Consider the following 144,179-nt stretch of genomic DNA (forward strand, 5'->3'; position numbering starts at 1 on the left):
ATACATAATAATAATATGGTAGGACATTACACTATGACAATGGTAGGATTATATTGTGAGCTCCTCCAGCTGAGAGTCATACAAAGGAATAAGCAAAAGGCTAAGTGATATAAAAAAGCAGCAGTGGAGTGGACTTAAAGAGGAACTCCAGCCTAAACAAACATGCTGTCATTAACTCATTAAGGACCAAGCTATTTGAAATCTACGCCCTGTTTTGGTGGGCTCCTGGCTGGCAGGGTGTAGATTTCAATTAGCCGCCGCGCGCATTAGCCGTTTCCGTTGCTCCCCGCCGACCGCGCCGCTCAAACCCGACGAGTCTCGCCGCATCTCACAGGCTCTGCCTGTCTCTACGACGGCAGAGCCATGTGAGCCGGTCAGGAGCCGATTTCATTGGCTCCTGACCCTGTGTATTGATGTAAGCCGCTCCCATTGGCTTACATTGAAAGACAGGGTCAGGAGCCAATGAAAGCGGATCCTGACCGGCTCACATGATTCTGCCCTTATAGAGACAGCAGAGTCTATGTCCTGGGGGTCCCGGCGAGCGGCAATTCGTCGGGATTCTGCCGTTCTGGTACCAGCGGTCTCTGGTCCTTAAAGAAAACCTGAACTGAAAATAAAAGTCAAAATAAGCATACACAAGTCATACTTGCCTCCAGGGATGCTCAAATTCGGCTTCGGGAGATATCCGGATTTTTGCTATCCGGATATCTCCCAGTAATGCTGTGCGGGCTGGGCGGGGGGGTCAAGCTTACCTCTCTGACGTCTTCTTCGCTCGTCCCTCGGCGCCTCCCACGATGCGCTCCATGCGCGTCACGTGATTACAAACACTTCCTCCTTCAACCCGGAAGGAGGAAGTGTTTGTAATCAGGTGACCGCCGCTTGGAGCGCATCGTGGGAGGCGCCGAGGGACGAGCGAAGAAGACGTCAGAGAGGTAAGCTTGACCCCCCCCCGCCCAGCCCGCACAGCATTACTGGGAGATATCCGGATAGCAAAAATCCGGATAGCAAAAATCCGGATATCTCCCGAAGCCGAATTTGAGCATCCCTACTTGCCTCCCATGTAGTCTACTCCTCAATCCCTTTCTCCTCTCCCACGTCCTGTTTGTTCACTGTGATCAAGGGAATTTTCCGTCCTCCCATTTTGAAAATGGTCATTACCTCATAACAGCTTTCTGGTCAGCGCACAGTTAAACTGTAACATCGCCCACTTGAGCCACAGGGAAACATTGACATTACCTGATACATCAGTTTTCCTCTCAGCTATAACTGACAGCAACTGATATTTTACGGACAGCAACTGATATATTTCAGATCTGACAAAATATTGTCAGACCTGGAAGGGATTATTGTCAGAAGAAAATGGGTGAGCTTCTGAGAGGAACTGATGGCAAGGTAACTATGTAATGTTCATTTGAAGTTACCTCATGAGTTTATTTTAAATATTTTTACTCAGTACAGGTTCTCTTTAAGGGGGCAGAGACCGCTGGTACTTAAAGAGACTCTGTAACAATTTTTTCAGCCTTAGTTCTTCTATCCTATGAGTTCCTATGCCTGTTCTAATGTGCTGGGGCTTACTGCAGCTCTTCCTAATTACACTGTCTCTGTAATAAATCAATGTATCTTTCCTCTGTCCTGTTTGTCGGGCTAAGGCTTTGATTGTGTGGAATGTGCAGGGCTGCTTGTGATTGGTAGAAGCGATACACACCCTCTGCAGGCCCCCTGCATACTCACACACTATGCTTAGCTGAGCCTATTAGAAGCTGGTTAGTTTGTTTGTAAACATTGCCTAAAACTGTTAATTACAAGCCAGGATTGCAGCAGAGAGTGGCAGAAACAGCACAGAGGGGCACAGGAGAAAATAAGGAATAGAATGGTATGCTTTTCAGTGTAAGAATATTAGAGTACAGATTCTCTTTAAGTGGTTAAAGATACACTGAAGAGAAAAAAAAATCATGATATAATGAATTGGTTGTGTAGTACGGATAATTACTAGAACATCGGTAGCAAAACAAATATCCTCATATTTTTATTTTCAGTTTTACAGCTTTTTTATAACATTGCATCATTCTCTTATACTTGCAATTTACACACTACTCAGCATTCTAAATGTTTTTACAGAACAGGCAGTGAACTTTTGACCAGTCCTGAACGGTTTTCTGCAAGAGATTAAAAAATACAGTTGAGATAAAAACCACCGGAAGTCAGAGCTCTCTGCGACTTTGAGAGTCGTAGAGCTCAATGGCTATTTACATAGATAACAACTGGAGTTTCTTAAAGGGGTTCTTTCGCGAATGAGGAAAAAAATAAAAAGTGGTTTATGCATAAACTATTAAACATCCTTCTAAAATAGTGTAAAAAGTTTTTTTTTAAAAAAATGAATGGTTTCATCAATACAATGTGTAATGTAAACAGTGACAGCTGACGGACTGGGAGGCTAATCCATTTGTTATGGGTGGGTTTTTTTTTTTACTTTCATTTCACAACCATAACTCCTGCCTACCTAGTTTTCAGTGGTATAATTCACTGCTAGCAGGAATCCCTGTTATAGCTGTAACAGCTGAGCTCTGCAATATGTTTATTTATTTATTTATTTAAGTATTGATATAGCGGCAACATATTACGCAGCGCTGTACTAAGTATATTGTCTTGTCACTAATCTGTCCCTCAGAGGGGCTCACAATCCAGTCCCTACCATAGTGATATGTCTATATGGTGTAGTGCATGTATCATAGTCTAGGGCCAATTTTAGGGGGAAGCCAATTCACTTATCTGTATGTTTTTGGAATGTGGGAGGAAACTGGAGTGCCCGGAGAAAACCCACGCAGACACGGGGAGAACATACAAACTCCTTGCAGATGTTGACCTGGCTGGGATTTGAACCAGGGACCCAGCGCTGCAAGGCGAGAGCGCTAACCACTATGCCACCGTGCTGCCCACAACTATGCCACCGTGCTGGTTGTGAAATGAAAGTAAAAAAAAAAACACCCCTAACAAATGGATTAGCCTCCTAGTCCGTCATCCGTCACTGTTTACATTACATGTTGTATTGATGAAACCATTCATTTTTTAAAAAAAAAACGTTTTACACTATTTTAGAAGGATGTTTATTAGTTTGTGCATAAACCACTTTTTATTTTTTTCCTCATTTGTGAAAGAATCCTTTAACTCTTCCTGTACTGGAAACAAATATTAGACTTATGTCTCTGCTTCTAATGCTTTATTTCTTAGCCGTATTACACAACCAATTCATTATATCATAATTTTTTTTGCTCCAGTGTCTCTTTAAGTTACATTAGTTATGTTAATTAAAATAGATAGGTAATATAATCTCTTCCCCACCCTGTTTTAAAAGAACAGGCAAATGTTTGTGTATTTATGAGGGCAGCCATCTTTTTGGTTGAAAGGAGGTGACAGGGAGCATGAGACACAGTTCCAACTGTTCTGTATCCTGATCACCCCTCCCAGTTGCTAAGCAAAGAGAACAATAACATCAGAAATTCCATTATGCTTTGCACAGCATGGAAAATTTGCCCGGGCAGTTTTCTTTGATGGGGCGGAGCTTAGCTTGTGTGCAGCTAAAAAGTTTTCAGGGGCCGGGTCAACATACTTCAGACTGGTGGAGGGCCTGAACATACATAAAATGATGTTGAAAAACATTATACTGAATCTAGGTATGGATTCCCTTCCAGTTATGCCTGGAGGAGAGCTCCCAGCAGCAGCCATTCAGTCATGCGGCGCCGAAAGAACGTCTTTGTGCACCAGACAGTGAAGCAGTGTCACCTGGTGCAGAATTAGATTGGAAGCCAGCAAATGACTGCTCTCTGGCCTCTACAGTATGTGGCTGGGTGGCGCCAGCACTGCTATTCTGTATGCGGGCTGCCAATATTTAAAGGTGCAGTGAGCTGCATCTATAAGTTATACATTTTGTGTTTGGGGGCCAGTGAAAAAGCCTCAGGGGGCCGCATTCGGCCCACGGGCCTTAGTTTGAGGACCACTGCCCTAGATAGACCCCACTATGGTAGCCAAAGGCTTCCTCCTTCTCCCCAGTATAGGCAGCTGCAAGTAGCCCCTCAGTATAGTTAGCCAGAAGTACAGTTTAAAGTGAACCAGAGGTGAGAGGGAAAAGGAGGCTGCCATATTTATTTCCTTTTAAACAGTAAGGCCTTGTTTCCATCTGTGCGCTTCCATCCGCTTTTTTTATCACATCCATGTGAGGCCTCGTTCACATCATACGCGCTTCCTTGAGCATATGGAAGCAGGTATGATGTACTGAAACGCAGGAACGGCAGAAGGGCATAGACAGCCCTTCTACCGTTCAAATCTACTGCGCGGCGCAGCAGTACGGTGCACTATGAAGCACTTGCGTACTGCTGCCTGCATATTACCCGCAAGCGAAGAGCTGATCCCATCACTATCAATGGATGCGATCAGTGGGCAGCGGCGCAGATGGCGTGTGATCGTACGCGTTGCGTTCCGATCGCACGCCCATCTGCGCTGAAGAGATGTGAACGAGGCCTTACAGATTGATACATGTTGAAGAAAAGCGGACAGAAGCGGATAGAAGCGCATAGATGGAAACAAGGCCTAACAGTAGCCCGGCAGCCCTGCTGATCTATTTGGCTGCAGTAGTGTCTGAATAACACCAGAAAAAAAGCATGCAGCCAATCTTGTCAGAACTGGCCATAATGCCAGAAACACCTGATCTGCTGCATAGTTGTCTATGACTAAAAGTATTAGGCGCAGAGGATCAGCCGGATAGCCAGGCAACTGTTATTGCTTATAAGGAAATAAATATGGCAGTCTCCATATCACTCTCACCTCTGGTTGACCTTAAGGTTATTTACTCTCTCTCTGTGTCCTCCAGAATGCCTCTCATTTCTTATTATTTCCGATTCTTTTATTTGACTGCCTGTAAGTGCCCTCCCATATTCAGATCCATTCCTGCACTACAGTCTGAGCTGAGAGAGAACAAGCGCATTTGTATGAAGCATGCATGGGTTCACTAACTGTGCATGCTCAGCAAAAGGAACTCCTCTTTTACGTATAAACAAAAGAAGATGTGTGCAAGCGGTTCTTTTACAGAGCATATGCAGTTCATGAACTCGTACATGGTGAGTACAAATGTGCTCATTCATGGCTGCAACTGTGGAGCAGGAGTGTGGCTGAAGACAGGAGGGCACTTACAGATTTAACAATATTAGCAAGCTATGGAGCATATGCTTTTGGAATCAGTGTGCATAAAATGTTAAGAGTTAAGCACAGGTATTCTTAAAAAGCGACTGCAAAAGACCTTATACATCATGAACATACACTGTCCCAGCCAGGACACACACACACAGGCCCAGTGAAAATGCTCAATTTCACAGCTGCAGGTGCTTCTGGGAACTGGTTAGGAAAATAAAAGCCAGGGGACCCTGGAGTAATGTTGACATGTGATTATTCAGAATGGTGTATTGAATGATTTGGAGCAGAACTTGAATGTTACACATGCTGATTGTGGCAGGGGGAAGTTAACAAACCCTTGTCACCAACTCTGCCCGTTTCACTCAACTTCATGTTCCAGCTCTCCAATACTTGCTACTACGTGCAATAGAAGGGTGTGTTAGCCCCACACACAATCAGCATGTGTAACATTTAAAGGGACCCTGAGCAGTGACTAAATTTAAAAGAATACACTTACCTGGGGCTTCTTCCAGCTCACCGTTGGCGGCGAGGTCCCGCGGCGTCCTCCTGGGTCTTCTCATTCAGCCTCCGCCGGCCTCCCGTTAGCCGTGACACCCAGGGACACCCGGGCCTGGTGTCGGCCGGCTCTTCCTGGTTATTGACGCAATGCATCATCACGCCGGCCGCCTCGTGTCATCACGCCGGCCGGCGTGATGACGTATTGCGAAGACCCAGGAAGAAGCCGCGGGACCTCGCTGCCTACGGTGAGCTGGAAGAAGCCCCAGGTAAGTGTATACTTTTAAATTCAGTCACTGCTCAGGGTCCCTTTAAGTTCTGCTCCAAATCATTGAAAACACCATTCTGAATAATTTTGCACATGTCAATACTATTCTGAAGTAGTGATGGCTCAAACCTCAAATTTTACGTGCGTGAACCTCGAACGTAAACTTCCGCAAAAGTTCGGTTTTGCGCGAACTTTGCGAACTGCAATAGACTTCAATGAGCAGGCGAACTTTCAAAAAACTTCAAACATTAATTCTGGCCACAAATGTTATGGAAAAGATGTTTCAAGGGGGTCCAACACCTGGAGGGGGGCATCGCGGAGTGGGATACACGCCAAAAGTCCCAGGGAAAATTACGGATTTGACGCAGAGCAGGGTTTTAAGGGCAGAAATCAAATTGAATGCTAAATTGGAGGCATAAAGTGGTTTAAAACATCTTGCGTGTGTATGTGTTACGGCCAGAACCCGAAGTGTGGCCACTTCGCATTCTGGCCGTCCACTTCGCGTTCTGGCCGGCCAATGTGCGAACTGGCAGCTACGGCCAATGTTAGAAATGGAATGTTTCCCTCGGAAGATTAATGTGTTTTCTGGCCGTCTCTGGCCAAATGTAGCAAAAGTTAAGTAATTTAATGAAATGAAGCCGGCGGCTTCCGTTCTCTCTCCTCCCCCCTGCCTCCTCTCCTCCCCAATACTAGCAGCTGGATGGGGGGGGGGGAGACATGTGTCCCCCAGAGTCGTTCGTCGCGTCAGGCAATCCTGCCGTTCCTGCAGAGCGGGTGCTGGCAGAAGCGATGTCTGCAGCCTCCCCCGCTCTGCTTCCCTGCAGCCACGAACGACTCTGGGGGGGCTCGCGTGTCTCCCCCCCCCCCCCCCCGCAGCGCCCATAGGAGAGAGGGAGGCAGGGGGAGGAGAGATAGCTGAAGCCGGCGGCTTCATCCGTTAATTGCCGCCGGCTTCATTTCATTAAGTAAACTAACATTTGCTACATTTGGCCAGAGACGGCCAGAAAACACATTAATCTTCCGAGGGAAACATTCCATTTCTAACATTGGCCGCAGCGCAGTGGCCAGTTCGCACATTGGCCGGCCAGAACCCAAAGTGGCCACACTTCGGGTTCTGGCCGTAACATATACATCAATCAGGGAGTGTAATTAGAGTAATGCTTCACACTGACAGACCAAACTCACTGTGTAAAGCACCGCAAACAGCTGTTTGTGTAGTGATGGCCATGCTGGACTGGTGCGCACCATGGCGAGAGTGCAGGCGATGGCAGTTTTCAAGCCCATATGGTCGCTGGGCTGAGGTAGCTCAATGACAGAACAACAGTGACTATCCAGCTGATCAAATTCGGTCTGTCCACAATGGAGCAACGACCTTATTATCTTGGGACAGGTGTGCCCCCCAACACACTCATATAGCCGGTCATTGCTTCATTGTGATACGCAATCCCCTTCACCATGGCAAGGTAACAATCACGAAGGGGAATTGACACATGTACATGCCTTTTGTTTTGTTGTTGCAGCCGCAGTGCAGCCAGAAAAATTAGGCAGGCATGTACACGCACCAGAATAAATTATTATTGTTTTTGTTAGAAAAAAATTCAGGAATCCACCTGGCGTCCTGGACCCTGTTGGTGGTGGCGGAGAAGGCAGTCAATCGGCCTGCAGGCAGAGATGCTGTGTGGGGACCGACTTAGTCTTAGGGCAGGCAGTCACACGGCGTGCAGGCAGAGCTGCTGTGTGTAGGGACTGACTTAGTCTTCGAGCAGGCATGACCGTGCTTTGCAGACCAGGCATCCGTGGTCAGATGGACCCTTGAGCTGTGTGCCAGAGATTACACCACTTGCCTTTCAACATCACGGTACAGTTTGGGTATTGCCTTTTTTGAGAAATAATTGCGGCCTGGTATCATCCACTGGGAAGCGGGAAAAAAGGGTGCAGGCAGCTAGTGGACAAAAAGGGCGCCGCCATTCACTCTCATCATAAATAACGTTTAATGGGCACCGAGCAGGAAAAAAGGGCGCCGGACATAAATAACGTTTAAAAATGGCGCCCGGAGATTTTTAATGATTTATAAGTGTGCTTGTGGTGATTTACGTTTATAAAATGCACCCGTGCAGAATAACATTTATAAAAATACTAAACATATTTATCTTATTTAACTAATTAAAACATTATTTAAAGTTTTATCCCTTACTGTTTGTAAAACATTATTATTCACAAAATAAAGCGATCAGTACGTAACGTAAATTGCAATATATTTTTGGCAGCCACAATTAGTAAAACATTATTATCCACATAATAAAGGGGGGTCTTAGGTTTAGGCACCACCAGGGGGGTCTTAGGTTTAGGCACCACCAGGGGGGTCTTAGGTTTAGGCACCACCAGGGGGGTCTTAGGTTTAGGCACCATCAGGGGGGTCTTAGGTTTAGGCACCACCAGGGGGGTCTTAGGTTTAGGCACCACCAGAGGGGTCTTAGGTTTAGGCACCACCAGGGGGGTCTTAGGTTTAAGCACCACCAGGGGGGTCTTAGGTTTAGGCACCATCAGGGGGGTCTTAGGTTTAGGCACCACCAGGGGGGTCTTAGGTTTAGGCACCACCAGGGGGGTCTTAGTTTTAGGCACCACCAGGGGGGTCTTAGGTTTAGGCACCACCAGGGGGGTCTTATGTTTAGGCACCACCAGGGGGTCTTAGGTTAAGGCACCACCAGGGGGGTCTTAGGTTTAGGCACCACCAGGGGGGTCTTAGGTTTAGGCACCATCAGGGGGGTCTTAGGTTTAGGCACCCCCAGGGGGGTCTTAGGTTTAGGCACCACCAGGGGGGTCTTAGGTTTAGGCACCACTAGGGGGTCTTAGGTTTAGGCACCATTAGGGGGGTCTTAGGTTTAGGCACCACCAGGGGGGTCTTAGGTTTAGGCACCATTAGGGGGGTCTTAGGTTTAGGCACCACCAGGGGGGTCTTAGGTTTAGGCACCACCAGGGGGTCTTAGGTTTACGCACCACCAGGGGGGTCTTAGGTTTAGGCACCACCAGGGGGGTCTTAGGTTTAGGCACCACCAGGGGGGTCTTAGGTTTAGGCACCACCAGGGGGGTCTTAGGTTTACGCACCACCAGGGGGGTCTTAGGTTTAGGCACCACCAGGGGGGTCTTAGGTTTAGGCACCACCAGGGGGGTCTTAGGTTTAGGCACCACCAGGGGGGTCTTAGGTTTAGGCACCACCAGGGGGGTCTAAGGTTTAGGCACCACCAGGGGGGTCTAGGGGTTAGGGATAGGTACAGGGAGGGTTCTGTGTAAGAGTAGGCTTAGGTATAGTTTTAGTAAAATTTTAGTAATACTTACTAATGTTTTAGAACACTTATTACGAACGTAGTTATATTTATATCATCGTTATAAAGAATATTTTCAGATTTTATTATAACAACAAACCATAAATGAAGGTTATTCACAATAATATACAATTATAACAATTAAACATATATTATTGTTTTTTTAATAAACATAATTATAAGTTTAACTTTTGAAACAGGGAAGATTAACGTTTTCACAATTGCCGATTTCATAAACATTATTTAATGATTTATAATTTTGTAAAACATTATTTGTAAACGAAATATAGCACACTATTTTTATAAACGCTATTAATGATTAATTATTAATTAGCGTTTACACCCAGCACCCTTTTTGTCCGGGCGCCCTTTTTGTACGTACGCCATCCACTGCGGTGTGTGGCTTTGCTTTTGTGTGCTGCTTTTCCTCAGGTGGTCATCCCATTGCAGTTTGTGCTTTGTCATCATGTGCCTTAGAAAGGAAGTATTCCTTATGCAGGTCTTGGTCTTTCCACGGCTCAATTTTCGGTGGCAGAGAGTACAGATGGCATTGCTCTCATCTGAGGCAGACACACAAAATTTTTTCCACACCACTAAGCCCTGGGTGGCTGCCAACTGAGTGTTAAGTGGGGTGACAGAATCAGAGCAGGAGGAGGAAGATATGTCACAGTTCTGTGCGGAAGCTGAGGAAGATGAGGTGTTCTGTGTTAAATAGTCAACTACGTCCTTACAATCTTGGGGGTTGATGGCACATGCCTTCTGAACACTGTACTTTGGTCCAGGGCCGCACAAAATCACGATAGCACGACCTCGAAAGACCTGCCGGGTGGCCTGCCTCTGGCTCTGCCTGCTTTGTCCATATTTTTTTTTTTTGGGGGGGGGGGGGATGAAGTGAAAGGTATGCACTGACTTGACTAATACAATGTGCAGTCACACAGGTGCAGTGAAAGGTATACAATGACTGCTGGTATAACAATGTGCAGTCACACAGGTGCAGTGAAAAGGTATGCAGTGACTGGTATTACAATACAATATGCAGCTGTTACACACAGGTGCAGTGAGCAGGTATGCAGTGACTGGTATATAACTGCGTGCTGTCACACAGGTGCAGTGAAAAGGTATGCACGGACTGGTATCAATACAATGTGCAGCTGTCACACACACAGGTGCAGTGAAAAGGTAGGCACTGAATGTGCTGGGCCTGGCACAGTACAGCAATTAGCAAGGGCCAGCTGCGACAGACAGGGCTGTATATGCAAGTGTCAGTGGGCCACAAAAAAAAAAAAACACATCACAAGAACATTAGCTCTCGAAAGTGCTGTTTTGGGGTGCTTTTCATCAACAAATATCAGTAAGAAGCAAGCTAACAGACCTAACTATCGCTTTCCCTATCTCTCCAATGTCTCTCCCATCTCTCACTAATACTGCAGCACACAGAGTGAGAACGTGGCCGATGCTGCTGCCTTATATAAGGAAGGAGGGGAGGGGGGCTCCAGGAGGGAGTGCAGCTTGATTGGCTGCCATATGTCTGCTGACTGTGATGTAGAGGGTCAAAGTTTAGCTCAATGATGTAGTATAGGGGATGGGTCGAACTTGCATAAAGTTCATGTTCGATCGCGAACCACCGATGTTTGCACGAAAAAGCTTGCATGCAAACTGTTCGGGCCATCTCTATTCTGAAGCCTAGACACTATTTGACTAGCCACATACAACATATAGGGCACTCGTTTTCACCCATTTTGTGAGAAACAGTGCTGATGGTTTGCGTCTCCCACCTCTGCACAGGAACTACACACAGGCCCAGTGAATATGATCACCTCTGCACAGTGAATCACAGACTCACTGAAACACTCCTGTGCTGTCCTGGCTGCTTCCCTCCCCCTGCTCCATTGACATACAGACACTGACAAGTCAGGCCATAAATCAAGCAGCCGCCGAGCACTATCTTCACTGGGGTCAGCCGCTGAATGTCAGGCTTTCGGAACTCCTGTGCGCAGCTACATGCTGTGTGAGGAAACACAGATGGAAGGAGGGAAGGGGGTGGGACAGCCTGCTTGCACGCTAGAGACTCTGGAGACTTCAGCTCATAGCTCTTACTGTTACTACATATGACAGGGGTGCCCACATTTTTTTGGCTTGTGAGCTACTTTAAGAAATTAGCAAGTCAGAATGATCTACCTATGTACAATTTTAGGAGCGCACTTGTATATACAGAATGGAAAATGTACTGGGGTCGGGATCCACCATGAAGTCCTTTGCGATCTACCAGTAGATCGCAATCTATCTAATGGGCACCCCTTACATATGATATTCACTTCGGGGCTGCAACAGACCCCCACATCATACAAGAGTCCCCCTGTAGCTCCATAGCAGTCGCTCTGGCTGCTATACTGATTCCTTCGCCAGTGGCACTGGGCAAGCAGCATCTGCAGAGACAACTCGCTTTTGGATTGTTTGGATTGCTTGGTCTGCTCTACTCTGCCCCCTCCACACTCGCACACTTCCCTGCCAGCCTCGGAGCCTCCTCCTCACCAGCGATTGACTCCGGCGGCTGGCTCTGCGTTCCACATGTGCTGGGCGCTGTGTGGTGGCGTGTGACGTCACTGGGGATGTCACAAAGCTAAGACTGGCTGTGAGCCTTCCCCTGGCTCCTGAGCAAAGGGGAAGATTTAAAATAAAAAGGACATTGCGCTGGGTGCCCTTAGGGAGCCAGCGCCAGGGGGCACATGTACTACCCTGCCCCCCAAGCTATGCCCCTGCCTCAGACAGTGTTTCACTAGAATATACACGTAATGCGGCAGCATTTTTCTAAAACATGCACATAGGCAGGGCTCTTGTATGTTTCCCCCCATTAGTGCCCCCTAATAGCCCTGGTGCTAGTGGTGCACCTGTAAAGAAAAAATATTTACTCACGTGGCAGTGGACTCCTCTCCAGGCCAGCGTAGCTCCCCGATAATCTTTTGTGCAGCAAGTCCGGCTGCAAAGCCCCCACACTGACAGGCAGAGCAGGTCTACAGGAAAATGGTGCCTGAAGCCCTGTACTGCCTGCCTGCCCACAGACTCCCACAGGCTGGAGGTGAGCAGTGGCTGGTGAACTGGTGCGGCGTCTGTCACAGACCGCAAGGCCGGTCTGCGGATGGGGTAAATCGATCAGCATCAGAAATCCTCTCACACGGTCATTTGTTCATCACGAAGGGTAACCCGCGTTCGCAATTTGATGAACTGACTAATGGAGGGAGCGTTCTGCCACTAACGGATTCACCACACACATACAATTCAAAGATCTGCCACCAAGCGAGTTACACAGCCCGCTACTGTAATTATACTAGGACTTCGAGAACGCGCTATTAACCCTTAGAAGTATGCAGGAATCTGGGTCAGATCGTTATATCTGGGCCGGGTTCTCGCATACGGGTTATAAATATACACTTCTATTAAACACAGGGTAGCGGTTTCAGGAGAATAGGTACGATTGTGTATGTTCAGCAACAGGTCATAACCGCTAAACGATTTTCAAAACGTTTAATAACAAAATGCATTACATACAGTTATATACACCTATTAACATATAAACACAGAGCTTAAAAATAAAAAGGAATAAAATCAGAAAGTTCTTACTTAGTTAGCTGAGCAGTCCATTTGAAGAATGAAGAAAAATAGTCCAGTTTAAAAGTAGGCATTCAGGTTAAAAGTCCTTAAATCACAGCATGCGGCGGTTCTCTGTGGAACGCATGCTTGGACTTCCCTGGTCGATGAAATTTGGAGAACTGAGGGAGGAGTTCCTCGCAAACACTTTTGACTGACCTGAGTTTGGGGCTGTCACTACCTGGAAAGTAGGTGTGTTTAAGGCAGGGTTATCTCCTGGAGGCAAGGTTGCCACCCTCAGACTCAGAGCAAGAAATGTACCAATTTATTAATAATCTGTGTGACTCCGCCCCAGATTGGCGTATCGCCAATCCGAGACTATATTCAGAAGCGGCATGCGACCCTGTATTAAACGAGGCTATACATGCCTAGTCTGTCGCATTCGCTCTACGCAAGCCGGATAAAGTGGTTTCTCTACCGATTCCTGATAGCTAGAAACGTGCACTTTAGGTGACTGATAGAACTGATTTCTAGATATCAGGAAATGTAATTTTTGTCTTGCTGTGCCAACCCCATTTTGAATTATTAATACATAAAGTTCTCTTTGTCTGAAGCTTATGAGTTTGGAGGGAATTTTGAATCTCAACCAGTTTGAGCTGGCTTGGGGAACATGAGCTGGGTGACCAAATGGCTTCTGCCCAGGGGAGCTGGCCACTTCTGACATTCTTTCCTGACACAGGATGTGGGGGAAGGTTACTGTACTCTCTGCAATGCTCTCAGAGGGGGAAAGAGAAAGGAAAGGCATTTTTTGTACAGTTACACAGCACTGACCGTAATGGCTGGACCATACGAAAATCGTTGCGATTACGCGCACGACTTTCCGTAATGTTCGTCACAGCGTCTATAACTGCTGAAGGGACACAAAATCCAGCCCTGCATTGGCAGGGCAGATGAAATGGCCACGCGGGCCGGATGTGGCCTGTAGGCCATTATTTGCCCACCCCAGCCTGGGATATACCTCTACCGACTTATGGGATTTTGCAGTATCGACTAATGGTTCCAATACACGGTACAATATCACTAGCTATGGGCACACTGGCCTGGGTGCTTACAATCACTAGGTATTGGGCGCACTGGCCTGGGTGCTTGCTAGCACTAGGTATGGGCTTGGGTGCTTGCTAGCACTAGGTATGATCGCACTGGCCTGGGAGCTTGCTAGCACTAGCTATGGGCGCACTGGCCTGGGCGCTTACAATCACTAGGTATTGGGCGCACTGGCCTGGGTGCTTGCTAGCACTAGGTATGGGCTTGGGTGCTTGCTAGCACTAGGTATGATCACACTGGCCTGGGAGCTTGCTAGCACTAGCTATGGGCGCACTGTCCTGGGTGCTTACAAGCACTAGTCACTTAAAGAAATTAGCAGCGCTCAGTGGCTTGAAACAAACAGAGGCACTTAAAATCACCATCCAGTAGTCTGGCAAGCGTCAAGTAGACTGTCCCAGAGTCTCAATAAGTTTCCTCAGTGCTCAGCCGACATGTCAAAAAGAGAGGAGACAAAAAAAGCACATAGCGTAATCCTGTATTGTACAGAAAATGCCCGTCACCACATCCAGAGTGAAAGGACCACCTTGTGCCGGGACACACTCCCCCCTATGTGCCCGCACTCACCCGAACAGCCTCCAACAAATCCGGAGGTATGGATATACAGCGTAGTCAAGGGGATAGGGATCAATTCAATCCACCACGATCAGTTTCTATAACTCAAGGAAGCGCCATATAGTGTAAAATCATTTAATATAGTAAAGGTAAAAAAGTATCAAACTCACAAGCGAAGGTAGTCAAAAGGCATGTAATCACATGAGTGATAGCAGTCCCGGGTAGCCGCTCACACACACGCTGCCTCAGATCCTCGTCCTGGACTTCCTGATACTCCTGGTCACGTGACGTAGCTCCGCCCTATGCATTTCGTCATGAGAATGACTCATCAGGGGCTCACGTCACTACAATATCCACGGCTCCTATAACCTAACCCTAGGACCTCCCCTTGGTCTAGCTCCACCTATCGCTGAAGCAGAATCCTCCGCATGCCTGTGTATCAGCGTTCACCTCAGGGACAAGCTGCATATAATACATTACGAATAAATCCACCATAACAACAACCACCATAGCAATATACATGATTATCTGGCAGCGCTTCTCATAGGGACCTGCCTAATCATATACAATACTGTATTTCACTATCTATCAGAAATAAAAAATCAAAACGTTCTGTTTGTTAAAACATAAAAAATAAAACAATTAAAATAGAAAAATAAAAGATAAGAACAGCAACGGGGGACATCCCCACCACTACATCATAAACCGCTGGCAGAGCAATGTCAGCAATCACGGCCCCAGCGCGAACATCCGCGATCGATGCGCTAGTGGGTGGGTGCAAAGACACACCAACACACATTGCATGTGTATGCAGCCACCCATCGCGCCGCCGCACTAACTCCGCCGGTCGCCGCTGCTCGACACCCTCCATCATAACCAGCTTCCTTCCAGTGACAAATACCAAAGGCTACAGTTAAAAAAACATATAAGTCTGATCCTATACTGTATATACAGAATCAGTTATTTGCAATAAAACAGTTAATATCTAGATCAATATTGAGACCTGATGGACTGAGAGTGTCCAGGTTAAAAATCCATCTCGTCTCCTTTTTTGACAACTCCCTCACCTTATTGCAACCCCTCCAGTTGGGCATTAGTTTCTCAACTGCACAAAAGTGCATCTGGGTTGGGTTGGGGAGCATATCAATAATATAAAGAAGGGTTTTGAGCAACATAGTGTCTCTCTCCATTTTAAAACAAAACACCACTGCGACCCAACCCAGATGCACTTTTGTGCAGTTGAGAAACTAATGCCCAACTGGAGGGGTTGCAATAAGGTGAGGGAGTTGTCAAAAAAGGAGACGAGATGGATTTTTAACCTGGACACTCTCAGTCCATCAGGTCTCAATATTGATCTAGATATTAACTGTTTTATTGCAAATAACTGATTCTGTATATACAGTATAGGATCAGACTTATATGTTTTTTTTTTAACTGTAGCCTTTGGTATTTGTCACTGGAAGGAAGCTGGTTATGATGGAGGGTGTCGAGCAGCGGCGACCGGCGGAGTTAGTGCGGCGGCGCGATGGGTGGCTGCATACACATGCAATGTGTGTTGGTGTGTCTTTGCACCCACCCACTAGCGCATCGATCGCGGATGTTCGCGCTGGGGCCGTGATTGCTGACATTCCTCTGCCAGCGGTTTATGATGTAGTGGTGGGGATGTCCCCCGTTGCTGTTCTTATCTTTTATTTTTCTATTTTAATTGTTTTATTTTTTATGTTTTAACAAACAGAACGTTTTGATTTTTTATTTCTGATAGATAGTGAAATACAGTATTGTATATGATTAGGCAGGTCCCTATGAGGATAAGTGTAAGAAGCGCTGCCAGATAATCATGTATATTGCTATGGTGGTTGTTGTTATGGTGGATTTATTCGTAATGTATTATATGCAGCTTGTCCCTGAGGTGAACGCTGATACACAGGCATGCGGAGGATTCTGCTTCAGCGATAGGTGGAGCTAGACCAAGGGGAGGTCCTAGGGTTAGGTTATAGGAGCCGTGGATATTGTAGTGACGTGAGCCCCTGATGAGTCATTCTCATGACGAAATGCATAGGGCGGAGCTACGTCACGTGACCAGGAGTATCAGGAAGTCCAGGACGAGGATCTGAGGCAGCGTGTGTGTGAGCGGCTACCCGGGACTGCTATCACTCATGTGATTACATGCCTTTTGACTACCTTCGCTTGTGAGTTTGATACTTTTTTACCTTTACTATATTAAATGATTTTACACTATATGGCGCTTCCTTGAGTTATAGAAACTGATCGTGGTGGATTGAATTGATCCCTATCCCCTTGACTACGCTGTATATCCATACCTCCGGATTTGTTGGAGGCTGTTCGGGTGAGTGCGGGCACATAGGGGGTAGTGTGTCCCGGCACAAGGTGGTCCTTTCACTCTGGATGTGGTGACGGGCATTTTCTGTACAATACAGGATTACGCTATGTGCTTTTTTTGTCTCCTCTCTTTTTGACATGTCGGCTGAGCACTGAGGAAACTTATTGAGACTCTGGGACAGTCTACTTGACGCTTGCCAGACTACTGGATGGTGATTTTAAGTGCCTCTGTTTGTTTCAAGCCACTGAGCGCTGCTAATTTCTTTAAGTGACTTTTTGAGGACAATATACAGCATTGTTTATTTAGAGCGCTCCATGTGATTGATGTTTTTTCCATTAGCGCAGCTTTTCATTTTATTGTTACTTACAAGCATTAGGTATTGGGCGCACTGGCCTGGGTGCTTGCTAGCACTAGGTATGGGCTTGGGTGCTTGCTAGCACTAGGTATGATCGCACTGGCCTGGGAGCTTGCTAGCACTAGCTATGGGCGCACTGGCCTGGGAGCTTGCTAGCACTAGCTATGGGCGCACTGTCCTGGGTGCTTACAAGCACTAGGTATTGGGCGCACTGGCCTGGGTGCTTGCTAGCACTAGGTATGGGCTTGGGTGCTTGCTAGCACTAGGTATGAGCGCACTGCCCTGGGAGCTTGCTAGCACTAGCTATGGGCGCACTGGCCTGGGCACTTGCTAGCACTAGGTATTGTCGCACTGACCTGGGCACTTGCTAGCACTAGGTTTGGGCGCAATGTCATGGGCGCTTGCTACCACTAGGTTTGGACGCACTGGCCTGGGCACTTCTAGCAATTGGTATGGGCGCACTGGGCTGGGTGCTTGCTAGCACTAGGTATGGGTGCACTAGCCTGGGTACTTGCTAGCACTAGATATGGGCGCACTGGCCTGGGCGCTTGCTAGCACTAGGTATGGGGGGCACTGGCCTGAGCACTTGCTAGCACTAGTTTGTGGTGACCAGGATTTGCATGCAGGAAGCAGGTGTCTCGAGGCACCGGTGATAGGAATGGATAGGTGTATAGCTGCAGGCAAGAATAACTACACAATGGATTTGGACATAATTACAGTAAAACCTTGGATTGAGAGTAACTTGGTTTAAGAGCGCATTACTATACAAGCAAATTTTTTTGTGAAATTCTGACTTGATATACAAGCAACATCTTGATATACAAGCAAAAAAATAAATAAAAATACATTAATCACGTCATCACAACCAGGGCCGGATTTGTACTTTTCACTGCCCTAGGCCCACTGTCACCAACCCCCCCCCCCCCAACTAAAGGTGCCAATTAAAGATACAATTTAGCAAACAATTGATATTCAGATTGATTAGATCGACTACTGTTGATGGCGCCAATCGACTAGTAACAACTGTTGTATCAATCCATTTTTTGGATCAATTTCATTAGAGATAATTGATTTAGCTTCTTTTTTTCAATGTTGTGAACACGATCAATCGAAGTAAACTATTGATCGTGCCCACAAACGGTAAAGAATGTAACTAATTGTTGATTGTATTGTTAATGGGCACCCTAACAGCATCTTGACCAATTCCAAATGACCAAATTAGTAAAATTTAAAATGTAAAATTAACTGCACAATATATTAAAATAAATGCCCATAAATAAAATCATAAACATATTTGAAAAATATTAATCAAAATTAAATTACTGTTGGAGAGCACATTATCCCATAGTAAAACCAGCCATTTTCTGTATGAAATACAATGTCCTATTTGGTGCCCCGGGCAATGCAACCTGTTTCATCCCACACATACACCAGATATTATGGACATGCAGATAGTGGTTAGCGCTCTCGCCTTGCAGCGCTGGGTCCCTGATTCAATTCCCAGCCAGGGCACTATCTGCACGGAGTTTGTATGTTCTCCCCAATTCTGTGTGGGTTTCCTCCGGGTAGTCTTGTTTCCTCCCATATCCCAAAAAACATACAGATAAGTTAATTGACACTACACAATACATATGATAGGGATTAGATTGTGAGACCCTCTAAGGAACAGCTAAGTGACAAGACTATATACTCTGCCATTAAAAGTCGGCGCTATATAAATACTAAATAATAATAATACCACCAGTGACATGCAGAAGTAACCACTAATAAGCAGATATTCATCTAAGCAGATATTACCAATGACAAGCATACAATATCAGTTAATCACTCAAGGAATACCAGTTACAGGAAGGTAATAGGTTGTAGTGGTGTGCAGGTAACATCTTTGAGATTCTCTGACCCCCCTCATTGAGCCATTAAAATATTGCCTTACCAATGTTGTTCAGATCCTTATGTTTGCTCATTTCTTTCTGAATACAGAACATCATTCAGAACACGGCATAGGTCTTGAAACACACATGCCCAGTGAGAGAAAGCCTTTGTGCATATCTTTCTTTTTTGTGTACGAGGCCACAAGCACTTTTACTGGGCATGGGTGGGGCGGAATGCACACATGCCCAGTTCAGTTTTGATAGTGCATTATTAGCTGAGGGCCAGTTGAATATTAAAAAAATTGGTGATCCTCCAAGACAGCTAGCACCACAGCAAGGTAGGCAGCAATGTAATCTAGCTCACCATGGGCTTAGTCCACAAAACACTTGCTCACTTCAGGGGTACTTTAACCCTCGGGGCATACAATTATATCGCTCAGGAGGGGGCGCAGCACTATTTTTTTTAATTTTTTTATTTTTTAAATCCTGTAGCGAGCCCTTGGCTCGCTACATGATAGCCGCAGCGCAGCGGCATCCCCCCACCCACTCCGATCGCCTTCGGCGATCAGAGTAAGCAGGAAATCCCGTTCAGAACGGGATTTCCTGCTGGGCTTCCCCGGTCGCCATGGCGACGGGGCGGGATGACGTCACCGACGTCATGGACGTTGTGACGTCAGAGGGAGTTCCGATCCACCCCTCAGCGCTGCCTGGCACTGATTGGCCAGGCTGCGCAAGGGGTCGGGGAGGGGGGGGGGGGCTGCGCAGCACGGCGGGTAGCGGCGGATCGGCGGCGATGATCGGAAGTTACACGCAGCTAGCAAAGTGCTAGCTGCGTGTAACGGAAAAAAAAATTATGCAAATCGGCCCACTAGGGCCTGAGAACTCCTCCTGCGCGACGTACCCCGAGCTCAGCTCGGGATTATCGCTCAGGAGGTTAAAGGAAGCGTCAGGCAATCTTTGCTACCCCCAGATCTACTTACCCGGGGATTCCTCCAGCCTCTTGCAGCCAACAAGTCCCTCATCTCATCTCCACTCCCAGCTGCCTGCCCAGGACATGAAGAGGGACATGTCGGCTGCAAGGGGCTAGAGGAAGCCCCAGGTAAGAAGATCTGGGGGTAACAAATTGCCTGACACTTCCTTTAAGTGTAGTTTATTACATTCCTCTTTGTACATTCATGAAAAATTATGGTATAAAGTCAATTCCTATGCTATGCCCTTCTGAATCCTCTGCATCTAGTTGTCATTCATTTCTGAAGCTCCTCCCCCAAACACACACACACCTTCTCAACGGAAAATCACTGCTTCTTTCATGCTCTGTGGGTGTTTGCTGCCTAATGAGTTACAGATAACAGCAAAGCATTCCTTCAGCAATCCGTGAAGTGAACTTAGCCTGGCGGAGGACAGTGTGTTTACTTAGGCTGTTGGAGGAAGGAGGAGGCAGCTGACACTAGCAGGCAACGGAGTTGTGTCTCTTGTAGTGTTGTCCGGATCATGAACGATTCGGATCTTTGATCCGAATCTATTTTATGAGTCGATCATCCGAATCATCAAAATGAGTGATTCGGATCGCAAAAGGGGCGGGGCCAGGAGCGACACGCCCCCTCTCAGCGGGCAGCGGGGTCTTGGAAGCAGAGCAGAGATGGATCGCTCTGTTGGAAGGGAGGCAGCCTTGCAGGGAGACAGGTAGATGAGAGAGAGGGGACATGGGTGCCACTGCCAGATATGTGTAGAGCACACATACTGGCTGCAATGTGCTGCTCATCATAGGCTGTCTGTTCCGCAGTGCTGCACAGTGAACACATGGGAAGCTTTTGGCTCAGCACAGCTCAGTAACTTTGCAGACAGTGTGATTGAAAGGCAATATAATCCTCCTGCACTCGGCACTAAACAGCTGCACTTCACTTCTGGGAATGCTTTCTTTCACTGTGCGACCTTTTCTTTCAAAGTGTACAGATGAACATATAGGTGAAATATATGTAAAGCATATGACTTCAGCATGTGGGTATTACGTGCAAACATTTCTGCTCTCTGCTCGTCCCTCCTCCCTTCTCTGTCCATCTTCTCCCCTTCTCTGTGTGTCCACCCCCCTCTCCTTCTCCTGTCCACAGACCTGTCCTGCTGTTCATTTCACCCCCGAATGCTTCCGGTAGTAAAATGATCCGAGATTCGGATCAAAGATCCGGATCTCTTCAATGATCCGATTCGAATCATCCGGATCATTGAAAAGATCCGAACTTCCCATCTCTAGTCTCTTGTGAATAGAGCAAGAGCCACACACGATAGAACAACAGTGACTTCTTCATCCTTCTGCTGTAAGCTCGATCGCAATAGGTTGAGCTGGTAAGGAGGGCGGAGAAAGGGCGGGCTAGGCTGAAATGTTTCTACAGCCATGGACTGTTGATTAGCTGATGCTCCCTGTCTGTCATGCATTTAGCCACCTTCTGTACACCTGCACTGCAGTATGCAGAGCAAAGCAGATGGGTGTTCAGTGTTAATGGGACAGGTGGTGGGGATGGATGAGGGATGGTGAAAACCCGCCCCTTGCATGGCTCCGCCCTAGGCACGGGCTTCGGGTGCCTTCCTAGAAATCCGGCCCGGATCACAACTGAGCCGATAGAGCTTAATCTGAGTGTAGAGACTGTGCAAAGTCACATTTCCATGAAATCCTCAAAAACAACTGTGGTTAGATAGGTTCCTTGTTAAAGCAGCACACAAAAAGGTTAGGGCGAGCCAACAGACGGCAATGATTTTATTAGTTATAGTAAAATATAAAATAAATATGCAAACAAGACTTTCACTATAACTGTTTTTGAATTGTGGAACTAATCAACTGGGTTTCCATTAATTCTTAAGGGGAAATTTGCTTTGACATAAGAGTGCTTTGGATTACAAGCATGTTTCCGGAACAAATTATGCTCACAAACCAAGGTTCCTCTGTAGTTTCATTTCAGACTTAGTGCTCATAATTTACATTTCTCAGCATGACTGTTCTGAGGCCTTGCTCAGCTTTTGGGTTTACTTAGGCTTTTATTACATTTTTTTATTTTTTAAGTCTCTATTGTCATCTCACAGAAAGCAGTACAATGGACATTGCCAGATAATAATGGCACGTAGAATGGATCAGTACAATACACTGCTGCTTATCATAGCTGTATGATGAGGACACACCATGGCAATTTCTCACACTCACAGTGTTTTGGAAAATGCCGTCAATGACAGAGATGTGTGTGCCTTTGCTGAATGACAATCAGGGATGCCCATCATGGAATATTCACGAGTAACCACAGTGGTTACTCATGATTCAAATTAGCTTTAATTGCCCCAGCTAAGCAGGTAGATGCGGCGGGGTTAATTACCCATAAAGCCGCTCTCCGCCCAGCATTTCAACGAGCTTGCAAGCGTCCTCCTTCCGACTTGAAGGAGGAAGTGCTCCATAGCAAGGCTTACAATGCGCCCAAAAGACACTTGCAAGCTCGTTGAAACGCTGGGCGGAGAGCGGCATTATGGGTAATTAACGCCGCCTCATCTACCCGCTCAGCTGGGGCAATTAAAGCTAATTTCAATCACGAGTAACCACTGTAGTTACTGGTGAATATTCCGTGATGAGCATCCCAGCTGAATGTTTAGATAACCAGTGGTGACAGTGGTACATTGCATGGGTCCTGTATTCAGGAGCCATGTAAAATACTACATTACATCACTACCACACCTCTCATCCACTGCATTTTGTAGATAGCCTTCTGACCTCACAGTCCCGAGTCTCTTTTGTATGTGCAATGACATTACCCAAAGGGAAGAACAAGTATCTGTGTTGGTCTAAATCTTGACTGACCCAGCGTGTGTTTGGCAGCCCATGACCCTCCTGGGGGGATCGCTACAGCCAAGAGCATTGTTCTCCATATTTATATGACTCCCTTGTGACATCACTCCCATGCCTTATGTACATACTATTTCAAGCTGGTCCAAAGGACAAATAGAGCATGAAGATTTCTCAGTTTTGTAGCCACTTTCCAAGTCCTGGAGCTGCCTTGCCAGTTTTCTATCCATAGGGAATGTTTGATCTGTAATGTTTGTAACTGATCTAGCTACTGTAACACAGATGTGCTGTGTGTGTTTATATAGTGAAATACTCATACCAATGGCAAATCACTTTGTTGTGGTTTGACATCAAGTCAATGAAATGTGAGGAGTGATCACTGATCACCTCAAAACCAAAAATCTATGTGGATTTTCACGCTAAATACAGTGCAGTTTGAGCACGTTTTTTTGTACCATTTTTGTTGCTCGTTGCTATTTTATATGTTCTGTTTACATCTGTCACCATATTCAGAAAACTCTGTTAAACTTGCGTTGGGCACATCACCCTAGCAACAAGAGACTTATCTAGGTAATTTGAGTTAGGTTAAGTGCGCAACTTGTACTACATACTGTAGTCTGTGGAAGGAACAATAAAATTATGACGACTTTACCAGTGTTTACTGAATATGGCCCAAAGTTTTGTGATAGGTTTATGTACAAATGGTGGCAATGTTTGTTTGTTTGGGGGGGTCACCACTTTCCTCTTTCTCCTTTTCTCTTTCTAGTTTTATCCCGGCCCTTCTGCAAACCTCCCACCTTCCATTTTTCCCTTCATTCTTTACTCTCCTTCACTTCACCCTCCACTCACTTCCCTTCTTCTGCTTTTCACTTTTTCTTTACAGAATTACACACAGTGGTTATATGGACATTGCTATGAGCCGCTTGCTTTAATACTCTTTATCTCTGTTATCACGTTTTCTTATTCTGATCCCCCAATAATCAAGGACAGACTTGATAGAGTAATATTGTTTTATTAAAACCAAGTGGAAACCTATGTAATCTTCATGTTAGAAAAGAACTTCCTTAACACAGGTGATGTATACTTCATCAGCAATAGGTTTTCTTTTACTTCCTGGCTCCAGGAATTTCTTAATTGTTGGGATCTCGGATGTTCTTGTCTTGAAAGCCTAAAGAAGGAAGATTTTATGTCCATCAATATTAATATCATGAGATGTTACCGAAGTAGCAGTAGAGTATTGTACCGCGTTAGCCGTCAGTAAAAGCAAGAAAGACTAACTTTTAAATTAGTCAATAAATAGTATCATCCTGATTCAAAACTCCTTGCTTTTAAGATGTCACCGAGAGACAGACAAAGGAGCAGTAAAATGGACAAAAGGCTGCAATCAAAACTTTCTCTGGTGCTTACTTAAAGGATACCAGAGCCGAATTAATTGGAGAAATATGGAGGGGGGAGGCATATACTATTAGCTGTCCTGATGCCCACCACTCCCCCGTTCTCCTCTCTGATCCTGCATCATACCTAAATGCGCCCCGCCAGCCTTTTCCAGCTTGCCGGAGTCAGACATTACTGCGTCCTACAGCACGTGCCACGACGTCAGGGCACTGTGCATGCCGTACTTGTAACGTCATGCGCTGTGCGCTCTTGGCCACGGCAGGCGCTGTAATACAAGGCGCAGCCCGGCCAGCGCCTGCGCAATAATGCGCGACTCCAGCGAGCCAGAAGAGGTTGCTAGGAGGGTATTTAGGCAGGATGCGGGGGTAGAGAGGGGAACAAGGGGGAGTGGTGGGCATCAGGACAGCTGACAGTATATGCCTGCCCCCCTCCATATTTCTCCATCTTAATTCGGCTCTGGTATCCTTTAATGCCTGTCTTCATAAATCTTCTCACCACACCTTCCCTCAGGCCTCGTTCACATTAAGCAACGCATATGGTCGTGCGTTGTGCTGCTGATCCCATTCATTACAGTGGATGAGATCAGCGATGCACTTTGCCAAAAATGTGTGCAGCAGTGTGATAGCGCTGCACTGCTGCGCAACGCACATAGTATGAACGTCAGAAGTGCTCTCTAAGCACTTCTGATGTTCTTGCTGATCGCACACAATACACGCTGCCGAAATGCGGACGGCAGTGCACATCGTGTGAACGAGCCCTTACTTAAAGCCTGGTACACACCATGCAATTTTTGCTTCAGATTCCATCCAATCTAGTGATCAGATCGATATTCTGATCTGACATCAATCGGAGACAGACGTTTGCTAGCCTACACATATATACATTGGGTTTTTTTTTCAAATTCCGATCAGATTTCCAATTGCATATAAATAGAAAATGGATGGAAAGGACCTGCACATGGAATGATAGCTAGTATTTTGGAAGCATGTGCAATCAACTTCCAGCCGAGAAAGATTGATTTTGAGCTTGGAATTGGTCGATCAATAAGCTGTTTATTTTTTTTGCCTGATCTGATCTTTTTCTCAATTAGAAATAGAATCTGAAAGAAAAATTGCATGGTGAGTACCAGCCTCAACTCTTAGGCTGCTATCACATTGGGATGTTACAGGCTGACGTTAGAGCAGCCTGTAACGCAGCCCAACTCACAGTAATGAAAAATCAATGGGCTGGTCACAGTGCCCACGTTGCGTTACAGTGTAACGCTAGACGTTGAAAGAAAGTGCAGCATGCTGTGCGTTATACGCGGTTTTAGCCGCATTAGACTGCTTGCACATGCGTAGTGATTAGCCACATGGCTAATTAATATGCACTGCACTGCTGACGTAACTGTTTTCTTCCTGGAGCGGCCGCTTTGTGCGCGGATTGGCTGGCGGGACCACGTGATGTGGAGTATTCCGATCACGTGGTCTCCAGTCATTTTAACGGCACACCGAGAGCCGCATAACGCGGCTTTAGATAGCGTCCACCTTTGCCACCAGCAAGCGTTGCGTTAGGGGACGTTATGCGACCTTAACGTCCCCTGCAACGCAACGTCTAAGTCTGAAAGAGCCCTTAGGGTCCCAAACCTCTCTATGTACTCCTACAATTCCAGATAGAAGGTTTCTTCAGCGCTTCTTGCTGTGTCTCTTTGAGCTGTGGGAGAGATGTTACATTGTGCTGTCAGTTCAGTCTCTCGCAATCGCTTCTGGAAGGGGTTGATAATAAAGCAAGCTGCTGTATTCAATACCAAGCAGCAGCAGCTAAAGCATAACATTCTGTGTAATGTATAAAATGGGAAATAAAAGTACCAGACGCTGTCACCTCTGCATAAATTGATTGTGAAACCACTTCTGGAGTATAGTTGCTTAGGGAAGTGTCTCGCCTTTGCTAAAGGTAAAGCCAAGTGATGTGGGGAGGAGTGCATGGTCAAATCAAGAGCATGACGTCTCCATATGACAATGGAATAGAAACCGGCACATTCTTATAGACTATATTAGTTTGCAAGATCAAACAACCAAGAAGCCAAACGTCTCAATTTGTTTGATGTTGGAAACTAATAAAGTCTATAAGGATGTGCTGGTTTCTAATCTATAGTCACATCTGGAGTATGGGATACATTTTTGGGCAACACGTTATTGAAAGGATATCCGTGTTTTAGAACAAGTAAAAATGGGCAACTAAATTAATCAAAAGGATGGAAGGTCTCACTTACCAAGAAAGCATAAGCTACCCATACACTACTAGGTTAGTGGTAGATCAGGTAAAAACATCGATATCTATCAGATATTGAAAGTAGTGATGGTCTACTATGTCTAGGAGAAGTATGTGACTTGTTTGATCAGCTGATAGATTTGTAAAGCTCTGATTTGCTGTGATCACATCCTGCTTTAGCACATGATTATAACTAGCAAGTCGGAGACTTGCATAACTATCACCTGACCAAACTGATCACCTGCTTCTCCATGAGTTCTCCTAAGCATGACTGTCATAGTTGATGACTGATTGCACCTATCTGTACCCTTAAAGTGAACCTAAAGCCTGATAAAAAAATGAGATTAACTCACCTGGGGCTTCCCTCAGCCCCCTGCAGCCGATCGGTGCCCTCGCAGCTCCGCTCCGATGCCTCTGGACCCACCGGCGACGACTTCCGGTTTCGCCGTCACCGGCCGACAGGCATGGGAACGCGAGTGATTGTTTGCGTTCCCAGCCTGTATATCGCCCCCTATGCTGCTATTGCGACCTCCTGGCCGCAATAGCAGAATAGGGGGCGATATACAGGCTGGGAACGCGAACAATCACTCGTGTTCCCATGCCTGTCGGCCGATGACGGCGAAACCGGAAGTCGTTGCCGGCGGGTCCAGAGGCATCGGAGCGGAGCTGTGAGGGCACCGATCGGCTGCAGGGGGCTGAGGGAAGCCCCAGGTGAGTTAATCTCATTTTTTTTTATCAGGCATTAGGGTCACTTTAAGCTACGTACTCACCAGAACATAAACTGGGGGACCCACAGCAATGTGACAAGACAAACTAGCGTTCCCTGATCCATTTTCCTACCACGGGAAAATGTGATGGCACACGACGGGTGTGAAAGAGAGTTCAAATGATCGCAGTACTTTGGGCGGGAGTGGTTGGGGATCTTAAAGATCTGATCCAGTCATAATTGCCACGTGTCGCTAAACAGCGTTCGAGTCATTGCGCACACATACCCATGTAAAACTATCGCTCGTGGTGCAAAAAGGCACCGACCACGGGAGAGGTTACATAAAAAGTCGCATCCTGGGTACGTGCCTTTAGATATTACACAAGATTTCAGCAGAAATCTTGTCAAATATCAATGTCACCGCTGTAGCTGCAAGCTTACTATCACCCAATGCAGTACAAAGCTATAGCAAGTTTTCATCGCATGCTGCTGCTACCCGCGGCCAAAATGGCTTCCCTCAAACTCCCATCAGGAAATATCGCAGAAAAATCCAGTATTTCCGATGTATATATAATTGATATTTCAATCATTATATTGTTAAAGAAACGCTTATTGTTTCAGCAAGAAGTTTGATGGAACAGACAGCTAATATCTATTGCTACTACTGTTATTGTTTCAGACGATTTTCCTTAGATTCGATGTTTATATTGAATTCAATGTCTAATCCAGGCTTTCTCAACCAGGGTACCTAGAGAATACTGCAGGGAGGTCCTGGCATCGAGAGTTGAGGTGGGATTGTTTGCTGTGCTGCTTGGGTGAGAACATTTCCAAGTGTGCCTCTTTGACTCCTCTATGTCCGTTGAGGCTCTTTACATACTATGTAGAATCCATTTCAGTTCAATTACCCCTCAAGTGCACATCAACATGCCGAACAGTCGCATTGCACCCTAACCGTGCAGTTCGCCCGTAAAGTGAAGCATACAGTCAGTGGCGTAGCTAAGGAGCTGTGGGGCCCGATGCAATTTTTACAGTGGGGCCCCCCAAGCACTCTAAACATAACAATTGATACGGCACACCAAAACCTGCCAATGGCAACTACAGTGTCAGAGGTGCAAGTGGGGTTGGGGAACAGTTTGTTAATGATTGCCACCATTCAAAGTATCTATAGAAGTGATAATTATGAGCACAGGACCAATAGGAAGCTAATATTGTAGTTGAGGGAGGGCCCTTCGGGGCCCAATGCGGTCGCAACCTCTGCAGCCCCTATTGCTTTGCCCAGGGGTCTAGTCCTGGAAAAAGAAGTGAGTGGACTCACCCTAAAAATCTCTGTGCCGCGCGTAACGCGGCTCGCAAAAATGGGCGTGGTTAAGCATAGTGTGGGCGTGGTCATGGGTGGGGCCAAATATACATGGCCTTAGCAGTGGTATAAAAGGTCTGCCAGGGAAAGTTTGAGCTCTGTCGTAGTGTATCCCCAAAAAGTAGATGTAATCTGATCTTGGCATTTCACCAAAAATACACATAATCTGGCAGAGGTTCCTCCAAAATACAGATAATATGGCAGTGGTTCCCCCTAAATAGACAATCTGGCAGCAGCAGTTCCCCTAACATACACATAATCTGGAAGCAGTTCCCCAAAATACGTGAAACCTGGTAGTGGATTACCCAAAATACACGTAACACCCAAAATACATGTAATCTGGCAGCAGTGGTCCCCCAACATACACAATCTGGCAGCAGTTCCCCAAAATACACATAATCTGGCATCAGCGGTTCCCCAAAAATACAGATCTGACAGCAGTTCCCCCAAAATAGGTACCCCCAGTATAGCTAGCCAGGTCTATAGGTGTCACCAGTATAAGTAGCCATGTGTATAGTTGTCCCCAGAATAGGTGGCCAGATGTAGAGATGTCACCAGTATAGGTAGCCAGGTGTAAAGATGTCCTCAGAATAGGTGGTCAAGTGTATAGATGTCCCCAGAATAGGTAGCAAGGTCTATGGGTGTTCTCAGTATAGCCAGGTGTCCCCAGTATATGTAACCAGGTGTTCAGGTGTCCCCAGTATAGCCAGGTGTATAGGTGTCCGCAGTATATGTAGCCAGGTGTATAGGTGTCCCCAGTATATGTAGCCAGGTGTATAGGTGCCCCCAGTATAGCCAGGTGTATAGGTGTCCCCAGTATAGCCAGGTGTATAGGTGTCCGCAGTATATGTAGCCAGGTGTATATGTGCCCAGTATATGTAGCCAGGTGTATAGGTGTCCCCAGTATATGTAGCCAGGTGTATAGGTGTCCCCAGTATATGTAGCCAGGTGTATAGGTGTCCCCAGTATATGTAGCCAGGTGTATATGTGCCCAGTATATGTAGCCAGGTGTATAGGTGTGCCCAGTATATGTAGCCAGGTGTATAGGTGTCCCCAGTATATGTAGCCAGGTGTATAGGTGTCCCCAGTATATGTAGCCAGGTGTATATGTGCCCAGTATATGTAGCCAGGTGTATAGGTGTGCCCAGTATATGTAGCCAGGTGTATAGGTGTCCCCAGTATATGTAGCCAGGTGTATAGGTGTGCCCAGTATATGTAGCCAGGTGTATATGTGCCCAGTATATGTAGCCAGGTGTATAGGTGTCCCCAGTATATGTAGCCAGGTGTATAGGTGTGCCCAGTATATGTAGCCAGGTGTATAGGTGTCCCCAGTATATGTAGCCAGGTGTATAGGTGTCCCCAGTATATGTAGCCAGGTGTATAGGTGTCCCCAGTATGGCCAGTCTATAGGCGTCCCCAGAATCGGTAGCCAGGTGTCCCCCCAGCTGGAGGGAAGTAGCGCAGTGGAGAGGAGCATTGTGCACAGCGTGGGGAAGGGCGGATGTCTCAACCCCCTTCCCTCACCTTGGGGCTCCTCTTCCTGGCTCTCCCCTCCAGAACGATTTCGGCGGTGGCTGGCAGCGGGCATCAGTGGGCGGGACTTACCTCCTCCTCGTTCCGGCGAGTTGACGCTGTGCGTGCAGCTAGTCTGGTCTAGTGTAGACCAGAGCAGCGACACGCACAGCGTCAACTCGCCGGAACGAGGAGGAGGTAAGTCCCGCCCACTGATGCCCGCTGCCAGCCACCGCCGAAATCGTTCTGGAGGGGAGAGCCAGGAAGAGGAGCCCCAAGGTGAGGGAAGGGGGTGGAGACGTCCGCCATTCCCCACGCTGTGCACAATGCTCCTCTCCACTGCGCTGCTCCCCTCCAGGGTGCTAGGGCGTCCACTCTCCAAAAAAAGTAAGTGGACGTCGTCGTCCCGCGTTCACGCAGGACTCGACCCCTGGCTTTGCCCCTGCATACAGTGCCATGGAAGTATGCCTCATTTTCACTGTAACCACGCATGTCATCCTGAAACAGAAGTGTATCCGCTGTGTTATGCTGATGGAACCATCACATTGCACCGCACTCAGGCCCAAATCCTATCATTTTCTCTTGAGTTTTCTCCAAGGACATATTTTAAAAACGTAATAATAATATACGTTTAAAGCTTCTACCATGCAAGAAAATAATACAAATCAGTTTGATATTACTTTCTTACCCACTTTGTAGTACTTTTTCAATTGCTAAGCGCTGAAAAGTTATTTTTTGATAAGATGAAAAAAATCTCTTCTAGAATAAAACTCTGAAGGAAAAGTAAATGGGATTGGGGCCACAGTGTGATAGACCCATAGGACTATCATTACATTTCTGTCATGATGTGCTGATTTTGTCCATTGCGACTCAACAAAGTGTGAAAGCACCCTAACTACCAGCTCCTCTACTCTACATAATGGTCCTGTGACTGTGGGGATGAATGAATGTGGAATAAGGCAGAACTGAAGATGAGTGTACAGCGAATGAGGAGCAAATACAGAAATCAAGCAAGTAAATAACCAATGTGCTCATACCAGTCAATGCAAGAGGGTGCAGCCAGCTGTACATTAATGAGGGCTACTAAAATTATGAACACTAGTTAGCAGCCAGGTACATTTGCTGTGCACAGGTAGCACACGGTAATCTTACTGGTACTATTACAATTTACTGGTACAAATTTACTGGTACTATTATTATTATTATTGATTTATAAAGTGCCAACATATTCCGTGGCGCTGTACAAAGTAAGAAACAAACATGGGGTACATAATAATACAGACAATGGTGTACACTAATATACAAGATACATAATTAGTGACAAAATACAAAAAAATGATACAGCATACAGAATACAAAATACAGAAGTGGTAATGACAGTGATAAAAATAACATGATGAGTAAAATTTATAATGACTTCCAAGACACAAAAGGGGAGAGAGCCCTGCCCTTGCGAGCTTACAATCTAAAGGGAATGGGGGGAAACAAGAGGAGGGGTAGTATACGATAAAATATATAGAGGCTGTGTGTTTTAGGATACCTAGTAGCAGTGCAATTTTGGTCTTAGGACAAAGAAGTGGCTTAGGGTAGCGCATATGCTTGTCGGAACAAATGAGTTTTTAGAGAGCTTTTAAAAGTAACAAAGGTTGGCGAGTGACGGATGTGTTGTGGGAGGGGATTCCAGAGAAGGGGTGAAGCGCGTGCAAAATCTTGTAAGCGTGAATGTGAGGAGGTGATTCTAGAGGAGGACAACAGAAGATCGTGTGCAGATCTGAGATTGCGATTGGGTTTGTATCTGGAAATTAGTGAGGATATGTACCGGGGAGAGAGATTGTGGAGAGCTTTGTAGATTAGGGTTAGGAATTTGAACTGGATCCTCTGGTTAATTGGCAGCCAGTGAAGAGCTTGACAGAGAGGGTCAGCAGAGGAAGATCGAGAAGAAAGATGAATGAGACGAGCAGCTGAGTTCAGTACCGACTGGAGCGGGGCCAGTTTGTTAGAAGGTAGTCCACAAAGTAGTACGTTGCAGTAGTCCAGACGAGAAATTATAAGAGCATGTATTAACATTTTGGTTGTGTCTTGGGCGAGAAAGGGACGGATGCGAGATATATTTTTGAGTTGGAGATGGCAGGAGCTGGTTATGGAGTTAAGATGAGGAATAAAAGGGAGAGAAGAGTCGAATATTACCCCCAAGCACCGTGCTTTGCGAACTGAAGTTATGGGAGTGTTATTAACATTTATAGTTACTTCAGGCAGAGAGGTTGCCAGAGACGGTGGAAAAATTATTAGTTCCGTTTTACTCATATTAAGTTTTAGGAAGCGAGAGGACATGAAGGAGGGTATAGCCGACAAGCAGTCAGGAACACGTTTGAGGAGGGAGTTAAGGTCTGGGTCCGAGAGGTACAGTTGCGTATAGTCTGCATACAGGTGGTATTGAAACCCGAATGAGTTGATTAAGTCACCAAGACCGTGCATGTAGATGGAAAAGAGGAGGGGACCAAGGACAGAGGCTTGAGGAACCCCGACAGACAAAGCATGCGGAGAAGAGATCTGATCTGAGTAGGAGACTGTGAAGGACCTTCCAGAGAGGTAGGAAGATAACCATGTGAGAGCAAGGCCCTTTATTCCTACATTTGAAAGTATTTGTAAGAGTAATGTGTGGTCGACCGTATCGAATGCTGATGACAGATCAAGAAGGATGAGTATGGAAAATTGACCTTTGGATTTAGCTGTAAGAAGGTCATTGGCCACTTTGGTAAGGGCCGTTTCCGTGGAGTGGTTGGGGCGAAAGCCAGACTGGAACTGATCAAGTAGGGAGTTAGCTGATAAATAATGGCTTAATTCTGCATGTATGTGGTGTTCAATTAGTTTGGATGCAAATGGGAGAAGTGAGACTGGGCGGTAGTTGGCGAGTGTGGTAGGATCTAGAGATGGTTTTTTAAGTAATGGTGTCACAACAGCCTTTTTGAGTGGCGACGGAAAGATGCCAGTGGAGAGGGACAGGTTAAATAGCGATGTTAGTGCAGGCATGAGAGATGAGGATAGCTGCGGAATGAAATGGGAGGGAATAGGATCCAAAGAACAAGTGGTTAGATTAGCTTTGGATATTATAGAGGAGAGAGAATGTTCTGAGAGTGTAGAGAAGGCAGTTAGAGAGCAGTCAATGAGAGGTGTGGAGGTGGGATTTGAGGGCTGTGTGGAGAATTCACTTCTGATTTTGTCAATTTTATCAGTGAAGTATGTTGCAAATTCTTCAGCTGATAAGCAAGATGAAGAAGGAGGAGGAGGGGGATGGAGAACGGAGTTGAAGGTGCTGAACAAGTGTTTTGGATTGTGTACATGGGCGGAATTAGGGAGGAAAAATAGGACTGTTTTGCCACAGAGAGTGTGTTTCTGAATTTGTTCAAGGCCATTTTATATGAGATGAAGTCCTCATTTGTGTTACTTTTCCTCCAACGCCTTTCCACTGCTCTAGAGCATCTTTTTAACTGTTTAGTGTCTTTAGTCATCCAGGGTTGGCGACTGACACGGTGAGGGCGGACATTGACGAGGGGGGCGAAGTCATCCATGACTTTTGTAATGGAGCTGTTGTAGTGTATAGCAGCGGAGTCTGGGTCAGTGAAGGATTGTGTGAGGAGAGGTGCTAGGGCATCAGAGACGGATTGCATGTCTAGATTGCGATAGTTTCTGCGAATATGTGAGCGTGCTTGTGCCAGGGTGGTAGGAAAAGTGGAGGAGAGAGAGAAGCGAAGTAGGTTATGGTCAGAGAGTGGTAGTGGATCATTAGTAAAGTCAGTACTATTAGCGCGACGCGCATTACCAGGGTAATGCAAGCATTGCTATGGTAACACAGGGTACACTACTTGTGTAAGTAGTATACTGTGCATTGCAAAAGCAACATGCGCATTACCCCTATATTGTGTGTTGCGCTAATAGCATAACACGTTATACTTTCCTAGCGTTAGTACTGGTGAAATTGCTGAATACTGCGCAGCAAATTTGCCAGTGGTTTGTGCATCAGCCCATAGATTTGAGAATACTAGAAATTAGGCCCGTTTATTAACAGGCGCTAGGTTGGCACACTGCACAAGTACAGGGTTGTGTCGCGGCCCCCGTGCCCACACATTTCCATGCCCCCCCCCCCCCCGTGTGCATGCACACAACCCCCCATGCGAGCATGCCTGCAGCCCCCGAACACATGCCATGCGGCCCTGTGCGGCACACACGGACGCAGACACCTGCAGCTTTATTAGGTCGGATTATGTGAAAGGAAGTAATGGGAGATTCTGGACTAGAGGTGCAGCCTGAGGGCTAAAAAGATTTGCTGAGATCTTGTAAAGGCAATTTTGGGAAGATTAAAAAAAAAAAAAAAAAAAAAATTCCACAAAATAATGTGAGCGGCCGTGCCCATGAATAACAGCACAATTCAATCAAGAGAAGCGGCAACTATTTAATTGTTGCTCAAAACAAATTATAAATCCACACAGTGGCTCTGCATGTGCCTGAAAAAAGGTTTATATTTCATTTTAGGAAACAGCAAGATATCCAAATTACGAACAACCTAGGTAGGAACACACTAGGCAGAATCGCATATGCGTTTTCCATAGCACATAGTAGACAACACATATGTGATTCTGCCTAGTGTGTTCCTACCTTTAACCACTTGAGGACCGCAGTGTTAAACCCCACTAAAGACCAGGCCATTTTTTCTTAACTGGCCACTGCAGCTTTAAGGCCTTGCTGCAGGGCCGCACAACTCAGCACACAAGAGACCCCCCCCCCTTTTCTCCTCACCAACAGAGCTTTCTGTTGGTGGGGTCCTGATCGCTCCCCCAGTGTTTATTTTATTTTTTTGTAAATATTTATGTTCTTTATTTTTTAATAAATGTACCTATTTTCTGTTTTTTCCTAACTCGTGCGCGCGATCTCCTGCAATCCACTGCTCCAGGACCTTACGCCAATCGGCGTTAGACGGTCCCAGGGCTGCCGCTTCGTGCACGCCCATAGATGTGACGCAGTCGGCAAGTAATTAAAGTAAACCCGAGGTGAAAATAAACTTATGAGATAAAGAATTATATTGATCATTCTACTTGTCTTTTTTAAAGGGACCCTGAGCAGTCAATAAAAATGAAATTGGTACTTACCTGTGGCTTTCTCCAGCCCACCGTAGGCCGCAAGGTCCCCCGGCGTCATCCTGGCTCCTCTCCCGGTCCTGCTAGTGGCTCCATTATTGGAGACTTTCGGGCTAAAGGCCGGCCGTATACTTCATGGATGGGGATGCACCGCGTCATCACGCCGCCAGCTATGCACAGCGCTGTACAGGGGACAGCTTAGTGACAAAGCTGTCCCCCCTTGAGTGGCTCACAATGTGATCCCCTCTCATAGGCTGATGCCTATGTGAGGTGATCACTGACAGGATATTTGGGGGAGGGGGGTAAAAAGAAAAGAAAAATGAGCAATTTGATTGAAAAAAACAATCATGAATAAAATTGATTAAAAAAAAAGCAGCAGCAATCAGATGCCACCAACAGAAAGCTCTGTTGGTGGCAAGAAGAGGAAGCAAGATTCATTTAGATGCTAACTTGTATGGCCGAGCTATAGACTGTTAAAGCTGCAGTGTGCAGAATTGTAAAAAATAGGCTGGTCACTAGGGGGGTGTAAGCCTGTGGTCTTCAAGCACTTTAAAAGCACATGAAAGGGCGGGAACGTTCCATCACAGTTTCCACCATTCACCACCTGTTTTTTGCTCAACCCAGCTTGCGCCTTTGCAAATCGCATTGGAATCTAGTATGGTCTGATTGTGTGTGGACCCACCACCGATGCACACCACTGAGGACTCTAATCTGCTGCATCTGAGTATGGAGTCTATACTGGTCTGGCATTACTATTGTAGTTAGAGTGGTTCTCACAGCTTTTAAAGCTTCCTTCCAATGGTAAAGTGCACTGTTCACTTTGCTCATATAAACACAATAACAGTTCCTGTGGTGTGCATCAGTGGTGGGTCCACACACAATCAGACCATATTGGATGCCAATGTGATTTAGATAGGCGTAAGCTGGGTGATCACATTCAGCAAAAACCAGATGGTGATTGGTGGAAACTGCGATGGAGTTCATGTATTTTTAAGGGTTGTTTTTAATTGGGATATCATGCTGTTTCCTTAATTGAAATATAATTTATATCAATAAACCTTTTTGGAAGCATATGCAGAGCCACCATGTGGATATATAATTCTATATAAAAATTCCACTTGTGCCTAATGTAGGGAGGAAATAGAAGTGGAAAAACTACATAACTTTTAACATTTTCAAATAGTAATACAGCCAACTGCAGCATTAGCTGTGGGAATTTAGTAATTATTTAAAGTGCACAGCAGAACATGAATCTACAGGGTGACCTCTTTTTACCTGTAAGTTAGGAAAGTCCTGCAGGATGTCAGGATGGAACTCTTCCATCGATAAAATGGCTTCCAGGAGATGCACATCTGCTAAACTGAGCTGCTCCCCAACCAGAAACTTGTGGTTTTCTAAAGCCTGAAATCGTAAGAACGTAATTAGTCACATGCGGGGGCAGTACACAGTAATCACAAAAGGTTCATTTATTGTGTTTTATGTCAAGCTTATGTTTTGTAAATACACAGAGCTGCCCACAGACACAAGATGATCAACCACCAGATCCTAATGACTGTAGCCAAGCAATGACTGTTGTTTCTGGGATGGAAACAACCAGCTACTGACAGTGATAGGTTGGGTTGGATTGCTTCTAGACAGCTGCTACTCTCCCCCTATAATAAGGGTGGTGCAGGGGGAAGACTAGCTCCTCCCCACTACTACATGTGCTGTTCAGCAGTCCCAAAGTCATAAACCAGTTATAAACCAGTTTCACAGAGCACACTACAGTTGCCACCTCCTTCCAGCACCACATGGAAAATAAAGATCCAAAACCAATAAACACAACCAGTTTGCTAGTAAACTGCCTTCCAATTAAAGCCTGCAACAACTATAACTTTCTAAGTCAGGTGACAAGAACTGGACTTGAAACTAGTTTGGAAACTATAGCAACAGAATTGTACTCAGGATGTCCCACTTACCTCTCTGTTTGCCCCAAAATGTGGCTTCAGTTAATGGTGCAAAGAAGGAAAATTGGGGCCCGCATATCAGCAATCCTCAGTGCCCACTATTTAATTGGGTGTCTCGATATTTCACTTATTTGCCATAAATTGTGGCTTTGGGGCGGGGGGTTGAGTTAAGTTTGGGGGAGTAGGTTAAGGAGTAGAAGGACGTCTTAAGGTTAGACATCAGTAGTGGGAGGTCTTAGGGCTAGGCATAGGTAGAGGGAAGTCTTAGGGTTAGACATAGGTAGAGGTAGATCTTAGGGTTAGGCATCGGTAGAGGGAGGTCTTAGGGATAGGCCCTATTTCTGTAAGCCATGAACTTACTCCAGTGTATAGAATGGCCACAATGAGAGCACAGCAGGCATATCAGTGTAACAGTTTGTTAAAATATTTGCAATGTATATACTGTATGTGATTTAGTAAAGATTTTTTTTCAAATGCAAGAGTTTAACTTAAGTTTCTGACTATGCATATATTTTATTAATGTTTAGTACTTTTTCATAGACTGGAAAATATCTCTTCAAAGCTCTGTCCCTCATGAGCTGCCTTTGTTTCTTCTGATCAGCTTCAGACATAAAGAAGTATGACAAAATCAGTGTCATAAGGTCACTTGTTCCATCAACATACATGTCGATCCTGGAATGAGACAGAAAAGAATAGTATAAATGTTGCTTTCAGAGCCTGGCCGAGGCAGAGGCGAGAGAGGCTCCAGCCTCAGGGCGCAGTGTTGGAGGGGGCGCACAACTCACTCAGCTATCTTTCCCCTTTTGTGTTTGAAGCAGAGAGAAAGAAAATGGGATACATGACAGTGACTGCAGGCCAGATAACTAGAGATTAAGGTGTTGGGGGGGGGGGGGGGGGAGTTGGGGACACTGGGCCACCTCTTAGTCCAATAGCAATCAGTGTGTGACGGCTGGGGTGGAGGGATAGAGGGGCGCACTTTGGTGTCTCAGCCTTGAGTGCTGGAGGACCTTGTCCCGGCTCTGGTTGCACTTTGACCCTATGCTCAAGCATATGAGCAGGCTGTGCACCCTCGATGCCTCGATCCAAAAGTTAAATGTATTTTAATTTCAGGTAAAGAATGCACTGAGTAGCCAGCTTCGTGTGAATTATTTGATTGGGTCCTTCACTCATGTCTGAGTCCTTTTTTGGGGGAACACGGAGGAAAAACTGAGGTAGTATGCTGTAACGTGAACAATTGGCAAAAGCAAAATTGGCTGGTCCTAGTTAACTTAGTATTTAAGCAAACCGAGGCATACTGTAGGCATTAAGGGACTGTTCAGCTTGAAAAAAAGGCTGACCTACTGAAACAGTGTGCTGTCACTGATATGCAGTGCCCTGTTTCAAGTTATTTTTTGATCTTTTTAAAATGAAGAGCAGTGGTTTAAAAGAGCTTCAGGATCACAGGCTTACACCCCCCTAGTGACCCCACTATTTTTTACAATTCAGGGCTCTGCAGCTTTAAGAGTTTGCTGCAGAGCCATACAACTTAGCACACATCCGAATGTCATTTCTGCAACTTGGTGGGTGCTGGTCTCAATGTGTAAATGGATTTAAATGCATTTCCTTGTGGTTGGAAGCCCACTTATGTTTCAAGGTGGAGCACCACCTTAATGTACAAAACACTCTACACATGTACGGATGGCCACAGGCAAGTAAACACTGAGATGTGCACTCTTGCACAGGGATGCAGGTGTGGCAACGCTAGGCTGAGTCACACATGTCACCATGCAGCACAATGCTGGGGTGGGGCAATGTGGTTAAGTACTACATTGGCCCGCCCCCCACCACCACTTCCTTACAGACAGATTCTGGATGAGAATCCTCTAACTGACCTTTCTGCATTGGCACTCACTATGTTCTAGAACCGACACTTATCTGCACTCATACCCAATTGATGTGTGCTTGGGCTGTATACTAACAATAAGCAAGGCAAGGAAATTCAGCCCTTGAAAAATAGCACTACACCATGTATGTAACAAAAATACAAAGGTTTATTTTATATCAATAGCACTAATACACATGTTAAAAACACTTAAAATATGCAGATAGCACCATACCTATTCATAATATAAGTTGATCATATGCAAGTATAACATACATGTATAGCCTCCATGGTAAAATAATAATCTATGTATCCAATGACCATCAAGATGTTCAATTTAGAACTATCCTGGGTCTGAACCCGGGTTCATGTATCAGAGCTATATAGTGTAACCAGACCATAAAAATAGTGAACATTTAGAGACACAAAGTGAAAAAAATAAACAAGGTGAAAAAACATTATAATATTGTTAGCATTGAATATGACCCTATAGTATAGGGAAACTGAGTGAGACCAGACGTGATATATAGGTGAATCACATAGAAACAATAGCTGAGATACTTAGCCAGGCCAGCATGGGAGGATATGGAGGATGGTGCTGAAAAGAGCCCCCGGTGGACTGCCCCACCGGTATCGCGGCCGTCACGCCGCTTTTTCAAAGAGCGGGGGAATCTTTGAAAAAGCGGCGTGACGGCCGCGATACCGGTGGGGCAGTCCACCGGGGGCTCTTTTCAGCACCATCCTCCATATCCTCCCATGCTGGCCTGGCTAAGTATCTCAGCTATTGTTTCTATGTGATTCACCTATATATCACGTCTGGTCTCACTCAGTTTCCCTATACTATAGGGTCATATTCAATGCTAACAATATTATAATGTTTTTTCACCTTGTTTATTTTTTTCACTTTGTGTCTCTAAATGTTCACTATTTTTATGGTCTGGTTACACTATATAGCTCTGATACATGAACCCGGGTTCAGACCCAGGATAGTTCTAAATTGAACATCTTGATGGTCATTGGATACATAGATTATTATTTTACCATGGAGGCTATACATGTATGTTATACTTGCATATGATCAACTTATATGATGAATAGGTATGGTGCTATCTGCATATTTTAAGTGTTTTTAACATGTGTATTAGTGCTATTGATATAAAATAAACCTTTGTATTTTTGTTACATACATGGTGTAGTGCTATTTTTCAAGGGCTGAATTTCCTTGCCGCACTCACTATGTTCTCCCACTATTTTCTGGAGCATTGCTTTTCCAATTGATCGGAAACTAAGGCTATTCTAGATTCCAGAGTAAAAGGCTAGCGAGCTTCAAAGTGGCACTATGGTGAATATAACTGATTTTAGTTAAAATAATAAAATAAATAATGTGCACAAGAGGTCCAAGTAATTAAAAAAAGTGAAGTGGTTTGTGACCGCACACATTGCTGCAGCTGGGAAGATGGGAAGTACAAAACTAAGCGACTGAGGTCAGAAGAAGTCACTAACCATGTGGGGGAGGACCAGAGTAATTGCCATGCTCTCTAGAAAGAAGCTGCTTGCTATTTGTTTAATCTCTGCAGTGTCTCTGGCTGAGTCTCCAGCTTCTCTGCAAGGTGAATCTTTATTAGTGCCATATAAAACATATAGCTATATGTTTTAATAAAGATTCGCCTTGGATGTGCCAGCTCTTTTTGATTGAACATTGTGCAGAGGGCGTCATCTCTCTTTTTCCAGCTGATGCACCACACCCAAAAGAGACAATGGGTTCAGTCATTTAGCGTGTGTGAGAGAAGACAATAACAGAAAGGAGGGTCAAACTCAGCCAGATACACTACAGAGATTTAACAAAATCGCAAGCAGCATGTAACTTCTTATCAGAGGAAGAAAATCATTCTAGCCAGAAAGTTGCTCTCCTCCCACATAGCCACTGAGCTCTTCTGATCTCCGTTGCTTAGTTGTGTACTTCTCACCCCCTGAATCCCCCATCCCCCCCACTTCAGAAATGTGTGCCATCACTCACAACTTTACGTTTTTGTTGTTGTTTTTTTTTTTTTTTTATAATTTGGACCTCTTGTGCACATTATTTATTAACTTAAATCAGTTATGTTCACCATAGTGCCCCTTTAACCTCAACATCCTCAGAGCTATCCATTGGACCAGGAAGTTTCCACCAACAAGATGAACACATTTCTGAGAAGGCCTTAAAGGAAACCTCAAGGAATAGTTAAAAAAGAAAATCAGATCTACTTACCTGGGGCTTTCTCTAGCCCCTAGAAGCCTATCAGCTTGATTCAGAAAAGGGTGCTAAGTGTTAGCACGCCAGTGAAAAGCCACTTTGCATGTGCTAACATGCTTTGCACATGCTAAGTAGTTAGCACATGCAAACTACTTAGCACCATAGTTAGCACATGTAGACTACTTAGCACCGTAGTTAGCACATGTAAACTACTTAGCACCGTAGTTAGCACATGTAAACTACTTAGCACCCTAGTTTTAAAAAAAAAAAAATCAGAGTTTATTCAACAAAGAAAAGGAACATATGCCAGAATATGCAGTGTAGCAGTGCGCCTCCTAACTTTTCCAACAGTAGCTTCAGCATCAATTATCACTGTGGAAGATGAGAGATATTGTTAATAATATAATGATCGTCACATAATATATAGAGCTCAGATTGAATTTCCAAATATTCTATCTTTTACAAGATCATAATTAGCAAGACCAGGGGTATCTAACCATGGAGCTTAGCACCCTAGTTAGCACGGTGCTAAGTAGTAGTTTGCATGTCCTAACTACGGTGCTAAGTAGCTTGCATGTGCTAACTATGGTGCTAAGTTTGCATGTGCTAACTACGGTGCTAAGTAGTTTGTATGTGCTAACTACTTAGCACCCTAGTTAGCACGTCCAAAGCCTTTAGGCGTGCTAACTGGGTTAGCACCGTTTACTGAATCGAGCCCTATGTGTCCCTCGCTGCAGCTCCGCTCAAAGCCAATCTCCCAGAATCCCCTCCATAGGCAGGTTTGCAGCGTGTGGCTGCGGTCCAGCCAATAGGAGGCGTGGGACATTGTCTGCACCATCACTGCTGTCTGCTTTGTACTGGATGATACTGCACAAGTCATAGAAACCTCAATCACGTACTGCGGCTTCTGTCTGAGCCCCTCTCTCAAGACAAAGTAAGGTTATGTCAAGTCAGAGTGTTTAAATGGTAAAATGACTGAAAATCTTTTTTTTTTTTTAGTACATTTTAGATAGACTCACTGTTTATATGCAAATGTTCACTGAGTACTTACCACACTTGATCTTTTTCATCCTTCCCATATAGTTTGCATTTTCTAGCTATGTAGTTTAGGATGGCTCTTGTTTGTACCAGCTTCATGCAATCTATCTCCACCATTGGAATTTGCTCAAACAGCAAATCTCCATCTAGAGCAGAAGGGATGATTAATTAGCACTCAGGTTTTGGAAATATATTAGCACATGCCTAATTAATGTGAAGCTAGAAATCACAACGTGAGTATCACACCTTCACATCACTGTGCACATTATAAATTGTGTGTTATTTTCCATAGCATGAAAAATTGCTATGGTAATATACTTGTGTATACGCAAGTATAAGCAGACTCGAGTATAGGCCGACCCCCCCAACTCTTACCTAAAAGAGTGCAAAAAAGTGCAACCTAACCATTCATTTCAATGTATTTGGATCAGAAAATGCAACCCAACCTAACCCTATTCTCACTCAGAACCCTCCTCTACTGAGCAACTAATAACCCCTCTCCCTGAAGGAAATTAAGAACCTCCCTGGTGGGCAACTAATACCCCCCCTGGAGGAAAGTAATACCCTTCCCCCCACCTTGGTGGGCAACTAATAACCCCCATGGAGGGAACTAAACACCGGCAGTTGCAAATAATGACAGCCGGGAAATGTACAAGAAGGCGAGGCATGGCACAGTCCATTGAAGTTGCAAAATATTATAGGTTGCAATATTTTTCATTACACCAGTCTGCGACTGTTCCTCATCTGCAAATGCAGAGCTGTGTGTGTTATTCTTACCTGTCTGCGAGTGTACCCGCCAGCATATGCAGAGAGATGAGAGTTCTTCTTTCAGGTCTGCGAGTGTCACCATCGGCAAATGCAGAGAGATGTGAGTGCAGTTTACCAGTCCGCGGCGGAAGGAATCCTCTGTAGCTTTGTCAGTTGCAGGCTCATTGCTATGATGCCCTCTAGTGGCACCTCTAATCAAGTGCGCCACTGCAGGGATAGTAGCAATGGGCCTGTGACCGACAAAGCTACAGAGAAATCCTTCCATCACGGACCAGTAAACCAAACTCACATCTCTCTGCATTTGCCAATGGGGACACGCAAAGACCAGGAAGAAGCACCAAGCTCCCATCGCTCTGCATTTTGCCGACAGGGATGCTCGCAGGTCAGCCACACTCTCTGATCTAATGGCGGGGGAGGGATTAACACAGTCACCAGTGCTCCATAATTCTCTACACAGCGGCAGATGGGGAGGGGGCATGCGGCCATTAGTGCTCAGTTATTTTTTCACACTAAGGTGGGGGGTCACTAAAGACTGACTCGAGTAGAAGCCGATCCCCCACTTTTGGGCCACGTCTTTGGCATCAAACACTCTGGTGGCTTTTAGGAGACTTGCCACCCACCCATCTCTGTGAGCATAAACTGCTCACCAGGGTCCAATTCACTAAACAGCAAGATAGGATAACCCCCTACACCAGCACCATAATATGTTCTGTTAGACACCCTCTCAGAAGATGTACCTATTGTCTCCACCCCACCCTTTAGATTGTAAACCTCTGGCAGGGCCCTCCTCCCTAATGTATCCAGCTTGATTATGCAATCTTACTCACAACCACCCCTCTTGTGGACTCGAACAGTCTCTATTTTGACCTATGACACTGTATTGTTATCAAATCATTTGCATGATCTTGTTTTGTTGTGAGTTTCCGTATGTTCTACCTGTATGTTAACCCATTTATCTATTGTGCAGCGCTGCGTAATATGTTGGCGCTTTATAAATACAATAAATAATAATAGCCATGTGCAGGCAGCGCACAGCAATTCTATTATTACTAACACCGGCTATGTAGCATGTGTTGTGCAACTAGTGCAACCCACATTACCTGGTCAACGCTTGCATTGCTAGGGTAACATGCACTACGCTACTTGCATAGTGCATGTTACCAACCACCCCTGCCAAGATGAACAGGCTTTTTCTTTTTTTTTAATCAGCCTTTATTAAAAAACCAACAGACATATAACAACATGACAATAACATATAGATTATAAACACAGCAGCAGCAGCAGCAACTCATAGAAGAGTAATCAGCAAACTAAACATAACAGTGGCACAGCGCGACCTGTCAACCCCCCCCCCCCCCCCCAATAAATTAATTTAATAATGAAAAGACACCACATCAAGTTATTCTCATATTCATTAGGAAAATGATGGGACCAAAGAAACAAACTAAGAAACAAACTTCCTTTATTAAGTAATCCCTCCAAATATCCTATCACGAATTAGAGAGTAGGCCAGTAGCCCCGGAATATCTAGCCACCCTGCCCAAATCATATGAAATAAAAATGTGTAGGTTTAACTTACAGTAGCAATTTTTATTTTCAAACTATGGGCTTGATTCACTAACCGGCGCAGTGAGTGAAAAGCCCCTTAGTGCACGGAAAGTAGCTTTGCGCGCACTAATAGTCGCGCAAAACTACATAGCGCATAAAACGTTAACTTGGTGCACTGAAAACGTTGCATATGATGCCCCTGAAACGGCGCACCGGTGCGCCCTAAAGGTCGCACCGACGGGCGCACTGGTGCACCGTTTCAGGGGCACCATATGCGCCGTTTTCATCGCACCGAGTTAACACCCAAAGTGCAACATTCCAGTCCTTAGCACTGTAGTTTGGACGTCTTAAAGACACACTGAAGCGAAAAAAAAAATATGATATAATGAATTGGTTGTGTACTATGAATAATTACTAGAAGATTATCAGTAAAGAAAATATTCTCATATTTTTATTTTCAGGTATATAGTGGTTTTTCTAAAATTGCATCATTCTCTAATATGTGCAGATTACACAACACTCAGCATTCAAAATGATTCTTTCAGAGCAGTCTGTGAACTAATAACCTCTCCTCTGACAGAGAAAAAGTAAAAAATTAACTAACAGTTGAGATAATAAAAGTCAGAAAACAGCCCTCTCCACCACTTTGAAAGTCGTAGAGCTTAATGGCTTTTTTGTATAGAGATAACAACTGGAGTTTCTTAAATCTTCCTGTACTGGAAACAATTAGACTGATGTATCTGATCTTAATGTTTTATTTCTTAGCTGTACTACACATACAAATCATAATTTTTTTTCGCTTCAGTGTCTCTTTAACCTTAAGACGTTCAAACTCGCTTACCACCGGTTAATGAATCAACCCCTATAATGGCTGAAATCTGAGAAATAATTACTTTTTTCATTTCTTTACCCATTGCTCCCTTTAAAATGCATAGAAAATAATATAATTCTTAGCAAAAAGAACCACCCAAAGAAAGCCCAATTTGTGGCGGAAAAAACAAGGCATAGATCATTTATGTGTGATAAGTAGTGATAAAGTTATTGGCTAATGAATGGTAGGAGTGTGAAATGTGGAAAATAGCTCTGGTTTTTAAGGGGAAAAACCCCAGGGTAGGGAAATGGTTAAGTTGCTACAACTTTTGGGAGGCATTGGTGGATACCAAGGGGACCAACTGAAGAACAGCCACCCAATCTTCATTCGTCAAGATCCAGATCTTCTTCAGAAATAGCCCAATCAATAGAGCATAACAAGAAGAAATGAATCCGCTTCTTACACTAAATTGACTGATGAGATTAAATACAGGAGCTGGTTGTACCCGTATGGAGCGAGTAAGGCGTTGTTTTGAACAGGCTTTTTCAGTGGCAAGTGAACTCATCCTAACTAATTTCTCCTGAAGAGACACATAATGTAAAGTCTCTAATATACAATTTTGGATGAATTTAATTAACTTGCCAGTAAATTTTTGGGAGAACAAGTGAGCACCCACAGGAAACCTACACAAGCTTAAAGGGAGTCCGAGGAGTGCACGAATTTAAAAGAATACACTTACCTGGGGCTTCTTCCAGCTTATCGTAGGCGACAAGGTCCTGCAGCGTCCTACTGGGTCCTCTCCTTCAGCCTCCGCCGGCCCCCCGTTACCGGCGACACCCGGGCCTGGTGTCAGGTCAGCTCTTCCTGGTTAATGACGCAATGCGTCATCACGTGGTCCGCGTCGCGGAAAACCCATGCATGCGCAGACCTGTCACGCCGACCGCCATGATGACACGAAGCAGCCGGCGTGATGATGCATTGCGTCATTAACCAGGAAGAGTCGGCCCAACACCAGGCCCGTGTGTCGCCGGGTGACGTCGGTAATGGAGGGCCGGCAGAGGCTGAAGGAGAGGACCCAGGAAGACGCCGCAGGACCTACGATAAGCTAGAAGAAGCCCCATGTAAGCATTCTTTTAAATTCGGGCACTCCTTGGAGTCCCTTTAAAGAGAAAATGCAAACTCCTTGCAAATATTGTACTTGCTAGGATTCAGACGTAGGACTCTACTGCTGCAAGGTCAGAGTGCTACTCACTTCCGATCAAGTACCCTTATTGTTCAGATACCATTCTGCTGTTTGTTGGAGTTGGATAATTTGTCATGTTGCAACATGTGTGTAAGTAAATTTTCCTGATTTTAATATAGACGTAATAATGATGTGTGTGTCAGCATCTCGTGTGCATAGAGTTCATGCCTTAATGATGTGTTGCTTAGTTACTGAGGGAGTTATTAACTTTAGTCCACACCAAAGTGCCTGCAGCACTGAAAAGCTGGCTTATTGCAAATGTGAAGCTGCATATAAAATTACAGTTTACAGTAGATTTCCTGTGCCGACCAAGATTCCACTTGTCTATTTCAAACCAAAAGCAAAATCATTGCTGAATTGGCTCTTTATTAAACTGGCCTGCAGAAAACAGACAGTGAAGTAAATATGAGGAAGTGGAACCACGTGACATCTGCTCTCAGACAAAGCAGTAAACAGTCTGTTGTGGAGATTACCATCCGTGTGTCACACACACTGATCACAAAATAGGAGCAGAGCACAAGAATTTCACTTTGACTGAGCAGATCCATTTCCTAATTGCTGTTTCCCATCATAAGTTGAGCAAGTGTCTATACACTTGCATTGCTGAGGAAATGGGATACCATGAATGCAGAAACAGAAGACTGAAGTGTAGAAAGGTCAGGAGCTGGGAGATTGTGTCGGGTATCATCAGCATAGAGTTGATATTGAAAACCGCGCATTTATTGTTTCAGAACATGAGTACAGATGGAGAAGAGACGAGGTCCAAGGACAAAGCCTTGTGGGACACCAACAGACAACAGCCTTTGAGAGGAGTAATGGAATAGGAGACAGTGAAAGAACATCCAGACATGTAGGCAAAAATACAAGGATGTGCTAGGCCCTTGAAAGTTGAAACCTGGACACAAGAGTGTTTCATATAAAAACATTTAAGCACCCAACAACAAAAAACTACTAAAAATAAAAAATTGAATTTAAATCAATCAGGAGTAAAGGTGGCCATACACTGGAAGATGGTTGCCAGACATGCCCAAAAGACAGACCCCACTTTCATCAGAAAAGGATCTATTCCTTCCACACAATACCTGTAAATATTCTATAGATTTAAGCATGACACAATGCAATGCTATGGGCCGATCTGCCACCTATCCCAACCCGGCGCTGATCAATTAAGATTTTCTATTTGACCAATTCAATCAATTTTCAGCCAAAATTTATCGAATTATTGATCTAATCTGCTGGGAAATTATGGGACACATTATGGGCACCATAACGTCATCTGGGTGATTTATTTGGCTTGGAACATTTATATTATAGATAAGATGAAAAACATGTAAGGAGAGGCAATGAGATACATTTTATGAAGCAACCCCTACATATGTATTGCCTTGCCTTTATTTTTGCACTACAATGCCCACCTTAAGTGTGTACACACACCTAAAATGTCACCCGCAGAGATCAGGACCCGATCTTTTGGTGCGACAGTTCAGGGCCAATTGCTGTACAGATGTGGGTGGCAATAGAAGTGTTGATAGAAATTCTGTTGCTATGGAGGAGGTAGAAGCGACAATATCATGGTGCACGAATGAGTGGCTTTGAGCAGGGAAGTTGAGGAGGAGAACAATGCACTGGGATGAGATGAAGCAGCAGTCTGGATCTCCTAGTAATGCATCCAGGAGGCTGCACACATGCTAGATTCTTGGCAGATATGGGCCAGACCAGTCGCCTCAGTCAAAGACCCCCTAGCTAGCATGTGTAGGAGGCGACAATGTTCATCAGGTTATTCATTGTAATCTCTCCTGCTCTGCATTGTAAGCCTCATATGTGCCTTCTAATCATTTTTCTACTTAACAGGCTAAACTGTGAGAAGTACAAGTAGTTCCTAACTTGTGAACGACCCGCCAATATGAATTCAAAGAAAAAATGATTTTTAAACGCTGTAAAATGACATGTAGCTGCAGTACACTGTACTATATCGCAAGTTCTGAGTTCTGCAGACACATTTAAACATTTTAAAGCAAACTTGTGATCCAGTGCTGGGACCCTCTGGAAGTGTGAGTGGATTACATTTAATCAATTCATTTTCAAAATCGTAATGACGTATAATTTTCATTGCAAATTTTTTTGTGATATTTTCTGTAAAATTAGCACGTTATGATCATCACTAGGGCAGAAAGAGGCAGAGGTGGTACAAAGGGACACAGTGTGGCAAAGGTGGTACAAAGGGACACAGTGGAGGCAGAGGTGGTACAAAGGTACACAGTGTGGCAAAGGTGGTACAAAGGGACACAGTGGAGGCAGAGTTAGTACAGTGGGACACAGTGGAGGCAAAGGTAGTACAGTGGGACACAGTGGAGGCAGAGGTAGTACAGTGGGACACAGTGGAGGCAGAGGTAGTACAAAGGTACACAGTGTGGCAAAGGTGGTACAAAGGGACACAGTGGAGGCAGAGTTAGTACAGTGGGACACAGTGGAGGCAAAGGTAGTACAGTGGGACACAGTGGAGGCAGAGGTAGTACAGTGGGACACAGTGGAGGCAGAGGTAGTACAGTGGGACACAGTGGAGGCAGAGGTAGTACAGTGGGACACAGTGGAGGCAGAGGTAGTACAGTGGGACACAGTGGAGGCAGAGGTAGTACAGTGGGACACAGTGGAGGCAGAGGTAGTACAGTGGGACACAGTGGAGGCAGAGGTAGTACAGTGGGACACAGTGGAGGCAGAGGTAGTACAGTGGGACACAGTGGAGGCAGAGGTAGTACAGTGGGACACAGTGGAGGCAGAGGTAGTACAATGGGACACAGTGGAGGCAGACGTAGTACAGTGGGACACAGTGGAGGCAGAGGTAGTACAGTGGGACACAGTGGAGGCAGAGGTAGTACAATGGGACACAGTGGAGGCAGAGGTAGTACAGTGGGACACAGTGGAGGCAGAGGTAGTACAATGGGACACAGTGGAGGCAGAGGTAGTACAGTGGGACACAGTGGAGGCAGAGGTAGTACAGTGGGACACAGTGGAGGCAGAGGTAGTACAGTGGGACACAGTGGAGGCAGAGGTAGTACAGTGGGACACAGTGGAGGCAGAGGTAGCACAGTGGGACACAGTGGAGGCAGAGGTAGTACAGTGGGACACAGTGGAGGCAGAGGTAGAACAAAGGGACACAGTGGAGGCAGAGGTGGAACAAAGGGACACAGTGGAGGCAGAGGTAGTACAGTGGGACACAGTGAAGGCAGAGGTAGTACAATGGGACACAGTGAAGGCAGAGGTAGTAGAGTGGGACACAGTGGAGGCAGAGGTGGTACAATGGGACACAGTGGAGGCAGAGGTAGTACAATGGGACACAGTGGAGGCAGAGGTAGTACAGTGGGACACAGTGGAGGCAGAGGTAGTACAATGGGACACAGTGGAGGCAGAGGTAGTACAGTGGGACACAGTGGAGGCAGAGGTAGTACAATGGGACACAGTGGAGGCAGAGGTAGTACAGTGGGTCACAGTGGAGGCAGAGGTGGTACAATGGTACAAAGTGGAGGCAGAGGTAGTACAATGGGACACAGTGAAGGCAGAGGTAGTACAAAGGGACACAGTGGAGGCAGAGGTGGAACAAAGGGACACAGTGGAGGCAGAAGTGGCACAGAGGGTGACACTGAGGGAATAGAGGGATAGAGGTGAAACTGTGGAGGGCAGAGGTGGCACAGAGGGGACACTGAGGGAACAGGGGGAAAGAGGTGACAAATTTGGGGTCAGAGGTGGCACAGAGGGGACAATAAGAAAACAGGGGGACAGAGGTAACATAGTGGGGGGACAGAGAGGGACACTGAAGGCATCGTGGAACAGAGGTGATACAGGGGGACAGAGGTGACACAGTGGAGGGGACAGAGGGCAGCACTGAAGGCACAGGGTACAGAGGTGACACGGGGGGACACTGGAGGCACAGGGGGGGTACAGAGAAGGTACAGGGGACAGAGATGGCACAGTGTTCCGACTTAAGAATGGATTCAGGTTAAGAACGAACCTACAGTCCCTATCTCGTTTGTTAGCTGGGGGCTACCTGTACATCATAGGAGAAAAAAAAAAGAATAAAGACATTTCATACTTTTCACCATATTTTCATAGTCCTTTTTTGTTTCCACAAACTTTTCTTCAAACTGTCAGGATGAAAGAAAAACAATAACATTCAAAAGTCAATAACAGAAGTCAAACAACCCCACTTGAATGCTTAAAGTGATCTAAGCTTTCATCTTAGATAAAGTTGACAAGAAATAAGTAATTTTAGTATGGACTCAGTGTTAAACAAAGTTATAGAAGTATAAAAATCACCAGTAGAGAAAAGCTTGATGCACACCTATGACTGCTTGCTACACTAAAACATAGCTTGCTTGCTACACTAAAACATGGCTTAAACATCAGACGGTGCAACTTTCTGATGAAAACACAGGCTATATAGTATTGCATGAAGAGTAGTGAATCCAGGAGCACTTATTCTTCATTTAAAAATATGCTTATAGCAATCAAATAGTGAATAAAAAGTACACAATACTTATCAGACACAAGGCAGCGATGTAATGATGCAGAGGAAGATTGATGATAGTTTCGCCTGGAGGGCTTTCTCAAGACGGTATGTCAACCCCAGCTACCTGCCCACCTTTATACCTGGCTGGAGACACTCCCATTCATCAATTACCACCAGGAACCTGTCCCAAACTACACACTAGCTGTACCAACAAAACATAACTCACCTAGTGGGGTGCCTTCCAGGTGAAACGATCGTCGACCTTCCTCCGCACCACTACATCACTGCCTTGTGTCTGATAAGTATTGTGTACCTTTTATTCACTGTTCGATTGTTATAAGCATTTTTTAAATGAAGAATCATTACAAGTGTTTTAATGACGAGTGCTCCTGGAGTCTCTACTCTTCATGCAATAAAGTAATATAAGTAAACACCTCCCCAGTAGGTGCATGACTGTGAATTGTAATTTTAGTGCCATCAATTCCCCAATCTTGATCAGTATAGTGGATCAGTATAGTGTAGTAATTGCCAATAAAATTTGACCAGTACCTTGGTCGCAGTCACTGATTTGGATGCAATGGCCAGGTCTGCTCTTTCCACCCACATCCCCACTCACCTTTCTTTCATCACCATGGATAGACAGGCAGGCAAGGGGAAAGTGGATGAGGCATGACATCACGGTGCGCAAAAAAACAGAGAAGCTGGCCACTGTATTATGACTGCTCTTCATAAGTGCATGGATTTTGCATTGGGAGATACTACTCTATACTGATGTGGATCAGGTAACTATAAACATAGCTCCCAACTGTCCTTCTTTCGGAGGGACAGTCCCTCTTTAGGAACCCTGTCCCTCTGTCCTTCTTTCCTCCTCATTTGTCCCTCTTTCAGGACTTAGTCACTCTATGTAAATATATATATTTCTCTACTAAAAAAATGTGTTTGATTGACTGTAAACTTTATTCCCATCCTTTAAATTGATATATGACTAATTTAAAATGTTAATATGACGGAAAATAAACCAGGATAAAGAGGACCCGTGTGGTTTGAATGATAAAACAACAAATTTTTCTTATTAAATGTTTATTGTATGCATGATTCCCTGCAAGGGGGTGTGGTTAGAGGTGTGGCAGGGGTGTGGCTTAAGTGTCCCTCTTTCTCATCTCAAAAAGTTGAGAGGTATGTATAAATACAGTCACAGATCCCCCAACCATCCCAAATTCAGCGGAACTGTTTCGGGTTGGAGGATCTGCCTTGTGGCACCCCCCTTGTGACCCGAGGGCAGAGGAGGGAAAAGAAAATGATCGAGGCACCAGCCGCGCACTGGTGCGTAACATAGGTGTGCAGGGAGGGGGCGACATCATTCCGTTCTTCCTCCTGCTCTATGGGCCCCCCTCTTGTGTCCTCTTGCAGAGTATTGGCGCAGCGGTTTATCTCACCTGTCATACGTTCCAGCGCCCGGCTTCTTTCTACTTACTGTTTCCCATGACACGTCATGCCGAGAAACAGGGAGTAGAGGGAAGCTGGTCGCCGGAACGAATGACAGGTGAGATAAAGGCCAGCACCGCTGCGCCAATACTCTGCAAGCGGACACAGGAGGGGGGCCCATGGAGAGGGAGGGAGGGGTGATGTCGGACCCTCTCCCTGTATCCCCATAGTACTCAACACCTGTAATGCAATCCAGGGGCACCCTCCCAGTGCACCCTCCTCCCTACCCAGGACACCCTCCTCCCCATGCAGAATGCCACCCTCCTCCTACCCACTGGCACCTTCTTCCCCACCCACTGACACCTTTTTTCCCACCCATTGGCACCCTGGCTACAGTTACTGCCATTTGTTCTAATACAATGTTCTGTTAAACTACACAGACATACTGCCACTCACTTTATTCAAGCAATGCTAAGCACAAATACACTGAAAAAGAACCCAATTGTGACACCTGCAAATCTCATACCTTGGGAAGGGGTCACTGATGTGAAGTGTGGATTAAGCATGGTGTGTAGGAGGTTGTACAAAATACCATCATAGTGCTACCGAATACTAACAGTGCTTTATAATACTGACCTCAACTCCAGCTGCAGCTAAAAGCCAGCGTATAGACTCCATTCTGCCACGTCCACGGAAGTAGTGAAGCACTGGTTTATTAGACATGTTAGCGGTCACTAGAATAAATCAGGCAAATAGCATGTAAAAATGAAAGCTTTAGCAGCAATGCGTTTACCACAGTCATAATGCATTTTATATCAAAAACAGAAATGGCGTAAAAAGGGTTTCCAAATTTTCTTGGCAGAGGCAAACCATTACACTTCCTGTATTATCTCATATTGCAACTTTTTTGCCAACTTGTCATAGTTAATTAAGTTAATTATGCATGAAAAAAAATTGCTTCAATTTTATGGCTAATTAAGCAAATAAATTGCCACCTATGCCACAGAATGTCTCATTAATTATCTATTTTGATATTACCAAGGAATTCATGGCAACTTTTCAGCTATCTCTGTTGTATGGCTGAGGGCCCTTTTCCACAAGCAGCTGACAGGCAGGGAAAAGACTGTCGAACTCCCACAGCTGCTTGCTGCTGTGCTGCCTGGCAACTCCTTGCTGATGTCTGGTCACTGCTTGCTGATGCTTGGTAACCGCTCACTGAGCACGCAGTTCAGCCGCCTGTGGAAAAGGGCCCTTGGGGTCCTTTTCCACAAGCAGTTGATAGGCAATGAAAAGCCTAAAAAAAACTCGCACAACTGCTTGCTGCTGCCTGGCAACTAGTTACCAGGCAGCAGCAAGCAGTTGCCAGACAGCAGCAAGCAGTTGTGAACGTATGACAGGCTTTTTACTGCCTATCAACTGCTTGTGGAAAAGGGGCCTTAGGCCTCTTTTCCACGAACTGTTGAGCTGTGTGCTCAGCAAGCAGTTACCAGGCAGCAGCAAGCAGTTGTGAGAGTTTGAGAGGCATTTAACTGCTTGTAAACAGTTCGTGGAAAAGAGGCCTCCAGAAGGCTGGCTGAACCAGACCTAAGCTGTTCTGAACAAAGCCAAGCTGTACTTGTAGAGGGAAGGCTCTGGATACAATAGAACCTTCTCGATTCTCAGTCTATCCCATTGTTCCTGCATTGCCGCCGATTGAAGTTACTTGCAGTATGGATGCACTCCTCTTCAGAACTACCCAAGGATGTGAGTAGCTCCAAAGGCGGCCTACGGAGTGCTGGAGACCTAGAAGAACGAGTAACTTCAGCCCGGGACCGCCCAGAAACAAAAGGATGGACCAAGGACTGTGAAGACTCTATGGTATCCACAGCTTTCCCTCTACTTAGGTATGTATCAAACCTGTAGTGAATTTTTCACTTTTGAATTTATTTTGATTGAAATAATTTGAAAAAAAAAGTGAGGGAGTAATTACAGTTAGGGGTCAGCTTTCCCTACTTATTATCAGCCTCCATTCACAGCACGAGGTCTTCCTCCCCTTTGTTTGTTACTTTTCTTTCTTCATTTAACCATGTTCAGAAACTTGAAATGCTTCTTCTTTGCAGTAACTGATGCCGATTGTTATTACATTGGCTTTTATGAGAGATAAATCTCACGTTAGAAATAACACATTAAATAATAATAATGGGGTGTATTCACAGAAGTACGTTAAATCACATGAAGATTTTACTGGGACTTCTGCCAGTAAGATAGCGTGCATTGCACAATTAGCATGACCAGTGTTTCCTAGGTAAATGCCCCTTACTTTTCTGAATCCACCTCAAGAGGCCTGATGCACAATATCGCAGTAACACTGCTGTGCACACAGGGCACGGCAATATTGCCCTTACTTCTGGCAGCAAGTACTGCAAGTTACGCTATTAGGCGTGACCCGTGGTACTCAAGTAGTGCAACCATTGCTACAGTAACAAACATTACTCATGGCGTGACAGTATTATCACAATTTTGTGCATTAGGCCCAAGGTATGGTAACCTGAGGTAATGTATGGGAGGTAAATCGTAAATAAACCCATTTATGTGCAACATTAATAGGGGTTTCTAAAGAACCTCTATGGTAGCAATATCTCTAGCAAGTGGCTGGATTCTGCAGAGGCCAATAGCGGAGCTGCTGGCCAACCACCCCTTGTAGTGTGTTACAGAAGCCTTAGCGGCTGCTGTCATTCTCCTCCTTTTGCTGCATGTTACTAATTGGATCTTGATAGGTGCAGAGTGAGAACAACGATAATACACAATAACAGGGCCTTGCATTTTTTCCATATCTCCAAGTATGTGCAACTAATAACTGTTCTTTTACTGAAAATAAAACACAAGGGGCTTGATTTACAAAGCCGTGCTATGCATTTAGCACACAATGTGACGCGCGCGAAGGTTTGCGCGCGTAAAAGACTTCCATGCACGCGCAAACGAAAGTTGTTGTGCGGTAATGTGCAGACTTTGCCACGTTAGTGCGCAAGAATAAATCTTTACACGCGCAAACCTTCCCACGCGTCACATTGGGTGCTAAATGAATAGCACGGTCATGCTATGCATTAGCACAGCTTTGTGAATCAAGCCTAATGCATTTTGCAAGCCTAGAATGTGTTCAGCTTCAAGGGCAGAGGCAATATTGTCTGAAGACTTCACACAATTAATTCTAACCCTTGAACCCAATCCACCCTTAAAAACCAATAGATGTCTATAGGTACAGTGTGAAAATGTATATGTCCCTTCCTCATTCCCCACTGCAGCATTTTCACAATGGTTTCTAATCTTTACTCAGTTTAAATACTGCAGTTTGTTTGAACACGCGGGGCTGGGCTGAGGGGTAGGCAGGGGAGGCACCTGTCTTGGGTATATTAGCAGCAAGGACACCAGTAGCCTTTTCTGGTTCATTGTTCAGTGGCACAGTGTGTTTTTCAGGCTGATACTGAGAACCATTAGAATGGCAAAGGTTAGCTTTGAGTAATGAAAATGTTTTTCTTTGAGGGAGGAGGGATTTCACATCTCCAACTAATACTATAAATGGGAAAGTTTGGATGTTTGTTACTCGATCATGCAAAAATGGCTGAATGGATTTGAATGAAATTTGGCACACACATAGTACATTGCCTGGAATAACATATAGGATACGTTTTATCCCCATAACCAAAAAGTGGGCGGAGACAAATACAAATTTCACTGGGTAAACTGCAGCCATTCTTACACTGTTAATGGTAGGGTTCTCAAACTTTGCACAGTTGGTCGCTGGGTGACTGGGATTAATATTCAGAAAAGTGGGCAGAGCTTATAAAAGCCAATCAAAATTCACCTATTGATTTTCAAGGGAAATATTTACATTGCTGCCATTCTTGCACTGTTAATGGCACACAAGCCTCAAACCTGGTTGATCATTGGGTGACTGGGGTTCAAATTCAGAAAAGGGGGTGGAGCCACAAACAGCCAATCAGGTTCGTTTCATTTCAATACAAATTATTAATGCCAAAGACTGCCAAACTCACAAACTTGGTCATTGAGTAATTTATTAATTGAGTGTTAGGGTTACAAAAAGTGGGTGCAGCCAACACCTGCCAGATACATAACCGGGCAATGCAGGGTCATAAGTGGACGGAGACAAATACAAATTTCACTGGGAAAATGTAAACTGCAGCCATTCCTACACTGTTAATGTTAGGGTTCTCAAACTTTGCATAGTTGGTCAGCGGGTGACTGGGATTAATATTCAGAGAAGTGGGTGGAGCCTACAAAAGCCAATCAAAATTCACCTATTGATTTTCAAATGGAATATTTGATTGCTGCAATTCTTGCACTGTTAATGGCACAAGCCTCAAAACTGGTACATTTGGTCATTGGGTAGCTGGGGTTTAAACTCAGAAAAGGGGGTGGAGCCACAAACAGACAATCAGATTTTTTAAATTTCAATGCAAATTATTGATGCCAAAGACCACAAAGCTCACAAACTTGGTCATTGAGTAATTGTGTGTTAGGGTTAGAAAAAGTGAGGGCAGCCAACACCAGCCAAATACATAACCGGGCAACACCAGGTCATCACTGGGCAGAGACAAATAAACATTTCACAGAGAGAATGTAAACTGCAGCCATTCTTACACTGTTAATGTTAGGGTTCTCAAACTTTGCACAGTTGGTCACTGGGTAACAGGGATTATTATTCAGAAAAGTGAGTGGAGCCTACAAAAGCCAATCAAAATTCACCTATTGATTTTCAAGAGGAATATTTAATTGCTGCCATTCTTGCACTGTAAATGGCACAAGCCTCAAACCTGGTATGGTTGATCATTGGGTGACGGGGATTCAAATTCAAAAAACGGGTGAAGCCACAACCAATCAGATTTGTTTCATTTCGATGCAAATTATTGATGCCAAAGACCACAAAGTTCACAAACTAGGTCGGAAGTCCGGTAGCGCCAGCGGGGCCAGGAGCACGGAGAGATGTCGACAGCTGCCCTGCGCCTAATACGTCATGACGCGTTTCGCCGTTCCACGCCTTCATCAGATTTGATGCCCCGCTGGCGCTACCGGACTTCCGGATTCCCACTACTACTGGCCACAGTGTGGAGGCGACTTGGCAGGAGATCCCATCCCTTGGGCACGGTGATATACATCTTGAGTGTGATAAGTTTTATTGTCATTTATACAGTGTGAGTTTTATTCTTTACCTTGCGAAAGAGGCAAAATTAAAAAGGTTAATGCACCAGAGCGTGCTCCTCTCTTTTTTTGTTTCTGTTTTAATATTGTCAGAAACATCTGATCTGTTGCATGCTTGTTCAGGGTCTATAGCTGAAAGTATTAGAGGCAGAGGATCAGTAGGATAGCCAGGCAACTGGTATTGCTTAAAAGTAAATAAACATGGCAGCCTCCATATAACTCTCACCTTGGGTTCACTTTAAGATCCTAACGCCCACAAACTAGCAGCCAGTACATACCGTGTTTCCCCGAAAGTAAGACAGCGGATTATATTAATCTTTTCTCCAAAATATGTACTGGGGTTTATTTTCAGGGGATGTCTTCTTATATTTTTTGGCAGCTCTCCCTGCTGTGCAATGTACAGTACTAATCAGGCACCAGCCCTGTCATCCCTGCACACAGCTGATAAGCTTGCTGTGCGCCAGGATGACATGACTGGTGCCTGATCAGCACTGCACCACGTTGTGTCCCCGCTGCAGGCACTGCATTGTGTCCCTACTTCTGGCCGCATAATGTGACTGTTGAAAATGTTGTGACAGTGCTCCTCTTCTTAATGTCTACAAGGCTGAAAAAACTGAAAAAACAAGCTCCACATAGTGCATTACTGTTGATACAGAATTATACACACATGCATCCACCCAGTGACAAAAAGTGATTTTGAGCTCCACTTCATGTGACATCCAAATGAGATGGGCTGATGAGTCCAAGCTGATGAAACGCGTAGGGCGGAGCCAGGTGCGTCTGATGTCACAGAGCAGTGGGATTGGTGCATGGAGAGGAGCGCTACATACAGCGGAGGTACGGGACGCCGACACCGCGGTGAGAGAGTGATATTGCTGGGCTGAGAGGCCCGATGAGCGCAGTTTCTTTCTATCTAAGTGAGTGCACTGGAGTGCGCAGGCCAGGGGTGTTAACTGTGTAAACAATATTATGCTATGTGCTATTTATTTGTTTTTACATGTGCAATTTGGATTAAACAGGATATTTTATACTTTTGAATCGCTGGAGCTGTGAAATTTGTTGCCTTTAGGCAAAGCGATAGATCCACCTGGAGTTTGAGGTGGCACCCATCTGGTGAGCGACTGTATTAAAGGGGGTGCATTTGGATGTCACATGAAGTGGAGCACAAAATCACTTTTTGTCACTGGGTGGATGCATGTGTGTATAATTCTGTATCAACAGTAATGCACTATGTGGAGCTTGTTTTTTCAGCCTTGTAGACATTAAGAAGAGGAGCACTGTTACAACAACATTTTCAACATTATCTAAATGGACTTGTGGTAGCGAATACTCAAAAACATAGAATCATTGGTATAAAGGCAGGCGCAGTTTGCATTTAGATTGTCGCATAATGTGACTGGTAATCAAAGTGACAGCAGTACCTGAAAGATGTGGTGTGCATCTGTATATAGCGTCCTACTGTACGGGCTCCTGATGCCTCACACAGGCGGACACTCCATACATTCCAGGCTGCGTCGCATGTGAATCCCAGGTATGCCCACCTTCTTCACCCATCTGCTGTGAGTCTGCTGAGGCTGTGTTTCTCATTAGAGCCGATGGTCAAGGAGGCGGGGCCAAGGAGCCCGTACGGTATGACGCTGTATACAGATGCACACCCCATCCTCCAGGTACTGCTGTCACTTTGACTACCAGTCACAGTTCATGGCCAGAAGCAGGGACACAATGCACGCCAGCAGCAGGGACGCAATGTATCGCCAACAAATTGTGTCTGGAGCACCTTCTTGTGGCCGGAAAAACTGGAGGATTACTGTATGAGAGTGTGACTTGGGGTGCAATATGGGCTGCCGCTAGAGCTTACTTTCGGGGTAGGGCTTATATGTTGAGCGTGCTCAAAATTTCAGATAGGGCTTATTTTCAGGGGATATCTTATTTTAGGGGAAAGACTGTATGTAGAGGCCTCGGGGGAATGTAAGTGTTGGGAGGCAGTGAGGATTTACAATAAATAAGACTGCTCAGATGCGCTCCTCACGGTTTTCAGAGGGGAGGTAGGAGAGGGTGTATACTCGTTAAGAATTGCACAGAAGTCTGCAAACCAAAACGATAGCAAAATTACTTGTCTACCATTGTATACAAAATGGGAGGAAGTGCCCCAATGCAGTATGCAATGGGTAAATATGGGTAATGAAACGGTCTTATCTCAGGTAGGTTTAAAGATAATAATTTTATTGGACACAGGAGAAAATGATGCACTTCGCGGGACCTGACTGTTTCCTCAGGTCTATAAATCAGTGCCTATAATGGGAGGCGCCCCCAGTTCATACATGCAGCTGAGTAAGTACTGTAGACCTGAGGAAGCTGGCAGGTCCTGCAAAACATGTTGTCTTTTCCTGTGCCCAATAACATTGCATACTACATTAGGACGCCTTCAACCATTTTGTGTACAGTTCCGGCCCCCAAGGGTGTCCCCTGTGATAATTATCCATGGGTCCTTTTTCAGGAGTGTGACCCAACCTATGCTGAGGAGGATGTGCAACCTGCATGAAGGCGCAATTCTCCATCTGCCTAATTGCAACTCAGGGTTGCAAGTAGTATTTGTTTCACACATTATTTCATTGCCTGGAAATACTACACTACCTAGTGCTCCTGGTGTTTTTTTTTTTCTCCTTCCGGGTCCTGAGATTCATCATCCGAATTTCATAGCCAGAACACTCCTCATGTCTACCATTGAAGTTGAATCACTAAAATGTTGGTAAAATTCCCATGAGTAGACAGCGCGTAGAAATTTAGCGGTGTTTATGCAAACAACGTAATGGCGATGTAGCGCAGCTTGTGTTATGTATACAATATGCGCTACACTTTGCACATAGAAGTTTTACCCACATTTAGTGAATCACCCTCACTTATAAATATCACCATTTTTTTTAATCAAATGTGGAATTTCACGTTTGATTAAAAAAAAAATTGCGATGATATTGATCAATACCTGATATTTATCAGTACCTCAACCTTCATGTGAAGAATAAACCATCCCCACCAGATCAGCTACAGTATATGCATTGCAGAAATTTTTTGCAAACGCAGCTAACTGTATACCCTTGTCCTTCAATTTCATTTAGCTAAGCAGAGTGGTGCACAAGTTCCCCATTTACTGTAATTGAAAATGAAGATGAGCTTTTTTGACTTATGCTGGGCTTCTGTGTCCCCCGTTCCATCTGCCAAGTTTCAGTGCAGAGCGGTCCATGTAGGATGTGTTACAGCATGGGTCCCCTCCCCCTACCTCCCATGTCTGTTATTGTTTTCAGCATATCCTTTATTGTGTCAGAATAATCTCCTAACCTTTATGGTGTCATACACCAGATATTCATCTGATCACCAGGACCATAGGAGGTCTCCTTTGTCAAGGTACTTGACAAAGGGGACATGCCATAGCTCTGAAGCAGTGGCTGGTGATCAGATGGATATCTGGTTTATGACACAAGGACATTTATGTTGTACTTGGTGTGCGATCCTCTGAATTTGTTCTATTGGTGATTACTGGTATAGCACATGGGAGGGGGGCGGGAGAGGCAGAAGGAGCCACACTGCAACATGTATCTATGTCAATACTTGTAGGCAGAGGAAATGGCAATACTTATTGTCGCATGGTCACTTTACTTAGAGTGGGTGTCAAAAGACCAAACTGCCACCTTCTCTGACCGCTCTCCATCTCAGATTATCTGAGATCAAGCAAAGTAAAGAAAAATTAAGGTTTGCGTTAAGCTAGTTCATGTTATTAAACTTGCAAGTCATGCTGTGCTGTTTTTCTGGTCTATACGTTATGGTTATCAGTATGTAGATAAGGCACAAACCAAACATCACACAGTGCTAAGAAAAGGGTTTACTGCATATATAGTCACTGACAAACATATTGTACAGAGGAGTAAAGCCCCATCTACACGAGGCAATTTTCTGTCAGATAGACCAGTGATCTGATAAGAAATTGCATGGTGTGTAAACGTCCAAATTGTTTCCGATTTTGCAATCGCTTTTGCATTGATAAGTACTCAAAATTGATCGGAATACGATTGGACCAGTCGGAAATCGTCTAATAGATCCATCGATCTGATGGAAAATTGTACCATGTAGATGGGGCTTAAAGGCTGGTTGCCACGGACATCTGAACCAACCGCCGCAGCAGCCCGGCGACTAGTTCCGAATGCTTTTATGTAGGCTTGCAGAAAAGCATTTGTCAGTTTTTCAGCGATGCTTCCCGGCATGCAGCATTTTTCATCCCCGCAGGGATCACGGAAGCGTGGTTGTAAACGATTCCGGAAGCAACATGTTACTTACAGGATCAGATAAGTGCCGGCAAAAATCAGGATCGAAACGTGGTGTTTGCACAAATGACGGTAAGCGATAGTACCGACGGCTGTCCATTAATCTGAATGAACAGCATTAAAGGATACCACAGCCCAAAGGCTGTGGTAAAATACGGTACATGCTGCAATGCAAGCAAAGAAGGATCCGCAGGCCAGGCCAGGTAGAAGAAAAAAGCTGACAAATTTTATTTGAAAAATTCCACACACAGTGCAATAAAAGGAAGACAGAATTAGCTAACGTGTATCGGGCCTACAATCTGCCCTTAATCATAGCTACAATAAATCTGTCTAGAACAGGGCTTATATGCAGGTGGGGGGAGAAAGGATCCCCACCCACTCGCCATATGACCCAGATCGTTAAGGTACAAAGCATCCATATACACAGAAAACATGTTACAGACATATTTAATAACAATAGTATAAAGTTTAGAAAATGTAAAAAAGTTACCACTAGAGAAATGTATGGAAATCCAATATACGAAGAAATGCATATAATATATATACAATATAAATGCAGTAAAAAGGAGGAGGAAAGCCAACCATAAGCATGGGAAATAAGATCATAACAAAAATATGAATGCACAAAATCACATACAGATATTAATACGTGTACACTAGACTTAGATCCCAGCGCTTATTTAAACCATCTGGCACACGAGTGCCCATTAGGTGGATCCAATAAGCTTCCCGTCTAAGAAGTAAACTATGGATATCCCCTCCTCTAGTCGGACAAACAACACGCTCCACCCCTTGGAAACTGAAAGACGAAAGATCGCCCTTATGAACTGTTTCGAAATGTTTCGAAACAGACGATTTCCGGAAAGTATTCCAATTGGTTCCGCAATAGTGTTCCGCTATTCGGGCTCTAAGATTTCGGGTGGTACACCCGAAATATTGAATGCGACACGCAACACATGAGATCACATAAACGGTGTATTTAGTATTGCAGTTTACATATTGCTTAATTGGAAAATCTCTATTACCTGAAAATGAAAAAATCGTAGTACCTCGCCTATGGCAATGACAATAATGACAGGTCGAAAAACCACAAGGATATGAGCCCACCGTGGTGAGCCAGGTAGGTGTACGCATAGACGAGGGAGATCGAAAAAGGCTGGGGGAAAGGATAGATCCCAAAGTGTGGGCCTTTCTCGCAGAGAAACGACAACCACTGTTAACGATCTCTCTAAGCCTGGAATCTGAATGTAACACAGGAATATATTGTTTTACAATTTTCGTAATCTTATCAATGGTCACAATGTTGAATCTGTACCATCTGTGGCAACTGTTCTTAGCACACACTCTCCCCAAATGTCTGTTGAACCATCAGGGGGCACAGATGCGGATATATCTTCTAACGATACTGTGAATAATGAGTTTGCAGTGGGTTCATCTGTGGCCCCTTGTGACAAGACGATACAGTCCAAAGTGTCCAGTTATGGTTTTGACCCTGGAGACAATTTGGACATGTATGGAGGTCTGTTGCAGGACACAGATCGTAAAAACAAATTTATGTCTGTTTTTTCAGGAGATAGTAGTGCTACCAGTTTACAACCAGAATTAACTTTACACTCTTTACAAACTACTCTGGAATGTTTAATGGATAAAGAGGTGCGTTTGTGGTGGGACGTGACGAGTTTAAAGCATTATATTGGTAAAGGCATTATACCGAGAGGCCTACGTATTAAGAAAGTTCCCACCACCATATACTCTGACAGGTTCATTCTAGAATGGAATCAGATTTTGTCAGACTGCTCAGCTTATGAAGCTTATCGTGACCTATGAGGAGCAGAAACTTATCGATCTTAGACTGCAGATAGATAAAACCAACGAGGATCTTAGGAAGTTTGACACTTTGGCTCTCTATGATGAACTTAATTCCAAACTGAAAACTAATATTAATAAGTTGGAGACCATCATCATGGAGACAAAGCGTGTCAAGTTCCTGAGAGACACGAATGACTACAATCGTAATGTTGTTTATGAGTGGGGACGGTGGGAGTCTATTTATAGATCACCTAAATCTATTTTGAAAAAATTTACCCCTAAAAAGAACGTTAGTTTCAGCTCTTCTGACAACTCAGGGTCTCAGTCTGACGCTTCAGATATATCAGATATGCATCGCCAAAATCTGCAATCTGTTTTCCCTAATTCCACCAATTTACCTGGGGTCCCTCCTGTGCTTCAAACTTCTGGGGTCCCCATTCCTCCAATGTCATACTACAGGAATCAGAGAAAATTTCCCAAAATGAAAAAACAAAAGAAACGTACAAGACAAGCGGGGCGGAAACATCGAAAATCGCCAAAACAGCCGATAATTGGGTCAGCCTCTCCACCCCAAAAGGTTGTTAATCTGTCAGATTATGTTCTTTCTACGGATCAGATCAATTTATTGTCTAGGGGCTTATCTTTTGCTCCCTCTAGCCACTTAGATCTTTTTCGTACCATCCTGGATCTCAACAAGTTCGTGAGAAACTTGGTGGTTAAAAAACATTTTTTTGAGGATGAAACTAAACCCTTTTGTCCTCGAAGTCCATAGAGGATGTTCCCTCTTTTCAGGACATCAGGGCGATCCAGGCTTTGCAAGTTTTGGCAGATGTGGAACCTTCGAAGGTGACTCTAGAACAAGTAATCCCTATTTCAATCTCTAATCCCTCCTTTTATCCAGTTAATGCTAGGTCCCCTGAGTTAGACACTTTTCAGGATCTTGTGGAGAGGGACTTGACAGAGTTGTCTCGTACGGCCAGGGCACCGTCCGACCTCTCTGTCTCCGAGCGACAAGCTTTGACTTCTTTACAGACTAATATTAATATTGTCATACGCTCGGCAGACAAGGGGGGTTCGGTCGTTGTCCTGAACGCGTCCGATTATCGGGCTGAGGCTCTTAGACAGTTGGGGGATGTGGATGTGTATCGGCCCCTCCTTCGAGATCCCACTCAGAGTTTCCTGTGTGATCTTCGGGGACTTTTGGAATTCGGGCACAGATCTGGAGTTCTTACTAAACGTGTATCCGAATTCTTGTGTCCATTATGCCCCATTGTGCCCGTCTTCCATCATCTTCCCAAGATCCACAAACCGGACGTTCCCCCCCGGGGCCGGCCAATTGTGGCTGGGATTGGCTCCGTGGGGGAGCGTCTGGGTGAGTGGGTCGATGCGCATCTCCACCCCCTAGTTGTCAGACTACCTGGTTATTTGCAAGAAACACGACATGTTCTATCCAGTTTTGTGTGGAATATAGTATTTATGGATTACTATGGATGTTACTGTGAAGAAACGCGGAAAAGCCGCCGCAAGTACTCAGAGTGAGGCGGCTGTTTCCGCGTCCAACATGGCTACACAACGCAGAGAAACCGCCGCATGCCGCATGGGCAGAGCGGTGGAGTCCGTGTTGGATGCGGCGGATTGTACGCGTGGCAATGGTACTGACATTGTGGTGGGACGCGGGGAAGCTGCCGCTTGCTTGGAGAGCGGTGCAGCGGCCCCCGCACCCGAATCAGCGGATACATTGCAAGACATGTCTGGTGTGGCTGGAACTGCTAGTCCACACAGGTTCAGAAGGATGCGCGCGCGCTGAGAGGCAGAGCTTATATGACAGCCAGAGAAGAGTCAGCTGACCAAGCTGGTCAGCTGACATTTTCACCATCTTCCATTGGTCCAGCACTTAGGGGCGGCGCTGGAGAGCGCTTTAGTATATATACTGGGTGCTGGTCATTTCTCTGGTGTCTGGCGTTGCGATCACTACGTGGTAGCACTCAGACCTTGTCTGTATCTGTGTCCTAGCATAGTTTCCAAAGGTGTTGACGATCAAGGAACTCACACCTTAGCGTTAGTGCAGATCACCAATAATCGGGTATATTCTGCATTCTCGGTGATACTGCAGTTCACCGGTAATCAGACCCTCTCTGTGTTACACCGATCGTTACAGAACGCCAGACCAAACTGCAAATGGACGCACACACTGACCGTCTGGGCGCACTTGCCACTTCGGTGGAAAACATCAACCAAGTGCTGGGTAGTCACAAGACTATGATTGACGCCTTGTCTGGTTCATTACAAACCCTCCAGACAGCAGTGGAAGAGGTGCGATCCCCTCCTAGCTCTGACATGCGTTTGCCTGTACCTGAAAAATTTTCTGGTCACAGATCTGACTTCCGCAATTTTAGAAATAGAGTGTTATCTAACTTTGAGTTGAAACCCCGATCTTCTGGAACTGGGGCCCAAAGGGTCACATTTATTAAGACTTTGTTATCAGGCGATTCTCAGACGTGGGCGTACAGTTTGCCCACCGGAGACTTAGCCCTCACCTCTGTGGATGAATTTTTAAAGCTATGGCAGTAATTTACGACGACCCAGACCTTGCTGCGACTTCTGAGCGGAAGCTCAAGCTTTTGCGTCAAGGCAAGGGTCCGGTCGAGGATTACGCAGCCGAATTTAGGAGGTGGTCAGTTTCAGCCAGGTGGGACACCTATGCCCTCTTAAATTGTTTCTTATCAGGGTTGTCAGATGAGGTCTCAGATCTTATGTTAAGTCTGCCTGAACCAAAAACAGTCGATGAGGCCATTTCGTCAGCCATTCGAGTCGACCACAGACTGCGCTATCAGAAACAGACCGGAGGTAGTAGTCATGTAAGAATGGTGTCCTACGCTGCACCTCCAGTAATTCCGCCTCCTCCTGTCTCGCAAATGCAAAAAAAAAAATGCAAATTGGTCGGTCGAAACTATCCCAAGTGGAGCGAAGACGTAGGATGTCTGAGCAGCTGTGTCTTTACTGCGCAGAGGGGGGTCATAGAGTACGTAATTGCCCTAACAAGTCGGGAAACGCTACCGCCTAGGAGTTGTAGGGGGTAACACCCTAGGCGCACGACTTTTACCACTAGAAGATAAATGGTTACTTCTTCCTTGTACTGTCACATGGGAAGATAAAACTGAGATTTCTGAGGCTTTTGTTGATTCAGGCTCTGCAGCTAATTTTATGGATTTCGAATTTGCAAAGAAATTGGGTATTCCGCTCACCCCCGTAAAACCACCCATTCAGGTTACGGCAGTAGATGATTCCCCCCTGCAAAGTAATCATCCACTGTCTCAGACACCAGAGGTGGAAGTCACTATAGGGGTGTTACATAAGGAGAAACTGCAGTTTTTTGTGTTACACATGACCACCTCCACAGTCATCCTTGGCATGCCATGGTTGCACCTTCACTCCCCACAGATCGATTGGGCCACTGGTCAGCTAACTAGCTGGTCAACTCAGTGTTTTTAGCAGTGTTTAGGGAGGGTGACACTGGGCCAGACCAGGATTCATTTGGAGGGGGTACCTGTGCAGTATTCCGAGTATTCAGATGTGTTCTGTCCCAAGGCTGCTGATAAGTTACCTCCACATCGCCCGTTTGCTTGCCCCATTGATCTCCGATCTGGTTGTATGCCCCCTAGGGGTCATCTCTACAATTTGTCTGGGCCAGAGAAAGTGGCCATGCAGGAATACATTCGTGAAAATTTAGCCAAGGGGTTCATTCGCCCTTCCCGGTCGCCCACTGGTGCAGGGTTCTTTTTCGTTAAGAAAATAGATGGAGGCCTGCGACCATGTATTGATTACTGGGGTCTGAACAAAATCACAGTGAAGAATCGCTACCCCTTGCCCCTGATAGATGACTTGTTTACACAGGTTACCGACGCTAAGATCTTTTCACAGTTGGATTTACGGGGTGCATACAACCTGGTACGGATTAGAAAGGGCGATGAATGGAAGACGGCCTTTAACACGCCCGACGGGCATTACGAGTACCTAGTGATGCCCTTCGGGCTGTGTAACGCTCCGGCCGTCTTCCAAGAACTAATTAATGAGGTATTCAGGGAGGTGTTGGGAAAATTCGTGTTGGTGTACCTGGATGATATACTTATTTTTTCTAACAACCTCTCTGAGCACAGGACACACGTCAAGTTTGTATTGGACAAACTAAGGCAAAACCTGCTTTATGCTAAATTGGAGAAATGCATCTTCGAGGTAACATCTGTCACCTTTTTAGGGTACATAATTTCCACCTCGGGCCTGTCTAGGGACCCTGCCAAAGTCTCTGCTGTGTTGGAATGGCCTCAACCTGTGGGGTTAAAATCTCTTCAAAGATTTTTAGGCTTTGCCAATTTCTATAGAAGGTTCATAAAGGGGTACTCCACTGTCATTGCACCCCTTACCAGTCTCACTAAAAAAAGGGGCAGATACCACCCACTGGTCTCCAGAAGCTCTGCATGCATTCTCCACTTTGAAAGAGTTGTTTTGCTCTGCACCCATCCTAAGACACGTTGACACCGCCTATCCCTTCATTGTTGAGGTAGACGCCTCGGAGGTCGGGATAGGGGCTGTGCTGTCTCAGCGGTCAGGGTTGCAGGGTAGATTGCACCCATGCGCCTATTTTTCTCATAGGTTCTCTCCGGCAGAGAGAAACTACGATATAGGCAACAGAGAGCTCCTAGCCATCAAATTGGCCTTTGAAGAATGGCGTCATTGGTTGAAGGGAGCAGAACATACGATTACAGTTTACACTGATCACAAGAATTTGGAATACATCGAGGGAGCTAAGAGATTAAGCCCCCGTCAGGCTCGATGGTCATTTTTCTTCTCGAGGTTCAGATATAATTATAATTACATACACTCCGGGTAGTAGAAACATTAAGGCAGATGCCCTGTCCAGATGCTTTGAGCCGGAGACAGCACAGCCCTCCGCCCCAGAGACCATTGTCCCACAGAGACTGGTACTAGCAACTACTGAGACTTGGGAGGACTGGATAGAGACTTTAAGTCCCCTTCAACAGGACGTCCCGGAGGGAAAGCCCGAGGGGGTTATGTTTATACCACTACCATTCCGTCTTAAGATTTTGCAGATGTTCCACTCACACAAAAACGCAGGACACCCTGGGGTCTCCAGAACACAGGATCTTGTTGCCAGGTGTGCGGTGGCCGTCTCTGGCAACAGACTGCAAGGAATATGTTAGAGAATGTGCTGTGTGTGCGAAAAGTAAGCCCTCCCGGCTGGCACCTGTGGGAACGTTGCAGCCCTTGCCCACCCCGAGTGAACCGTGGACCCACTTGTCCATGGATTTTGTGGGTGAGCTTCCCAGGTCTGAGGGCATGTCGGTCATTTGGGTGGTAGTCGACCGCTTTAGTAAAATGGCCCATTTGGTGCCCCTGAAAGGACTCCCCTCGGCCCAGGAGTTGGCCGATTTGTTCATCAGCCACGTTTTCCGATTGCATGGCATTCCGGAAAACATACTGTCAGATCGGGGAGTCCAATTTGTTTCGAAGTTTTGGAGGGCATTTTGTCACCAAATGGGCATGGAACTGTCATTTTCGTCAGGCTACCACCCACAGACCAATGGTCAGACTGAAAGAGTCAATCAATCATTGGAACAGTTTTTGAGGTGTTACGTTGCAGAAGCACAGAATGATTGGGTCAAGTTTTTGCCCTTCGCAGAATTCGCGCACAATAATTTGAAAAGTTCTTCCTCCGGATTTTGTCCATTTCAGATAGTGACCGGGAAGTTGCCTAAATTCTCCCCATTGCCAGTCACCTCCACTCCGTTTCCAGCTCTGGAGGCCTGGCAAAGGTCATTTAAAGACATGTGGTGGATCGTGGAAAATAATTTGGGGAAGGCGTTTCAAAGTCAAAAAGGTGAAGCTGACAAAAGACGTTCCTTAGAGTGGAAGTTCCAACCAGGAGACTTAGTCTGGGTGTCCACACGTCACTTGACCTTGAAACAGCCCTCAGCCAAGTTGGGGCCCAGGTTTGTGGGTCCATTTCCAGTAACTAGAAAGATCAACAATGTTACTTATGCCATTGATCTTCCTGCCAGTATGCGTGGCGTAAGATCCTTTCATGTGTCCCTGCTTAAGCCAGCAGTCCATGTGGGTCCCACTCCTCCTCCTCCTGTGATGATAGATGACCAACCTGAGTACGAAGTAGAGAAGATTTTAGACTCACGCATAGTTCAGAACTCAGTACAGTATCTGGTTCATTGGAAAGGGTATGGTATTGAGGAGAGATCATGGGTACCTGAAGGTCGCATGCATGCTGACAAATTAAGAAGGGAGTTCCACGAGTTGCATCCTGAGAAGCCTGGTAGGAGCTGTCCGGAGTCCACTCCTCAGAGGGGGGGTACTGTGAAGAAACGCGGAAAAGCTGCCGTAAGTGCTCAGAGCGAGGCGGCTGTTTCCGCGTCCAACATGGCGACACAACGCGGAGAAACCGCCGCATGCCGCATGGGCAGAGCGGTGGAGTCTGCGTTGGATGCGGCGGATTGTACGCGTGGCAATGGTACTGACATTGTGGTGGGACGCGGGGAAGCTGCCGCTTGCTTGGAGAGCGGTGCGGCCCCCGCGCCCGAATCAGCGGATACATTGCAAGACATGTCTGGTGTGGCTGGGACTGCTAGTCCACACAGGTTCAGAAGGACGCACGCGCGTGCTGAGAGGCAGAGCTTATATGACAGCCAGAGAAGAGTCAGCTGACCAAGCTGGTCAGCTGACATATTCACCATCTTCCATTGGTCCAGCACTTAGGGGCGGCGCTGGAGAGCGCTTTAGTATATATACTGGGTGCTGGTCATTTCTCTGGTGTCTGGCGTTGCGATCACTACATGGTAGCACTCAGACCTTGTCTGTATCTGTGTCCTAGCATAGTTTCCAAAGGTGTTGACGATCAAGGAACTCACACCTTAGCGTTAGGAATATTGAACTGTATTATTTGTTATGACCTTCTGCCTGCCTCACTATTCCTCTGAACTCTGATTCTGTACCTTGCTATTTTCTGATATCCTGTTGCCAAACTCTGCTCGTTCCTGGACTCTGTATTTGCCTCCTGATTCTGTACCCTGCTATTCAGTTACTCCGTTGCCAAACCCTGCCTGTCTCAAGAATCTGTACCTTATCTGCCTGTGTGTTTACGACCTGGTTTGTCCGACCTCGAGAACTGGCCTTACTGTTAGAGGCAGTTCCCAGACCTGTTAGTGACACCCCCTCATTGGTGTCACTCACACTCTGTCCTTCCTACTCTCTGCTTAGCTCCTCCCCCGGGAGAGTCTAGGCCTACGGAAGGAGCATACTTCTGTGTGCACTCAAAGTATTACTGTTGCACTAACACTCACTCGTTACTCAGGTGTCCAGAGGTTAGAATATATATCTCATTATCGGTGATACTGCAGATCACCAATAATCGGGTATATTCTGCATTCTCGGTGATACTGCAGTTCACCGGTAATCAGACCTTCTCTGTGTTACACCGATCGTTACAGTTTCATCCTTGTATTCGTCCATTCCACATACTTTGGCCCTAGAGGCTCTAGAATTTCACCTTAGCAAATATTCATCGCTTGACGTTCCTCTGCGGGTCTTCCTTGGGAGGGCTGTTGAGTACCTCCTCACACACAACTATTTTATGTTTGATTCAGGGTTTTATCTCCAGAGATGCGGAGCTTCTATGGGGGCAAAGTTTTCCCCTTCCCTTGCGAACCTATACATGGGTTGGTGGGAGGAGCTCCGCATCTTTGGAGATGACAACCCCTATGCCTGCCACATTGTTTGGTATGGCAGATTCATTGATGACTTGCTTTTGGTGTGGGGGGGTCCTCCGGCCCTCCTGGGGGACTTTCTGGCATATGCCAATGAAAATGATCTAAATTTGAAATTCACTATGAACTCTGATTTCTTCAAAATTGACTATTTGGACTTGACTTTAACTGCAGATCTTATCTCCCATAGGGTCTCAACACGAACGTTTCGAAAACCGACAGCAGGCAATTCTATTTACTTTACAAATTCGTGTCACCCTAGGCACACTATTAATGCCATCCCCACTGGGGAATTCACAAGGGCAGCTAGAAACTGTTCAAGCATAGATGAACTCAATCAGGAATGTCTTTTAGTTGAGGAAAGGCTAAGATGCAGGGGGTACAACAAACAACAGTTAGCTGTGGGACGCTCTAGGGGTACTAGAAGACCACGCTCAGATTTGCTAAAATACACCAATCGAAATAATGCTGGAGTGGGTAAACCGACTTTTGTTACCGACTATAGCCTGGAGTTTGATAAGATTACGAAAATTGTAAAACAATATATTCCTGTGTTACATTCAGATTCCAGGCTTAGAGAGATCGTTAACAGTGGTTGTCGTTTCTCTGCCAGAAAGGCCCGCACTTTGGATCTATCCTTTCCCCCAGCCTTTTTCGATCTCCCTCGTCTATGCGTACACCTACCTGGCTCACCACGGTGGGCTCATATCCTTGTGGTTTTTTGACCTGCCATTATTGTCATTGCCATAGGCGAGGTACTACGATTTTTTCATTTTCAGCTTATTGGATCCACCGAATGGGCACTCGTGTGCCAGATGGTTTAAATAAGCGCTGGGATCTAAGTCTAGTGTACACGTATTAATATCTGTATGTGATTTTGTGCATTCATATTTTTGTTATGATCTTATTTCCCATGCTTATGGTTGGCTTTCCTCCTCCTTTTTACTGCATTTATATTGTATATATATTATATGCATTTCTTCGTATATTGGATTTCCATACATATTCTCTAGTGGTAACTTTTTTACATTTTCTAAACTTTATACTATTGTTATTAAATATGTCTGTAACATGTTTTCTGTATATATGGATGCTTTGTACCTTTAAGATCTGGGTCATATGGCGAGTGGGTGGGGATCCTTTCTCCCCCCACCTGCATATAAGCCCTGTTCTAGACAGATTTATTTTAGCTATGATTAAGGGCAGATTATAGGCCCGATACGCGTTAGCTAATTCTGTCTTCCTTTTATTGCACTGTGTGTGGAATTTTTCAAATAAAATTTGTCAGCTTTTTTCTTCTACCTGGCCTGGCCTGCGGATCCTTCTTTGCTTGTACTTTTGGATTGGCTTGGCTTCCCAGATCCCGCACCGACTAGCTGGAGGTGAGGGGGGTAGAGCGTATATGAACTTTCCAATTTTGCACATGCTGCAATGCATAGGGAATAAAAAGGGCATACTTACCACTTCCCTTGTTTTGTTCCCTGCTATCGGCCCCCGCTCATCTCCTACAGCTGCCGGTACCGGGCCGACTCTCCTGACCCATTACCAGGACATACTGCGCTGTGCATGCGCAGTATGTCCTATAATTTTCCCTTCTGCCGTCGCATCATGACGGCAGAAGTACAGACACTCACCCGCCTCATTCTCAGCGTGTGCGCTCCACTATAAAGCTAGGGTGAGATGCTAGCTGGAGTAGCGCCGGGAGCGGCGATTTGGAGAGAGTGGGGAGGGGGAGCATCTTTTGGAGCATTTGTACATAGATGCAATGACATCTATGTTAATGCAGCACATAAATCGCCACATTTATATATGTATGTTTGCATGATACATGCATGTAATAAGCTACGTCCATACAGAGATTTGTGCCATTCAGCATGACACAGCCCACAAGCGATCCACCCGGCAGATCAACTCATTCCCCATGACAGCCAATCCCATTGTGCACTCTGCACCCCCGCCTAGTGATGTCACGCACACGACGCTCCGTCGTCCCTTCGTCATCTCTCCACCCCCCCACACCGCCTTCTCAGTTACACAGCTGACTGCACGTCTGTGCAGCCCGATCCCCGACAGGTGACTTTTTAGTAGCAGGTTTGTACGCACCTTTAAGAGGAAACCTAAAGAGGGAGTATGGACACAATGCATTTGATGTCTCGTTTTAAATAAAAAACAAAAATCTAACTGGTTATCTATTAAGGTGCACACTAACGGTACAATTTTTTCATCAGATGTAATCTTTCAATACAATTTTTACAATCAAATTCTACAGAAAACTGTGCAGTGTATGACAAAAATCGATGTAAAACGATTCTATGGTCAATTGGATCAAAAAATGTAACTGATCTGAATGGTCGATTTTATGATCGAATTGGAAGAGATGAAATGCACTAATCAACCTTTTTATGGGAACAATTGATAATTACCCTTCAATCACTTTTGATTGTAAAAACTGCGGTGATAGATCGCATCTGATAAAAATTTTTTTACTGTTAATGGACACCTTTATGCTGTGTTTTTTTTTTTTTTTGCCTTTTATGATGTCTGAGTCACTGACCCCGGATGAGTATGCAGATCGGCTGTTGTATATCCACCTGCTGCCTGCTTGTTCAACATAGAGACTCCTAAAGCCAACAGATAGCATGGCAGTCAGAGAACTGTCATGGTTCCTACCTTGAAAGAAGGTAAAAATGTCTGGTGTCCTTTTCCACCACAGTATGGCTTTCTTTTATATTCTCAGTATAAACCACATGAGACACACATATATAGGAATAACTGCATATAATTACAGTATTTCTGCTTCAAGGCCTGAACAGACACTCAATTATTGTTACCTGAAAAGTGGTTGGTGATCGTTTCAAGTGTCATTTTTATCAACCATCACCTCAGAGCAGGCCCATTTCTATGGGCGAGGTGGGGGTCCGCCCGGGGCGCTGTGAGGGAGGAGGGCACTTTCAGAGCAGTGATGGAGGGGGTAGCAGCAGCACACCTGGACTCTGCCGCTAAGAGGGGGGACCCGGCTAATAGATTGGGTTAATAAATACAAAAACACTGGGACTAAGCCAATCCCTATTTGCCCTTCTTAGTACCTAAAACATAACTTTTAATAAATAACACAATAAAATTGGGCCATCAGAAGACCATCACCAAAAAACTACTGTGGGGGATAAATATCGTACATATGTAACACAAAAATATATGGCTACTATGACTGTTGTAATGATCATACATGCAACAGCACTCCACTCAGACGCTAGTTTGGATGTTAGTAATATTTCAAGGGGAAAACCCACACCCAATACCAACTACACTAACGTTATACAGTCGTACAGTCAGAGGATGTACAGAGACTGCAGTGGCGGAGCAGTAGGGGTTGCAGAGGTAGCGACCGCATCGGGGCCCTTGGGTCAGAGGGGCCACATGGGACCCTTTCTCAACCAAAGTATTAGCTGTTTATTGGTCCTGTGGTGGTAATAATCACTTCTATAGATACTTTGAATAGTAGTAATCATTTAACAAACTGTTCCCTATCCCCTTCTTGCACCTCTAATACTGTGGATGACCTTGGCAGGTTTTGTTGCACCGTATCAAGTGTTACCTATAGAGTGCTTGGGGGGCCCAATGTAAAAGTTGCACTGGGGCCCATAGCTCCATAGCTACGCCCCTGAGAGACTGATCTAATATAATGTTGCCTGGCTATAAGGCAGATATCTAGCTCCACAGACAATTGTAATTCAAATGCCCAGGAACAGTCAAAGTAAGCCGAATATCTGCTAGTCCATTCTAGGAATGCCCAAAGTAGCTCAGAGAGACCAGTATTTGCTAATATAGTAGCATGCCACCCTCACAGTAACAATCATTCACCTATAAACTAATGTCAACATGTTTAGCCTATTAAATTGATTAAAGTGTGTCGGGCATAAAATCAAAAATCATTTTTTTATTTTTATCTGGTAAACAAGTAATAAGGGTGCTAACCAGGCAATCCAAAAGTTAAAATCTCTATCACTTTTCTTGTTGATAAATGATCATTCCCCAATTTACCTGACTCTTATTTGTTACATTTCCGCAAAAAGGAAGTTACAGGGCATGCTGAGTTGTCTTTTGTTGCTTCTTTAGTTTGCTCTCAGGGCCCGTTTCCACTTGTGCCGCACGCGTCAGTGAGACACGCGGTGGCACTTCCAGGTGTGCGGGATCGCAGGCGAATGCCAGAAGCCGTGCCATGCACGGCTATGGGATTTGCAGCCTTCCGCGCGAAAACTGTGGGCAGTGTCTGCCGAATTGCTAGCGCAAGTGATTCGGCCGGCGGCACCATAGTTTCCTATGGCAGAGTTTCCCCCTGCGATTCGTGTGTGGGGAAACTCTGCGTATTCGCTCCAGTGGAAACGGGCCCTCAAACTTAACTAATGCAGCCTAATTGGCTGAAGCCTGTTCCCCCTGTTTTCCCCTCCCAAACCTCTGGTCCTCTGTGATTGGCCAATATTTCTCATGCTGAGACAATGCCCTTTCTATCCCAGAGCTGGGTGGGAGTCCCTGAAAACTAGTAGTAGGGCAGGCAATGCATACACAATCAGGCAGAGGAGAGTAAGGGAGGAAATGACATCAGGGATGGCTTCAAGATAGACACAGTTAAAATGGAGAATCCTAAGAAGGATTTTCTCTTTTTGTTTACTATAGAAAAATCACTAAAATCAAAACGTGGGCATGGCAATACGTATGTTACGCAAGTAGAGCAATTATTTATTTACACACACATATCTCTCTCTCTCTCTCTCTCTCTCTCTCTCTCTCTCTCTCTCTCTCTCTCTCTCTCTCTCTCTCTCTCTCTCTCTCTCTATATATATATATATATATATATATATATATACAGTGGCTTGCAAAAGTTTTCCACATTTTGTCATATTACTGCCACAAACATGCATCAATTTTATTGGAATTCCACGTGAAAGACCAATACAAAGTGGTGTACATGTGAGAAGTGGAACGAAAATCATACATCATTCCAAACATTTTTTACAAATAAATAACTGCAACGTGGGGTGTGCGTAATTATTCGGCCCCCTGATTCAATACTTTGTAGAACCACCTTTTGCTGCAATTACAGCTGCCAGTCTTTTAGGGTATGTCTCTACCAGCTTTGCACATCTAGAGACTGAAATCCTTGCCCATTCTTCTTTGCAAAACAGCTCCAGCTCAGTCAGATTAGATGGACAGTGTTTGTGAACAGCAGTTTTCAGATCTTGCCACAGATTCTCGATTGGATTTAGATCTGGACTTTGACTGGGCCATTCTAACACATGGATATGTTTTGTTTTAAACCATTCCATTGTTGCCCTGGCTTTATGTTTAGGGTCGTTGTCCTGCTGGAAGGTAAACCTCTACCCCAGTCTCAAGTCTTTTGCAAACTCCAAGATGTTTTCTTCCAAGATTGCCCTGTATTTGGCTCCATCCATCTTCCCATCAACTCTGACCAGCTTCCCTGTCCCTGCTGAAGAGATGCACCCCCAGAGCATGATGCTGCCACCACCACCACATTTCACAGTGGGGATGGTGTGTTCAGAGTAATGTGCAGTGTTAGTTTTCCGCCACACATAGCGTTTTGCATTTTGGCCAAAAAGTTCCATTTTGGTCTCATCTGACCAGAGCACCTTCTTCCACATGGTTGCTGTGTCCCCCACATGGCTTGTGGCAAACTGCAAACGGGACTTCTTATGCTTTTCTGTTAACAATGCCTTTCTTCTTGCCACTGTTCCATAAAGGCCAACTTTGTACAGTGCATGACTAATAGCTGTCCTATGGACAGAGTCTCCCACCTGAGCTGTAGATATCTGCAGCTCGTCCAGAGTCACCATGGGCCTCTTGACTGCATTTCTGATCAGCGCTCTCCTTGTTCGGCCTGTAAGTTTAGGTGGATGGCCTTGTCTTGGTAGGTTTGCAGTTGTGCCATACTCCTTCCATTTCTGAATGATCGCTTGAACAGTGCTCCGTGGGATGTTCAAGGCTTTGGAAATCTTTTTGTAGCCTAAGCCTGCTTTAAATTTCTCAATAACTGTATCCCTGACCTGTCTGGTGTGTTCTTTGGACTTCATGGTGTTGTTGCTTCCAATATTCTCTTAGACAACCTCTGAGGCCGTTACAGAGCAGCTGTATTTGTACTGACATTAGTTTACACACAGGTGCACTCTGTTTAGTCATTAGCACTCATCAGGCAATGTCTATAGGCAACTGACTGCACTCAGACCAAAGGGGGGCGAATAATTATGCACACACCACTTTGCAGTTATTTATTTGTAAAAAATATTTGGAATCATGTATGATATATATACATACACACGCACACACACACACACACACTCACTTTGGTTTTTTTTTTGAGTAGCATAGTATGGCTGACAGCTCCTCTTTAAAGAGAATCTGTATTGTTAAAATCGCACAAAAGTAAACATACCAGTGCGTTAGGGGACATCTTCTAATACCCTCTGTCACAATTTCGCCGATCCTCGCCGCATTAAAAGTGGTTAAAAACAGTTTAAAAAAGTTTGTTTATAAACAAACAAAATGGCCACCAAAACAGGAAGTAGGTTGATGTACCGTATGTCCCACACATAGAAAATACATCCATACACAAGCAGGCTGTATACAGCCTTCCTTTTGAATCTCAAGAGATCATTTGTGTGTTTCTTTCCCCCTGCAGCTATCTTCCACTGAAGTGTCAGGCTGTTTCTTCCTGCAGAGTGCAGACAGCTCTGCCTGTATGTAATTCCTCAGTATGTGAAAGCCCAGCCAGCTCAGAGGACGATTTATCCAGCTTGTAAAAGATAAGAGAGATGAGAGAAGCTGCCCTAATCTAAATAATACACAGGGAGTGTGCAGAGAGGGGCCTGGAGGGGGGAGATGCATCACAGAACCACAACACTGAAGAACTTGGCAGCTGACAAGTCTGACAAGAGAGAGATAAGTTGATTTATTACAGAGATGGTGATAGTAGAAAGTGCTGCAGTAAGCAAGAACACATTAGAATAGCTTTTGGAACTTGTAGGATGATAAAAAACAGGATGCAATTTTTGTTACGGAGTCTCTTTAAGGCTTTGTCAAGAAAAGAAATAAAAAAAAGGTGTAGTGCTCAAAAGTGCATTGTAACAGTGACGTAAAGTATAGTCCAAGTCAGAGCCGACAACACACAATTATTGTTCATTGCAGTGATGGAGGGGGGAGCAGCAGCACACTGCTCTTATTACGTCCTGCTAATCAGGAAGTACAAAGAATAAGTGTGGGGGGGGGGGGGGGAACACCTATACCGGGCTAAGCTATACTGGGGGCACCTATACCTGGCTTAGATATAATGGGGGCACCTATACCTGGCTAAGCTATACAGGGGTCATCTATAATTTGCCAAGCTGTACTGGGACACCTATACCTGGCCAAGCTATACTGGGGGCACATATACCTGGCTAAGCTATACTGGGGGCCCCTAAACCTGGTTAAGCTATACTGGGGGCACCTATACCTAGCTAAGCTATACTAAGGGCACCTGTACCTGGCTAAGCTATATGGGGGCACCTATACCTGGCTAAGCCATTCTGGGGCACCTATACCTGGCTAACCTATACTGGGGGCACCAATTCCTGGCTAACCTATACTGGAGGCACCAATACTTGGCTAACCCATACTGGGGGCACCCATGTCTGGCTACCTATACTGGGGACACCTAAGCCTGGCTAACCTATACTGGGGGCACCAATTCCTGGCTAACCTATACTGGAGGCACCAATACTTGGCTAACTCATACTGGGGGCACCCATGTCTGGCTACCTATACTGGGGACACCTAAGCCTGGCTACCTATACTGTGTGGCTAAATACAAATCACAAATAACATTCTTTAGCCCAGGAGGAGGGGCAATTTTGAGACCCTCACCCTGGGAGCAATTTAGCCTAGAAACTGCCCTGCCTCAGAGACACGTTGCTCAGCTACACACTGTATAAAGAAAGCAGACAGTGAGTGGGAAGCACTGAACAATTGTGGTCTTTGTGACAATTATTTAACAATTCAAATAATGTCAAGGGAGGGACATCTGTACTGATTCTAGATTTTTTCTATAATGATTACAAATGGTCATCTCAGGCAACAAAATCTGCCCTCTGTGTATAGGTGTAGAAGGATACATGTTACTGCACCTAACAATTTATAGTAGCACGGTAGTAACAATTTATAGTGGGCAGCACGGTGGCGTAGTGGTTAGCTCTCTCGCCTTGCAGCGCTGGGTCCCTGGTTCGAATCCCAGCCAGGGCACTATCTGCAAAGAGTTTGTATGTTCTCTCCGTGTCTGCGTGGGTTTCCTCCGGGCACTCCGGTTTCCTCACACATCCCAAAAACATACGGATAAGTTAATTGGCTCCCCCTAAAAAATTGACCCTAGACTATATAGACTACAGTACTTACACTACATAATATAGACATATGGCAATGGTAGGGATTAGATTGTGAGCTCCTTTGAGGGACAGTTAGTGACAAGATATATATATATACACTGTACAGCGCTGCGTAATATGTCGGCGCTATATAAATACTAAATAATAATAATAATAATAAAAATAGTAGCCATCACTGCTGTGAAGTTAAATAAGGTCACACATCCTGAAAGTGTTTTGGACAGATAAAGAAATAGCAGACATGGGTGATAGGCTCACTGTGCTCGTTATACTGTATATCATATGTTCTCTGTAGAATGTTGATCAGCAGGTCAAAATAAAAAAAATAAACACCTCAATTTTAAGCTTGGTGTGTTGGTGAAAAGTTGAGGTGATGCTACAGCTTGTGCAAGTGCACATTTTAATGTGGCCACAGGCATTCCAACATGTTACTCTATACCAGTGCTGTCCAACTTCACGGGCATGGAGGGCCATTTTTTTTCAGACCGCATGGTGGAGGGCCGAAGGTTCTTGCTAGAGCCGCAGACACCCCCCCCCCCTCAGGAAAAAAATTGCAATTAAAGGACAATTAGATTGGCAGCACTTTCCACAAAATGTAATTTAGGATTTTGGTTAAGTTGCGTGGCGCACACAGCGCTCCAAAAACCACGGGGGTTCCGTTGCGAGCAGAGCGGCGCGCAGAGCGCCAAAAAATGGGTGTGGCCATGGACCAGAATGTGGGTGTGGCCACGGGTGGAGACAAATTTACATGAACTTAGCAATGTGGGACATTAGGACAGTAGTGGCGAACCTTTTGGAGGCCGAGTGCCCAAACTGCAATCCAAAAGTCACTTATCTATCGCAAAGTGGCAACAGCAATTTAAACTACGTACAAACGTTTTAACTCATACATGAACATTATGGAAAATCCAAGTTGAAAATAAACTCTGAAGATAAACAATTTCATCCATCCTACTCCTGAAAAATGTATTTTTTTTAGAACCTCCCAGTTTTATTTTCCGTATTAAAAAGCTAAAAAAGGTTTAATGCTATTGTCTCATGATGATGATTCAGCTTTTCCATAGTCTCGCAGTTCGCAATCATGTGACCCCCAACAAGACAAATTCAGCAATCATGAGGCCCCCAACAAGACACATTCAGCAATCATAAGGCCCCCAACAAGACAAATTCAGCAATCATGAGGCCCCCAACAAATCATGAGGCTCCCAACAAGACAAAATCAGCAATCTTGAGGCCCCCAACAAGACAAATTCAGCAATCGTGATGCCCCCAACAAATCATGAGGCCCCCAACAAGACAAATTCAGCAATCATGAGGCCCCCAACACGACAAATTCAGCAGTCATGAGGCACATAAATAGAGATCATTTCACATAAATAGGCAGAATGCCCCTTTAATATGGTAGACACCTCTCACCTGGCTTCTGTATTCTCCTCTACTGGCTGCTGTGCCTGGCTGGCCTGGCAATAGTGTTTTTGGCCAGATTGGTGATAATGTGTGGGCTGAAAGGCCTTGCGGTGCTGCTGTGGCCGGGCTGGTGGTGATGCTGTGGTGTGGCCGGATGAGGTAGTAACAGATGTCCCCCCAGTTAGATAGTGACAGGTGTCCCCCCAGTAAGTGACAGGTGCCCCCCCAGTTAGATAGTGACAGGTGTCCCCCCAGTTAGATAGTGACAGGTGTCCCCCCAGTTATAGTGACAGGTGCCCCCCCAGTTATAGTGACAGGTGCCCCCCCAGTTAGATAGTGACAGGTGCCCCCCCAGTTAGATAGTGACAGGTGCCCCCCCAGATAGATAGTGACAGGGGCCCCCCCAGTTAGATAGTGACAGGTGCCCCCCCAGTTATAGTGACAGGTGCCCCCCCAGTTACATAGTGACAGGTGCCCCCCCCCAGTTATAGTGACAGGTGCCCCCCCAGTTAGATAGTGACAGGTGCCCCCCCCCAGTTATAGTGACAAGTGCCCCCCCCAGTTATAGTGACAGGTGCCCCCCCCCCAGTTAGTGACAGGTGCCCCCCCAGTAAGTGACAGGTGTTCCCCCAGTTAGCGTCCAAAATGTGGAAAACTTCAAGGGGGCTGAATACTTTTGCAACCCTGTGTGTGTGTGTGTGTGTGTGTGTGTGTGTGTGTGTGTGTGTGTGTGTGTGTGTGTGTGTGTGTGTGTGTGTGTGTGTGTGTGTGTGTGTGTGTGTGTGTGTACATACATATACATATATACACACACACACACACAAAGTGGGTTGCAAAAGTATTCGGCCCCCTTGAAGTTTTCCACATTTTGTCATGTTACTGCCACAAATATGAATCAATTTTATTGGAATTCCACATGAAGACCAACACAAAGTGGTGTACACGTGAGAAGTGGAACGAAAATCATACATGATTCCAAATATTTTTTACAAATAAATAACTGCAAAGTGGTGTGTGCATAATTATTCGCCCCCCTTTGGTCTGAGTGCAGTCAGTTGCCCATAGACATTGCCTGATGAGTGCTAATGACTAAATAGAGTGCACCTGTGTGTAATCTAATGTCAGTACAAATACAGCTGCTCTGTAACGGCCTCAGAGGTTGTCTAAGAGAATATTGGGAGCAACAACACCGTGAAGTCCAAAGAACACACAAGACAGGTCAGGGATCAAGTTATTGAGAAATTTAAAGCAGGCTTAGGCTACAAAAAGATTTCCAAAGCCTTGAACATCCCACGGAGCACTGTTCAAGCGATCATTCAGAAATGGAAGGAGTATGGCACAACTGTAAACCTACCAAGACAAGGCCGTCCACCTAAACTCACAGGCCGAACAAGGAGAGCGCTGATCAGAAATGCAGTCAAGAGGCCCATGGTGACTCTTGACGAGCTGCAGAGATCTACAGCTCCGGTGGGAGACTCTGTCCATAGGACAACTATTAGTCATGCACTGTACAAAGTTGGCCTTTATGGAAGAGTGGCAAGAAGAAAGGCATTGTTAACAGAAAGCATAAGAAGTCCCGTTTGCAGTTTGCCACAAGCCATGTGGGGGACACAGCAACCATGTGGAAGAAGGTGCTCTGGTCAGATGAGACCAAAATGGAACTTTTTGGCCGAAATGCAAAACGCTATGTGTGGCGGAAAACTAACACTGCACATCACTCTGAATACACCATCCCCACTGTCAAATATGGTGGTGGCAGCATCATGCTCGGGGGGGTGCATCTCTTCATCAGGGACAGGGAAGCAGGTCAAAGTTGATGGGAAGATGGATGGAGCCAAATACAGGGCAAACTTGGAAGAAAACCACTTGGAGACCGCAAAAGACTTGAGACTGGGGCAGAGGTTCACCTTCCAGCAGGACAATGACCCTAAACATAAAGCCAGGTCAAGAATGGAATGGTTTAAAACAAAACATATCTATGTGTTAGAATGGCCCAGTCAAAGTCCAGATCTTAATCCAATCGAGAATCTGTGGCAAGATCTGAAAACTGCTGTTCACAAACGCTGTCCATCTAATCTGACTGAGCTGGAGCTGTTTTGCAAAGAAGAATGGGCAAGGATTTCAGTCTCTAGATGTGCAAAGCTGGTAGAGACATACCCTAAAAGACTTGCAGCTGTAATTGCAGCAAAAAGTGGTTCTACAAAGTATTGACTCAGGGGGTCTGAATAATTATGCACACCCCACTTTGCAGTTATTGATTTGTAAAAAAAATGTTTGGGATCATGTATGATTTTCGTTCCACTTCTCATGTGTACACCACTTTGTATTGGTCTTTCACGTGGATTTCCAATAAAATTGATGCATGTTTGTGGCATTAAGGTGACAAAATGTGGAAAACTTTAAGGGGGCCAATACTTTTGCAACCCACTGTATATAGTATTTATATAGTGCTGACATCTTCTGCAGCGCTGTACAGACTATGGGCTTGATTCACAAAGCGGTGCAAAGTGTTTGCACGCCAGTGAAAAGCCCCTTATCACGCCTAAACTCACTTTAGGCATGATAAGAAGCAACTCGCGCAAATTTTCCGCGCGCAAAGCGGCCCCCGCTTCGCGCAAAGCTCCCATTAAGCTCTATGGGACTTTGCGCGCGGAAACTTCGCGCGAGTTAGAGCAAAAATCGGTGATAACTCAGTGGTGCAAAGGTTATCACGCCTAAAGTCTTTTAGGCGTGATAACTGGGTTATCACCGCTTTGTGAATCGAGCCCCATATATTGTCTTGTCACTTAAATGTCTCTCAAAGGGGCTCACAATCTAATCCCTATCATAGTCATATGCCTATGTACACTGCTGCCCATAATTATTCATACCCCTGGCAAATTTTGACTTAAAGTTACTTTTATTCAACCAGCAAGGCATTTTTTGATGGAAAATGACATAGGTGCCTCCCAAAAGATAATAAGACGATGTACAAGAAGCATTATTGTAGAAAAAAAAAATGTCATTTTTTATTTAAATTTGAGGAAAAAGTCCAGTCCAAAATTATTCATACCCTTCACAAACTGTCACATTCTGTGGGAAAATCCAAAGTTGTATACCATTCTAAATAGTCCAAGCTGTTCTAAAGCATCTTAATTACCATGATTAATTGGAAACAGCTTTTTAAATCAACTCAACAGGTGAAAAACAGCAGCTCTCTGCAGTTGGTTTGTGGACTGTCATAGCTAAGACAAAGGAGCTCAGTGAGGACCTGCGGCTGCGCATTGTGGCTGTTCACAAGTCAGGAAAGGGCTACAAGGCCATTTCTAAATGTTTTCCAGTTCCAGTGGCTACGGTGCAAAGTATTATTTTAAAAATACAAGATGTTCTGCACCGTGAAAAATCTCAGAGAACGTGGTTGGAAGCCAAAAGGGAAACCTGTCCTGGCCAGGAGGATACTGAGAGAGGTGATAAAGAATCCAAGGGTCACCACCAAGGCAATCCTGGTGAATCTGGGCCCTGCTGGTGGTAATGTCTCAAGACAATCCAACGGACACTGCACACTGTTGAGTTCCACTGTTGCAGAACAAGGAGGACACCACTTCTCCAGATAAGGCACACAAAAGCTCACTTGGCCTTTGCAAATGCTCATCTGGACAAAGAAGAAGACTTCTGGTCTTCTTTGAAACAAAAATGTAATTGTTTGTCACAATGATGTTTCCTTCATTTGGCGTAAAAAAGGAGAAGCCTTCAACCAAATTTGCAAGGGGTATGAATAATTATGAGCAGCACTGTATGTATCGTTTTGTATATGCGTTGTAGTCTAGGGCCAATTTAGGGGAAGCTAATTAAGTAATATATATTTATATCTGTTGATAAATGTCAATATTTCCTGTCTTGTACAGAATATTGGACTTTTAGCTGAATGTGGTTACACTGATAGGAGAAGGAACAAGCATTTAGCCAATCACTCTGGGTCCAAATATCTCCACTTGAAAAAGCCAATGAGATGCTAATAGGTCTGCATGAAAATGTATTGCAAACTGTGCAGCTTGGAACTGATACAATTCAGCAGAAAGTGCTGGAGGTGCTGAAGCTTGCCTTTTGTATACCTTGATGTTGCTTAAAAAAAAAATATCGCTCTGCAAATGACTAAACAAAACTTGCTGCCTTGTAAAATCTAAGTTTCCATTGATTGAATGTAAAGTACCCCTGAATTGGGGGTAAAAAAAAAAAAATATTGAATGAAGCCCATGGTGGGCTGAATTACCTCATTCTCAGGCTCCTGATACTGCTCGTTGTCTTTGGGGTCTCTCCCGTCTTCCTTCTGTCCTTTGCTTATTAAAAAAAATTAATAAGTTTCTCCAAACAGTGCCGAGCAATTCTGCACTGTGCAGTCGCGGGTTTTTAGCCAAACATGCGCAGTGAAAGAAAGCACTTGTGGATGAGTGCTTACCATTGCTGCGCACGCACAGGTCAGGAGGATCCATGAGGGATCCAGTTGAATACTTCTAAGACCGAGCACAGGGAACGGGAGGGACCCCGAGCACATGAGCAGCATCAGGAGTCTATGGAGGAGGTAATCTAGCCCACCATGGGCTTCATTCAATGTTTTTCCTCCTTGATTCAGGTGTATTTTATGCTAAGCATTCACTTCACAAAAGGCTGGGCAGTTACACTACAGGCGCCACGCGTGTTACCAGGATAACGTGTGTGACGCTTTGGTAACACATGAACTAATACTACTAACACAGCGTAACATGGTGCTAATAGTGTAACAGGCTGTGCTCCCCTGCTGTTAGTACCACTAAGATTGCTGTGTGCTACCTATATACAAGCCTTTTGTGCATCAGGCCCAGAGTCTTATACAGATTACGGTAGATGTTAGAATCAATATAAACACTGAATCTAACAAAATTCTATTAAATACTTAATTCAAACTGACGATTTCTTTCATGCATCCAGTTTGAGCCTTACTAAACAGGATGTGGTGGTATGTCCTGTCAATCAACTCTCCCACCGCTCGTTTACGGCGGGACTTGCACTTAAGAGAATGGTGAGTTCCCAGAGCCAATCAAAGTGCCTGTATATGAATGAACATGATTCCACTCAGGAGCCATGTTCATTCATAAAAATGAAAGTGAAAAGCGTAGTAAAAAAAAAAAAGGATTAAACACTTCCTGGTAACCCTGGAAAGTTTATAGTGCCATCTTGTGGCCAAAAAGTAAAATGTAACAAAAAAAAAAATTAACTATAGTTATTAACCCCTTCTAAACCATTGCTCCCCATAAGTTACCGAACAAAAAACTTTTGTTAAAAAAGCACAATTTTTTTAAAATACATACTGTAAATAGCTACCTTAAGAGGAACTGTCGCGAAAATGTTAAAAATTAAAACACATACAAATAAAGAGTAAAATTCTCCCAGAGTAAAATGAGCCATAAATTACTTTTCTCCTATGTTGCTGTCACTTACAGTAAGTAGTAGAAATCTCACATTACCGACAGATTTTGGACTAGCCCATCTTCTCATAGGGGATTCTCAGGGTTTTCTTTATTTTTAAAAGCACTTAGTGAATGGAAGTTGCTCAGTCCAACTGCCAAAATAGTGTGCAGCAAGCAGGGAGGCTGGCCAGCATCTTTGTATTAATCATTTTCATGGAATGTCTTTATAAATAATAACGGCCATGCTGAGAATCCCCCATGAAGAGATAGACTAACCCAAAATCGGTCGGTAATGTCAGATTTCTACTGCCTACTCTGACAGCAACATAGGAGAAAAGTAATTTATGGCTCATTTTACTCTGGGAAAAATGTACTTCTTATTTGTATAGGTTTTAAATTTTAAGATTTTTGCAACAGTTCCTCTTTGGGGACATTTTAAATATGTATGTCATGAGGGTAAATTACTGTTATTTTAGCAAATAAGAGCTTGTAATTATTGATAGGGTAAAAAAAAAAACACAAAACAGAAAAAAGACACCTTTATTTCCAGATAATATATTGTCACCATGCATTGTACTAGGAACATAATTTAAATGGTATGAGAAAAAGGAGAAACAATCGAGAGCCCCCGATAGTGTATTATTGGAGATAAGTGGTTATAAGTGAGGTAATAAAAGTTTATACTCACAAGTATGGGTTGCCGAGATTAGGCAACCACTTGTATCACAGACGGGGAGATTATACCTGTCCCCGCTCAGGTTAAGAAGTCGCTCTCTGTGCAGAAAAAAGAGGGGTGTCCACACCCATCCACCAGGTGGATAATCACGTTATAGATAAACCAGAGGCGCCAATAGGATAAAAAATAGTGCCAATATTAAAACCATAAAATTTGTGGGTGGCAATGGTGGAGTTGCCCACCCTACAAACAACGAAGACCAATTTGTATGGTAAAACAATTTTAATCAATTTAGTACTCCTAATAACAAAACAGTTTGCAACGCGTTTCACGGGACACAAGCCCGCTTCCTCAGGCAAAAGCAATTACAAGCAGGAGCAACCCAGCAATGGTCTGAACTGGCTTGGCACCTCTGTCAGAGGCAGAGGTGCCAAGCCAGTTCAGACCATTGCTGGGTTGCTCCTGCTTGTAATTGCTTTTGCCTGAGGAAGCGGGCTTGTGTCCCGTGAAACGCGTTGCAAACTGTTTTGTTATTAGGAGTACTAAATTTTATTAAAACAACGCGTTTCGCGGAGATACAGTCTCCGCTTTTTCAAGTTAATGCATTAACTTGAAAAAGCGGAGACTGTATCTCCGCGAAACGCGTTGTTTTAATAAAATTTTATGTTCCTATCATATCCAAGTCTATCTACCTTCACTTTCGTGAAGTTTCCTGCTTAGCAATATACATTGCACAGGGCCAGAAGCTCCGTATTGAGCTGTCTGGCGTTACCCGGCAACTGACCTACTACTTCCTGGAGCGAGTGACGTCACTTCCGCCCCGCGTTGGAGCTCAGTCCCCGGCTCAGCTAAGAGGGACAAGGCAGATCTGGGCTGTGTACGCTGTGCAAGCCCCACCACAAACAGGTGAGACCTGTCCTATTAGAGCACAGTCCAGCAGTGCAACGGACTTAGAGCGCCCCTCTCTCTTCTTCTTTTACTACAGTGGTTTTATCGGGAGCAGCCAAGTCCAGACTGTGGGGGCCAGATCGCATTCAAGGGGCATCCACTAGCTCCATACTGCCTTCTAGTTAAAAATATGACATTTTCTATCTATCTTATAAATATTGATAACTGAGCAATCAATTCTGGCAGGAGCATGGGGGGCTGCAGGTGGTAGCAGTCTGCAATCGAGGTTTCCATAGTGTATATGCATAGCCCTGCAGTGCATATGACAGTACAAAGTTGGCAGCTGTGGAGGGGAGACCAAGATTATAAAAATTTTCAGAGTTTAAGCAAATTTGCTTACACAGACTTTTTTTACCTTTTGTAACCTGCTTTTGCACCGTGCTTAAATAAAAGAATCCTGTTTGAGTTCCGGAATCCGTATCTCTTTTGGGATTTAAGCAAATGTATGCACTTTTGTATGCAAATATATGAAGCTTGACAATGGACCAATCAATGTAAACCCAGGGTTAAACTGATTGGTCCAATTTCAAGCTGCATACATTTCCCCCCCAAAATTGCACACATTTGCATATAATTGATCACCCCAAGTAACAATGCACAGGCTATGTGTATCAATCCAATGAGGCAAAGAAGTATAAACACATACATGTTATGGGTTACATTTTATTCACATTCTCTACAAATAGGACATAAATCACACAACATTTTCACAGATAAAGCAGAATAGTCTGGCACCAGAGGCTAGCAGGGAGTTTGGATCTGCTGGTAAAGTACATATTGTTGATGTGCACTTGACATCTAGTACTGTGTAGTAGGAGAAAAGGAAGAGGTGTACCTTTAACTGGCCAAGTAGATACATTCGTCAGCAGTGGGAGTGAAGTGAAAGGTTAAGCAGTATTTCCCATCCAGAAATAAAGCTAAATTACAATATACAACAAGGGAACAGGACTTACGAAGCTTCCCAGCATTGTAACACAAAGGCGGAAACTTACACTATGTCTATACATAACCTAAACTGAGAGGGATGATTCCTTTTAAACAATACCAGTTGCTTGGCAGTCCTGCTGATCTCTTTGGCTGCAGTAGTGGCTGAATCACACACCCGAAACAGGCATGCAGCTAATCCAGTCTGACTTCAGTCAGAGCACCTGATCTGCATGCTTATTGAGGGGCTGTGGCTAAAAGTATTAGAGACACAGAATCAGCAGGAGAGTCAGGCAACTGGTATTATTTTAAAAAAGAAAAAGCCATGTCCTCCTCAGTTTAGGTCCCCTTTAACCTCCCTGGCGGTTTATTAAAATCCGCCAGGGGGGCAGCAAAAAAGTTTTTGTTTTTTTTCTTCATGTAGCGAGACAACGTCTCGATACATGATAGCCGCTGCTTGAAAGAACGGGATCTCGCCACGGCGACGGGCGGGATGACGTCACCGACGGGGACTCCGATCCACCCCACAGTGCTGCCTGGCACTGATTGGCCAGGCAACGCACGGGGTCTGGGGGGGCGGCTGCGGCGCGACGGATAGCGGCGGATCGGCGGCGAGCGGAGGTTACACGCAGCTAGCAAAGTGCTAGCTGCATGTAACAAAAATAAAAAATAACAAAAATAAAATTACGCAAATCGGCCCAGCGGGGCCTGAGCGGTGCCTTCCAGCGGCATAGCCCGACCTCAGCTCGGGCTTACCGCCAGGGAGGTTAAGCAGTATTTCCCATCCAGAAATAAAGCTAAATTACAATATACTACAAGGGAACTGGACTAACGAAGCTTCCCAGCATTGTAACACAAAGGTGGCAACTTACACTATTGTCTATACATAGAAAAACCTTTGCACCTCAATGGATGAAAAAAATATATTTACACAGTAAGCTCCTACTTACTCCAATTTATCAAAGGTGAAAATATGCTGCACAGGGGAAAAAAAGCACCCGGCAGTGCTGAAGTATGACTAAGATGCAAAATGTATTCATGTAGATCACCAGCGACCCCTCACACCCAGGCCACCGCTTCTTTAGTCAGCTTCCCTCGAGCAGGAGACTCCGGTTCCGGTCCATCCTCACCAAGACCTCGAGACATAAGAACAGTTTCTTTCCCTCTGCTGTCAACCTTCTGAACTCTCTCCACGAAATTGCCCATCCCCACCCTACAAATTCAAGCCACACTATATCATGCTGAACTGAGGCACACTGCACATGGATGGCGCTCTAGCTTCAGCGTACTCTTTGCCTCTTTGCCTGTTTTGAGGGTGTGCTTTTTTGTGTTTTTTTGATTTGTAACTAATGCTTCATTGTGTCTCCCTGCATCTGGTATTTTATTTTTGTTTCTTGTTCCTTCTGACTGCATGTTCCATCCTGTATCTGTATTTGTATCTGTATCAGAACCCTGTACATGCCAAGCCCAATTCCGGGCACGACCCAGTCGTGCTTGGCGAGAATAAAGATTCTGATTCTGAAAAATATAGGTATTCATGGGCATGTATTATACGCAATGAAACAGGGCATCAGATTCCAACATACCACATAGATGGAGGATAACAAACAGCCAGTGAGGGCCTGATGGCCGTCTCACCCCCACAGGCCCTTCTTCCAAGGCAAGAAAGAGAAAGCATCTGCTGGTGTGAAACAGTCGTCAGGCTCACTTGTGCCCCTCACCTGCTGCAGTATGTTGCAATTTGATGCCATGTTTCATTGCATATAATACATGCCCATGAATGCCTATATGAATACATTTTGCATCTTAGCTCATACTTCTGCACTGCCAGGTGCTCTTTTTTCCTCTGCAACATATTTTCATCATATACACCTGGAGCAGGGGTGTCAAACTCAAATACAAAGTGGGCCAAAATTGTACTCTGGGACCAAGTTGTGGACCAACCTCAATGTCTACTGGCCCCTCCTTCCGTTATAAAGTTCCCAGGTATCTAATGCCCCCCCCCCCCCAACCCCTATACAGTTCCCTGGTGTCTAGAGGCCCCCACCTCCCCTATACAGTTCCTTAGTGTTTAGTGCATTCCCCCTACCTCCCCCATATGGCCTCCCTGTTATTCTAAGGCGTCACCTAAAATATAGCTTCCCTGGTGGTCTAGAGTGGGCAAAACATAATGCAAAGTGGGGAAACCACTTGAGGGCCAAATGTAATGGCTCTGAGGGCCAGATTTGCCCCACGGGCCCGGAGTTTGACATGTATGACCTAGAGCATGCTGAATGGGTTATAATCACTGCTCATAAACTGTGCATTAACCATTGAAGTGCCAGTTTGCTCTTTTCTCTCTCCTTTGGACATTTTTTACAGATATGATCCGGAGTGGCGGTAAATATTCACTGAGTGTGATGACTGATGGCCGTATAGTTCTGTAATGCAAGGGCCAATACAGAGCTAACAGTGGAGCTCTGTGATTGGCTCTTTGTCAGATTTCTGCAGCAATATATATTAAAGGACCACTATCACGGAAAAGTGTAAAATGTAAAATAAATGTAAACACATACTAATAAGAAGTACATTTCTTGAAGAATAAAATGAGCCATAAACTACCTCTCTCCTATGTTGCTGTCACTTACAGTAGGTAGTAGAAATCTGACATTATGGACAGGTTTTGGGCTAGTCCATCTCTCCATAGGGGATTCTCAGCATGGCCTTTATTCTTTATAAAGACACTCCCTGAAGATTCATACAACGATGCTGGCCAGCGTCTCTGCTCCCTGTAAACTTTTTGGCAGTTTGACGGAGCGCCCGCCATTCACTAAGTTTTTTAAAAATAAAGAAAACCATGAGAATCCCCATGAGGAGATGGGCTAGTCCAAAACCTGTCAGTTCTGTCAGATTTCTATTACCTACTGTAAGTGACAGCAACATAGGAGAAAAGTAATGTATGTCTCATTTTACTCCAAGAAAAATGTACTTATTAATTGTATATGTTTACATGTACTTTAAATTTTACGATTTTTGCGATAGTGGTCCGTTAAGCAAAGTGCAGAAGCTATAGTATGGAGAATGGCTCTCACCAATCCATCACTAGATTATCTGGCCACTATAGACCTGTGAATGGCCAGAATAGTCAAGGATTCAATGGTCTGAGGGCACTTATCAAGCCACCATGTGTAATCAAGCATAGGAATTCACTGGATTCATTCAAGGAGGGCCCCTGTGCATCTGCATCCCCTATTGCTACACCGCTGTCTTTATCTCCTACACCCACTGAAACTACGCCAAATGGATGTGTGTTCATCCTCTCTGATGCATCACTGAGAGATCCAGAATCGATTGGTATCATTCAAGACCACAAACATTACATGACTTCACCATTTCTTAATAGAGCTCAATGAACCCTGTTTACAGCAGCAAGGACAGCTGCTCACATTCAGGCAGCACTGATCGCAGATGTACCTTACCTATTATTATAGTATTGCTTATCCACCCAACTTAGGCCCGGTTCACATCAAAACACGTTAAAAAGCGGACCGTAAGCTGAATGGATACTGTACAAATAGAACGGATGCGAACGGATCTAAATTAACCTATGAAACCGCTCACAGGCGGCCGTTCGTACAAATCAATTGCATACGTCCCGCTAAACGGATCGGAACTCTGCTACAGCATCTATTTTTCTGGACCGCTGAGCCCAGCCCACCAGAAACGGAAGATGAAGCCCTGCATTGAGGACAATGGGAGAACGGAACGTTTCTTCACACTAGTGAAGAAACGGATCGTTTGGAGGGCTAATCCACTGAGGTCTGGGGGGGGGGGGGGGGGATTGTGGGGACACTCCACTGGGGGTGGGGGTCTGGGGGAGATTGTGTAGCTGAGCAAGTGAGTGAGCGGCGGGTGAGGGAGGATTTGTTAACAGGTTTCCGTCTTCTTCCCCTATTGCATCCCATGTCGCGTCATGTGACTATCAAACTTCCTCCTTCCGGGTTGAAGGAGGAAGTGCGGTAGTCATGTGGCACGACGTGAGACGCAAGAAGGAAGACAGAAGCCTGCTAAATTAACCCTCCCTCACCCACCCGCTCAGGTGCATGGATCAAAGTGAAAACAGATCCGATCGACTGGTGATCAGATCCATTTTCATGGATCCTTTAGCCAGTGTGAACAAAGCCCTTTTCTATTTGCGGAGTGATGCGAGTGCGGTTACCTAGCCGCATCGCATCACTTCCGCTGCTGGTCACGTCACTTCCGCATTGGGAGATGCAGAAGTGTATGGAGAGGTTGGAGGGCTGATGTGGCTGAGCGAGAATCTGCAGCATGCTGCAGATTCTCGGATCGCTCTGCACACAATAGAAACCGTTCCATTGCCTTGCATTGGTTTCAGGACACCCGCATATAATGCGCATATAATGGAAACAGGCCCTTACGGATCCGGAGAAATGGAAACCGAATCAGCATTACCGGATCTGTTTGGCTTTAAAATCCAATGTGAACAGGGCCTTATCCTACTTACAGAAGACTTTCACTGCTCTGTGGTTACACATGCATGCTAACATATGCATACATTTTTCATGTATTTTGAATTTTGTTTACATGCACTGTCTTGATGGGGATATTTACTTTTTTTTGAGTGTAGCTATATGTGTTAAACCAAATGCAGATTGGTTCCTAGGGTAGATGTTCTTCCTGTAACTAATCCAAGCAGTTCTGAACTTATTAGAAAAACATGTGGGTCACATGCTATGAATGGATGAGGCACATGACCGCACACACACAATGACCATGCACTAATCCCATAGCTCCCAACTGTCCCTCTTTTGGAGGGACAATCCCTCTTTGGGAGCCCTGTCCCTCTGTCCATCTTTCCTCCTCATTTGTCCCTCTTTCAGGATTTTGTCCCTCTTTCTATGTAAATGTTTGTATTTCTCTACTGAAAAATGTGTTTGATTGATCCTAAACTTTATTCCCATCCTTTAAAGTGATATATTACTAATTTTCAAATGTTAATATGAAGGAAAATGAACCAGGATAGAAAGATAGAAAGGACCAGTGTGGTTTGAGTCATAAAACAATTTTTTTCTTACAAAATCTTTATGGTATTCATGACTGGGGGTGCAGTGTTCTTCCCAGGCTCTTTTAGCCGGGTGGTCCACCCGGCTAGATTTGGTGACCACCCGGCTGTCATCGGCTCACCTCCTCCTATGCTGTAAGCAGAGTTGCCCTGCATTTTCATCTCAACCCACCCTGCTACTTTTTCATGCCACCCAGCTGGAAAAAAATTCTGGGGAGAACACTGGGGTGTGTTGGGGGCGTGAACAGGGGTGTGGAAGGGTCGTGGCTTAAGTGTCCCTCTTTCTCATCTCAAAAAGTTGGGAGGTATGTAATCCTATTACCACATGTCACCATGATCCAGCAATGCAGACTATTCTTACCACGCCTTTCTAATATGAGAATACAGTTGTGCTCATAAGTTTACATACCCTGGCAGAATTTGATTTCTGAACTATTTTTCAAGGAATATGAACAATAATGCAAAAAAAATTATTTCACTCATGGGGCTTGATTCACTAAGCTGCGCTGTTGCAGCAGCGCTGCTTAATGACAGCAGGTAGTGCTATAATCCCCTGCGCACGATATGCCGCCATAGCTGCGTAGTTAAATTAAGCTGGGCTCAGATCATTTAAAGAGCGCTTTGTTACACTTAACGAGCGCTCCACTGAACCCGCCCAGAGCACAGCGGGTTCAGTAGCTTCAAAGTACGATAATTCTGCACTGTGTCATTCCCTGTGTTAGGGCCTGTTTCCATTACATGCAGTGCGATGCGGCTACATAGCCGCATCACACCAGGGGTGTCCTGAAACCAATGTAAGGCAGTGGAACAATTTCCATTGAGTGCATTGCGGTGCGGAGCAATCCGAGAATCTGCAGCATGCTGCAGATTCCACACAGCCGCATCCGCACATCATCCCCCTCCATACATTTGCCCATCTCCCAATGCGGAAGTGACCCGAAGGAAGCGGAAGTGATGCGATACGGTTAGGTAGCCACACTCGCATCACTTCATAGTGGAAACGGGCTCTTAGGCTATGTTCACATTATAAATCACCAGCGCTATCGCAAGCGTTAAGCGATTTATTGAGAGTTTTGTCAGGTGCTTTTTCGTGCGCTTTGTGCTTAGAAAAGCGATTTTCTAAGAGCTTTTTGCAGAGCGATTTGTTTTTTCAATTCCTGACATCAGTCAGGAACTGAACGCTTTCACCCGGGAATAAATAAATAATGGGGTTGATTCACAAAGTGCACGCATTACCGCGCGACAAGCTTCTTCAGCGCGTGCACATAAATCTTTACAGGCGCAAACCTTCCTGCGCATCACATTGCTTTCTAAATGCATAAAACGGTCCTGCTATGCATTAGCACGGCTTTGTGAATCAACCCCAATTTATTTATTCATAGAAGCGTTCGGGAAATCGCTATACAAAGCGTTCTCAAGCCCTATACCTTCCATTGAGCCAAAGCGCTCAGAAAATGGTACAGGCAGTGATTTTGAAAGCGGATCGCAATCGAACCGCTCATATGTGAACACTCTCATAGGGAATCATTGCACAAAAAATATGCAAACGTTCATAGGTCTCGATTCACTAAAGTGTGAAAACTGCTATCCCAGCAGTTATCACGCGAGCTGCCGCACGCAAAGGTTCACATGAAAAGCGCACATGATCACGCGCAAACCTTCGCTTATCACGCGAAGTAACGCTGTTCGCACGCTAACCTTTGCGCGGGGCAGCTCGTGTGATAACTTCTATGATAGCAGCTATCACACTTTAGTGAATCAAGCCCATAGTGTGAACAAGCCCTTACTCTTAAATCATCATCACTTCACAAACTACCCAAATGCCCCTGATGAAAAGTATACATACCCTGGCGATTTGGCCTGATAACATGCACACAACCTGACACAAACGGATTTTAATGGCTAAAAAATGTAACCATCATCACCTGTGACCTGTTTGCTAGTAATATGTGGCTGTGCATAAAAGGTCAGTGTGTTTTTGGACTCCTGACAGACCCTTGCATCTTCCATCCAGTGCTGCACAGATGTTTTCTGGATTCTAAGTGCCCATTTCCACTACTACCGGTGCGACTGCTGCACCGCAACCAAACTGTATCCAATGTTGATCAATGGAATCTTTTCCAGTGACGGGTATTTCCGGTTGCGCTGAGATGCGGTGCAATTTATGGATAGCATGCTGTAGTTTTCCACAGTTCGCATGCAGGTCCCACAGTAATTACATGCAGTGAGGGCATTGCAATAGTAAGAGGCATCCCAATATCCCTTTAGAATGCACATTTGTTATACTGCCTCTGCTCCCTCTAAATCTCTGTCCATTAGTCTTTCTTACCATTGTATTTAATTGCCACAGCTTAGATGAACTCTAAGAGACTTTACATATGTCATAATTACTGTATATACCCGCATATAAGCCGACCCGCGTATAAGCCGAGGTACCCACTTTTCCCTCATAAACCAGGACAAAGTGATTGACTCGGGTATAAGCCCCCTACCCAGAATAGCCCCCTCCACAGTAGCTGGATGTGCCCCCAGTGCAAGTCAGCCCCTCTCCCCATAGCCAGATGTGCCCCAAAGATGATACAGCTGTGTCTTAAGACACCACTAGATGGCATCATAGATATGAGACACAGCGATTGCCACAAAGGAAGAACACCGATCATTGCACCACTGACATGTTGCTTGCACACTCCGCTCCACAAGCCAGGGGACACAGTAATCTTGAGCAGTGGACTCTGCACACCATGTTGCAGGGGATGGGCACAGCAGGGAGCCAGCTGGCAAGAGCAGGTTCACTAGTGCACAATCCCTAAGCTCTGTGCACAATCCCTCTGCCAGTAACAAAAACCTACTCCACCATCCGTTCAGCTCCACTGACCTACATATAAGCCGAGGGGGTAGCATTTGAAAAATTAGGCTTATATGCGAGTATATGCATGTATGTGATTTTGCCCACTAGTTCAATCAGGAACTGAATGGGTTACACTGCTGAAGGGTATCTGGGGAAATGTGTTTTGTTCCTGATTCTCTGCTGGCTGCCTGGGGCTAGATAAGTTTCGTCCCGCCGGAGAAGCCGTGGATCCTATTAAATTCTGATCAGAAGACAGGGGCTGTTTCTATTGGCTCCCTGCTCCTGTCAGTCAGCAGCTGTCTCTGCTTATGCGAGTCACGCTTCCCTGCACAGACTCACAGAGACTTCGCATTGTTAAGACATGTGTTGAGGTAATTACCACACTGTAACGATCGGTGTAACACAGAGAGGATCTGATTACCGGTGATCTGCAGTATCACCGAGAATGCAGATATATACCCGATTATTGATGATCTGCAGTATCACCGATAATCAGATATATCTCTAACCTCTGCAGTGTTCTCCCCAGAAATATTTTCCAGCCGGGTGGCATGAAAAAGTAGCCGGGTGGGGAAGAAAGGTTACGCAGGGTGCTGCTGAGTCAGAAAGTAAGGAAACGCTGAAAGGAGAGTGAGGGTCACACTGGCTGGGTAATCACACTGGCTGGGGAGAGGTCAGCATCACACTGAGTGCTACTGGGTGGGACGATAACCTGTTCAAGAAACAAAAATCGCATTGCGAATGCTCACAAAATGCTGTATGCAGTGCATTTGTGATTTTCATACAAATCGCAACTGTAGTGTGAATGCCACCATAGGGCAACTTTGTCATAGCAATTCTCTGTTCGCTGGCGTTCAGCAAATCTCTAAGGATTCCCTGAAAAGCACCTGTGTGAATGGGGCCTTAGTGCCATAGCCCCATCATCACATATATGACCTGACACCATTCACCATTCCTGCATGCAATGTATGTTACTCCTGCTGCTGCACAGACACTAGTTGCAGAGGAGTGCTGACTTAAAGCTGATCACACGGGCAGGCGACATGAGTGGTGAGAACTCCAGCGAAGACTTTGAAAAAGCCATGCTAGTTTAAAGGGGAACTGAAGTGAGAATATGGAGGCTGCCATATTTATCTCTTTTTAAACAATACACATTGCATGGCAGCCCTGCTGATCTACTTGGCTGCAGTAGTGTCTCAATCAGACAAGAAACAGGCATGCAGCTAATCTTGTCAGATCTGACAACAATGTCAGAAGCACCTGATCTGCTGCATGCTTGTTCAGGGGCTATGGCTAAAAGTATTATAGGCAGAGGCTCAGCGAGGCTGTCAGGTAAATAGATGGCAACCTCCTTATACCTCTCACTACAGTTGTTCTGTACAGCACAGTGATTTGTGAACATGCAAGTAGTCTGTCTGAACTCAATGGATGTATGTCTTTCTCAACCTAAATAACTAACTGCTGAGGCAAAAAAAAGGCTAAACTTGATGTAAAATGCTGAACTAAACTTTTTGCCATTGCCCATACTGAAAGCTAGATATCACAGTGATGGAACTGAACAATTTGGGGTTAATAGCTAGCAAACCAAGTGTCAGCTTGTGATAAAGTGCAGAGACACAGGAGGCAGAATGAAAGCTGCCTTTTACAGCCTCTGTAAACCACTTATCTCTCTCACCCAATGCTCCAGAATAAAGAAACATGTTGCTATGTTAATGTGCCACACTTCTTTGATGTCTCAGACATTCTTGTGACCTGAAGGACCTGGGGAAGGGGGCATTGTACATGTTGCTCTGACGGAGAAGAAGAGAAGAGTCTGTCAGTGTCCACTGTAGTAGCCAGCGGGAGTGACTCACCAAAAGATAACAAATCAAACCGCACATTTTCAGTGCGGACTCCAGCTGAAAGTTCCCGCGGTCTGCCTGTTCCTCTCTCTGCTATGAGATTTCCCCGCCCTTCCACGCTGCTGATAGGAAGGAGCGAGCTGAGGAGGAGGGCGGAGATGGTGTCTCGGCTTGCGTTCCAAGCTGTCATGTCTATCGTGCAGAGGAAAGAATTTATGATGCAGAAAGCGGCCAATCACAGCAGCTGGGCGGGAACAGAGATCCGGTGGGCGCTCCGCCCGGGTAATAGGCTCTGGGGAGAACACTGCTCTGGACACCTGAGAAGTGAGAGTGTTTGGTGCAACAGTAATACTTGGAGGTCTGCACCTCAGGAGTTGGTACAGAGGCAGTAAGGAATACTGCACTGAAGTATGTTCCTTCCGATAGTCTAAACTCTCCCGGGGGAGGAGTTTAGGCTGAGAGTGGGAAGGATCACGAGTGAGTGACACCAGAGAGGAGGTGTCACTAACAGGTCTGGGAACTGCCTCTAACAGTAAGGCCAGTTCTCGAGGTTGGGCAAGCCAGGTCGTTAACACACAGACAGATAAAGTACAGATTCAGGAGACAGATGCGGAATCCAATAAACAGACAGGGTCTGGCAACGGAGTATCAGATATAGCGAAGAACAGAATCAGGAGGCAGATACAGATTCCAGGGACGAGCAGAGTTTGGCAACAGGATATCAGAAATAGCAGGGTACAGAATCAGAGTTCAGAGGGATAGTCAGGCAGGCAGAAGGTCATAACAAATAATACAGTTCAATATTCCTAGCGCTAAGGTGTGAGCTCCTTGATCATCAACACCTTTGGAAACTATGCTAGAACACAGATACTGACAAGGTCTGAGTGCTACCACATAGTGATCGCAACGCCAGACACCAGAGAAATGGCCAGCACCCAGTATATATACTATAGCGCTCTCCAGCACCACCACTAAGTGCTGGACCAATGGAAGATGGTAAAAATGTCAGCTGACCAGCTTGGTCAGCTGACTCTTCTCTGGCTGTCATATAAGTTCTGCCTCTCAGCACGCGCACGCGTCCTTCTGAACCTGTGTGGACTAGCAGTCCCAGCCACACCAGACATGTCTTGCAATGTATCTGCTGATACGGGCGCGGAAGCCGCCGCACCGCTCTCCAAGCAAGCGGCGGCTTCCCCGCGCCCACCTACAGTGTAGTAGTACTGCTATGCGCACAATCCGCCGCGTCCAATGCGGACTCCACCGCTCTGCCCATGCGGCATGCGGCGGTTTCTTCGCGTTGTGCCGCCATGTCAGACGCGGAAACAGCCGCCTCATCCTGAGTACTTGCGGCGGCTTTTCCGCGTTTCCTCACAGTACCCCCCCCCCGTGGAGTGGACTCCGGACAGCTCCTACCAGGCTTATCAGGATGCAATACGTGGAATTCCCTCCTTAATTTGTCAGCATGCATGCGACCCTCAGGTACCCATGATCTCTCCTCAAAACCATACCCTTTCCAGTGTACCAGATATTGTACTGAGTTCTGAACTATGCGTGAGTCTAAAATCTTCTCTACTTCATACTCAGGTTGGTCATCTATCATCACAGGAGGAGGAGGAGTGGGACCCACATGGACTGCTGGTTTAAGCAGGGACACATGAAAGGATCTTACGCCACGCATACTGGCAGGAAGATCGATGGCATAAGTAACATTGTTGATCTTCCTAGTTCCCGGAAATGGACCCACAAACCTGGGCCCCAACTTGGCTGAAGGCTGTTTTAAGGTCAAGTGGCGTGTGGACACCCAGACTAAGTCTCCTGGTTGAAACTTCCACTCTAAGGAACGTTTTTTGTCAGCTTGACCTTTCTGATTTTGAAACGCCTTCTCCAAATTATTTTTCACGATCCACCACACGTCCTTAAATGACCTTTGCCAGGCCTCCAGAGCTGGAAACGGAGTGGAGGCGACTGGCAATGGGGAGAATTTAGGCAGCTTCCCAGTTACTATCTGAAATGGTCAGAATCCTGAGGAGGAACTTTTCAAATTATTGTGCGCAAATTCCGCGAAGGGCAGAAACTTGACCCAATCACTTTGCGCTTCTGCAACGTAACACCTCAAAAACTGTTCCAACGATTGGTTGACTCTCTCTGTCTGACCATTGGTCTGTGGGTGGTAGCCTGACGAAAATGACAGTTCCATGCCCATTTGGTGACAAAATGCCCTCCAAAATCTTGAAACAAATTGGACTCCCCGATCTGACACTATGTTTTCCGGAATGCCATGCAATCGATGCAATCGGAAAACGTGGATGATGAACAAATCGGCCAGCTCCTGGGCCGAGGGGAGTCCTTTCAAGGGCACAAAATGGGCCATTTTACTAAAGAGGTCGACTACCACCCAAATGACCGACATGCCCTCAGACCTGGGTAGCTCACCCACAAAATCCATGGACAAGTGGGTCCACGGCTCACTCGGGGTGGGCAAGGGCTGCAACGTTCCTACAGGTGCCAGATGGGAGGGCTTACTTTTTGCACATACCGCACACTCCCTGACATACTCCTTGCAATCTGTTGCCAGAGAAGGCCACCAAGCACACCTGGCAACAAGTTCTGGAGGCCCCAAGGTGTCCCGCATTTTTGTGTGAGTGGAACATCTGTAAGATCTGAAGACGGAATGGCAGTGGTACAAACATAACCCCTTCCGGCTTCCCCTCTGGGACATCCTGCTGAAAGGGCCCTAACGTCTCCGTCCAATCTTTCCATGTCTCAGTTGTTTCTAGTACCAGTTTCTGTGGGACAATGGTCTCTGGGGTGGAGGGCTGTGCTGTCTCTGGCTCAAAGCATCTGGACAGGGCATCTGCCTAAATGTTTTTGCTACCTGGAGTGTACGTAATTATGAATCTGAACCTCGAGAAGAACAATGACCATCGAGCCTGACGGGGGCTTAAACTCTTAGCTCCCTCGATGTATTCCAAATTTTTGTGATCAGTGTAAACTGTAATCGTATGTTCTGCTCCTTCCAACCAATGACGCCATTCTTCAAAGGCCAACTTGATGGCCAGGAGCTCCCTGTTGCCTATGTCGTAGTTTCTCTCTGCCGGAGAGAACCTACGGGAAAAATAGGCACATGGGTGTAATCTACCCTGCAACCCTGATCGCTGAGACAGCACAGTCCCCACCCCAACCTCCGAGGCGTCCACCTCAACAATAAAGGGGTAGGAAGTGTCAACATGTCTTAGGATGGGTGCAGAGCAAAACAAGTCTTTTAAAGTGGAGAATGCCTGCAGAGCTTCTGGGGACCAGTGGGTAGTATCTGCCCCTTTTTTAGTGAGACCGGTGAGGGGTGCAATGACAGTGGAGTACCCCTTTATGAACCTTCTATAGTAATTGGCAAAGTCTAAAAATCTTTGAAGAGATTTTAACCCCACTGGTTGAGGCCATTCTAACACCGCAGAGACCTTGGCAGGATCCATAGACAGGCCCGAGGTGGAAATTATGTACCCTAAGAAGGCGACAGATGTTACCTCGAAGATGCATTTCTCCAATTTAGCGTAAAGCATGTTTTGTCTTAGTTTGTTCAATACAAACTTGACGTGTGTCCTGTGCTCAGAGAGGTTGTTCGAGAAAATAAGTATATCATCTAGGTATACTAACACGAATTTGCCCAACACCTCCTTAAATACCGCATTAATTAGTTCTTGGAAGACGGCCGGGGCGTTACACAGCCCAAAGGGCATCACTAAGTACTCGTAATGCCCGTCGGGCGTCTTAAAGGCCGTCTTCCATTCATCGCCCTGTCTAATCCGCACCAGGTTGTATGCACCCCGTAAATCCAATTTTGAAAAGATCTTAGCGTTGGTAACTTGTGTAAACAGGTCATCTATCAGGGGCAAAGGGTAGCGATTCTTCACTGTGATTTTATTCAGACCCCGGTAATCAATGCATGGCCACAGGCCTCTGTCCTTTTTTTAAACAAAAAAGAACCCTGCGCCAGCGGGCGACCGAGAGGGGCGAGTGAATCCCTTGGCTAAATTCTCACGAATGTACTCCTGCATGGCCATTTTCTCTGGCCCAGACAAATTGTAGGGATGACCCCTAGGGGGCATACAACCAGATCGGAGATCGATGGGGCAATCAAACGGGCGATGTGGAGGTAACTTATCCTCAGCCTTGGGACAGAACACATCAGAATACTCAGAATATTGTACTGGTACACCCTCCAAATGAATCCTGGTCTGGCCCAATGTCACCTTCCCTAAACACTGCTGGAAACAATGAGTTGACCAGCTAGTTAGCTGCCCAGTGGCCCAATTGATCTGTGGGGAGTGAAGGTGCAACCATGGCATGCCAAGGTTAATTGTGGAGGTGGTCATATGCAATACAAAAAACTGTAACTTTTCCCTATGTAGCACCCCTATAGTGACTTCCATCTCTGGTGTCTGAGACAGCGGATGATCACTCTGCAGGGGGGAATCATCTACTGCCGTAACCTGAATGGGTGGTTTTACCGGGGTGAGCAGAATACCTAATTTCTTTGCAAATTCGAAATCCATAAAATTCGCTGCAGAGCCTGAATCAACAAAGGCCTCAGAATCTTCGGTTTTATCTCCCCATGTAACTGTACAAGGAAGAAGCAACCGTTTATCTTCTAGGGGTAGAAGTCGTGCGCCTAGGGTGTTACCCCCTACAACTCCTAGGCGGTAGCGTTTTCCGACTTATTAGGACAATTACGTACTCTATGACCCCCCTCTGCACAGTAAAGACACAGCTGCTCAGACATCCTACGTCTTCGCTCCACTTGAGATAGTTTTGACCGACCAATTTGCATTGGTTCGGGTGGAGGCGAGACGGGAGGAGGTGGAGTTACTGGAGGCGCAGCGTAGGACACCATTCTTACATGACTACTACTCAGGGTCTGTTTCTGATAGCGCAGCCTGCGGTCGACTCGAATAGCCGATGTAATGGCCTCATCGACTGTTTTGGGTTCAGGCAGACTTAACATGAGATCTGAGACCTCATCTGACAACCCCGATAAGAAACAATCTAAGAGGGCATAGGTGTCCCACCTGGCTGAAACTGACCACCTCCTAAATTATGCTGCGTAATCCTCGACCGGACCCTTGCCTTGACGCAAAAGCTTGAGCTTCCGTTCAGAAGTCGCGGCAAGGTCTGGGTCGTCGTAAATTACTGCCATAGCTTTAAAAAATTCATCCACTGAGGTGAGGGCTAAGTCTCAGGTGGGCAAACTGTACGCCCACGTCTGAGAATCACCTGATAATAAAGTCTTAATAAATGTGACCCTTTGGGCCACCGTTCCAGAAGATCGGGGTCTCAATTCGAAATAAGATAACACTCTACTTCTAAAATTTCGGAAGTCAGATCTGTGACCAGAAAATTTCTCAGGTACAGGCATACGTATGTCAGAGCTAGGAGGGGATCGCACCTCATCCACTGCCGTCTGGAGGGTTTGTACTGACCCTGATAGGGCATCAATTAACGCCTGGTGATTACCCAGCACTTGGTTGATGTTATCCACCGAAGTGGCAAGTGCGCCCAAACAGTCAGTGTGTGCGTCCATTTGCATTTTGGTCTGGCGTTCTGTAACGATCGGTGTAACACAGAGAGGATCTGATTACCGGTGATCTGCAGTATCACCGAGAATGCAGATATATACCCGATTATTGATGATCTGCAGTATCACCGATAATCAGATATATCTCTAACCTCTGGACACCTGAGAAGTGAGAGTGTTTGGTGCAACAGTAATACTTGGAGGTCTGCACCTCAGGAGTTGGTACAGAGGCAGTAAGGAATACTGCACTGAAGTATGTTCCTTCCGATAGTCTAAACTCTCCCGGGGGAGGAGTTTAGGCTGAAAGTGGGAAGGATCACGAGTGAGTGACACCAGAGAGGAGGTGTCACTAACAGGTCTGGGAACTGCCTCTAACAGTAAGGCCAGTTCTCGAGGTCGGGCAAGCCAGGTCGTTAACACACAGACAGATAAAGTACAGATTCAGGAGACAGATGCGGAATCCAATAAACAGACAGGGTCTGGCAACGGAGTATCAGATATAGCGAAGTACAGAATCAGGAGGCAGATACAGAGTCCAGGGACGAGCAGAGTTTGGCAACAGGATATCAGAAATAGCAGGGTACAGAATCAGAGTTCAGAGGGATAGTCAGGCAGGCAGAAGGTCATAACAAATAATACAGTTCAATATTCCTAGCGCTAAGGTGTGAGCTCCTTGATCATCAACACCTTTGGAAACTATGCTAGAACACAGATACTGACAAGGTCTGAGTGCTACCACGTAGTGATCGCAACGCCAGACACCAGAGAAATGACCAGCACCCAGTATATATACTATACAGTGTTCTCCCCAGGATCAATTAAGTGGGCGCGCCGCCCGGGTGAATTAAGGCCCCGCCCGGCTGCTATTCTGCATATTAGAAAAGCCAGCGCTGTTCTCTGCACTCAGCGCCGACTCCTCTGTGCCCAGCAAGCTCAGCTCCTCTACGTACGAGATCTCCCGCTTTCCGGCGGGCTCGTACACTCATTGGCTCGGCATGGCAATAGGCGGGGCCATCTGTTATACTGCATAGTGCTCTTCTAGGAAGTTAGAACGAGGTACGTTGCAAGCAGTCTCTCACTCTGTCTGTGCTTGCACGATCGTGAAGGGACGCTGGAGCCTGTGTGACTAAAGCAGAGCTGGGCAAACTACAGCCCGTCTGGCTTTGTAATCTTGGTATTTAGTGCCTCCTTTCCTCCTCACGGCTGTGTCACTTGTCTCTCTCCCTCCCCACCGTACAATTGTACATTTACGTGCCGTACTAACTTTCCCATCTCTGAATTACGGCACTTCAGACTGAAGAAAGGAGTGCAGGCAATCACTCACTTCCTCCCCCGGGTGTCAGACGCATGGAGCAGATCTCCACTCGCTGCAGAGAGCGGGATGTCCTGGTTGCCCAGAGAACAGCACACAGACAGCAGCGCTGAAGGGGGAAAAAAAGCAGTCTGATCTGATAGGTACAGGCAAAAAAAAAGCTGTGACCTTAGGTCAGCTTGCACACATAAAGCTCTGTCCTGAAGTGTATTCCCACCCCCTCTTTTTTAACCCTTAGGATACAATAATCTCTGGAATCTCAAGGGGCCAGCATGTCCTTTCAAACCATGCTGAGCTTTGCATTTTCTCAACAAAAAACCCAGTTCATACCTATGTGTGAATTTGCAGCTTCTCAGTTAAATCTGTAGGACATGCTGAGCCTTGTGGTTCCACAACAATGGGGTCCACAAATAATGAAAACCTTACCAATCAGATGATTGGTAAAGGAACCAACCCCAAAAAACATTGACGGAACAATAGTGGTTGATCGGAACCATTAATGATGCCCAATACGTATAACAATATGATGTCTGTTTCACCTGCACTGTGAACCGGATTTGTGTACTGCAAATCAAGCCTATTTTTGTTTTGTTTTTTTCAAACGCAAACAAAAAGCACTGTAATAGCACATTGAAAACAATCAAACAACCGTTTTTCCTGGTTTTGACTTGGCAGGTTCACTTTAAGACAGATGGTGCATATATAATACTGGGTACACACAGATTTTCCGGCTGATTTACTGTCAGATCCATTATTTCAAACATGACCGATCTGCGTTCTGATCGATTTTCGAGCATTTTCCGATCAATTTCCTATTGAAGTGAACGGAAATCGATCGGAAAATGCTCGGCAATTGATCAGAAAGCAGATCGGACATGTTGGAAATAATCGTTCTGACAGTAAATCGGGCAGAAAATCTCACCTAGCATCTCTGTACCTAGCAATAAAGCAAGAGTCATATGGAGGCTCAGTGTTTTCCCCAGGCCTCCATCCGGCTAATTTTGGTAAGCACCCGGCTGATATCGGCTCGTTTCCTCCTTCTGCTATGCTGTCAGCAAAGCTTACACGGCCCTGCATTCCCCCTGTTGTGCCCCACCCGGCTACTTTTTCATGCCACCCGGCTGGAAAAAATTTCTGGGGAGAACACTGCTATAGCGCTCTCCAGCGTCACTCCTAACTGCTGGACCAATGGAAGATGGTAAAAATGTCAGCTGACCAGCTTGGTCAGCTGACTCTTCTCTGACTGTCATATAAGTTCTGCCTCTCAGCGCGCACGCGCGTCCTTCTGAACCTGTGTGGACTAGCAGTCCCAGCCACACCAGACATGTCTTGCAATGTATCTGCTGATACGGGCGTGGAAGCCGCCGCACCGCTCTCCAAGCAAGCGGCGGCTTCCCCGCGCCCACCTACAGTGTTAGTAGTACTGCTATGCGCACAATCCGCCGCGTCCAATGCGGACTCCACCGCTCTGCCCATGCGGCATGCAGCGGTTTCTTCGCGTTGTGCCGCCATGTCAGACGCGGAAACAGCCGCCTCATCCTGAGTACTTGCTGCGGCTTTTCCGCGTTTCCTCACACACACACAAGTCGGTAATTTACCTCACTGCTCAGTAATTTCAGTTTTTCATACGGTAACAGCCTTTATGAATTGACGCTGTTTTCTGCATTACCGAATGCGTTAATGCTTTATGAATTGAGGCCAAAGTCATTTGAAGTGATGAGACTAAAACTGAGTCTTTTGGCCACAACCATGAACATTAAATTTGGACAGGAGTCAACAAGGCCTATAACAAAAGGTACACCATTCCTACTGTGAAACATGGTGGTGGATCGCTGAGGTTTTAGTGATGTGTGAGCTGCAAAGGCACAGAAAATTTGGTCAAAATTGATGGCAATATCGAAGCAGTAAGTTATCAAAAAATACTGGAGGAAAATTTGTGTTCCTCAGCCAGATAGCTGAGCATGGGACGTACTTGGACATTCCAACAGGACAATGATCCAAAACACAAGGCCAAGTCCACCTGCCATTGGCTACAGCAACAAACTGAAGGTTCTGAAGTGGCCATTTCAGTCTCCTAATCTCAGTATCATTAAGTCACTCTGGGGACACCTTAAACGTGCAGTTCACACAAGCCAGCCCATTTACAGGATACTTTTGCCAGGAAGAGTGGGCAGCTTTACAGCCTCATCCATAACTATCACAAAAGACGTCGAGCTGACAAATACATGGTATTAAGAATTAGAATATGTAAACTTTTTATCAGGGCCATTTGAGTAGTTTGTGTAGTGATTATGATTTGGGCTTTGCACGCGGCTGCGCATACACAGTGCGGTAGGAGGCTAACGCCCATTAATGGCACGGGCTAAATACTAGTGTATTACAAAAAACACAGAATTTATAGACCTTTATGCTGTTGGTTAGAACAAACTTTAATTTGTTGTTGGAAAAGACGGTCATGAGAGATCATTCTAAGTGAGATCATTCTAGGTTACAGTACACAAATTATAGCATTGTATTATATAAGCATGGATGTTCTAGCACTTATACAATTGTTTGATGTACACTTTACATTATTGTTGGTCTAAACCAGGGGTCCCCAAACTTTTTCTGGTCAAGGGCCGGGTCAACATACTTCAGACTGCTGGGGGGTCGGAGTATACATAAAATGTAGAAAACTTTACATTGAGCCTAGGTAGTGTAAACTATTACCTGTTAACATGTGCAGCCCTTATGTCTCCCATTTAACCAAATCCGATAATATGCCCCCCCCTACACAGCTTGTGCAGATAGTATGTCCTGCAACACAGAGGAGAACTCCTCCGGAGGAGAAGCAGCCATTCATGTGGCACCCGAAGAACATCTTTGCTACAAACAGTGAAGCATACCCAGGTGACCGTCCTTTTTGGGTCACAGGCCCAAAAGCAGCTCCTCTGATATGGTCTGTACAATTTTTTGTATTTAACAGACCTTTTGTAAAATCTTTATTATCTTTTTTCTTTTCTTTTTTTTTGATAATACATTATTATTTTGCAATTTAATTCAAATTGAGGTTCTCTACAAATATAAAAAAATGTGTTTTTTGTAAGATATAGCTCTTCTTGATCCATCTTTGTATGGTATGTTCAACTTTTTCAGGACTGTTTGCCTTTAAGGGCTGAGGCACACCGAGTGGGTTTTCAGGCGTTTTTGCAGCCGCTTGCGGCTTTGGATACGCTACGGTAATGTATTTCAATGGGGGTGTGCACACCACAGCGGGAGGCGTTTTGCAGAAACGAATCCTCCTGGGGTGAGGCATTTTTTAGATTGCGGAGGCGTTTCTGCCTCAATGTTAAGTATAGGAAAAACGCAAACCGCTCTGAAAAACAGCAGATCAGAGCGGTTTGCCAGGCGGTTTTGTTACAGAAGCTGTTCAGTAACAGCTTTACTGTAACAATATATGAAATATGGTACACTGAAATCCGCAGCAGCAATCCACAAAACGCTAGCAAAACGCCTCAGAAAAATAAAAAAAAGCTTTTAAAAATCTGCTAGCATTTTGCGGATCTGCTAGCGGGTTTTGGTGTGCACCGGGCCTCAGAGTCCGTTGTGTCGGACGGGGGCGCATGCAGGGTATGCCTATTTATTTGTTTCCCTTCTATCCTATGTCATGTCCTTCCCTTTCCTTCCCTTAGCGTGCCCTGGTTCCGCCCCATAGATCTGACACGGCCAATCTAGGCCGGCCTATGGCCTTGCCCCTGTTGTTGCCAGGCTACCGTCCGGAACGACGTGGGCGCATTGGGCGTGCGCCTTTACGTAAGTTCCAGGCGGACGGACCACGCTGGAACGCAGGAGCCGCGCCCACGGAAGTGACACGGTCCCCGCTCTTCCGACGTAAGCACCATTTAAGGCGCATGGAGACTGAGTCCTGACATATATACCTGGCGGTCTGTATCCTGACTCCTGATGAGCCGAATCATTCGGCAAAACCGGTAGACAAGGTCTGGGCAGCTTTTGGGACTTTCACCACCTTGGCACTACAAGCATCTTTGCACGGAGGGACCTCAATGTACATATGAAGGCCGAAGCCTATCTTGCATAAGGACACGTAAGCCTGCTTCTATTCATCACATTGCTGAGGCCTATCAACGTGCCTCATATTGGGACTGTGCATATTAGCTCACATTGAGTTCTATTGCTCCTATGGATGCTGACATTGCGAAATGGCGTTGTCTACAGTATACCTCATATGACATGGATGTCCACACTGCTGTCCACTGAGTACATCTTCTAAATCTACAAATGATCTGCATTATACACAGCCTTTCGCTGTTTTGCGCATAAACTGCATATCAAAATGGCTGTGGACATTGTCAAGCATAACCTATGCTGTGTCATTTTCACACTGTGATGCAACGTCTATACAACTACCTGCTTCAATCCAGGAACTTTAGATCAGCCTTTTGCTGATGCTACATTATACTGCATCCCTGCAATAGGAACTCTGTATTGATCCTGCTAAGTCAGCCTTTCGCTGACAATGTACTGTCTTACAACCCTATAGGAACATCTTCTGGGACTGCTTGAGTGTGCTCCTAAGCTCAATCACTTGCATGGCTTACTGTGAGAACTTTACCTATGCTATGCTAAATATATGGTGCCATCTATGGTGGAGTTCGCTCTTCTGTTGACATACAACATTTTTCCCTGTAGCTGCCTAGATATTCAGATCTCCAAACTGTATGACTTTTAAAAATTTCTTTTTAATACATACCAATAAATGAGATATATTTTTATCTTATTTGTGGTCATGACTCATTGAGTTGGATTTAGGTGCAGATGGGTTCTGCTTTTCTGTTTTGATACCCAGGTGACAACCTGCAGTACAATTGGACCCATGTGGATGGGTGGTGCCAGCACTACTATTCTATATGTGGGTCGCAGATATTTAAAGATGCAGTGGACCGCATCTATAAGTAACATATTTTGAAAGTGGGGGGCCGGTGAAAAAGCCTTAGGGGGCTGCATTCGGCCCTTGGGCCTTAGTTTGAGGAACACTGGTCTAAACAATCGTTCGATATCGTTCAGCACAATTTAGGAATGTGCTCCCAGCTGTGAAGCCAGTTCTGTTCTATGGAGAGGAGCAGCACAGCTAACAAAAGGAATTGGTGTTTAGTGATCGATTGCAAGACAACCACGGCACTATGATTAAATACAATTTCTGCTCAATTAGACCTTTTAGTTGAATCTGTCTTCTAAGGTCTTGTTCACATTACAAATCGCCAGCGGTATCGCAAGCACTGAGCGATTTGCTTAGTGATTTTAAAAGTGATTTTCCCTGCGCTTTGCGCTTAGAAAAGAGTTTTTCTAAGCGCTTTTGTGGAGCAATGATTTTTTACACTTCCTGATGTCAGTCAGGAAGTGAACTCGTTGACCTGGAAATGAATAAATCCAATGTATTTATTCATAAAAGCTCTCTGGTAATCGCTATTCAAAGCGCTTTTTCAAGCACTTTGCGATTTCCCTATACTTTCTATTGAACACAAACGATCAGAAAATAGTACAGGAGCCGCGTTTTGCGATTCAATAGAAAGCGTAGCGCTCATACATGAAACTCCCATAGGAAATCATTGCACAAGCGCTTTTAGAGCAATTTCCAAAATCGCCAGCGCTTAAAGTGACACTTAAGTGAAAACGAATGAGTTCTACTCACCTGGGGCTTTCCTCAGCCCCCTGCAGCTGATCGGTGCCCTCGACGTGTCCCTCCGATTTTCCTGTCCCCGCCGGCGGCTACTTCCGGTTTTGCCGTCAGGACCCGACAGGCTGGGAACGCGAGTGATTCTTCGCGTCCCAGCCACAATAGCTCCCTCTATGTTGCTATAGCAGCACAGAGGGCTGCTATAGCAACATAGAGGGAGCTATTGTGACTGGGAACGCGAAGAATCACTCGCGTTCCCAGCCTGTCGGGTCCTGACGGCGAAACCGGAAGTGGTCGCCGGCTGGTCCAGGAGGATCGGAGGGACACGTCGAGGGCACCGATCAGCTGCAGGGGGCTGAGGAAAGCCCCAGGTGAGTAGAACTCATTTTTTTTTTCACTTAAGGTTCACTTTAAAAAAAAAAATATGCAAATGCTCATAGTGTGAACAAGCCAAGCCCTAACTGGGAAAAATTTTGTATAGTGTATGGGTAGACGTTTCCAGCCTTCCTGGGACAGCTGTGCACACCCTGCAAAGAAGCTGAAGTGATCATGAACAACTGTTTTGGCCAATCTAAGTTGAAAGTGTGTATGAACAAGAATTATCTGTCTTAGCACTTTTTACTCTTGTGATGCTCATCCCCAGTCTCAGATGACACCTGCAGTTTATTTCTTACATCCCCACAGACTCACAGGTAAAACAGCTGAGCCGCCTTCCTATACAGGTAACCTAATTTACATATATGCATCCCTAACTGCTGGTTGGGTAGACTGTACAACTGAAGTGTCTCTTTCATTTCACTAAGAAGTCTGAATAACACCTCTGATTTCTTAAGGTTAACCTGTGACTTTAAAAAGGAAAGAAACGAATACTTACCTTGGGAGGGAGAAGCCTCTGGATCCTAAAGAGTCTTCCCCCGTCATCCTCCGCAGACCCCTTCCACTGCTGGGAAGGTGTGGTGTGGCCTCTGTGTGAATGTCTACTACCACCGTATGGCTGTGGTAAAAATTGCCGAGCACAATTGGGTCTGTGTTACTGCGCATGCGGCTCGTGCCTGCACAGTAGCATGGACCCAATCCAGCCTTGCTATTGCTGAAGAGAGCCGAGCGGGACTAAGCTAGTGCACATGCCTCGACATGCAGACTTTCAGGGCTCCCACTACTGCTGAGCAAAGCCTCTTTAGGATCCAGAGGCTTCCCCTTCCCAAGGTAAGTATGCCCTAGGGCAGTGATGGCTACCCTTGGCACTCCAGCTGTGGTGGAACTACAAGTCCCATGAGGCATTGCAATACTCTGACAGCTCGAAGCATAACTCGGGGAGGCAGAGGCATGATGGGATTTGTAGTTTTGTCACATCTGGAGTGCCAAGATTAGCCATCACTGCCCTAGTGGCACTTTTTCACTACAGGTTCACTTTAAAGAGGCACCATAGTGACATGCACAGTTTTAGAATATATAGAATGTACCAACTTTTATGTTAATCATCTTGGTTTCAGCATTCGAGATGATGAATGAGCTGCAAATATTTCTGAGTTCATGTAGGATTATGTTAATTTGTATGGCTTCAGAACATAGACTAGACAAACACTCCACAGTGATGCATCTGCCAGCAGTAAGGATGTTGCCACCTGCGATAACTTTCAGAATGTAAAGAGAGTTCAAAGATTTTACAATGGGCAAACACTGACTAAATATTTTATGAATGAATATTGTAAAAAAATATATACATATATTTTATTCATTATGCTATTTTTACTACAGTTCCTCTTCTGCCGTAATCTGTCCAAACACACCTGCTTAAAGGAAATATACGAAGACAAAAAAAATTAGATCTACTTAATTGGGGCTTCCTCCAGCGCCTGGCAGCCGCCCTGTGCTGGAGAGGGTCCCGGGACACCAAAGCTGCGGTGAGGGCACCAGGGGCTGCCAGGGGCTGGAGGACGCCCTGGGTAAGTAGATCTTTTTTTTTTTTAATCTTCTGACATTTCCTTTAAATTTTCGGGGAACTGCATATTGCCTGTAATTCTATAGAGTCTTCAAAAAGCAAGGCTGGGTGTTCACCATATAAAGGAATAAGCAGAATTCTACAATCTAATATACAATGTAGGTGGGTATGCAGTGGCATAGCTAAGGAGCTGCGGGCCCCGATGCAAGTTTTACATTGGGGCCCCCCAAACACTCTATGCATAGCAATTGATACGGCGCACCAAAACCTGCCAATGGCAGCTACAGTGTCAGAGGTGCAAGAAGGGGATGGGGAGCAGTGTGTTAATGATTACCACTATTCAATGTATCTATAGAAGTGATTATTATGAGCACAAGACCAATAGAGAGCTAATACTGCAGTTGAGGGAGGGCCCTTCGGGGCCCCTGTGGCCCAAGGGCCCCGATTCGGACGCAACCTCTAAAACCTCTATTGCTACGCCCCTGTGCTGTGGGTATGTGTGAAATGGTTAAATTCTAATATATTTTGTGAGGAAAACAAAGTTAACAGACAACAAATCTGTAACTTTATATTAACGCAACTATAGTAACGTATAGAGCAAAAGCTTCCTAGAAATATAAGTAAACGCCTGTGTCCACTAACTGGTCCATCTCCAAATACCAACTTCTCAGCTGGCTGCTTATCAGCAACATTACTGAAGAGCGCTTACCTGTGTCTATATGCAGAGCCTCAGGAAGCAAGCGTGTGTGTCTATGTGTGCCAGTAAGGCAAGTCCCACTAGGCAGCCAATGCACACAGTATAAGCCTATAGAGGGTGGTGCTCACTCGCCCCTCCTCCCACTAAGCTCGTAGCTCTCTAGTCTATATGCATACATGGAACAGAGAAAGAACTGGAATATGCAATTCTGAAGAGGGAGGGAATGAAATGTTATGTGACTGAAGTTCATACGCTGTAACATCTGCAGTATCTGATTATAAACATCACATTAGACAGCCCTCACTACAGAGACTCCAGCTATGGAGGGTGGAGACAAGCCCACCAATCCCACCGAGCTATCGCTGGTAGTTTTGCATGCTTAAACAGGGACCTGGGAGAGATGTGCAATCTTCAAAGCTGAAAAGAAGGAAAACCTAATGGAAATACGCGTGACTGAGGGCGGCTCCTGCTCTAGTAACCAGCCGGCGTGACAGAGCTTGCAACTTCCCATCATCACCCTAATAAGCAGAGAGCAGCTTTTTCTGCCTTTATATAGAGGCTGCCTCAGCAGCTTTACATGGATGTGAGGGTGATTTGCTGTGACATCTGTCACCTCATTGATCGCTGTCTTTCCTTTGGGCAGATCTGATTGGTTAGGCGGGTGTCCCTTTCCTCCCTCATCCATGTGTCTCTCCTGAAGCCCCGCGCTCAGCAGTGGAGATTAGTGATGGTTCCCCTGTAGAGGAATAAAACTATCCCTGATACAGATAAGCACATCCAAGTACGGCACTGTGAGTAGCAGTATGCCATTTTTTACTGTTCTGCACTGTATGTAATTTTACTTTTACGATTTTGGAAAAAAAGAAAAAAAATGAATTAAAAAGTGAGTGCAATATCTTAAACCAAGTACAATTTTTCTTTCCAAATGCAGAATGCTAAGATACGGCACAGCATTTCACTAAGCCCACTTTGGAATGCTGAATTACATAGATATAACGTGTCTCTGAACAGGGGCGTAGTAAAAATTTTGGTTTGCCCCCCCCCCCCCCCAAAAAAATACGGCTACTGCTCATGCTTGGCCCAGGACGCATTCATCCTCAATCGCGCTCCCTTTGCCAAAAGCGTTCTGCACCTGCTAAGTTGTGAGTTTTACAAACTGCGCAGGAGCCAAATGCTCCTGGCTACAAGAGCGCGACTGAAGAGGCGAGCACAGCCGAGATAGTGACACCCAGGGCCGGATTTAAGCCAAGGCCACCTAGGCCATGGCCTAGGGCACCACAGGAGCAAGGGCACCAAAGCAGCAGGCCAAACTGGTGCAGCATTTGCAAGCTTGCAAATTCTGCAATGCAGGGAGATCAGGCGAATGCCTGACCGTGGTACCCTCCTACTAGCCACTTGTGCAGCAGCCACCTTGCTTTCTGTGCACGATTGCATTGTGGCCGGTGGCTATGGACTTGGGCAGCTTTGGAGACGGAACGGAGGAGGAATCTTCTGCACTGCAGACAAGTGGAGAAATGAGTGACACTGATCGCTTCTGTGGTGTGAAGGCAAGCTGGCTACCTATGCTGAAAGGGGGGGTGGGAAAAGGAGGGACTTTGGAAGACATTTGGGGGGAGGGGTAATTTGGCTACCTATACTGAGGAGTCATCAGGCTACCTATACTAGAGAGAAGGGGAAGATGGGTCATCTGGCTACCTATCCTGGAGGGAAGGGTCATCTCGCGCTATCTACACTGAAGGGGGCGGCTGGTGACAGTGGCCTTGGGCAGTAAAGAGTACAAATCCGGCCCTGGTGACACCGAGTCAGAGCCGGGACAAGGTCCTCCAGCACCCAAGGCTGAGACACCAAAGTGCGCCCCTCCATCCCTGCCACCCCAGCCATCACACACTGATTGCTATTAGACTAAGAGGCGCCACAGGACCCACAACCTCCCCAACACCTTAATATCTAGTTATATGGCTTGCAGTCACTGCCATGTATCCCCTTTTCTTATTTCTTTCTGCTTCAAACACAATTAGGAATGACAGCTGAATGAATTCTGCGCCCCCTCCTACACTGCGCCCTGAGGCTGGAGCCTCTCCAGCCTATGCCTCGGCCCGGCCCTGCACCGAGTGGTGACAGCAACATAGCGGTGCTGAACAGGAGGAAGTTAGGGGACCTGACAGAATACATGAAGAAGCCTGAGGTAAGTAGAGATGAGCCCCTGTATAGGTAGCCAGATGTAGACTGTTCAGTATAGGTAGCCTGAGATGAATGCCCATATAGGTAGACAGAAGTACACACCTCAATATACATGGATTGAAGAAAGGAATCTGCACACAGACTTGTAGGAACGTTGCTTGAAATGTATTGTTCCCCCACACACACATGCAATCTGTGATCTGACCGTAATGGTCGATGATCATTTCGGGGCCTGCAAGGGGTCCCCTTTGTCAAGGCATCAGCAGAAGAAAAAACATGTACACCCCAATAGTGCTGTATTTGTTTACATCACCTGGGCAACCCTGCTTTAGAATGGGATTGGTAGCTTCTCTCAAGTGACGGCATCGAACCACGCCCCTTCAGCGACGTTATATGAAACATGGCGCGTTTCCACCCATTTCTTATATCACCCGTGCTTGCAATTGCAAGCATTTGGGCAGGCAGAGGCGTCTGAGCCATTAGGCAGCTATACATTTTCGCCTAAGGCGACAGGAAGAGGCAAGGGCGCTTCTGCACTGAGTAGTGAGAGAAGAAATGCCTCTCAGCTGACTCAGGTGTCAGTTTACACAGCAGCAGCAGCAGCGGGGCTGACTGGACTTCAGCTCAATGATTCAAAGAACCACAGTAATGAATGAGTCAGTGAGAGAAGGCACTCATCCTAGTCAGGGATCCGAGGAGTACAGCATCATCAGCTCCTGAGTCCGACTCCTGAGAATTCAGTCCCTCTCTCTCTGCTACTGGTAACTGCGTGGATGTAGAGACTGTGTAGCAGCCAGGCATTGACTTCCCCCCAGGCCGCCTTTCATTCAATGATTTAGGGTTGGTCCTGTGTCTGCTGTATTCAGGTTTGTTGATGTAAGGCAATGTAAAACACTAGGCTAGCTGATAAAAGTGCAATTAGAGGGCAGGCAAGCTGGTAAATATACACAGCATGATGTAGAACTCGTCTGGAGGGTCAGTGGGAAAAAATCTGTCTGGTCTCTCCCCATTGTTATAATGACTGCAAGTGCAGATAAGGTCTTAAACAGGTTGAAAAGTTTTGACAGTCCCTAGACTCCAGGAGGGCTGCTTGCTGACTTGTGTAAGAGACTGGCAGGGACAGCAGTCCTATTACCAGCAACTAGTCTCTGAGTAATGTGGGACTGCAATACAGATAAACTGCTCCATCTCAGGCTATTCTTAAGGTGCGTACACACATGCGACTATAGTCGTTTGTAACGATCGTTCCCCGATCTTTACCAACGACGATCGTTACAAAAAACGAACCAACGACTATTAAGGCAAACGACGAACGAGGCAAATCGCTACAAAACAAAGTTCTGTCTTGGCGGATTTTTACCACCGACGATTGTTAGCAAAAGTGGTACATCGTTGGAAACGATCGTTCGTACCAGGCTGGACATGCGTATTTCACTTTTTCTCCAAGGAACTTTACAATTTTATGCGCAGGCGCATTAAGTGCTTTTACGTGGTGTAACGTTCGTTCTAACAATGTAATCGTTACACACTTTTTACAACTAACTTTACTTCGGTCGTTCTTTCGTCAATTAAAAGTTCGTTCATCGTCCTCAACGAACGATCGTTGTCGCATGTGTGTACGTAGCACTAGTCTCACTCCACTCCTCCTATCTCTGTATGTGTATAGTGTATGTCTACTGTGTGCTGTGTATAGTGTGCTCTGTGTGTGTGTGTTTGTGTGTGTGTGTGTGTATAGTGTGTGTACTGTGCTGTGCGTGTCTAAAGTGTGTGTGTATAGTGTGTATGTTGTGTGCAGTGTGTGTACTGTGTGTGTGTGTGTGTACACTGTGTGTGTGTATAGTGTGTGTGTGTGTGTACTGTGTGTGGTGTGTGTGAGTGCATGCCGCAATAAGTATATTTTCTGGTGAAACGCTGCTGCATTATGATTTTCGGGGGTCTTGGGGGTGGGGTTCACCATGAGGGGTGCGGGGTATGGGACTGGGACTGGGGGCAATCACGGGGGGGGGGGGGGGGGGTGCCACATGATGTCTCGCCTGGAGTGACAAAATGGCTAGAGACGCCCCTGTGGGCAGGCCTGGATTTACCTCACAGAAGCCTATAGGCACAGATGTTCTGGCACCTGAGGATTCACCCTCCAATAACATACAAACTCCCACCAAACTGCACCGCAAGTGTGCTGGCTGTCCCAGTTTTCACTTCTCCCTTTCTTCCCTTGCCCATTATACGTAGCAACTGTTGCCCCTTAGTATTAGGTAGTCAGAAGTACCCACAAAATTAGGTAGCTAGAGGTGCCTCCAAGTATTAGGTAAGTAGTCGTGCCCCTGACTGAAGGAAGATCTGGTAAGTGGAATGCCGAGAGCAGGGCGAGTAACCTCTTGTTTACACTCTCATCAGGACTCTGCATAGGGAAAGAGAGAGGGAGGCACTCAAGGAGGGACCTGAGCCGCCTTTCCATAATCAGGCGCCTGTATTGCCTTATGGTAAATCCGGCCCTGCATTTGGGTGATAGACAGCGGAGGATGTATCCGCCCCCCTGACGTGTGTCCCGGTGACGCCGGCTGCACTGATTGGTGGAGCAGCCGGCTACCGCCACCCTAGCCATATTCCCACATTCCCTGGTGGGTAACTCCCCCGATTCTCGGCGGACTGTCCGTTGGAGGTGTAGAGGGTTAGAGAGCCCTTTCGCCATCCTTCCACCTTGGTGTCATGATGTGCTGATATGGTGATGACAGTGGCAATGAGGTAAGGAGCTGAATTTTGAAAATGTTTATTTTCAAAAAGCGCTGATGATCTAATCAACTGTGTAATGACAAACGGCTACCTGATTGTACCCGCCCAGTGTGGGAAGGGGCTAATGATGTGAGTGAATTTATTCTGGTACTTTGCGCTATTAGGGTGTACATGTTTTTTCTTCTGCCGATGCCCTGACAAAGGGGACCCCTTGCAGGCCCCAAAACGACCGTCGGCCATTACTGTCAGATCACAGATTGCATGTGTGTGTGGGGGAACAATAAATTTCAAGCATCGTTCCTACAAGTCTGTGTGCGGATTCCTTTTTTCAATACATGTATTCTGAGCAGCCTTGGAACCCAGCACCAGCATTCAACCACATACTGGAGTGCAGTTATCTTGTTTATTGTTTATCACCTCAATATATACACACACACACCAGAATTCCTGCATTTTTGTGCGTTTTCGTGTGAAAAAATGGGTTTCACGTGAAAACCGGTTATCACGTGCAAAAACTTGCATTCGTGAGTTAACGTGAATTTTTTGCGCGCTAACATTTGCGCGATAACGCAAATTTATCGCGCGAACGCGACCGTTATCATGCAAAATTTCACATGAACCACTTTTCACAGCGTGCTGACAGTTAGCACCGTTTTGTGAATCAAGCCCCTGGAGTGCAGGTTAGTGTCAGGCAACAGGAAAGGGATTTAGCATTAGCAGGTAGGTAAGTCATCGTGAAGGGGATTTAGCATTTAGGTTGGGGTTAAGATGCCACCGTACAATCCTGCAGCTGATCGAACATTTCGAAACCCCACAGTAAACGATTGGAATCGATTGGTCGTGCCCATTAATAGCCAAATTCCTGTTAACCAATTTTATCAGATCAATGGAACTGATTCCATTGATCTGATTGAATTGGTTAGTGGGAATTAAAGGGAACCCCCTGCAGCTGCCCTGCGCCCACGCCGTCACTAAGCGATCCTCCAGTCCCCCGTAGCTGCTGAGTTTCGTTTTCAGTGACTGGGCCAGTCCATGGTCACTGAGCGTGCCCTGACTGTCGTGTCCTCGGTCACACTCCCGTCGATGGGAGCGTCCTGCGCAGGATTTTCTCATGCTGAGCATGCGCAGGACTCTCCTGGTGACGGGAGTGTGATCGAGATTACGATAGTCAGGGCAGGCTCAGTGACCATAGACTGGCCCAGTCACTGAAAACTAAACTCAGCTGCTACGGGGGACTGGAGGATCGCTTAGTGACGGCGCGGGCACAGGGCGGCTGCAGGGGGCTGGCAAAAGCCCCAGATAAATTAAACTTTTTTGTAAGTTCAGTCAACGTTCCCTTTAAGCCATTATGGACATGACCAATCATTTCCGATTACCACAGTGGAAACGGACGATCAGCCATGGGATTGTACCCTTAACCTCCTTAGCGGTAACCCCGTGTGTGACACGGGGTAAGCCGCCGGAGGCTGCCGCTCAGGCCCTGCTGGGCCGATTTGCTTAATTTTTTTTTTGCTGGACGCAGCTAGCACTTTGCTAGCTGCGCCAGCACCCCGATCGCCACCGCCGCGCGCCCGATCGCCGCTATCCGGTGCGGCGCGCGGCCCCCCCCCCCCCCCAGACCCCGAGCGCTGCCTGGCCAATCAGTGCCAGGCAGCGCCGAGGGGTGGATCGGGTCTCCCAATGACGTCCCGACGTCGCTGACGTCGGTGACGTCATCCCGCCCCGTCGCCATGGCGACGGGGGAAGCCCTCCAGGAAATCCCGTTCTTTGAACGGGATTTCCTGATCGCCTATCGCCGGAGGCGATCGGCGGGGCTGGGGGGATGCCGCTGAGCAGCGGCTATCATGTAGCGAGCCCTCGGCTCGCTACATGATAAAAAAAAAAATAAATAAAAAAAAACTGTTGCGCTTCCCCCTGGCGGTATTTTTCATACCGCCAAGGGGGTTAATGGGCACCTTTAGATGATAAATTTGTGTTGGGGAAAGGTCTGTCTGGCATTCTAATAGAAAGCAGGTTTTGAAGGGTTCGATCAACAGATGCAGCCTTTGTGGAACTATAAGGCTCAGCAGGTCTTACATGTCAATCAGATCTTGCTGAGAAGCTGCATATTCATTAAAGGGGCACTACAGCGAAAAACTGTAAAATTTAAAATATGTACAAACATATACAAATAAGATCAATATTCCAAATTACTGCTGCGCTCTCCAGACCTGATAGGAAATAAAACTCCACATAGGGTAATAACGTTCAATCTGAGTGGTGCACTACTTCAAATTATTCCACGTGACCCGTGTTCTGTGCTCTCCCAACTGCCAGCCACTCTGTGTCCCTCGTCCGCTCTCACTAAATGCTCACCAGATGCTGGCCACCTCAATGCTCAGGTGGGTCATGCGCATTGATAATAAATTCCACTTCATGCGGTCCTGTAACAGGAAAAAATCTGCACATAGGATAATACAGTTCACAGCTCAGTGTAATCCAAGTACTATATCCATCATGGGTTCTCAATGTCACCCTGTGAAAGTGCCACTCCAATGTGCTGCCAATCAAACTGCTCACCAGATGCAGCCCACCTCTTAAGCCAGGTGTAAATTGCGCTGTATAGTAATCGCCAATCAAACTTCGCAAATCTTGTTTCCTTAAAATAGGCCTCATATGGGTCTTGCTTTATTCCACAGATAAAAATTGCTCAACATAAAAGAAAAATACAAGAAAAAGCCACATAGCGTAATACAGTTTACAATACTGCTCCACGCCAGCTCAATCTTATACACTTACGCCTCCCAGAGCGTTCTGCGCATCTCAAACATAGTCGTCTACCAATGCCCATCCGTCTGAATGTTTGTCTGGTCCCCGGGTGCGCCTCAGTGACTTCACGCTATCCCGTTCCGCCGCCTCTCTTACTTGCAGGGTTTCTGAATCCGTGCGCTGCTGTGTTGACCGGCCGGTCCGTGCCCCCATTCACTCCCGTGAGAATTACATTTTTCCAGAGTAAAATGAGCCATAATTTACTTTTCTCCTATGTTGCTGTCACTTACAGTAGGATGTAGAAATCTGACACAAGTGACAGGTTTTGGACTAGTCCATCTCTTTATAGGGGATTCTCAGGGATATATTTACTTTCAAAAGCACTTAGTGAATGGCAAGAAGAAGAGAACACCAAGAGCCCAATATAGGGTAGTATGTACTGGTAATGGAAGATTTATAGAGTAATTCAAAATGTAATACTCACAAACCAGGGTTACCATTAGGCAACCACTGTCAAGGTAGGTGGGGAGATTGTCCTGACCCCACTCAGGATTAAGAAGTCACTCTCTGTAGTAGAAGAAGGAAGTGGGTACAACCCTCCACCTAGGGTGGACTCAATGTAGCAAACAGATAACAGTCTAGACAGGCGCTCATCGTTGATGTTACTAGCAGATGCTTTTTTACTCCTGTCTGTATTGCCTGAGAAAGCGGGTTTAACCTGCAAAACGCATTGCACTTTATTTTGGAGTACCCAATAAACGTTTTTTGACTGAAAATCTTCAGTCGTGTGTTCTGCTTGGAGGGAGTAAGTCCACCACTGCCTCCTCTATTACCAAATTGTTTTTTAAGCTCATTTAGTCCCTTTTATCCTTTTGGCGCCTCTGTTATCTTATTGCTACTTAGTGAATGGCAGTTGCTCTGTCCAACTGCCCAAAAACTGTGTAGCGAGCAGGGAAGCTGGCCAGCATCATTGTTTAAATCCTTTTTAGGGAATATCTTTATAAATAATAAAAGCCTTGCTGAGAATCCCCTATGAAGAGATGGACTAGTCCAAAACCTGTCACTTCTGTCAGATTTCTACTGCCTATTGTAAGTGACAGCATTATAGGAGAAAATTAATTTATGGCTCATTTTACTCTGGAAGAAATGTACTTCTTATTTGTATATGTTTGCAGATATTTTAAATTTTAGTTTTTCGCTGTAGTGCCCCTTTACTTATAAAAATGCACTCTTCTTTTGGAGTCTACAAGTGCTTGGGACATGCTGAGCCTTTTTATCCTCGAGGCTTTCCAAAGTGTGTATATAAAAGTTAAAAAGAAAGGAAAGGGAAGAAAGAAGAGCTCAGTGACCTCTGTAAACCGACCTTAGGTCACGGCTGGTCTGCCAGCTCTGCAGACTTCAATCAGACTCTTTCTCCCCATGCATGGTGTTTGTGCCTGTGAGCTCCGGTTCCTCCTGTCAGGAACCGGCCCCGCGGCAAGCCTGCAGATACGGTTCCCGACTGCGGGTTTGACCAGATCGAGAGGGGAGCAGCCTTATTCAAGCTACAACTAGGCTGTCGCCCAGCCCCTCAAAGCACTTTTCACTGCCACCACTAGCTGCCGCTAGACACTTCAACGATTCTCACTCTGCTTTCGAGTGATCTACACGCAGTCCGAGTTTTCGCATTCGGGTCAGTTTTGCGCTTTAGGCCGAATACGGGAACGCCACGCACACACACAGTACAATCGTACAGTAGCAAGGCACAATCAGGCACTGAATCTTGTAACGCAAGTTGCACTGCAGTCTCTTCTCTAGGCTTAGTACAGCAGAAGTGAAACTTATTAAATAACGATTTAATATTCCAGAAAAAAGTGGAACAATGCAGAAAATAATATATACACAAAATGTACAAATAAAAAAGTAAAAATTACAAAATAAAAGTTACAAAGATACACAGGAAGACAGTTTGCTTAAAATAAAATGGGAATAAATATTACCGGCATATAGATCTGAGCGTTGTTTGCGGGAGAACGCAGCTTCTGGTCAGGAACCAGGTTATTCCTAGCGTTTTGCTATCTCTAAAGAACTACAGATTGTGACTAGCCTAGCTGATGTTTTATTGCAAAATATGTGGCCCAGGGCCACTCAAATGCCCAGATCCAGGAGCCTTTCATATCCTCTTTGGCTGTGACATGCAACTTCAAAGGTTTTTCCTGTCCCACTTTTGATCTTTGCCGACTTCAAACACTCAAACGCTTCCAGCCCAATATTCAGACCACAGGTAAAATTGTATCTTAACACATCAAAAGGACTTCCCTACTCCAGGTGACAAACACATTGGTGACAGTATTTCCTAGCAGATCAAAGGTAAGGACCTGACTGGCTATTGACTAATTAGCCATCTCCTAATTAGCGGCTAGGTAGACAGTCCCTAATTGATCTATTCAATGCAGACAATAGTAGTTTTCCTGTTAGCCTTTGAAGTTCCCAGACTCAGTTGGTCCTGATTTGTATATTGGGACAATGGACTGTCTACATGTACACAGAGTTCAAAAGCCATGCAGACCCAGACTATTCTTTGCCAAGTGGCTACTAATTAGCCGTACCCTGCTACCAGAGGGACTAAATGCAAATGTAGTTGTCATTGACATACAGACAATCACAGCTTCCCCCAAAGCCAGACTGGGTTTAGGCAGACATACACATGACACAGACAGAGTACACAGCAGACATCAAAATGGGAAAATAAGGCTTCTGTATTATCCCAACATCATAACTAGCTGTGATATCATGACACCTCCCCTCTTCAAGATGGCACTGGCAGACGATTCCGATGAATCGTCTTGCCAGCGCCTACACTGCCGGCCTGGCCTGGTGGGGTAACTCCTTAGCATTCTCAGGAGGGTTCCCCAACTGGCAGTTAGCTCTAAGCTACACGGTTGGAAAACTAGGTCAGGTTGCTGCAATGTGTTGCTGCCCCCGGCAACCTGACTTAATCAACCAGGGGGATGATGGTCCGTGATGACCGTGAATTCGCGAGCATAGAGACAGTGCTGCAGCTGAGGAAGGGTTCCGATAGTCACTACACGCACTTTCTCTATAGTGGCAGGAGCTATCTCTCTGTCCCTTTGGGGAACGATTAACTGCCGGTCTGCCTCCTCCACTTCGGACAGCTCCGAGGGAATAACTTCCCAGAACCCTCTCAGCCTGCCCCTCCCAGCTGGTGACCTGCTGGCCAGACCCCTGAGCTCTTCCAGGCTACTGCCAAATCGAACAGCCCCAGAGAGCTCAGTGCTGCCTGTCACACATGCCAGGGAGGCTGCAAACCGAGAGGCTCCTAGGCCCTCAGTGACCCGGCAACATCTGCCACTTCAGTGGACAGTCCCTCTGCTGTAGACCCACTAGCGCTGCTGGTTACCACTGCAGTGGAGGGAGTGTCCGTATCACACATCATTGCTCATACCTTTTATCTCAAAATCATCTGAAGGGGAAAGATCTGGTCTGGTGCCATCTGCCCCTTCAGTGGGCAGTTCATCTGCTGCAGCCCAGCGAACACTGCTGGTTACTCCTGCAGCCGACGGAGTGTCCACATGACCAGCATCATTATGTAGTACAACACATATGACATCAGCATGATCGGCCCTACACATATTGTCATTTAGAACATCACATACAACATCAACATTATCTGTAGCATCAGAGTTCCTGCATCGATTACCTTGATAGTCCGTGCGTCATGACATCATCAGTTTCTGCATTCTCTGTATCAACATGTCACGCTCCAGGCCTAGGCACTGGAGACTCACTAGGGCTGGCTCCTAGTACACAGTCCTTAACCCCTGGAGGCTCACCAGCACCCCCCACTTGCACAGAGTTATCAAACGGTACCTTGCAAGAGTCCTGGACTTCTGCTGGGGAAGCGGGCTCCACGGGGGTTGGAGTAGGCTCATACCGGGCCACTAACTGTCCCAGGTCAGTACCCAACAAAACGTTCGTGGGGATGGCATCAGTTACCCCCACTTTTCTCATTCCACTGCCGGCACCCCAGTCCAGGTGAACCCATGCAGTGGGTATGGCTGGGCTGACACCCCCAACTCCTTTGGCAGCCATAGTCTTGCCAGGAATGTACTCCTCCGGATTCACAAGCTGGGGGTGCACTAGAGTCACCTCTGCACCAGTGTCCCTCAGGCCGGTGGTAACTGTATCCCCAACCATAACAGGTTGCAGATTCTCTGCATAGCCAGTGGCATTTCTGGTAGCACACAAAGCAGTTTGGACTTCACTGGGGTTTGAGGCCTCACTGGCTTCTGGGGCCTCCCTCTTCCTCTCGGGGCAAGTCATGCTGATATGACCCACCCTGTCACATACAAAGCATTTCCGGGTGCCAGGGTTTAGTGACTTGAATCCAGGAGACGGCGGTGCTTGCCTCCTCTGGATGATGGGTGAAGCAGGTTTAGCGATCTGTTCTTCCCTCCAGCTGGGTGTTGTAGTCCTCCGGGACTCTGATGCTCGATGGGCTGTGTAGAAATCAGCGACTTTCGCGGCCTCATCCACAGTCTTTGGCTCTTGGTCCAGTACAAAACCGGACCTCAGCAGGACAAGTGTGTAGGAACTAGTCCTTGATCATCAGTTCCTGCAGGGCATCAAAGGTTGTGACTGCCAGTCCTTTTAACCACTGCTGGAAGGCAGTGCGCAGGTTGCAAGCATGATCCAGGTAACTGTTGTTAGGATCTCGCTGCACTGTCCTGAAACGTTTGCGATACACCTCTGGCGTGAGGTGGTACCGCGTAATGATGGCTTGCTTAATTGCCTCAAAGTCTGCTTCTTTCTCCTGGGGGAGACTCACAAATGCCTCCAGGGCCTTGCCTCTCAGCCCTGGTGTGAGATACCTTGCCCACTGCTCTCGGGGTACCCCATACTGATGACAAGTCCTTCCAAACCCCTGTAAGAAAGTGTCTATGTCAGAGTCTTTGTCCATAGCGGGGAACTTATCCAGGGGGATTGTGTGGACTCGCTCACCTTCGCGCTCTGCGGGTCCAGCAGACCGGTTCTGCTGCTGAAGTTTAGCCAGCTCCAGCTGGTGTTGATGCTCAGCACTTCCCCTCTCGGCCTGGAGTCTTTCCCTCTCAGCCTGGAGTCGTTCCCTCTCGGTCTGGTATCGCCATTCAGCTTGTTCCCTCTTGGCTTGTCGTATTTCCCTCTCTGCTTGCACCCCCAAATCCTCTACTACGGGTGTCCACTGTTGTTCTTACGTTCCCTAGATTCTGACTAGATGGATCTACCAAAGTCGAAGCTGGAAGGCTGAGGGCTTTGCTTAGGCGTACTGCCCCTGGAAGTGGCGTTCCAGGAGTACCCGAAAAACCCGGGACGTGGGAAATCCCAGGCGGAGTTAGGTACTTAGCTCTGTACTGCCCATATGCATAGCCGAATAACGCAGCTCCCCGGCCTTTTGGCTAGGAAGAGAGCGGAATTTTTATAACACCGGCCGCAAGCTCGGGTCCAGCTTGCTGGCAGATAGATAGAAAAGACTATGGAAAGCGTCTGCTAGCAAATATCACAAAAGTTTATTGAATCAAAATGCAGTCACAGAAAACCCCCTTATCCCCCCCCTAAAATACACGGCCGTGTATAGCTAGATGTCAGCTGACCATACACACTGAACCACACATAACAGCAAAGCAATCGTACTCCACAATACAAATCTGACTTGAGTTAATAAATGCTTCAAATCCACCGCCCAGATGCTGCAACATACATCCTCTTTGATTCTTGATCTTCCACACTGTAAGGCTGACTCAGTATACTGACACTGTCCGCTTGAAGACTGTTTATAGTCTATGATAGCTGTAAGGTGCGATTACACCGCTCACCAGGCATCCCCCTCAATTCAATTGCAAACTATTGCTTTTCAGATAGGGCAGCCTTAGTAGTACACAGTTCAAGGTGTAGGCACAGTTCCAATAACAGATTATGCACCCTCAGCCATACAAGGCTGACAATGAATGCACTTGCCCAGGCGGGCTCTCACCACCGCTTGCTGGCACCGGGGACATCGGTCCCCGCCCCGGCTCCCTCTCGGGGGAGCCACCCGGACCATGCGGGATGCCACATGGTCAGGCCCTGTGGGTATCCACAGGGCACGTTGGGGTCCTCCAATCCTTTGTGTGTCGGAGGACCCCATGTACCCCCTGCGCTGAAGGCAAAGGGGTAGGTTCCCTTCGAGGAACACCGGAAAGGGCCCTGCTTTTGTGGGGCCCAGGGCTGCTCAAAAAGGAGCTCCACAGCAAGCCTTAAAACTTAAAGAGAATCTGTATTGTTAAAATCGCACAAAAGTAAACATACCAGTGTGTTAGGGGACATCTCCTATTACCCTCTGTCACAATTTCGTCGCTCCTCGCCGCATTAAAAGTGGTTAAAAACAGTTTTAAAAAGTTTGTTTATAAACAAACAAAATGGCCACCAAAACAGGAAGTAGGTTGATGTACAGTATGTCCACACATAGAAAATACATTCATACACAAGCAGGCTGTATACACCCTTCCTTTTTAATCTCAAGAGATCATTTGTGTGTTTCTTTCCCCCTGCAGCTATCTTCCACTGAAGTGTCAGGCTGTTTCTTCCTGCAGAGTGCAGACAGCTCTGCCTGTATGTAATTCCTCAGTATGTGAAAGCCCAGCCAGCGCAGAGGAGTATTTATCCAGCTTGTAAAAGATAAGAGAGAAGAGAGTAGCTGTCCTAATCTAAATAATACACAGGCAGTGTGCAGAAAGGGGGTTGGAGGGGGGAGATGCATCACAGAACCACAACACTGAAGAACTTGGCAGCCTTCCAGACACAGGCTGACAAGTCTGACAAGAGAGCGATAAGTTGATTTATTACAGAGATGGTGATAGTAGAACGTGCTGCAGTAAGCCAGAACACATTAGAATAGCTTTTGGAACTTGTAGGATGATAAAAAACAGGATGCAATTTTTGTTACGGAGTCTCTTTAAAGATGAGAAAGGAGATCCCCAATCTAACCCAAAAATTATTTATACCATATTTAAAAACTTTTTTGAAAAATCATACTCCTCCACCCATGCAGACTCATCTAGATTCATATCGGTTCTCACAGCTCTCCCAGTTAAGAAACTCACAGAAGATCAAATACAAGAGTTAAATACTAAAATCACTGTGCAGGAGGTCAGAGAAACGATCAAAGGACTAGCAAACCAAAAATCTCCTGGACCTGACGGATACTCGGCAGAGTTCTTTAACCACTTGAGGACCACAGTCTTTTCCCCCCTTAAGGACCAGAGCCTTTTTCTCCATTCAGACCACTGCAGCTTTCATGGTTTATTGCTCGGTCACACAACCTACCACCTAAATGAATTTTACCTCCTTTTCTTGTCACTAATACAGCTTTCTTTTGGTGCTATTTGATTGCTGCTGCGAGTTTTAGTTTTTATTATATTCATCAAAAAAGACATAAATTTTGTCAAAAAAATGATTTTTTTTTACTTTCTGTGCTGACATTTTTCAAATAAAGTAAAATTTCTGTATACATTTTTGTCCAAATTTATTCTGCTACATGTCTTTGATAAAAAAAAAATCCATTCAGTGTATATTTATTGGTTTGGGTTAAAGTTATAGCGTTTACAAACTATGGTGCCAAAAGTGAATTTTCCCATTTTGAAGCATCTCTGACTTTTCTGAACACCTGTCATGTTTCATGAGGTGCTAGAATTCCAAGATAGTATAACTACCCCCCAAATGACCCCATTTTGGAAAGAAGACATCCCAAAGTATTCACTGAGAGGCATGGTAAGTTCATAGAAGATCTTATTTTTGTCACAAGTTAATGGAAAATGACACTTTGTGACAAAAAAAAAGTTTCCATTTCTTCTAACTTGTGACAAAAAAAATTGAAATCTGCCACGGACTCACTATGCTCCTCTCTGAATACCTTGAAGTGTCTACTTTCCAAAATGGGGTCATTTGTGGGGTGTGTTTACTGTCCTGGCATTTTGGGGGGTGCCTAATTGTAAGCACCCCTGTAAAGCCTAAAGGTGCTCATTGGACTTTGGGCCCCTTAGCGCAGTTAGGCTGCAAAAAAGTGCCACACATGTGGTATTGCCGTACTCAGGAGAAGTAGTATTGTCAGGAACCTTGTATTGCCACTTTCTGCCTGCTGGTGGCAACATGGAACAGGACTGTCCTGGACTTCTTTTATTCCATCAGCAGAGGGCTCTGGGGACTTTGAATTATCCTGAACCTCCACCATCCACCAGCAGGGGGCCTGTGAATACTATTTTAAGGACTTGCAGTTCCTTGTTTGGCCTCCGGGTGGTTTCAAGTGAACTCTCACCACCAGCTGCATCCTGTTTGCTATCACATGGACTATTTAAGGACTGCCTCTTCCCCCTGCTAATCGCCAGAACTTTATGTTCCCAGGTCTGAGTTCTGGACACCCTGGTTCCTGTTCCTTGCCCTGATTCCTATGTATGCCTTCCTGTTGCCAAACCTGTTTATGCTGTCTGAGACCTTGCTTTTGTCTAATCCCTGGTACTGTGCTTTCTGATAACCTGTTGCTGACTTTGCTCTCCTGTTTGACTCTGATATTCTGCCTGATCCCTGTCTGTACTGCGATTGTGAATATATTTCCTGTATATATTATTGTGCACTTTAGATAGATAGATAGTCAGGTGTTACATATATTTGTCACTGCTTCCCGGGTTATTCATATATATTGTGTGCTGTACATATGTTTGTGTGATACTGCATTACGCTTGCATATATGCGTGCTCTATTGCATTTGCAATAAATCGTTATTTTTGCACCTTAATTCCTTGTTCCAGTGTCTGTATACTGCAAACTGTGGTCAAACCCTGTTTCTCCGCTCAGGCCCCTGACAGAAAGCAGAAAATTTGTACTTACCTCGGTAATTTTCCTTTGCTGATATAACTCCATGTCGGCATACTTCCTGGGTTAGCTCCTCCCCCTTAACCCCTATAGGACCCGTACAAAACTATAAATAAGGTCATGGCCTCTATAGCCTCATTCTTGTAAATAGTACTCAAACACTTACTGAGCAATATGGGTGGGTCGTATGCCGACATGGAGTTATATCAGGAAAGGAAAATTACCGAGGTAAGTACAAATTTTCTGCTTTCCTGATACCTCCATGTCGTCATACTTCCTGGGATATAACTAGCATCCACAAATAAAAATCAGACGGGTGGGTCTAATGCAAAAACTTATTTATCAACAGCAGACAAAACTTTCTTTCCAAAATTCACAGTCGTCAACAAAGAAGGATCAATACAATAATGTTTAATAAATGTATTTGGTGAAGACCAATTTGCTGCTTTACAGATTGTAGAGAGGGAAACTCCCGCAGATGCTGCCCATGATGCTGAGACACTCCTGGTTGAATGGGCTGAAGTACAAGGCATATCCAATGACCCTTTCTTTCTATAAGCAGCCCTAATTAATCTAACAATCCAAGTGGCAATAGTCCTTGCCGTCACCTCCTTGCCCTTTCTGGGACCTGAGGGACAGACGAATAAGTGATTAGATTTTCTAAATGACTGAGTAGATAGGATGTATTGTTTCAGAACCCTTGAAATGTCTAATGGATGCCCATCAGGCTGACCCTCCTCTGCAGGGAATGATGGTAACGTCCATTCCTGGTTTAGATGTTTGACTGATACTACCTTGGGAAGGAAACTTAGTACCGGTCTGAGAACCACTCTGTCAGGAAAAAATACAATATGGGGATCAAGAACTCCCAAAGCCTGAATTTCTGACACTCTTCTGCCCAAAGAAATTGCCACCAGAAAAGTAGCTTTCAATGTTAAATTCCAGATTGAACATGAATGAATTGGTTCAAATGTTGATGAAGAAAGATACTCCAACACTAGAGGGAGATCCCAAGATGGCATGATTTTCTTTACAGGAGGTCTGATTTTCAACATTGCCTGAAAGAACTGCTGGACTAATCTATCTGATGATAATCTCTGCCCTATCAGAGCTGATATTGCCGATACCTGACCCCTAAGGGTACTGACTCCGAGACCCAAGTCGACACCTGTTTGCATAAAGTCCAGGATGTGAGGAACTGATGGTGAAAGAAAAATCTACACCCCTACTTGTAGAGAAATCGATGAATTTCTTCCATATTCTGTGATGAGATTTGTTAGTTGAGGTCTTCCTTGCCTGTAGCAGAGTTTCCACAACAGCTGATGAAAACCCCACATTTAACAGAATCCTCCTCTCAACTTCCAGGCCAATAGCGCAAGAATCTCCGGATTCTGGTGGAAGAGACCGTTCTGAGACAACAGATCTGGTGATGCTGGTAACCTGATTGGGGAACATGTTGACATGCTGATCAGCAGAGGGAACCAGGGCCTCTTCGGCCAGAAAGGAGCAATTACTATTGCTACCACATTCTCTGTTTGTAGTTTCTTCAGAAACCTCAGCAGTAGTGGAACCGGAGGGAATGCATATACCCTCAGTGACTGCCATGGAATTGCCAGTGCATCCACTCCACTCGTGTTCGGAACCTGATGTCTCGAGAAGAATATAGGCAATTGATTGTTGAGGTGTGATGAAAAGAGATCCACCTGAGGCAGCCCCCATAATTGAATTATGTGCTTGAATACATTCCTGTTTAGCTGCCATTCGTTGTTGTCTAAACGTCTCCTGGACAGCAGGTCCGCTTGAATGTTCATCTTCCCAGGCAAGTAAACTGCTTTGATTGCCAGTAGGTTCTCCTCCGCCCATGACATCAGTGGCGCCAGTTCCGTCAATAACGTGACACTCCTTGTTCCTCCCTGCTTCTGTATATAGGCCACCGTTGCCCGGTTGTCTGATTGTATGCATAGGGCATATCCCTTTATCTTCTGAGCAAATGCATAGACTGCCTTGACAACAGCTCTGAGCTCTAACACATTGGAAACAATCCTTCTTTCCATCCGGGGCCATGTCCCCTGGATCCAGTTCTGACCACAATGTGCTCCCCATCCGATCTGGCTCGCATCCGACGTAATCGTGATCCATGAATACGTGCTTAAAGAGTGACCCTGACTCAAATTCTTGGTCTTTGTCCACCATACTAGCGAAAGCCTGCATGTCATCGAGATCCTTATTTTCTGGTTCATGGACGCTTGGTTCCATTGTGAGAGAAAGATCATCTGAAAAGGTCTCATGTGCCACCTCGACCACTTGATCATCGGTAAAGTGGACGACATCATCCCCAGGACCTGAAGACATTGCCTGGCCGACAAGGTTGAGTATTGAAGAATATGACCTATTACCTTCTTGAACTTCCATATCTTCTCCTGTGGAAGTGACACTGTTTGCTGGTGAGTGTTGAACAATGCTCCTAGGTAAACTATTTCCTTGGCGGGTATTAATTGGCTCTTCTGCCAGTTGATGATCCATCCCAAGTCGGTTAGGAATTGTATTGTCTGATTCTTGTGAGACTCGAGTTTCTCCACTGTATCTGCCAGGATTAGGATATCGTCGAGATAATGGTAGACTCTTATCCCCTTCAATCTTAGCTGTGCTATGGCTGCCACCAGAATCTTTGTAAAAGTTTGTGGAGCTGTAGAAAGCCCAACCGGCGGGGCGGAGAACTGAAGATGTATGTTGTTCACACGAAACCTTAGATATTTCTGGTATTCCTGATTAATCGGTATGTGGAGGTATGCGTCCTGCAGATCGATGGATACCATCAGGTCGTTTGGCATAACCACTAAGATTATCGATTGGAGAGATTCCATCTTGAATCTTGGTATTACAATTAGATTGTTTAGATATTTGAGGTCGATCACCGGCCCAAATCCCCCACTTTTCTTTTGCACCAGGAACAAATGTGAATAGACCCCTTGGCCTTTCTCTTGAGAAGGGACTGGTGTCACTGCATTCTGTGTTTGCAAACATTGTATGTAGTCTAAGAATGTCTTTGCTTTCTGAGGGCTTTTCGGAATTGTGGAAAGTAGAAATCTGTTCCTTGGTCTGTGACGGAAATTCCATCTGTGACCCTTGGATATGGTGGATATCGCCCATTTGTCCGGAATTTTCTCCACCCAAATGTCCCTGAAGGCTCTTAATCTTGAACCCACCGGAGACACCTGGGTGGGCGTTGTTTCAAAAGGACTGCTTTGCCTGTCCTGAAGACTGGATGTTGGATTTGATGGATCTGGCCAGAGATGCCTGAGAGCTTTTCCAATTCCTCTTGAACTGACGACCTGGCTTATACGATCTTGCTTCCTTATAGCGATTATTTTGAGGTCTCTTGAATGTTGAGAAATTTTTCCTAGGTGGCCTGTCTTGGGGTATCAATCCTGATCTTCCTCTTGTCACTCTCGAGATCGCCTTATCCATCTCAGAACCGAAGAGAGTTGACCCATCAAACGGAATCTTTATCCAGTTTTGCTTGGATGCAATGTCCGCCATCCATGGTTTGAGCCATAATGCCCTTTTTGCGGTTACTGAAATAATCATATTCCGGGATGATGATCTCAGTATGTCCATGGACGCCTCCCCAACAAAGTCCGCAGCGATCTTTAGGTCTTCCATTGCCGATACGATATCATTTTTATCTGCGTCTGCTATTATAGCTTGCTCAATGTTGTTTGTCCAAACTCTGATTGCCTTGGCCACCAATGTAAGAGCAATCGCAGGCCTACATGTTGAACCTGATAAGAGATATGACTTCCTCAGGTCATTATCAACTCTTCTCTCAAGAGGTTCTTTAAATATAGCTGCATCCTCCTTAGGTAGAGTCACATGCTTTACAAGTCTGGATAGCGATGCATCAACTGTAGGTGGATTATATAGAAAAGGAAGTTCCTCTTCCTTGAGAGGATATAATTTAGTAAATCGATTGTGCTGAGGTTGCTTGTTCTCGATTTTCTTCCACTCCTCAGTGATTAACTCCTTGATTTCCCTAATTATGGGGAATGTGTTAGTTTTTTTTTTAGTCAGATGAGAATAATATTGTTTACTCTGTTCCTGCTCTACCGGAGGGTCTGACCACTCAAGGGCCTCCTTGACAGCTGTTATAAAGGGATTTGTAAGTTTAAAGTCGAATAAGCAAGCGATTTCTGCGTCCTCTGCCTCCTCTGTATCCCCCTGCTCTTCTGGCAGAGAACTAGCAGGATCTTGGACAGATACCTCCTCTCTGACAACTCTTCTAATAATCTCAGATAAATCCTCTGTCTTTTCCTCTTGCGTCCTAGCCAATTGACTGAAGCAAGAATCACATACAGTCTTGTCTACCATGGCCTGCTTGGTACATGCCCAGCATTGACCTTTTTCTGGCAATTGTCTGTACATAGGAGATCTACTCCTGGAATAACGATATCGCCGTCTATGATGCGAAGATCTAGACGAACGTCTTCTAGATCGAGATCTTGATCTCGAACGAGAAGATTTGCTTTTGCTTTTCTTGGACTTATGCTTCTTTGATCTGGATCTGGATCTGGACTTGGAGCGTAGTCTATTAGACTTCGACCGTCCTCTTGCCTCATCCAGTGCACTATAAGAGAAAAGCAATAATTTAATTGCTATTAGAATCTCTTATACATTTCTGTCTTTTTTTTTTTTTTATGTGGTCCCCTTTAATAAAAACCTTACCCTGATGGACCAGGTGGATCATTGTCAGTGGCAGGATTCACTGTGAAAGAAACAAACAGAACAGAAAACCCCTAATGAATCAACCAACTGAGTATGCATGTATATAAAAATATACATCTATCTGAGCAACCACAAAATATATGCAATTATGCTTTTTGAAGAATAGACTCTGCCTTGTTTACAATATATACATAAAAACCAACATGAGAATCCTGACTTACTTGTAGCTTCTCATCCAGTGCACTATATAGACTCAGGAAAATATAGCAGGCTCTATCCGGACACCAGCGTTGAGCTGCGCAACCCCTCCGTTGTCTATGCAGACAGAGCTCCTACTGGCTCTGTCTGACTTAAATACGCCGCCCCCAGACGCGTAACAAGCGTCCCTGCGCTCCTAGGGCACGCTGCCCTTCCCCAAGATGGCCGCCGCTAATCTGACGCGCAGAAGCCATTTCCGGACGCCAGCGCGAGCGGCGAATTCACACGAGGCAGAGGAGATAGCAGGGATTAGAAACCACACGCCGACCTGCCATTTATGCCGACCAGCTACCGAGGCCACACACCAGACACTCCACACAGCGGATAAAAGGTATATAAACAAAACATTTACCCAAAAGGGGACACAGTGAATCCTATGAAGCATTTAGCCTCAGAAAATGCCCAATGATCCTAGAATTCCCTTATGATAGCACATTTAGTAGCTTTGAAGGGACATTCTGTATATAGTCAGGAAAAGAATTAAGATAGAAAAACCTGACTTCTTAAGGGTAAGGTGCTCAAAGAGACTTTCCTGCAAATAAAAAAACCAATAACATACATACAATATATCTTACTTTTACCCTGGATCCTATAGTGTTTGAGGACAAAAAAGAGAATGAGGCTATAGGGGCCATGACCTTATTTATAGTTTTGTAGGGGTCCTATAGGGGTTAAGGGGGAGGAGCTAACCCAGGAAGTATGACGACATGGAGGTATCAGGAAAGTTCTGGCCATACATTTACTGACCACTGCAGTTGTACAGGATACTGAGAATCTGTTGTCTGTCAGAATGAGTCCGCAAGATCTGGATTATTATGCATTATTGGCTGAGGATGCAGAGGATGAATGTCGTGATTTCTTTGCAAACTACCCCAGAGAAGAGTTGCTAAAGTTTATTAGCCAAGTGTATGGTTATATTAAAGATGGAGCTTTTTATGCACCTGATTTTGAATGCATAATCAAACTGTGGTATGATCTTGCATTCCCCACTCCAGGAGACCACTATCTGCCTCCATTTACCAATAAAAAGATAACAGTTCTGATTAATTTGTTTGAGAGTGACCGAGCAGGATTTCTTGATTATAATTCAAACAAAAACAAGCAGACTGTTCAAGCTTGCATAGATTCCCTCCAGACTCTGATCAATCAGGGAATATGCAAGTATGGGAAAGCCTCCTTCTTGCTGACGGCATGGCAGAGAATTGTCTCTGCATCATGTTCTGTAGCTTCTGCTTTACCTGCTAAAAAAACAGTTAATGTTGATTTCACATCTGAACAGGTAGATATGTACTATAGATATCTGAAGAGGGATAGAAGTGCTTTCTTTGAATTCTATTCCAGACAATCTACTGATTTTGTCTCAGGTTGTAAGAATAGCGTGGAAAAATTAATGCATAAGAAATGTTGTAAGCATGAACCAGCTGCTGCCTTAATTGCTGCCTATTCAGAGATCCTGCCCTTAGATATTCCTTCTGTTAACCCTCTGAATACCACTCACTCCCAGTCCACTGCAGTTAAACAGCTCCAATGTCAGTCTCCCAGCAAGGAAGAATTTAATTTTATTTTTGACTCTGAACTGATTGATGATTTGTTTGATTTTCTGAGAAAGGATAGAGAAGGATTTATTAATTATTACGGTGAGAAAAGTGAAGGTTTTGTGTCTGCCTGTATACATGCAACTGAATCACTGATGCTGCATAAGCTCTGAAAGCGTGAATTTGCTTCTATGTTGGTTACTGTCTGGCGTGAGATCCTTTCTTCCTGTTTCCACTCTCCTCCTTCTGCTCACCCTCCATATATCTCCAACCATGTACAGAGCTCAGAACCTGTAAAAAGTAAAAAGCCTGTAAAATTACAAACCGCCATCAAATCCACACCTTGGTCATGGCAATTTCCGGTTACTTCACAAGAACCTGTTCCTGTTTCCAGATTGGTTCATAAAACAAAACGCAAATACTTTCCAACAGCATCCATTACTCCAATCAGTTCCTGTCCGGTGCAGCCTCCAGCCGACTCCTGTCTGGTGCAGCCTCCAGCCGACTCCTGTCTGGTGCAGCCTCCAGCCGACTCCTGTCTGGTGCAGCCTCCAGCCGACTCCTGTCTGGTGCAGCCTCCAGCCGACTCCTGTCTGGTGCAGCCTCCAGCCGACTCCTGTCTGGTGCAGCCTCCAGCCGATGTTCCTGTGACACAAGTTATACAGACTCTAGCCTTCATTTCACAACTCTTGCAGATTTTACATACACCAGAAACCAATCCAACCGTTTGTTCCGCAGAATCTTGCATCCAGTCTACAGAATTTTCGCTCCAGCCCGCACAGGCTCCGCTCCAGCCCGCACAGACTGTATCGGGGTGTCAGCCAACGGCCCAGCCAGGTGCTCAGCCAACGGCCCAGCCAGGTGCTCAGCCAACGGCCCAGCCAGGTGCTCAACTCTTCTAATAATCTCAGATAAATCCTCTGTCTTTTCCTCTTGCGTCCTAGCCAATTGACTGAAGCAAGAATCACATACAGTCTTGTCTACCATGGCCTGCTTGGTACATGCCCAGCATTGACCTTTTTCTGGCAATTGTCTGTACATAGGAGATCTACTCCTGGAATAACGATATCGCCGTCTATGATGCGAAGATCTAGACGAACGTCTTCTAGATCGAGATCTTGATCTCGAACGAGAAGATTTGCTTTTGCTTTTCTTGGACTTATGCTTCTTTGATCTGGATCTGGATCTGGACTTGGAGCGTAGTCTATTAGACTTCGACCGTCCTCTTGCCTCATCCAGTGCACTATAAGAGAAAAGCAATAATTTAATTGCTATTAGAATCTCTTATACATTTCTGTCTTTTTTTTTTTTTTATGTGGTCCCCTTTAATAAAAACCTTACCCTGATGGACCAGGTGGATCATTGTCAGTGGCAGGATTCACTGTGAAAGAAACAAACAGAACAGAAAACCCCTAATGAATCAACCAACTGAGTATGCATGTATATAAAAATATACATCTATCTGAGCAACCACAAAATATATGCAATTATGCTTTTTGAAGAATAGACTCTGCCTTGTTTACAATATATACATAAAAACCAACATGAGAATCCTGACTTACTTGTAGCTTCTCATCCAGTGCACTATATAGACTCAGGAAAATATAGCAGGCTCTATCCGGACACCAGCGTTGAGCTGCGCAACCCCTCCGTTGTCTATGCAGACAGAGCTCCTACTGGCTCTGTCTGACTTAAATACGCCGCCCCCAGACGCGTAACAAGCGTCCCTGCGCTCCTAGGGCACGCTGCCCTTCCCCAAGATGGCCGCCGCTAATCTGACGCGCAGAAGCCATTTCCGGACGCCAGCGCGAGCGGCGAATTCACACGAGGCAGAGGAGATAGCAGGGATTAGAAACCACACGCCGACCTGCCATTTATGCCGACCAGCTACCGAGGCCACACACCAGACACTCCACACAGCGGATAAAAGGTATATAAACAAAACATTTACCCAAAAGGGGACACAGTGAATCCTATGAAGCATTTAGCCTCAGAAAATGCCCAATGATCCTAGAATTCCCTTATGATAGCACATTTAGTAGCTTTGAAGGGACATTCTGTATATAGTCAGGAAAAGAATTAAGATAGAAAAACCTGACTTCTTAAGGGTAAGGTGCTCAAAGAGACTTTCCTGCAAATAAAAAAACCAATAACATACATACAATATATCTTACTTTTACCCTGGATCCTATAGTGTTTGAGGACAAAAAAGAGAATGAGGCTATAGGGGCCATGACCTTATTTATAGTTTTGTAGGGGTCCTATAGGGGTTAAGGGGGAGGAGCTAACCCAGGAAGTATGACGACATGGAGGTATCAGGAAAGTTCTGGCCATACATTTACTGACCACTGCAGTTGTACAGGATACTGAGAATCTGTTGTCTGTCAGAATGAGTCCGCAAGATCTGGATTATTATGCATTATTGGCTGAGGATGCAGAGGATGAATGTCGTGATTTCTTTGCAAACTACCCCAGAGAAGAGTTGCTAAAGTTTATTAGCCAAGTGTATGGTTATATTAAAGATGGAGCTTTTTATGCACCTGATTTTGAATGCATAATCAAACTGTGGTATGATCTTGCATTCCCCACTCCAGGAGACCACTATCTGCCTCCATTTACCAATAAAAAGATAACAGTTCTGATTAATTTGTTTGAGAGTGACCGAGCAGGATTTCTTGATTATAATTCAAACAAAAACAAGCAGACTGTTCAAGCTTGCATAGATTCCCTCCAGACTCTGATCAATCAGGGAATATGCAAGTATGGGAAAGCCTCCTTCTTGCTGACGGCATGGCAGAGAATTGTCTCTGCATCATGTTCTGTAGCTTCTGCTTTACCTGCTAAAAAAACAGTTAATGTTGATTTCACATCTGAACAGGTAGATATGTACTATAGATATCTGAAGAGGGATAGAAGTGCTTTCTTTGAATTCTATTCCAGACAATCTACTGATTTTGTCTCAGGTTGTAAGAATAGCGTGGAAAAATTAATGCATAAGAAATGTTGTAAGCATGAACCAGCTGCTGCCTTAATTGCTGCCTATTCAGAGATCCTGCCCTTAGATATTCCTTCTGTTAACCCTCTGAATACCACTCACTCCCAGTCCACTGCAGTTAAACAGCTCCAATGTCAGTCTCCCAGCAAGGAAGAATTTAATTTTATTTTTGACTCTGAACTGATTGATGATTTGTTTGATTTTCTGAGAAAGGATAGAGAAGGATTTATTAATTATTACGGTGAGAAAAGTGAAGGTTTTGTGTCTGCCTGTATACATGCAACTGAATCACTGATGCTGCATAAGCTCTGAAAGCGTGAATTTGCTTCTATGTTGGTTACTGTCTGGCGTGAGATCCTTTCTTCCTGTTTCCACTCTCCTCCTTCTGCTCACCCTCCATATATCTCCAACCATGTACAGAGCTCAGAACCTGTAAAAAGTAAAAAGCCTGTAAAATTACAAACCGCCATCAAATCCACACCTTGGTCATGGCAATTTCCGGTTACTTCACAAGAACCTGTTCCTGTTTCCAGATTGGTTCATAAAACAAAACGCAAATACTTTCCAACAGCATCCATTACTCCAATCAGTTCCTGTCCGGTGCAGCCTCCAGCCGACTCCTGTCTGGTGCAGCCTCCAGCCGACTCCTGTCTGGTGCAGCCTCCAGCCGACTCCTGTCTGGTGCAGCCTCCAGCCGACTCCTGTCTGGTGCAGCCTCCAGCCGACTCCTGTCTGGTGCAGCCTCCAGCCGACTCCTGTCTGGTGCAGCCTCCAGCCGATGTTCCTGTGACACAAGTTATACAGACTCTAGCCTTCATTTCACAACTCTTGCAGATTTTACATACACCAGAAACCAATCCAACCGTTTGTTCCGCAGAATCTTGCATCCAGTCTACAGAATTTTCGCTCCAGCCCGCACAGGCTCCGCTCCAGCCCGCACAGACTGTATCGGGGTGTCAGCCAACGGCCCAGCCAGGTGCTCAGCCAACGGCCCAGCCAGGTGCTCAGCCAACGGCCCAGCCAGGTGCTCAGCCAACGGCCCAGCCAGGTGCTCAGCCAACGGCCCAGCCTGTTGCCACCCTGTCTGAAGCTCTCCAGCCTGTTGCCACCCTGTCTGAAGTTATCCAGCCTGTTGCTACACGGCCTGCTACCCAGCCGCCACAGACTTCTGCTGCTGCCCAGCCGCCACAGACTTCTGCTGCTGCCCAGCCTCCACAGACTTCTGCTGCTGCCCAGCCTCCACAGACTTCTGCTGCTGCCCAGCCTCCACAGACTTCTGCTGCTGCCCAGCCTCCACAGACTTCTGCTGCTGCCCAGCCTCCACAGACTTCTGCTGCTGCCCAGCCTCCACAGACTTCTGCTGCTGCCCAGCCTCCACAGACTTCTGCTGCTGCCCAGCCTCCACAGACTTCTGCTCCTGCCCAGCCTTCACAGACTTCTGCTCCTGCCCAGCCTCCGCAAACTTCTGCTGCTGCCCAGCCTCCACAGACTCTTGTTACCAACGCTCCTGATGGTGCCAAAACTGCTGTCTGCCCTGTTGGTGCCAAGCCTGTTGGTGCCTGCCAGTCTCCTGCTCATCTTGATGATGCATGCCAGTCTCCTGTTCAGCCTGATCTTGCTCAGTTTCCTGCCAAGCCTCATGATCTTATCCAGTCTCCTGTCCTGCCTGATGTCTGCCAGTCTTCTGCTCAGTCTGGTGATCCTGTCCAGCCTCCTGCTCAGCCTGATGATCCTTTCCAGTCTCCTGCTCAGCCTGATGATCCTCTCCAGTCTCCTGCTCAGCCTGATGATCCTCTCCAGTCTCCTGCTCAGCCTGTTGATCCTCTCCAGTCTCCTGCTCAGCCTGTTGATCCTCTCCAGTCTCCTGCTCAGCCTGTTGGTCCTCTCCAGTCTCCTGCTCAGCCTGTTGGTCCTCTCCAGTCTCCTGCTCAGCCTGTTGGTCCTCTCCAGTCTCCTGCTCAGTCTGATGATCCTCTCCAGTCTCCTGCTCAGTCTGATGATCTTCTCTAGTCTCCTGCTCAGTCTGATGATCCTCTCCAGTCTCCTGCTCAGTCTGATGATCCTCTCCAGTCTCCTGCTCAGTCTGATGATCCTCTCCAGTCTCCTGCTCAGTCTGATGATCCTCTCCAGTCTCCTGCTCAGTCTGAGGATCCTCTCCAGTTTCCTGTCAAGTCTGATGATGCCTGTCAGTCTCCTGCTCAGTCTAATGATCTTGCCCAGTCTCCTGCCAAGCCTGATGCATGCCAGTTTCCTGCTCTGCCTGAAACCTGCCAACCCGTTTTCAAGCCTGATGCCTGCCAGTCCGCTATGTTGCCTGAGACCTGCCAACCTGATACCTTGCCTGATGTCCTCCAGTCTCCTGTTTTATCTGCTTCCTTGTCTGATGATTTCCAATCCATGTTCCAGCTTCCTGAGATCCAAGTTTTGAAACTTTTCATTGCACAGCTGGTCCAGTTCATGTTTTATTTTTTCAGATTGTTTCCCTCCCTGCCCGCCCAGTTTTGGTATCCACTATCCAGTGTTCTGTTTGCTTTTTTTTGGATCCTGCCTGATACCTACCAGCCTGCTGTTATGTTTGATATTTTTGTTTTCCAGTTTCTGTTCCAGTTTCTTGCAGACCAAGTTGCAAAGTTTTATTTTTTGTTTCCCTCCCTGCCCACCCAGCATTGGCACCTGTTATCCATTCTGCCAAGGTGTTTGCTGCCTGCCACCTCTTGGGACCCTGGTGGTAGGGTTAATAGATCATGGTGGAGCGTCCTGAGGCCGCTCCTTAAGGGGGGGGGGGGGGTATGTCAGGAACCTTGTATTGCCACTTTCTGCCTGCTGGTGGCAACATGGAACAGGACTGTCCTGGACTTCTTTTATTCCACCAGCAGAGGGCTCTGGGGACTTTGAATTATCCTGAACCTCCACCATCCACCAGCAGGGGGCCTGTGAATACTATTTTAAGGACTTGCAGTTCCTTGTTTGGCCTCCGGGTGGTTTCAAGTGAACTCTCACCACCAGCTGCATCCTGTTTGCTATCACATGGACTATTTAACCACTTGAGGACCTAGGGCTTTCTACCCCTTAAGGACCGGCCACTTTTTTTCCATTCAGACCACTGCAGCTTTCACGGTTTATTGCTCGCTCATACAACCTACCACCTAAATGAATTTTGGCTCCTTTTCTTGTCACTAATAAAGCTTTCTTTTGCTGCTATTTGATTGCTCCTGCGATTTTTACTTTTTATTATATTCATCAAAAAAGACATGAATTTTGGGAAAAAAATGATTTTTTTAACTTTCTGTGCTGACATTTTTCAAATAAAGTAAAATTTCTGTATACATGCAGCGCGAAAAATGTGGACAAACATGTTTTTGATAAAAAAAAAACCCATTCAGTGTATATTTATTGGTTTGGGTAAAAGTTATAGCGTTTACAAACTCTGGTGCAAAAAGTGAATTTTCCCATTTTCAAGCATCTCTGACTTTTCTGACCCCCTGTCATGTTTCATGAGGGGCTAGAATTCCAGGATAGTATAAATACTCCCCAAATGACCCCATTTTGGAAAGAAGACATCCCAAAGTATTCACTGAGAGGCATAGTGAGTTCATAGAAGATATTATTTTTTGTCACAAGTAAGCGGAAAATGACACTT

At 45.6% G+C, this 144,179-nt stretch overlaps 1 protein-coding gene and 1 pseudogene across 2 annotated transcripts; both read right to left on the reverse strand.

Moving 5' to 3' along the window:
- Nucleotides 1-23,891: 23,891 nt before the first annotated feature.
- Nucleotides 23,892-114,598, reverse strand: LOC137571761 (glutathione S-transferase 3-like). Of its 2 annotated transcripts, XM_068281359.1 has the most exons (7): nucleotides 114,500-114,598; nucleotides 53,261-53,358; nucleotides 50,783-50,834; nucleotides 42,339-42,471; nucleotides 37,724-37,865; nucleotides 36,523-36,648; nucleotides 23,892-24,063 (listed from the first exon to the last, which is right to left on the reverse strand). In XM_068281359.1, exons 2-7 carry the CDS (start codon nucleotides 53,345-53,347, stop codon nucleotides 23,944-23,946), a joined length of 660 nt encoding a protein of 219 aa, XP_068137460.1. In that variant the 5' UTR covers nucleotides 53,348-53,358; nucleotides 114,500-114,598; the 3' UTR covers nucleotides 23,892-23,943. The 2 variants fall into 2 exon arrangements, with proteins under 2 accessions (XP_068137460.1, XP_068137461.1); XM_068281360.1 differs by lacking the exon at nucleotides 53,261-53,358 and having other exon boundaries at nucleotides 114,500-114,570.
- An 11,304-nt stretch (nucleotides 114,599-125,902) lies between these two features.
- Nucleotides 125,903-127,253, reverse strand: LOC137504754 (uncharacterized; annotated as a pseudogene).
- Nucleotides 127,254-144,179: the final 16,926 nt, after the last annotated feature.

This window comes from Hyperolius riggenbachi, chromosome 4, assembly GCF_040937935.1.
Source record: "Hyperolius riggenbachi isolate aHypRig1 chromosome 4, aHypRig1.pri, whole genome shotgun sequence".
In the NCBI taxonomy this organism is placed as follows: Eukaryota; Metazoa; Chordata; class Amphibia; order Anura; family Hyperoliidae; genus Hyperolius; species Hyperolius riggenbachi.

Excerpts from the sequence above, each read along its gene's own strand:
- LOC137571761 (XM_068281359.1), bottom strand. The coding sequence starts at position 53,347 with ATGTCTAATAAACCAGTGCTTCACTACTTCCGTGGACGTGGCAGAATG. Across the intron at positions 37,866-42,338 it reads GATGAAAAAGATCAAGTGTG|GATCGACATGTATGTTGATG; the intron begins GTAAGTACTCAG and ends GTCTCATTCCAG. Across the intron at positions 36,649-37,723 it reads ATTTTCCAGTCTATGAAAAA|GCTTTAGAAAACCACAAGTT; the intron begins GTACTAAACATT and ends TTACGATTTCAG.